The 119,266-nt window shown below is 40.2% G+C and overlaps 3 protein-coding genes across 7 annotated transcripts; 2 read left to right on the top strand and 1 right to left on the bottom strand.

Moving 5' to 3' along the window:
* Nucleotides 1–4,637: 4,637 nt before the first annotated feature.
* Nucleotides 4,638–25,003, bottom strand: NSUN2 (NOP2/Sun RNA methyltransferase 2). The gene is made up of 19 exons (XM_066992580.1): nucleotides 24,871–25,003; nucleotides 24,625–24,782; nucleotides 24,432–24,536; nucleotides 24,191–24,296; nucleotides 23,468–23,539; nucleotides 21,750–21,834; nucleotides 20,577–20,769; nucleotides 20,139–20,213; nucleotides 17,936–18,066; nucleotides 14,385–14,458; nucleotides 11,841–11,971; nucleotides 11,168–11,264; nucleotides 9,992–10,167; nucleotides 9,394–9,486; nucleotides 8,815–8,950; nucleotides 7,393–7,473; nucleotides 7,026–7,164; nucleotides 6,018–6,057; nucleotides 4,638–5,362 (listed from the first exon to the last, which is right to left on the bottom strand). Exons 1-19 carry the CDS (start codon nucleotides 24,934–24,936, stop codon nucleotides 4,957–4,959), a joined length of 2,364 nt encoding a protein of 787 aa, XP_066848681.1. The 5' UTR covers nucleotides 24,937–25,003; the 3' UTR covers nucleotides 4,638–4,956.
* A 5-nt stretch (nucleotides 25,004–25,008) lies between these two features.
* Nucleotides 25,009–41,707, top strand: SRD5A1 (steroid 5 alpha-reductase 1). The gene is made up of 5 exons (XM_048076374.2): nucleotides 25,009–25,532; nucleotides 26,577–26,743; nucleotides 30,561–30,662; nucleotides 32,192–32,342; nucleotides 35,331–41,707. The coding sequence occupies exons 1-5, from the start codon at nucleotides 25,009–25,011 to the stop codon at nucleotides 35,395–35,397; spliced, it is 1,011 nt and encodes a 336-aa protein (XP_047932331.2). The 3' UTR covers nucleotides 35,398–41,707.
* A 12,788-nt stretch (nucleotides 41,708–54,495) lies between these two features.
* Nucleotides 54,496–114,901, top strand: TENT4A (terminal nucleotidyltransferase 4A). Of its 5 annotated transcripts, XM_066992583.1 has the most exons (13): nucleotides 54,496–55,571; nucleotides 69,002–69,125; nucleotides 70,546–70,592; nucleotides 71,481–71,601; nucleotides 73,342–73,449; nucleotides 74,257–74,385; nucleotides 75,450–75,663; nucleotides 81,953–82,079; nucleotides 90,771–90,871; nucleotides 91,130–91,302; nucleotides 102,792–102,950; nucleotides 105,419–105,577; nucleotides 112,669–114,901. In XM_066992583.1, exons 1-13 carry the CDS (start codon nucleotides 54,691–54,693, stop codon nucleotides 112,846–112,848), a joined length of 2,523 nt encoding a protein of 840 aa, XP_066848684.1. In that variant the 5' UTR covers nucleotides 54,496–54,690; the 3' UTR covers nucleotides 112,849–114,901. The 5 variants fall into 5 exon arrangements, with proteins under 5 accessions (XP_066848684.1, XP_047932329.2, XP_066848682.1 ...); XM_048076372.2 differs by lacking the exon at nucleotides 105,419–105,577 and having other exon boundaries at nucleotides 54,498–55,571; nucleotides 112,672–114,901; XM_066992581.1 differs by lacking the exon at nucleotides 105,419–105,577 and having other exon boundaries at nucleotides 54,498–55,571.
* The last annotated feature ends 4,365 nt before the right edge of the window (nucleotides 114,902–119,266 follow it).

Raw genomic sequence — 119,266 nt, 5'->3', positions numbered from 1 at the left:
GGTAGTGATCATTTCCCTCTGCTGATAGCTTGTGAGCCTGTACCTGCAGTACAGCCCATTACAATACAGCCCAATAGGTCCCCATTAGAAAAATTACCAACGTTACTGGAGAAGCCAACTAGTAAAGACCCACCAAGAGCATTAGGAGGCTAGTCTATGATGAACAAGGAGAGGAGAGAGCTGGGTTTGTGTAAGCCTAGAGAAAAGGCTTCCCCCCTTAACCAAGGGTTCATAACAATCCATTTTATCAGGAATTTCCTATCATCCTTACCACCATTCCCTGGAGTTTACCAGTCAGCCTGTTCTCACTGTTACTGGGCACTGAAGGTGTTAGTGCTATGAGTGTTGCATCAACAGCAAGCTGAAGGTTTAACAGATACACTCACCAATACAAGGCGAACAACTGAAGGTACCTGATTTTTCGTAGTAAAAAGCATTGTATATGGGCAAAGCATAATCAACTGCACATTTGAGTACTTTGTATTTCTTCAGGGAATGCTAGAGCCTCAATTCTACACCCCAAAAACTAGATGTAAGCATTAGAGACCCCATGTTGGAATTGGGATAATCAGTTTCTCTGTAGTAAACTGAACACTTAAAAGTCATCAAAAAAAAACAAAAACAAAAACAAAAACAAAACACTTACCCAGTTCATCTCTCTGCTTGTTTTTAAGTGCCTGGCTTCATTCTTCCACAAGGTCTTTAACAGTTCCATCTGCTGACTTTTTATTTTAGCATTTTCTTGCAGTTACAGAGGATGCTGTTTGGAAGGGGCCTCTGGAGGTTTCTAGCCCAACCCCGTGTTCAGAACGGGACTGTAATAAACACTCAATCACGTCAGCTGTGACTTTAGCTGACTCTTGAAAACCTCTGAGCATGGAGATTCTATTTAAATGTCATTATCTCAAGAAACAATACATTGTAGAGTTGTCTAAACCTTTTTTTTTTTTTTTTTGTCAGATATGTTGACTTCTGTACATTTATTGTAGCCCTGGAAGCCAAAAAGAAATCTGATGTTTGAGTAATGACTGCAGATGAGGCATTATGAATGCTAGATACATACAGAGTTTTGTGCTGCTGCTCTGTTTGGAAGGAGGCCAAACAGCAGATGATAGAATAAATATAAATGAAAGTGCATCTCTTTCAGTAAGTGACAACAAATTGCTCTGGGTTGCTCGTTTAAAGAAAAAAAAGCAGCATTAAAGGCAAAAGTGTATGTAGCCAACAGCCTGCTTAAATGTAACTGAATAGAAATACCAGGTGCAGAAGTAAGAAAACTTAATTTACATTCAAAACAAGGAGCCATACTGCGAGTAGTAGACAAGACTATAGTTGAAGTACAATCCTCAGGTTTGCTGCCGTGGCTGTCCCATCTGTCTTCCAGAACAGGGGTTTTGTTTGCACTCTCTCGTGGTGCCTGAACGCTTTCCCAGCCGCTCTCACTACCTGTCAGTGTTCAGGTTACAGTGCTTGCTTCAGGGGAAGGGGAGGGAAAAAAATACGTGCAGTGCTGTGATTGCATCAAGCAGACTTTATCAGGATGCTCAGTGGCAGTATCGAAACGGCCACGCTGCCCGCGCTGCTCTGCTGGAGCTTGTTTACAAGACTCGTCCTGCAGAGACACCACGGCACAACCACGTGCTGACCTCGGCTCTGCCAGCAATGCAGAGTTGTGAGCACACGACTGCTTGTTTTCTCCAGGCCGGAGTTTTCCCACTGGGAGAAAGCAGCACGCTGATTGCCCTTTGCTGCGGCCCGGGATAGGGGTTGTCACGGGAGCTGAATCAGTTTCTTTTACTGGTAACACTTTACTTTGCAAAGTCCCACTGACTTCTAATAGGCTTCAGATGTTTAAGGAAAAAAAATAATCATCCTGGTGCCAAGAGATTACGGTATATTAATTCGGAGGCAAACCGAACTGTCAGAATTCTAACTTCCAGAGAAGCAACTAACATTTGGTAAACGCTGAAGACAAGGCTACAAAACAGTATCCACTTGGTGTTTCCCCTCCTTTTCTTTCTAATTTTCTCATGCAACGGATGATTTTCTAACAGCGCCATCAACTTCTGAGGGCATCTCTGAGCAGAACCTAATCAGAATATTCTTTCAGATGCAAGAAACTTTTTATTTCCCCTCTATCACATTTAAAACACCCTGCCACCAGTGCAAGCATCTACAGTCCCCGTGTTTCTAAAAAATGGCAAACTGGAGAAAACAATCAAGACATTTAATAGGGACTGTCTACAAGGATGGACTCAATTCATGAACTGCAAACCTAGTCATTTTGAAGACTTCTACATTCTCAGACTTAACAAGATTACTGCATCACCTCTCTTCCTTTTAGACTGTTCAATTACCCGCAGCAACCAATGCTCAAAACCACCCAAGTAGAGGTTCAGCCATCTGACCATTAGAATCACAGAAGCACATAACCTCACAGAGAAAGACAAATACACAGCTTTTCATTGGATTTCCAGCCTGGGAAGTCAGGACAGTGTTTTCAGCCACTGCCTAGAGTCTTGGGCTTCTTTCTGGCAGTCAAGGCAAGAGTAACTAACTAGGACAGAGCAACCACAATAAGCAAACCAGCACTATTTAAACAAACAACAAAAACGTCTGTGCAGCGTTGTTGTTGTTTTTTGGAGGGGGTGGTGTTGTTTCTGAAATACAGAGTAAAACTGTTGATCAGGGCAAGAAAAGTAGACTCCCCGTTTCTTGGCTCAAATCTCCCATTACATATGACAGGAAAAAAAAATAAAAAAAAAAAAAATTTGTAGATATTGCAGGAAAAGGGGACTACTCAAAGAATTTAAAACGGTCTAGATGTGGGCTCTTCATCTATTAAGTTATACCTGATTTAAATAAATTAATGATCTGAGACTGCACTTTCCTTTAGCTCCCAGACATAAAATTTCTATTCTCATTTTGGTCTGACAGTGGCAAGCTGTCAGAAAAAAAAAAAAAAGCCATCAAGACTGTTCTTTTTTTATACAGATAGCTTTTTGCCAATTGTTGCAATCAGCTGTATCAACAAGTATTCTCATCAACTGAACCTGCCGTAGAATGGAAACCTTTGCAGAGACAGATTGAAACAAAACTTAATTTACTGCTCAAAGGCACCAACAGATGCAGTTCTGATTTTTTTACATAATTTTTGACCTTCTGATAATCTGTGGACATCATTAGACCATAGAAATAATGGATGTGTTATAATTAGTCCTTAGGGCTGAGTACTGCAGACTGTATGACGGTGATCTTCCAACTCTTCCTCCATTTCAAATACCCAATATGTAAAAATAAATGCAAACATATGAAAACCAACGCTAATTTCACGCTTTAAGTTGGATGCTGCTGTATCAGCAGGATTTATTTTCTTATATATCGTTAGAACTAAAAATTATACTTTATACATACTTTCTTTCAGAAGAAAATTCTGCTATGCAGGTCCTGTCAAAAAAGCCACCCATCCAACTGCAGCTCTCAGTTCAAGGAATGAATTCAAACCTTGGTTGTGGATACGTACAATAGAGCATTTAGCTCTAACAAGCAAAATACGAGGGTAAGAACGTTTTTATTAACCTATTTTGTGAACTCTCAAGAGGAAAATGAGTCCTGTCAATGCTTTTCCACTGCATGAAACTTAGCATCTTACCAGAGGACATGTCACCATTTCAGTTTTACACCTCTCCCTCAAGAATACACCCTGTGATGAAGTAGTTCAAGGGCAGGCATCAGAAAGTCTGTTGTAGCAAGGTACAGCAAATGGATCCAAGCCACATTAGGACTTCATCGGGAAAAGCAAACACTGTAAATTTAGTTTGACAAGCAGCACAAATATTTGCATCACGTGGTTCTACTGGAGGACAATAACTTGTACCACCAGTCACTTTCCTTTCAGGTCAACTTGATAAAAGTAGAAAGAAACTAAGCCACAAAGGGTGGAATGTAAATGACAAACTTTGAGGACAGCCAAGTAATTTTTTTAGTCAGCTTATGTAAATCACCCTTTTGGCCACAAATAACCTCTTTTAAACATTTACTCTATGACAATAAACATACCACTTTTTTTTTTAAAAAAAGTATTATTTTAGCTATAAACAAGTATCTTGCAGAAATTAGAGACAACTCCCACTTGATGAAATGCCTGAGAAACAGAGGACTACTGTAGTCGTGAGGCACAGTCACAGACTCTTTCAGGCACAATTTCAAGACATGAGTCTGAAGCACGTTCAGCGCACCTGAAGATCTGGTTAAGGACACTATCTCCCTCACAAAGAACTTGCCACTCTGAAGAAAAATACTAGACACCACTCCCTCACAAAATGCATTCTGCATTTTTTTTGCCAGGATGCTGCGCATTATTTTATTTTGAATAAATAAAGTGGGTTTTCAGTTAGGTATCCTATATGTTTGTGTAGTTGTATGCATACCCGCGATGATTCCCTGATCCAGTTAAAAAAAAAAAAAGGCATGTAAATAGTACTCAGGGTGGGTGGTTGGTGGGGTAAACACTCTTAAAGAAAAAAATGTTATTTCTAGAATTTTTATGCTTTGAATGAAACACCGTGGGTTTTTTTTGTTTTGTTTTTTTTTGGTTGTTGTTTGCTTGTTTTATTCTGAAGGAAGTCTTCATAAAATGCAGAACAGTTCCACAGACAGTTTATTTCTACATACCATTATTCCATTTCAAAGACAGGCTTTAGATTTTATTGGTGCATGGTCCATTGCCAGCAACAGACACTCAACCCACCAGTGAAACTGAGCTTAAAAATGGTACAAATAAAACATGCTTGAGGAGAAATCTCATTATAGTTTTGATTTAAAAAATAAAATAGGTTAAACTTTAAAAAAGGAAACATCACATCCCAACTGAAACTTTAAAATATTCTTCTATATTAAAAGCAAAAGACTGAATGTGAGTTCTCATGGAAGCAGCCAAGTAACAGAGAAATAAATTTAATCTTTCACATCATTTGTATCACTGTCTTTACTTTCCTGGCTTACATGATTGTTGTTATTTTTACTAAATTGACCCAAATCCTCAATTTTATTTTCTACTTCCATAGCACTGCTTTCCACAGGACTGTGAGAAGATTCTTCACCTATTTCTGCTTCCATTTTTGTGACTAAATCATGTTCTTTATCTTCCACATCCATTCCTTCCTCCGTTTGCGCTGCTCTGTATTGACCTTCTTCCTCTGTTTTACCTTCTGATTCCTCCTCTTTCCTCTTCGCTTTAAACACTTCAACTCCCATCATCCTCAGGTAATGAAGTCTCTCATTCTTGGGCACAAAGGCACGGAGCGATGTCTTTCCTTGCCAACCGCACAGCACTATAGGACACTGAAGCTCATCAGGTTTTCTACAAACAAGCAGTTATATTTGATCAACTAGGAAAAGGTGAATCTTGAAAACTTAATTTTATAGGCATATCCTGATAAATAAACACACAATCTTTAACAGTAAATGCAATTTATAACTATTTGTAGGAGATGCAAGTACTTTGTTCGTAACTTCAGTATCTAAACATGTAGCTGCTTGTCTACCAGCAAGGAAGGAAAAAAAAAAAAAAGAGAGAAGCTCGAGGCTATTAATGTCTGCAACATGTAAAATGATTTTCTGGCTCTGATGGCTTCTAAAACTAATTTAAGCAACAGTGAGATACAAGCTTACATTTAAAAAGATACCTCAAAAGCTTCTGAAACTGCTTAGGCAACAAAAATGAACAACGGAAATGTTTATTTTTTTCCTATTCCTTAACAGGGAAACAAAAACATCACATGCAATGATACTGTGCATCTCTGGCAGAACTAGTGGCTCTCCTTTATAGAGCTAGAGTCCACAATTGTTTTTGAAAGCACAACGCCAAGATAGCTTCTTTACCTTCTAGTTCACGGCATTCTGTCTAGCTTTATTGTTGATATCAATGCATCTCCACTTTTGTTTATTTCAGAGTGAAAACAAATTCTTGTCCAAATTTTAAAAGCAAGTAAATGGAAACCAACATATCTACTTACTCGGGGTCTGGGTCATACTTCAAAACTATACTTCCCATCGCTAGGGCACGGGGAGGGGGGAGAAAAACAACAGATGTGTCACTTGGTGCAATGTTAATGTTGAATGATTGTAATTAGAAAAATACTGAAAAAACACAACATTTTTAGACAGCCTCACAGCATGACTTTGACAGCTGATTAGCAGTTACCTACATCAATAGCATAAATTATAGACAAAGCAGTGCTTATTTATTTATTTATTTTGGCAGACCAAAAATATTTACGGTTACATCAGCAATTGCCTAAAAAGGCCCCTAAAGCAAACAAATTAAGCTAGAAAACCACATAGTGGATTAATTCACTCAGAAAATCCAGCAAGGAACTTTTACTTAAGTAAAAGGGACATGGTTTATTGGCTGATATTGGTGGTAGGGGGACGGTTGGACCAGCTATCTTGGAAGACTTTTCTAAGTTTAGTGATTCTATGATAAGAGTATGCCATCCCAAACTTTATTTCTGAAGTTTTTCCCATTTTGTCTCATCACATATCAAAGTAGAAGAACCAGCGATGACTTGGAAATAAAATGATATAAATAAACAGAAAAAAAGTCTTAATTTCTTCAAGCATCCAGCACGGAGGAAAAAAAAATAAAAAATCAGCCTGAGTACATCTTGCTCCCCATATTTAAGACAATAAAATCTGAGTACCTAAATTTGATACACAGAATCATGAGAAACAATTCCAGATGACAAGGACTTTCAACTGGCACACTAGGAGGAGCAAAGATCAATAGTGGACCTAAAAATCTTTCTTCAGGTACTTTAAACCTTTCTGTGACCAGAAAGGACTACAAACCCTAGTAGTACACAGGGCTTCAGTAATGCTTAACTACCTAATTAACAGGTTTAAGATAACTTTAGTCATTTTTTTAAGCAAATACAGTTTACGTGACAGGATTTTTTTTCCAGTTTTCCATTTTAAACATCATATAATGATCGTTTTGTCATATCACAAACTAGAAGACTTACCCATGTCTTTGACTTTCTTCTGTGTTTCACTGCTAAATTTACTTAAGAATGGATTTTCCTGGGTTAGCAGAATTTTAACATCTTCTATGCAGACATTTATAATCCTTGCATGAATGAATGGGTATAGAGTATATATTCCCTGTATAATAGATAAATATAATTATTTTGAAATGCAGCCTCTGCTTTCTGAAGGAGAAATGTTAAAAACAGTACGTGCTTTAGCCGACACCAGAAGACAATTTTCAAATGTTAAAACATCCTAAAAATGCAAATTGCCCTTAATCTGACAAATTTAGTGCCAACTGTGCTCTAAGCTCAAGAGGACACCAAGGTTATCTTCTCTGAAAACACAATACTATACAATTACCTCTTGTGCTAATCTGAAGGCACATCCAAACTGCTCACCATCACTGTTGCGAGACCAGACTTTTATCCCTGTGTTAATAACCTGCAAATGGCAAAGCAAATAAGCATCATTAAAGAGTACAAATTCAAAATTACCACTTTGCTTTTCTTCAACTGCTCGACAAAAACTAGGAAAAAAGGCTAACTCTGACACATCTGCTCATTTGCACTAGGCACTTATTTAAATTCATGTGAAGATTCATTCAAGGAAGAAAGGAATTTCCAATATCAAAATATAGTTCTCTCTCAGGTCAGACAACTTTTACTCCTTTCCATGTTGAAAACTGAACAACGCGAAAAACAGGTAGTCTTAAAATGAGGGCACCCAACTATCAAGGTCTAATTTTAATCTTTGTGAGAAATTTCTGTATGATTCTGGGAAAGTAATCAAGGACAGGATTTTAAAAACAGAGATGCTTAATATTAGGACACATATCCTTTGTGGTACCCAAAGTCTTACTGTCTAGTGAAACGCTCTAGTTTCTTGAAATTGTCAGTTTTGCAGCCATTCCCTGCATGTGGGATAAAATAAGTATTTATCTATCTTGAAGACCTGTAATGTGTACTGGACATGCTCAGAAATTTTCAGTTTTCAACTGAACAAGACCCTAAACCACATCTGATCTAGCTTTGAAGTCAGACCTGTTTATCCAATGACTTTTACGGCAAATCTTTAGCATTTGGACTATTTATTTATTTAGTATGACTTCCATTTAGCATGGGAGTCATAAACACTAAGATGCATTTGAAAATTTCCAATGCAAACTATCCTCCATGGCCTGACGAATCCATTTAGCATGGGAGTCTTATTAAATAAAATAAATAAATATTTTTCCTCCTCGGCCTGTAATTCACAAAAAATATTTTGTATGTCAAAATTATTTGGCTTAACCATTTTACAAAACATTCAGTTGTTGAAATTACTTTAAACAATGCCCCCATATAATGCACACAGCTAGTAGTTCAACTGAAGTTATCTGTTGTTTTTGGTAGGCTTTCAAGGTCTTAATACCTCCTGTAAGGGGCTCATATCTACAACAGCATCAACGTAAACTTGTGATTACTTGTGAAAGTACTTGAAGATCATAGAAGAATTCATGTACACACACAGCGTAGCAGTTACATAGTCCCTTCCTCTATTTTTAAGTTCCCTTCCACCTGCCAAGCATAATAGTGATTTTAATCTTGGAGACTGATATTTACCTCTCTGAGGTAGTACTTCACCTCTTTAACAGAGGATGGAAACAGAGGAAAACGTTCACTCAGACTAAGAAGAGGCCTATTAGAGGGCTACTTGTGCATATGAATGGTAAACTCTGAAAAAAAAAAGTTAAAGGAGGCATCCACTGATGCTTATAATCTCTGTTGTGAAGATGAACCATACCTTCATCTTCTCACTGTTGTTCAACAGCACGTTCCTTAGCTCCTTAGAAACCATGTACAGCTGTCTCTTCTTTCCTTCCTGAGTTCGAGTTAGTAAATTCATCTTGGGAAATGAAGGGTCCAATGCATAAAACTTCCTGTGGCCATATAATAGTTGTTTTGGTTACATGAACAATGAAATCACATACTCAAAATGTACAGATTAGCATATTTGCTCAAGCTACCTCTACAAACACCTTCAGTCACTTGACACTGGCTTCAGTACACAAAAACTAACATTTCTGAGATTTCTAAGTACAAAAAACCTAACATTTCTAAACATGAGAAAAGATTCTCGGTCATAAATACTAAGATGCATTTGAAAATTTCCAGTGCAAACTATCCTCCATGGCCTGCCAAATCCAGATATTTTAGACTTTCATTTTAAGAGCTCAAACGTGGAGGAGAAGGGCATCTTGTAAAAAGTTAGGGAAAAAGCTTATGTATGATCAAGTAGACCCATCTTGTGTGATTAACTAAATTATTAATATTCCTAGACTATTCGTAATCCTACTGCAAAAACAGAAACATTTTTTCTTACTGGATAGGTTCGAACAACGGATCATCTTCAGGGAGAAACACAAAAGGATCTTCTTTAAAACCAAACATCTTCATTTTTTTAGATGGCGGTGGTCTAAACAGCAAATACCATTGTCAATTTTAGCAAAAAGTAATCAGTTTAGAATCAGTATATCCAGTTCATTTAGTAAACACTTGCCTTATGATAACGGTAGCATGCCAAACTCGATACTGACATTTTCCTGTACTTCAGTAAGACAATACTACCTATAATTTAACCTCTTAAAATGAGGAAGTGAAAGTAGTGCTTGAGAGCAGAAACCACATAAAGAAGCACGCAGAGATTTGTGAGGGAAAAATTCTGGAGGCAGTTAAAGATCTTCCAAAGGTTAACTTCTTTTCCTTGACAGAGAATAAAGAGCTAACAGACTTTGCAAATGCCAATAGGAAAGGTGGTCATTTTCTAATTTGCTTAAATACAAGACAGACTCAGTAATGTAGACAACTGAGCAAATTCAGTAATTCTTATTGACCCATTTCTAAAAGTGTCCAATAACAGAAAAACTAAACAATACTCAGCAATAATGAGGCTGCCACAAGACAAATACTTAGTCTCTTACCCACATACTCCTCCTTTTTTGCTTTGCTCAGTGTCTGAATTCTGAGATTCCTGCATTTTCTTAGACTCTTCATTTTCAGCAAGTGTTGGTTCCTCAGCAGTATCTTCAGAACCATCATCTGCATTCGTTGTTGTTACTTCAGCATCTCCTGTTCTCTGCGGTAATTTCTGATGAACCTATTTCAAACAAAGTATTTTCAACAAAGCCAAAGCAGTACTTAATTGGTAACAAAAGGTACCCATATGTCCTCTCTTTGCACATGCTTAGTTCTTATCAATTTGTATGGAAGTGCTTCAACAGATCCATTTAGTTAGTTAATCTAAGTACTGAGGCCCACAGGTTGCATTTACCGCTAAGCATGGCTCTAGACAATGTCTTATCAAGTTTACAAGAAAGGTATTCTTGTACCATTTATAAAATCACGTTCAAGCATTCACAGAGATGATCACTTAAAGCCAGGACCTGCTGCTTTCCTCCCAGCACTCAAAATGACACACAAAGCCTGCTGCACAAGACGTGCAGCATTAAACTGCACTTGAGTGCTACAGCATTAAACTTAGAACAGTATAAACTATTTGGATGACGCTTACTTCTGAACAAAAGCTTTCTCCTTAGTGCCACTGAAGTTTTACTCATAAGGGCTTCTAATGAAGCATATCAAATAAATTGAAACAGCTAAAAGGGAATCACACAAGAAGTTTCTCTCAAAGATACGAGCAGTCTCAGAGATCAGACGAGTCATATCAACTTCATATGCTAATAATTAAAAACCACACAACTGACAACAATGGATCAAAGTCAGATGGCTGAAGCTGCTGCTGCTCCTTACAGTTTTACATCCATTCCCCCTGTTGATGATCTGCTGGACTCGATCTGCTAGCAAATCACTTCTGAGCAACCCATCACATAGTAAGATAAAGTGAAATCAGAATTAGCTTACAACACAGTAGAAAAAAACTTCAGCAAACAGATCACACAGCTGAAGGCAGTGACAGCTCTAGCTACCCTGTCCAATCTGCTTTTGTAGTTCTTTCACAGTCTTAATTTTCTGTTCAACTTTTATCTTGCCATTTCACAATGATTTCAGAATCCCCTTTTCCTCCTATATTAAAAGGAGACTGTAAATTCCAGAAATGTTATTGAAAGGTAGCATTTTGCTCTTTTAAAAGAAGTTACCTTAGGCTGGCGTTTGTTCCATGGCATTGGAGATTTTTTTATTAAAACAGCCACAAAAAAGCCTCCCGTGTTCTGGTGATGCGGCAAGATCCTAAGACTAGAGAAAAAAAATTGCAACAGATTCATCATCAGCATTCAGACTCTTGCAAAGTACTAGAAGCGTCACATTTACTTTCAGAGTAAAGTATCCCTATCAGGATTGCGCAGATTTAATTCAAGGTAGGAATAGGATCTAAAATAGAGCGTTCTGACAAAATTACTTGCATCAGTGCAACGCATTCATTTCACCATTCATATCTGAGCTTTAATGACTCATTTCTAAACACTATTTTTAGAATAGCTATGAAAAGTCCTTCATAGAAAATAAGTCACGGTGTTGAACTGATAATGCTTAGTATACTTTTCCAATAATTTTGCCCGTGTATCTTTATTGGTTGCAAAGAAACTGACCTGTTGTATTAATACCTATTCCTTGTAAGCAACGTTCACTGAAATCTAAATATTATGTATTGACATTACCTATGAAGCAACCGAACTATATTCAGACCTGTACAAGCATAGCGTAGACATACTGCAACACATTCCTAATCTGAACTCCTACTTATAATTTGCCCATCACTATAGAAGGTAGCCAACAAAACCTTGTAAAATCTACTCAGGAAAAAACTCTTACCAACGCTCTAGATTCATTGCCTTTAGCTTCTCTTCATCCTTTACTGGAAACATAGTGGGACGTATTTGTGTTTGTCTATTTAAAGGCACATCTTTCCACTCTTCAAACCATTGTCCATCTTTCAGCATGACCTTCAAAGAGGAAATATAAATAACATGAAGAATATTGGTCGCCATTTTTAATTAAAATACTTTCAAACCAAGATTCAGATGCCTAAAAGTTATTTTCTGTTATAATAAATTAAGTTCTTTAAAGCACATTATTTCTTTAAAGTGCACTGTACTCGTGCACTTAAGAGCAGGAGATTCTTGCCAGCCATGCCTCCTTGCTCTACTCTGCATGCTTCAAAAAAGCACGCAGTCAAGTAAACCCTGCTGCAGAATCAACTGCATTATCTCTGTTAAACTTCCAGAACATACAGAACACCAAAATTCAAACAAGGAAGGACAAAAGTGGAATATATAAGATTAGTAAGCCATCATATAGAGTATGTTACTTCTTTTTCTCCATGAGACTGGCTGTGAGACATCCTGCTACAGGCATCTTCCAAGCAGTATACAAAGAAGAATGCTAATCATTCTTCTTTGCATTCCAGGAAAGACAAGAAATGAGGAATCCCCATTTTATTTTTTAGGAAAGATGTAATAACAGAACCCCATGACAAATACAACGGTCATAGATAGTGATTTTTTTAAGGAAAGCTACTTAACCACCATGTGTATAACATCATCTCATTCCATCGAAGGCTCAAAGCTTTTAAAGACTCTTAGGATATAAGCAAAAGTTCAGACACTGAACTAATTACACCTAAAATACTACTCTTTTGCAGGTATTTCAAGTCCAAATATGCTGCATGCCATATTGCTAGATGGAGACAAGATAGACTGTGATTCTGAACTGTTTTCCTTTGCAAGTCATGAGTTCAGCTGCGGAGAAAAACCACGAGACAGATAAACAACTGGATGTGTAAACAAGTCTGGAATTATAGTGGATACTAGAATAATTGCCCAACAGCCCTGCTCTGTTCAGTTTCGGTTTGCCAGTCAAACCTCCCAGTGTAACTGCTGGAATGACAAACCGTCAAAAAGAACGTACTGAACTCCTCTCTATCACACGTTTTGCTAGCTTCTTGTTAAGGCAGAACAAAGACTAAAAGCGATGCAGAAGCAGATTACCATTACCCAAAGTTAAAAAGGTTCTTTCCTTCAAGATTATGAAATAAGTCATTAGAGTTCGCTCATCATCTGGCTTAAGGACAGAGTACTGAATGCTATTTCCAAGCATCTAAACATCACGTGAACAAAACCTTCTCCTTTTGCTGTTTCCAGAGATCTACAGTGAACTCATGCTCAGGAATATTTAATGTAATCACTAAGTCACAGAACTCCCATTGAACAGATGTTTCACCAGGAAACAAAAGACTATACGGAGCAAAAACAGTACCAAAGCAAGCTAATACATTCAGTGACAAGCTAGCCAGCAAGGCTTGAAAAGGATGTAGCAGCAGCAAATAAAGGCTGAAGAATGTCTTGCAAACTTCCAAATTTTATTAGCCTAGTTTTTTTTAAGATACCCATTAGGGAGATTTGTATTTCAATTGCAATCACAGAAATAAATGCTCCTGGGAACCCAATATAATCTTTGCATCTTTATGTATATATTTTGTAGCCTTACACAGCACAAACAAAATAAAACAATGATTATAGAGCCAGTTATGAATTTCACATTTACCTTTCAGCTACAAGAATAGAATTGAAACTTATGGAACTATAACAACCAAGAAGTCAGCCAGCTTTTCGGCTGGATTTCTAATAGCAGAATATAAGCAAACCTTTATTCTATGTATCTTGTTCATTAGCCTACACTCTGGCACAAACCTGCAAGGCACGTACCTATAAGTAAAATTTAATCAGAGCTCCCTTCCCTACTACCAGGATGGCCGCTTACTTCTCCTGATTATATGCTTAACTTACTAAGTTGAAGAAGCTTTGTGGTTTTTTTTTTTCCCCCTCTCTTCCCTCCCTACTAGTCTGTTTCCAGAACTGAAATCAGATAAGGCCTGGAACAAAACACTGAACTTCTACTAGTACGCTAGGATTACACACATCACTGCACTTTTTATAGTTTATTTCCATAGTGGATTTAACAGCGCTTACTTCCAAATGATTCAAATGGACCAGCTAAACAACTCTAATATCTAACAGCTACAGACTGTAAAGAGGGAGGAAGAGGGCTAAATTAAGATGTGCCTGAAATTATGTTGCCATCTACAGGCCATCAGCTGCACACCGTAGGAAAGGAAATCATTAAGAAAGCAGAGGCGATAGAGCCAAGAAAACCAAAAGAAAAAGAGAAGAGCAGATGAGGAGACAAGAACTTACCATTAGAAAGATCCTACCTCTCTTCTCTACAATACTACGTAGTCTAAAACTCTAAACAGCAAGTTGCTAACATTATTTCAGCTCAATCTAATGTTTTGAAATTTCCACAATTTAACACACGACTACAGACCAAGAACATCACAGAAATACCATGTTAAAGTACCTTCCATTTTGTAATTCCTGGCATCCTCTTCAGACCTGGCAACTCAGAAGAGACATCAGCAAGTTCTAAGGCACCTGAAATGTCACAGATACAAAAAATTCTTGAAAACACAATTTGAGAGCTGTTCTCCTAATTAACTTTTATAAAAATAGCTTTCCTTAAAGTTTTAAGACCACTTTAACGCCATTGCTTTTTAAGACTTTCAAGGAACAAAGTACAATACAATTACTACAGTGCAAATTAACAAGAAAGATGCTAATTGCTGCTCATACTAACTACAGATGTTTGCAACCTATAAATCAACCAAAAAACAATGGTTGGTTAGACACTTTTCCCAACTGCTACATAGAGTAGTTCACCACGACCTATATAATTAAACATCAGTGTTCCAGGCAGTGCAGTCATAGAACAGCTTCTATTTTCATTTACTTAGCATTTGGATTCGCAAAACTGCTTAAGTATTTTTCAAAGAAGTACTCTTCTGGGATGAAGAGTAACCTCATAATTTCTTTTTTGTGATTCTGAATAGTTATTTAGAAATAAGGCAGACTTTTCTCATGTTTTGCACAATTTATCAACCTCTTCTACATGACTAAACATTTACTCTTACAGTGGCTAGCTGTATGTGACAGTTGAAGTAAGTCTTTTAAATAAATGAAAAAAGTGATACAGGTATACATATTCTAAAATGTCAAGTTGAATAAGATTCAAAATGTCATTTGTGTCTCTCCTTTGAATATTCTTGACTACTTCCAGCATGACTTCAGCTGATGCCCTCAAGACTACATCAGACCAATCAGACATTAGACCAGGCATCAGAAATACTATAACTCCCAGCGGAGAAACGTGGTACAAAATTGCTGTTTCCTTACTCCTCCTGCCCTGAGGGGAAAGGAAACACTGATGTGCTCCACAAGAAGCAGTATTACAAAGTGCTAGGTACAAAGGACTGACCCAAGCAATTCCTCAAGGTGCACTGCCCCTCACAGACCACTGCACTACTACTTTGTCCTTCTTTATCCACATCTATACTCAAAGCCCTGTGAGGATAGCATTTGCTCACTGGGATACCCAAGCGAGCCGTCCATAAGCCATGGCTCAATACTGCAGTCAAGATGCTTACTTCCAAGTACTAAATTTGCACCAAATAGTGCAATTGCTGGCCTCTGTCAATCTCCATTCTGGTTTGTGATCCTAGCCCAAACAGTCCTTAATACTTTCCAATCTTGTCATCATTCAACTTTTATCTCTGGCCTAACACAGCCCTCAAAAAAACACGTATGTAACAACTTACTGGAAACAGACCTATGTTGTTCTTTCACTCAGTCTGCCAAACAAACCACCTTTAAATAAAAATGTCTTTTGAGTGAAAATTAAATAGTCAATTCCAAATTATCTGCAGGCATTTTAGCTAAACTGCTGTTTCAGAGACAATGAGATTCCATACTTAATTTGGGGCCAGAATAGTGATTAGCACAAAGAAAACATTACACAGAACAGTCAATTCAATTCTATTTCCAGAGCTAGCACAGCTCCAAGGAATAATATAGCTGCTTCTGTACTGTACTTGGCTCAAATTAATAAACTCTGTGGAAAAAATCCTGCAAAATCCAGTTAGATGTCTCCAAACTTCAAGTTACTGACTCAGAAGAAAATGTCCCTCAGCTAAAGTTCAGAAATTTTGGCTACTGAACCCTAACAACACAAATTAATGCAGTGCACCTTCCCAGATCAATTTTTTCACCTCTTGTTACTTCAGGTGATTGAGAGCTAACAGCAGCATATGCAAGCCTTCACACGCAAGCCAAAAACGTACAAAAACACAAGCCCAAACAAAGTTACAAGCATGTTAAAACGTGAGTCAAAGGACGCTGATGGTATCAGTGACTCACACCTACTGGCGCACAGAAACATTCCTCAAACCGCTTAAGGACAGTCAGATTTTTACTCCTATGGCATACATCAGTAAGATCCCACGCTGTGTTTTCCACAGGGAATGTGAACATCAGTCATGGAGCCCAACCAGTGGAATCAGTCAGAAGATGGGTAACACAGACTGACTTTTATTGACTCTACTGTACTCTTTTGTGTATCATTAACAGAACTAGGGACCATTCTTAACGGACGGATAAACTTCCAGCCAACCCCTAACTTGCGTGGGATGTGCTGCTCCAGCTGGATGCAGCTAACTCCATGGGGCCTGATGGGATTCATCCCAGGGTACTCTGGCTGATGTCAATGCCAGACCTCTCTCAATTATTTTTCAGTGGTTCTGGGAATCTGGAGAGGTCCCGGTCAAATGAAAGCTGGCAAATGCTGTCCCAGTTGTCAAGAAGGGCAAGAAGACGACCCTGGTAATTACAGGCCTGTCAGTCTCACTTCAGTGCCTGGTAAAATTATAGAGAAAATTGTTCTGTGTGGTATTGAAAAACACCTGAAGGACAACACGGTCATTGGTTGGAGCCACTGTGTGTTCAAGATGGGAAGGTCCTGCTTAATGAACTTAATTTCTTTTATGACAAAGTCACCCATCTAGTTGACCAAGGGAAACCAGCTGATGCAATCTTTTTTAGTTTCAGTAAAGCTTTTGATACTGTTTCTCGAAGTATCCTTATGGACAAAATGTCCAGCACACAGCTAGATAAATACATAATATGATAGGTGAACAATTGACTTACGGGTTGGACTCAAAGTGTTACAGGCTGGCAGCCAGTGGGGTTCCCTGGGGCTCCATTTTAGTTTTCCTTCATGTTTTCATAAATTACTTGGATGCAGGACTTGAAGGAATATTGAGTTTGTGGAGCTGCTGACTCCCTCAAGGGCAGAAATCTCTTTGCCTTGCAGAGAGATCTTGACAAATTAGAGAGCTGGGCAATCACCAACTACATGAAGTTTAACAAGAGAAAGCGCCAGATTCTGCACCAGGGAAGGGGCAACCCTGGCTATACGTAGACTGGGGGATGGGAGGCTGGAGAGCAGCCCCACATAAAGGGATCTGGGGGTTTTAGTCAATAGCAAGTTGAATATGAGTCAACAGTGCGCCCTGGCAGCCAAAAGCACTAACTGTACCCTGGGGACCATCAGGAACGGCATCGTTAGCCAGTTGAGGGAAGTGATTGTCCCGCTCAGCTCTGCACTGCTGCCGCCTCACCTCAAGCACCGTGTGCAGTTTGGGGTGCCACGACATGAGAAGGACATAAAACTATTAGAAAGTGTTTAAAGGAGGGCTACAAAGATGGTGAAGGGTCTGAAAGGCAAGACACATGAGGAGAGGCTGAGGTCCCTTGGTTTCTTCAGCCCCAGAGCAGAGCAAGCCGATGGGAGGCCTCATGGCGGCCTGAAGCTCCCTCACGAGGGCAGCGGAGGGGCAGGCGCTGAGCTCTGCTCTCTTGGGACAGCGACAGGACCCGAGGGAACGGCATGGAGCTGGGACGGGGGAGGGTCAGGCTGGGGGTTAGGGAAAGGTTCTGCACCCAGAGGGTGGTCGGGACAGGGGGAGGGGAGGACCGAAAAAATAACATTTCCCCTACTGTCCAAGATTGCATTCTCACCTTGACTCCTTTCCAGCAGAGCTGCGATTACAGCTTCATTTTCGATAGGATTCAGTGAACATGTAGAGTATACCATTCTCCCACCTTCTGCCAGCTGTTCAACACCACGGGTCGCAATTCTTAACTGCAATCTAAAAGAACATTCTTGGTCTAATCAGGCATCATTCAGGAAACAGAAACATTTCCCACCATTATTTTTTCCAGGGGAAGCTATGCTACCTATACCTCAGACAAATAGCTCTCCATGGGCTAACTCAGCACATTCTGAGTTCAACGGTTGTCACCAACTGTAGTGGGTTTACCTGGCAAGGTTTTGGTAGCAGGGGGCCATAGGGGTGGCTTCTGTGAGAAGAACCTAGAAGCTGCCCCATGTTTGGTAAGGGCCCCACTGCTGACCAGAGCTGAGCCAATAAGTGATGTTGTTTGCGCCTCTGTGAGAGCATATTTAAGACGGGAAAAAAAAAAACGCTGCGCCACACAGCAGCTGGGAGAGTGAGAGGAGTGAGGAACAGCCTTGCAGGCGCCAAGGTCAGTGAAGAAGGAGGGGGAGAGGTGCTCCAGGCGCCGGAGCAGAAGTCCCCTGCGGCCTGTGGAAGACCCCTGCTGGAGCAGATTCCAGGCCGGACCTGTAGCCCCTGGAGAGGAGACCACGCAGGAGCAGGTGACCTGGCAGGAGCTGCTGCCCATGGGGGATCCAGGTTGGAGCAGTTTGCTCCTGAGGGATGGACCCCGTGGTAAGGACCCATATCTGGAGCAGTTCTTGAAGAGCTGCTGCCTGTGGGCAGCCCACGCCGGATCAGTTCAGCAAGGACTGCATCCCGTGGGAGGGACCCCACAGCACAGGGGACGAGAGTGACCGAGGAGGAGCAGCAGCGAAGAAGCGCTATAGACTGACCACAGCCCCCATTCCCGTTCCCCTGCGCCGCTCGGAGGGCAGAGGTGGAAGAGGGTGGACGGGTGGGAAGGTGCTTTTGGTTTCCTTCCTTTATTTCTCGCTTCTCCAGCTTGTTAGTAATAGGCAATAAATCTTACTGTCTCCCTATGCTGAGTCTGTTTTGCCCATCACGATAATTACTGTGCGATCTCCTCGTCCTTATCTCAATCCTTGAGCCCTTTTCATCGTATTTTCTCCCTGTTCCTCTTTGAGGAGGGGGAGTGAGAGAGCGGTGGTGGTGGCGTTCGGCCACCCACCCGAGTAAAACCACCACACCAACACACAAATTAAAGTCAGTTGTAAACTGTCAGCTCTCTCTACGCTGCACACACACTCACAATTACACCTGTTAAAACAGCAATTAGGTCAAACATCAATGGGACTGCATGGCAAGTTTTAACACAATATTCTCTATTTTGTTCTATCTAGCGCCCCATCAAGTTTATAATGAAGTATGCAAAACTAGGAAAATAACCCCCCAAGCCCTACTTTTCTCAGAAATCTAGAATTAAAATGAAGTGTAATATGACTGTTATCACAGACAAAAAAGCTTAGCTAACACTGGACTTCAGTGAAGAGTATCACTGAGCTGGATAACCAGCTTATACTATAGCTGCATATTTACAACTGAAATAAACCCTACAATTACAAATGAGTTACCAAGCAGTAATATGTCATCACAGGTCAGGTGAGTCACGCTAACTGACTGCATTGCCAGCTTGCAACAAATGCAAATAAAGTGTTCTAAGTTTTTCATCTATGTTTAAATTATGGCTTTTTTACCTAGTACCTTGTACTACGCTAAATACTCATTCACCATAAATTAACGTAAGTCAGTCTCAGGTAACTGAAACCATTTATGTATGGGCTCCAATATTCTAGAACACATTAGAACACCACTATTAAGTTTTACAAATTTCTGTGATTACATCAGTTATTTTCCATCAGTATTTCACCTGCGTAATCACTAAGAATCTTATCCAAATTATCTGTTCCCTATTTTACTACCTACCCTGTAAAAATTAATTCACTGAATAGTAGTGTCATATATTCATAGCAATACAAGCAATTTTGATTTATACATCTCACTGGAAGTTGACCTCACACCTAAAATATTAACACTTTCTCAGAATATCATATGAGCTCTTGATCTGAGAGAAAAGTAACACTGTTTTGTCATGTATTAATATACAAATGCATGCAAGTGCTAAAATGGTAGGAAAAGGAGGAGGAGAAACGAAAAGACAGTTGTATAACAAGCATTTTTACCCATGGAGCTGCAAACTGTTTTGTGTTGTCCACTTCTTCCATACATCAATGTTTTTCCTCATGGTTCCATCTCCACTGTAACAGAGGTCAAACAACTTTGTATTATTTGTGGGTAAAATTCATTCCATATCCAAGTCATTTACAATTGCAAAAAAATTAACAGTCCCTGTCCCATGTTACGCTGTATCGTTTATTTCTATGCTGTATTTGTATTTTAATATTCTGAGCATGAAATGAAAATTTGTAACCCTTCAGCTAATCAAACTTAAGTACCACTTGGAATAATAAAAGGCCACCTTGATTTGGTATCCCCTTACCTTATGACATTTAAGAGATTCATCTCTTTTGGATGTAACCAAAAGTGGTAACACAGTAAGCAACACAGAAAACATAACTTGGTAACACAAAAATTGAAGTACTTGTATGCATGCAAGATACCTGCAGGGGACGTCACATAAAATCCTGTCATAGAAGAGGACCTCTTTTTTTCCATCAACATCTATTTGTAGATTAGGAATACTGGAGGCATCGTGATTTACCACCATGATGCATGGACTGTTTAATCTTTTAGCTTGATGAACCAGCAAATAGCACCGCTTGTTGTCAACATCGTTAGCAATTACAAAACCCTCTGTGAACATAAAACAGTGGGAAGAAGTGTTACTATTTAACAGCTAAATAATTTACAGAGTGGCTTGCTTTATCTTCAAATTTGTGCAGATCTTTTACTATAGATTCTTATTTAGAGGACCATTTATAAACAGAGGACCCCTAACTGAAAATAAATTAAGAATGGTAAGGTTTAACTAATGTGACAAATTAATCTCAAGATTTCTAGTTTTCATGCAGCTGAGTTTCCAAGGCACAACCAAGGGCCCGTCTCGTTGTCAAAGCAAAACCCTCGGAGATAAAACCTCCACCACCACCAAAGACAATCTCTGTGTTACCCTGAAAATCTGCTGATGTACAGGAAGAACCCAACCCCCAAATTCACGATTTACAGAGACAGTATTTTCTGTGAGCATCTAAGTAAAGGTAAAGATTTGAGGGTGGTGAGGCAGTGGAACAGGTTACCCAGAGAAGCTGTGGATGCCCCATCCCTGGAGGTGCTCAAGGCCAGGCTGGATGGGGCTTTGGGCAACCTGGTCTGGTGGGAGGTGTCCCTGCCCATGGCAGAGGGGTTGGAACTGGGTGATCTTTAAGGTCCCTGCCAACACAAACCATTCTAGGATTCTGAAGTTTAAAGAAAGATAATTATGATAATCTTAATTTAAGGCTGAAGCACCTTAAGCCAAGTGCTTGCAGGATACCAGTAGAACATAAAGATGCGCAGACCACCACCTAGTAAATGAACTTGATTTACATACAAAAATTAATCTGTGATCGCATCTGTTGCACTCTCAACTGTGAAGATAAATAATCCATCTCTCTTCTTCAAACCAAGGAAGCCCACAATGTTTCAAGAAAAAGGCAGGAGTACTTTCCATCTCATATAATTCAACCAACTATGGAATTCAGTACATAGCTAAATGCAGCTGTGATATTAATCTACTACATAAAAAGGGGGAAATTTAAAGTCACAAATTTTTTTGCTAATTTTTCCAAACTTACTGGGAAAAGGATCGTTCATGTCTGCATGCAACATTTCAATGAGCTGTGCAGTCTTAGATCCAGGTGCAGCACACATATCTAGAATCTAAAAAGACAAAGAGATTTAAAAAAAGAACAAACAAGCCCTACCTTTTACGTACTTGAAAAATATGCTATGTATTCTTGGTTAAATACATATTTTTTGCATATAAATGCAAAATGATTATGATTACTCAGAACACTGATCTGCAAGAAACTACAAAGTACTGTTCTGTTCTTTAAATGCATCAAGAAAAACAGTTTTATCTCTAAGGGTCTACAATATGAGAAGAACTTTGGCTTGTATGGAACATCTAAACCAGTGGGAAAAAAAACATAATCGAAAGAATCTATCTCCCAGACTCTTGGTGCAACAGGATAAAAATGGGACAAATTCGCATAGATCCTCATGTTAAGCTCCCGGTAAAAATAAGACTAAATTGGAAAGCAGACCCCAATGAAACTTAAAGAATTGCTTTGTAAGACACGATGCACAGAACATGCTGGTTAAGCATGATAAATAACCTGGAACACTGGTCATTACAAGCAGCTCTGAATATACGGCAATAAGAACCACAGAAGTTCCTAAATGAGAATAGCTAAGGCATTGTTACAGCAGCTCTTTGTTGCCTAATCACAACAGAGGATAAAGAACTTACTCCGATTTATGAGGAAATTTGTGAAATTTTACTTGCATTTCTGCTAAGCACTCAGTGGAATACAGTCACCTAAGTTAAATACGCAATGCAAAAAATGTACACTGCTACCCCAGTATCAGCAATACAAATAAAGCATGTGCAAAAATATTCAGACAATTTGTGTTTTACATCAAGTCAAACACATTTACCCCACACGAAACTCAAAATCCACCTGTGACTCATTAGGACAACCTCTATTGCTCAATCCTTTCAGTGAAGAGAAAGGGAGATTTAAAATTTTTATAACGAAGTGCACAACACGGCTGCTTAAGATCACAGGGCACTTTTAACTAGCTCCCTGACACAGGTTAAAAGAGTAAGGCCACCTGACTGATATTCATTCTGACCTGAACTACAGTGCATCCAAACGTGGCCAAGTTTAGAACAGGAAGTCTGCTATCAGATACCTCCATCCCTATGATCTGCCACTAGAAAGTGTCTCATGCATTCCTTAGCCACCTCAAATTTAAGTTAGCAACCTATAATTTTCAGCCACCATCAACAGCAGGTTTCAGCTCACTGAAATTACTTTGCCTAACAGATACACAGATCAGAAGTTTGCAACCTCTTCAAAAGGTATGAAGGACTGAAAATCAGCTGGTAGAGAACATGACTATTGGGATCTGGAAAAGCATGTCTGTTCACAGCGTGACAGATAACAGGAAGTTTAAACATTTAGTTACTTTACTTTAAAAGGGGGGTGTAACACAAAAAACAGGATACCTAACTTGGATACAACTCTTTACATTTACACACTGAAATTAAGATCACACAACTACATTAAAACTAAGTCTTTTTTCCTTAGTATTGCTTATAGCTGAAAAAGCATGTGTCCCTCTGACGATCAGTTTATGAACTGAACACTAGTTGAGTGCTGTGACCTACGTACAGAAAGTATAAGACACGCCAACACAGAACATTAGCATTGATGCTGTCACTGTAGGTCCAGTTTAATCGTCACCCTCTAGGAAAAATGGCTAGCATGCGTTGTATTTTAGTTACCTTATGATGAGGATTAACATTAAGCAGCAGAGGTGGGATCATACTAACAGCCTCCTGACGACTGATATTTCCCTTAGAGAAAAAAAAAATTAAAAAAAAAAACATTTGACAAGACAAAGCATTTATTTTACAATAGACTTAACAAGGTAGTCAAAAACACAGCTTCAAACTTAGAATTAAATTATGTTACCATATAACAATCAGTACTTCCTCAAACCGAAATTTCAAAGAATTTCAGATTTACTCCGTTTCTATTAATTCTACAGGTGTGATTTCTGTTCAAAAGAAAAGAAAAACTGGCTTCAAACAAGTAAAAGTGTAAAACATCCGCTACTAGAGGTAAGTCTTGGTATGCATACATGTGGTTTTTACCCTGCTCAAGCATCTGTTTTTTAACAGCAACTAATTAATGCAGAGGCACTCATTTTCGCATTACTCCAGATGCATTCATTTTCACGTTCCCAAACAAAAAATTGCAATGAGTTTAGCAGAAATATTTGTAAGTGTAGTTATGTGCTGCAGTTATGGGATGATCAATGTAATATGGAGCAATATAATGATGTACTGAAGTTACGGGATGAATCAATGGAATATAAAATCCAGATTTTTTCTGAGTCAGGAGATTTCTGGGAGGAAAGGCACTGCCTCGACTTGTCACGCCACGCTGAAACACAACTCCACGTGGGGCTGGAGAGCAGCGCCAGGACCTGACCGGGGACTTACACACTCGGTCTCGCTGACCAGGAACTGATGGAACTTCTCCAGCTGTGGCGACTTGCGTAGGATTTTTCTGCTCAGGTTGGTGTGCCAGGCTAACTCCTCTGGGTACCTGGGAGAGGGGAAAAGGAGATGGAAGAGGGTAAAAGGTGGGATTAAAGAGGGGAAAAAGGGGAATAAGTGGGGGAAGGAGGTGAGACGGAGGAGGAATAGGTGGGGAGGGGTGTGTGGGAGGGGGCTGCCTCACCAGCTCAGCGGCTGCGGCATCTCCACCTCCTGCCCGTCGACGCGGAGGCCGCGCAGCTCGGCGAAGAACCTGTCCTTGAGGCAGTGCCGGATCTCCCTGGCGTGGCTGCGGGGCGAGAGGCGAGGCTGAGGGCCGGGCCCCGTACCCACCGCCCGGCCCGGCCCGGCCCGTCCCGTCCCGGCCGCCCGCTCACCTCTTGTAGCCGGTGATGCGCAGCGTGGCGGGCAGCGGCTCGCGCAGCGCCGCCATGAAGGCGTCCCACTCGGCGGCGGGCACGACGGCCTGCTCCCGGTAGTACCGCTCGAACAGCTCGTTCTCCTTCACGATCTCGGGGTAGCCGCCGGACCAGCCCTGAAACACACCCACACCGTCACGCCGAGCCGCCACACCGCCCGGTTCGGCACGGCACGGCACGGCACGGCACGGTTCGGTCTCTCACCGCCTGGTCCCCGCCGCCCCGCTCCTGCCGCTGCGGCCGCCGCCGGTCACGGGCCCTGCGGCCCATGGCGGCCAGGAGCCTGCCCAGCACCGTGATGGCGGGGGAGGATTCGGCACCGCCGCCACGCGGCCTGCGCGCATGCGCAGCTCCACGCCTCCCACCGCCACCACTGCCGCCGCCGCCCCGGTGGCTCCGCCGCCGCCCCGGCGCTGGCCCCGCCCCTCTGCGCTCATTGGTGCGCGGCGCCGCGTGGGGATGAATGGGGGCGCTCGGCTCTCTCCCCCCCGCAGCTTCGTGTCCCTTCGGCTCCGCTCGGCTCCTCCCGCCCCCCCCCCCACCATGGCAGCGGGCGGCGGCGAGGGCCCGTGCGCGTTCTGGCGGCGGGTGTCCGGCGCCGAGGAGCGGCGGCTGCTGGAGCTGCAGGCCTACGGGCTGGTGGCGCTGGGCGCCGGCGCCGCGCTGCTGCTGCGCTTCGTGCCCATGCCCTACGGCCGGTACTCGTCGCCCCGCTTCGGCTGCCCGCTGCCCGCGCGGCCCGCCTGGGCGCTGCAGGAGCTGCCCGCGCTGCTCGTCCCGCTCGGCGTGGCCGCTTGCGGGGCTGCCGCCAGCCGCTGGCCCAACCGCGTCCTGCTCGGCTGCTTCGTGCTGCACTACGTGCACAGGTGGGCTCGGGACGGCTGTCCGGGCGTGGGGGGGGGGCACCGGCCCTGGGGGTGGCCAAGGGAAGGGTGGACGTGGTGCTTGGGGACGTGGGTTAGCGGGTGGCAGTGGTGGACCAGGTGATCCTGGAGGTCTTCTCCAACCTCAGTGATTCTCTGACTCTGTTCCAATATTTTAAAATTATTTCCATTAGAGCTCCATTGCATTCACATCGAGGGGATTCCTTCTCCTTTCCTTGCCAAAGCCATGAAAATTTGCCACGTGGAAAATCAGACTTTATAATTGGCCTCACAGTCAACGCACAAAGCGAATTCGTCAAAATATCTGCTGGATTTTCACATTTTGCAATGAATTAGTAGCACAACCTATAAGGTTTGGCAGCTCGTTCACAAAATACATCATACGGCACAGCCCCTGAGCACAAATGCCCACCATGCATGCACAAGTGCCCCCAGCATAAGGCGTATGGCCTTGGTCCGCGGGCTGGTCTACCTGCTGCTGGTGTTTGACTTGCCCCAGTGTGACAGCTCAGGTGCTTTTAACGTGGCTGTCCATCCTCCTGGTATGTCACTCTACTGAGTGGCGCCGTACAGGTAAAGGCGATGGAACTGTTGGCTGCAAGGTGTCTTGGTCAGGTTACAGTCCCCTGCAGTGTGTTTCGCGTGGGCTTTTCCACCTGGTAGATTTTGGATAGGGTTTATGAGCCCATGTTCACTTCTAAGTGCTTGATTATGCCATTCAGCAACAAAGGTGAGCAAAACTAAGTTGTGCTTAACATTGTTTGTCTTTACTGCGCTGGTCGAAGTAATTGCCTTGGATGCGAAGTTCAAAATTTCCATCATAAGGGGAGAGGGGATTCGGCTTGCAGTTCCTGTTAGGCAGCAGAAGGAATGTTTGGGTGTTTAAGCATAACTATCCATTTGAGCTGGGATCAAAGACTCCACTGAGAATTTGGGAAGCAGGATATGGAATATGGATGGCAGGTGTGGAAACCAAAAGTGTTATATCTATTTATGCAACAATTCTTCTTTCCTGGTTCATTATAGGGCACTCATATTTCCTTTCCTGATCCGGCAAGGAAAGCCAACACCATTTTTCACCTTCCTGCTAGCACTTCTGTTCTGCATTTACAACGGATACTTGCAAGGCCGAAGCTTAAGCAACTATGCAGAATACCCTTCAGGCTGGTTAAAAGATCCTTGTTTCATTACAGGTGAGTTAAGACACTGTATGAGAGCACTAGGAGTAGAAATTTCCCTTTGTCTTCGCAGCTTTGTTTTTTATAATGTTACAGTATTCTTCAATCACATTTTACAGTTTTTTTCAGTATTCTAAATAAGCTTAATTATCTTGTTTGTGGTAGCATAGGTGGAAGCCTTTTAATGGTTTTTATTTTACATTTGTAAACAGATATTTTTTCCTGCGATATCAGTGCCAGATGAATGTATTACAGTCTTTATTCCTTAACACCAAAGTGAATAAGAGCCAAGCGTTGCTTCAGTATAGGAACTGCAGGCCTTAAATGGAACTAGCAGCATATGAGTTTAGAACAAATCAGACAGATTTTTCCACATAACATGTAGATTAAGCTAAAATTCCTTTGCTTCTTGATGCTATAGATATTAAAGGTTTATATATGGTCAAGCAGAACTGAACAAATTTACTTGATGAAGTAAAGTCAGTTGCTAAATACCAGGATACCACTTCTAACATCAAAAGTCCTTGATGTTAGGCTATTTTTTATAAACATACCTATCTCCTCCCACTGCAATGAGTGGGCTTTGGCAAAGAACAAAATTGTCGCACAAGGGTGGGGTTGGAAGGTTGATCATTCAGTCCTATCAGGAGGTGAGATTACACTTATGCTTGAAGCCGGGCATATAATTAAAAGGACAAGGTGTTTGCTGACTGTATTCTTTGCCGTACTTTTTGTTTGCTACGCACCTACTTTTGCCTACTGTCAAATGTAATACCATTTTTCTGAGAAAGTATTTACTGAAGGTTCTCTGTGATCTGAAGATAAGGCAGAATATTTTGCCTTGTCAGTGAAAGATGGAATACTGGGTTGTGCGGATTCTTAATCTGACCCAGTACAATTCTTACTGTTTTTCTGGAGTCAAAGCAAGATGGTGTTTCTCACAGATTTCTCAGGCCTTGTACAGCAAGAAAAAGAAAGCTTTATTTTTATTGCAGCATTATGGCAGATGACAGTAGAAGGACACTGTGCTATAATGACTGAGATTGAAGAAATTTAGGTCTAAACAGATTATCTTGCAAAGTTTAAGAGGAAGTATTGTTTGTGCTCCAAAAACGGAGAAAATGAGATACAAGGGAATATCTTGACAGGGGAGGTAGGTAGTCGTATGGACATAAGTGAAACTCTCCTGGTACTTCTGAAGTTCTAGTCTCTTGGTTAAACTTGGTTCCAAAAAAAGCGTTCAAAAGAACAGTTGATCAAAACTGTTAAAGGCTGATGCAACGCAATAAATCTTCAGTTTCCGGTGTCCTAGTTTAGTACCTTAATCAAAACATTATCTCAAAACTGTGCTGTAAACAAAACATGAGTCATGAGGCATAAATTAATGCCTCCTTACTGAAAGGTTAGGAAAAAAAGGTAATAGGTCATGTTCAGGTTTCCTTGATTTTTTTTTTTTTTTGAATGCTGTATTTTAAGGATTTCTGAAATATGTAAATGCACAAATAATAATGTTTAGGTTCATCTGCCTTTAGTTATGATTACTTCTGTGTATGAATTTTAACTTTGTTTTGCAATTAATACCAATGTGGAATTAATTTTTATATTTCCTGTACTCCTAGTTGTAAGAGGTGTTGGTTTCATGACTACAAGGGCACTTTATTTAAGTCTAAACTTACCCTGAAAAGTAAGGAAGTGGAGATTCTTGGTATGCATAGCATCTACTGTAGTACTGTCACTCACTGGCTTTTTTTGAGACTTTTTGTAATAAATCTTGAGATAGGTTGGTATGGGTCTGAGAGAGCCAAACCTAAGACTTCTTCTTTCCTTTATTCCTGCTGAAAGGGTATACATACACTTCTAACTTGGAATGTAGTGGCTATTTACAATAGTTATCTGGGACGAACACAAAATAGCACCATTCGAATATCTGCAGTTCATGCTTGTAGTTTTTCGTCACTCAAATGCGGAAGTGCTTTATTGTATGCCAGATGCTCCCTGAACAATTGGGCTATGTTCTGATTTTTCAGAAACATGTCAGTGTCTTTAAGGCTGTGGCTGAAATGACCAAAAATGAGAAGACTGGAGAGTAGCAGGAAAGCACATTTGCCAAGGGTTAATAAGTTGTTTTAGTCTATATGAAGCTATACAAGGAACAAAAATGGGAGTGAGTCAACAAGTAGCAGACAAACAAGGTTCAGATGAAAGCTGAAGAGAAATTTGCAGCAAAGATAGAGAACACATTGTTTCTTTGAGACCTCCCACCACTGTGGTTAATTAGGTTCACTTCTCCAGATTTCTATCTGTGGATCCTTAGGATACTGATGGAATGCCTGTTTTCAGCTGCTTAGGAGTTAATTTGGAGAAATCAATGCCTTACATCTACACCAGCAATTGATTTGGAGCACTAATATAGCTTTAATGCAGTTCCCTCATGGTTTCTACAGGCTGCATTGGTTTAGTTCAGAGCAGTGAACTAGTCTGTTTTGAAAGGAAAGCAAAAAGTGCTGCTTCAAAGGCAGCACAACATGTGATAAAACTAAGGTTGCAAAGCAAGCAGACTAATGAAGAATATCCCACAGGCTGCCTATGAGAGCTCTAGTCATGCTTTCTCCAATTCTCCCTTTCGTTGTTCTAACTTGCAGCTCTTTTAAGGTTTGAGACCTCATGAGAGCCTACTCACCACTAAGCCTTCACAGCTAAGTTCTATTCAGATAGATGAACTCCCAAATGACTTAGGGCTGTTTAAGATTACCTTGTATAGGCTAATATTATTTGCTGCCTACCGCTGTCTTCTCCCTTTCACTAATATCACCAAACATATATTCAAAGGAAGTCAAAGATGAACAGAAAACTAGTGTTCTATTGAAGTGTTGATTGCCAACCTTAAGCATGTTTTGTCCACAGTAGAAGCTGGATTACAACTGAAGCAACAACTGACTGTGAAATTAGTTACCTTTGCTCTGTGGATCGCTGAATATGAATTGTATTCAGGTTTATCTCCTACTTGCCAGGTTGATAGATCTGTAGAACTATCAAATCTGTAGAGAGTTTTAAGTCCTTTTATTTGTTTCTCTTAGCTTTTTATTTTGACTTCACTGGAGTTCATTCTCTGTTACAGGTATCTTAAAAATGCATTTCTTGTTTAGGTTACAGAAAGAAGTCTTTTATGACTTTGGACTGAGCTTGAGACAGTACGGCAGAAATCTTTCCCTAAAGAAAGTCCAAGCTCTTTCTCTCTTTGCATCATACTTGTTGCAAGCTCCATATTTATAGTGCTCAGCAAGACTAGGTTTAGCAAGACTCTAAACCTAACTTCCGGGAACATGATTATGATGTTTTTGTTGATCTAGTGTTTTTTTATTCCTTTTATTACAGAGTGTGCTGTGGAAACTCTGGCATATTGTCACTAAAAAAAAAAAAAAGACAAAGGTGCGAGGAATGAGAATGGCTGATTCCTTCAGTGTTGTTTAAAATGTTGGTGTGTTTGATTTTCTTTATGGAAGTTAGGGGTTATACACATTAGGTGTGTATATTTGTGCACACATACATTTAAATATATGTGCATACCTGAGTTTGGCAACATGAGAATAAAACTTTATACTTAAAAATATTATTCATGTCAAGAGACCTGTTGATTACTGTGAGCTTTACTGGCCGAAAAGCTCATTGTGGGACTGGGATTGTGCATGATGTCACTAGAATTGTTTATCGTGCTTACATTACTACTGCTTTGAGACAGTATGACTAATGTTTGAAATATGACTTTTTTTTTCTGATTGAGTGCTTTGACTCCAGTGTATTAAAGAGAAGTATTTTAAATATTTCTCTTCAGGTTTTATAGGGTGGCTGGTCGGCATGGCAATCAATATTCATTCTGATCATATTCTTAGAAATCTGAGAAAACCAGGGGAAACCGGTTACAAGATACCAAGAGGTAAGTAAAATGTTACAAAAATCTCTTTAGCAAAAGAAGCACGTTTTGTGAGGAGAAGCTGAGAGAGCTGGGATTCTTTAGCCTAGAGAAGAGAAGGCTCATGGGGATCCCATCAATGTAAATAAGTACTTGATGGGAGGCGACGAAGATGAGGGAGCCAGGTTCTTAGTGGTCCACAGTGACAGGCCAGAAAGCGATGAACACAAATTAAATTAAATTCCATGTGAACACAACTTTTTTACCATGAGGTTGGCCAAAGACTAGAATAGGTTGCCCAGAGAAGCTGTGGAGTCTCCACCTTTGGAGATGCTGAAAATGTGACTGGACACAACTCTGGACATCCTGCTTTAGCTGACCCTGCTTTGAACAGAGTGAGGTTGGACTAGATGATCTCAAGACCCTTCCAACCTAAACTATTCTGCAAGTGTGTGTTACAGAGACCTTCCAAAGCTTGATATATTTTACTGGAGATAGACAAATTGCTATTACCAGTTTCCTGTCATATCATAAATGACTATCTTAGGAAGTGATTTCATAGCGTTCATATTATTCACCAAGAACATAACTTTGTATCTTTACATGGGCAGTTGAATTAACATCTGTTAAGATGAATACAGACATAGTGTGAGATGTTCAGTGTACAAATATTTAAAAGGAAATAAGATTTGTTTTGCTGCATAATCAGGAGGAGTTGGTCTTTTTGATATTACTTATCCAATTCAAGTGCTAGAATTCTGCCGTTTTGTCACAAAAGCAGAGTAATTAAAAGCAAGGTCAAAACGTGTCCTTTATTACGCTTGGCAAATATTTGCTTGTTTGGTCCCACTAGAACATGCACTTACTGAGATGTTATCAATTTGTACTCTAACTTTGGAATTAGGGTGAAAGTTCTTATTTTTTAAAATAACTCCCAGCAGGTGAGTACTGACTGTTTATGCATAATTAGCTGTAAAATGTGTTTAATACAAACTGCCAGTTATTTCTATTGATGAGGGTCAGGATTGAAGTAGCGAAGGTGATCTTTCTCCAGACCTGGCAGGGCACAGGAACAAAAGGGCAATGCATCTTAAGCTAGAGCATAAACTTGCAACTTAAATTTAGAAAAATATTCTTTATCATTAATATAATTTGAGATACTTAACTGGAGAAATGAGACATTGTATGCTAACTAACCCTAGGTGTATTTTATGGGACTATTTAAATGGCATTGTATTTTCTATTTTTTGCATATTTAAAAAAAAAAAGTTTAGTACATGGTCAGATACAGCTTGAAGTAATTATTTACAGAGGTATGGAATCACTTCTGGTACCAAATCTTTTTTCATGATTTGAAGAAGAAGAGTGGAACTGGAGAAGGTCTGTTTTAGAAGGATGTCTGAAGTAGTCCTTCATAGTACAGCTTGAACTGGAAAACAGTTTCCCCTGCCTTTAAAAATATATGGAGACATTGGTGATATAGGATGTCTTAGACTTATATTGTATATGTCCTTCATTAAGGTGCTTTTCAAATAAACCTGTCCTGCTTTTAGGAGGAATGTTTGAGTATGTCAGTGGAGCCAACTTTTTTGGAGAGATCCTGGAATGGTTTGGGTTTGCCCTTGCCTGCTGCACCATCGAAAGCCTTGCATTTGCATTGTGTACGCTTTTTATCTTGGGCTCTAGGGCAAAGCAACACCACCAGTAAGTGTTTGTCTTATTTCTATTGTCTCTGTGCCACACTTCATTTCCAATGTATAAGTTATACCTCATCCCATAGGGATGTTGCAGAGCAAGTCTAATGAAAAGCTGTTAACTGCAGTGAAGAATGAGATAACGCTTCAAGCAGCACTAAACATAAGATTGCAGCAAAGTAGTGTTAAGCATAAGGAATATAAGTGCACACAATGTACAATGAGGTAGTCAAAATAATGGCTATTCATTACATGAACACAATTCATCCTGGACCTGTAAAGATCTGATACATTTGGGAAAATTACCTTTGCTTGATCATACATTATAGTCTACTTTCCATTGCAGCTCAAACTTTTTACTATAGTATTAAATTACTGAAAATAACCAAAGGTTTCTGCTACAGGCAGGACCATCAAAATCAAGTCTATTAAATATCCATTTAATAGAGTTGATTTCTTATTTTTGTATATGAAGGCTCTGCTCTGTAAATAAACTATCAGACTGATAATGTACTGTATTCACATTTTGGCTTTCCTGTTAATAGAAGAATCAGTTTGAGAAAACTTCTTGAAAGAATTCTTTCTCAGGAATAGCACACTTAAAAGAACCTGAACAACCCAATCTTAGTTATTTTTGGCTTCCTGCTTTGGCTGTTTTTGTGGAACTTGGTGGCATAAGAGGAAATGAACTTAAATAGAAGGAGGAGGTAGACTGGAAGAATGCCATTGCTAAGTGTCAGATAAGCCATGGTTTTGCCTAGCAGAGTCTTCAAAACTTCCAGAAATAAATATTTTTCTGTACCTTGTTGGGTGTTCCAGTTCTGTATTACCATCCGAGTAAACAAGATTCTCTTACTATACAACCTGAAACTTCCAGGTCACCTACGACTATTTCTCCTTGTTCTACCACCTGCCACTGCTGGGTGAGCCATAATGTACTTTGGGTTGGGAGGGGCATCTGAAGGTTGTCTAGTCCAGTTACCTAGTTTGACCTGCTCCTGCCAAGGCTAACACCAAAGCTACACCCTTTTGCCAAGTCCTTCATCCAGCTGAGTTCAGAGTGCCTCCAAGGATGGAGATCCTAGCACCACTGAGGGGAAAAAAAAAATCCCGTTCCAGTGCTTTGCCATGCTTATGGGGGAATATTGTTTTCCTTATGTCTAGCTGGAATTGTCCATGATGCAGCGCTTATTCCCTGCCACTCGTCCTTTTGCTGTGCACCTCTAAAAAGGCTATTTATATTCTCAAATATCTTTGGGTACTGGATGACTGCAATTAAATGCCCCTTCAAGATGACTAAGACTAATTCCTTCAGCCTCTCCCCAAGTATTTTATGTTCCAACTACACAGCTGTATTACTGACCATATGCTGGACTCACCTCTATTTTGTGGGCATTTCTGTTGCACTGGAAGCCCGAAACTGGATGCAGATTCTTGACTGCTGAATAGTGGAGAACAAGCACTTCCCTTGACTTGGTGGCTCTACACACGTTAAAGCAGCCCAGTACACAGCTCTGTCATCACTGCAGGGATCCATCACTGACCCATGTTCAACTTGTCCACCAGAATGTCCATGCATTTTTGTGCAGAGTTGCTACCTAACCAATTAGTCTCTAATCTGTTGTCTAGCATGGGGCTATTACATCCTAGCCATGGGAGTTTGCATTTTGTTCATAGTTTTGCTCTGTTGTCTTAAGTAACTCCCCTTCCGACTTCCAGTAGTCATATGTGAAAATAACAGGGTCCCTTGGCTTCTTCCTCATCAGACTGAGTGCTGTATTCCTCAGTCTCTACTCATACATTGTTCTTCAGGCTCAAATTCCATGGTTGGTTTCCATTTATCTTAAGCCTTGATAAAACGTTGAGCTCTTTACTTAGAGCTTTATGAAAAGCTAAGGGTTGTTAAAGGAAATAATTTGCATTAAGGGAATAAATGCATTAAACAGGAAGAGGAGTGAAGGGGAAAAAAAAAGACAAATAGCGAAGCCATGTAATTGAAGAATATTTTAGTTTTGGCTGTTTGGAAAACTTAAAATAAATGGCTGAAAAGGATAAATAATGTAATGCTGGTATCCCACAGCTTCAGGTAATCATGCAATGTATGCTTTCTATAGAAGAAATCACAGGACTTCCTCTCACGTGTCACTGCAAATAGGCCACAAGCATTTATTCTAGATGAAAACTATGAGCCTGCACAACACCAACATGTTTTAGTTTGTCAATTTTTTTCTCTGCTTATTTGAACTTTGATCTTTCAGTTGATTATTGTTGTATGAACACTTGCAACTTTGAGGATCCCAAATGAAGTTATCGAAAGGAAAAAAAGGAGTTATTAGAGAACTGGAAGAGCTATTTGAAAGTGGGAGTGAATGTTTGTTGTAAGGTGATCAGAGAAATAACATTTATTAGTGCTATACAGTCATTCTTTTGAAATTGTCCAGATTTGAAAATAGTTAATTTGAAGTTAATTTGAAATAATAATTTGAAGAGGGTTAGTAGTAAGGCTACTGTGATGTTTGAAGTGTCCAGTTTGATTATCCATGTCCTGATTGGGGTTGAAGATGTTTCTGTCCAGAAAAGAATTGTTGTTCCAATGTGTAAAACATCTCTTGCTTCTACATGTAGTCATTATAAAATTTGTCTTTTTATCCTTTTGGATATTTTTTTTCCTCTACTTCTAAAATATAAATAGGATGCATTACAATGCACATCTTACAAGAGAAGTCCATTCCTTCCCTGGCTGCTCTCATCGCACCTACTAGTTTGATTTCCCATTGCTAGCAACGATAGCTTTGTTTTGTTGTAGTTGGCAATTAGATTTCCTTAGAATGAGTGTGGTAAATAGCGATTTTCTATCCAGAGTAGGTTCTAAAGACACTGTTCTGGTTTGTATCCAACAAATATATGGATTAAATTGAAAGCTTTATATAGTTAATTAACTTCCTTGACAATATTTTAAAGATGCAATACTCATCACATTTGTACCTTTGTTTTTCAGGTGGTACCTTGAGAAATTTGAAGACTACCCAAAGGATAGAAAAATTCTGATTCCATTTGTGTATTAACGGATGCTTTGAATACCATCAGGTTCTGGTGGTAACGCTGTTTTTGAAATGGTTACTTTTTGGAACAACTAACACCTTACAAGTGTTAGCCAGTTGGCATACTGTGTTCACTAGTGACAAAGCGTTGTGCTGCTATTAGTTACTGCTTTTCTTAATGAAACCCCCAAATCTGATGGACATGGTGAACAGGAACGAAAGTGCTTTTGCAACAACACAGCACTGTTGTGAATACGTAAGTCAAGATGATTGAATTCACATCGTGGAAACTACTGTACAGGATTTCTGATGTTTCATTTTCAGCCTATAGAGTGTTTGGGTATTACCCATCTGATCTAGCCATGTCCTGAGGATTGTGCTATGAGCCCAGTCACCCTTAGTGTATAATTTGGCTGGTGCATTTTGCCTCTTACTTGCCTGCATATGCAAATGGGGTTGATTTGTCTTGCCTTCCTAACTTTCTTCCCCTTCCCCCCATTTCCAGGAGAACTGATGCAGACCAAAGACATTGAATGAATATAGTTGCTGTTAGGCGAGAAATGTTCTTCCTCATCTCTGCACTCTTGCACAGATATGAATGATATATAGGTAAAATGTAATACTGTTTACACCAATAGCTGTAGTGATAATTCTCCCAAATAACGGATTTAGTCATCTACCTCTAAAACTTCATAACTATCTCAAATAATACTCAACATGTGTTTTTGCATTCAGCACTATTTTTAGAGGATATTTTTTATTAAGGGTGCTCACTACAGTCTAGCACTGTTAAAAATTCTTTGTAATATTCTCTAAAGGTTTTTACAGAATTTTCTTACTTTGCAGTTTTAAAAAAGTCTTTCTTTTCCTGTTGATAATGGTCTAGTTGATTTTTATATTCAAAGTTTGGAATCTTTTAGTGCTTCCTTCTTGTTTCATTAATGTTAGTTCTCACACTGCTATATTTTTCTCCTGAAGGAATCCAGAGGGATTTCAAAAACATGATAGGATCTCAAGTGTACAGGCTTCTGAGTTCTGGACACATCTATGTCCTTTGAATATTTGTGATATTAAAGAGTGTTTTTTAGAATTGCAGAGAAGTCGGGTTTTCTACAGAAAGCCTCAAGGAAAAAAATGAACTGCTGCAAACGTATTTTAGAAATCTATGGAAATCAAAAACAAATTGATAATACAACTTAACTAGATGTTGAGTGTTCCGGTATGGTATTGTGTTAAGCTTTGTCCAGTGTTCAAAATTCTTTCTTTGCTATGACCTACACAGCTATAGTAATCCATGTAATATGAGGGTGGAATTTTACTTTTCTAATTTTAAGTATTTTCTTTTAAAAAGTACATTCAAGAAATGGGCAGTGAAAAAGGACTCTGCCACCCAAGATTTTTCTTAACAGTGGTGTCTTCCTGCTTTCCTTCTTGTAACAGTTACACAGTACTTAGTGCACTGAAGTCTTGGCTATCATTAAGGATTTATTCAGTGATACAGAGCAATGTAACACATTTTATCATTATTGACTGAAATAGTTAAAGGATGGAGGGGAGAGAAGCTGTCACTCATACCATGATGATAACTTGTCCTACAGCCAAGCCATTGGACTGCCAGTTGCTCTGCACAGTGATGACCAGTTACTGCCTCAGCCGTCATCCGGGAAGTGCAGCTTATGGAGAGTCTAGGAATACCCACTCCTTTGAAGTTAGTGTCAGTTGGCACATTGCTTGGTTCTCAAATTGTTTAATCTTTTATTTGATGTTTATGTCTTTTACGTCTTTTCTTAGTGTTTTACAGAAAACTTGAGGCTTTCCTTTTTATTTATTTTTTGTTATCATGCTGTAATGCAACACTTGATCCTAGCTGTTTTGATGAAAGTTGGTCATGAAGTCTCTCAGGGGAAGGATGACTTACCCTCAGTGGAGCTAGTGGATAACAGAAGTTCAATAGGATCACTTAAAGCATAGTCTGAAGAGAATTTTAGGAACTGTTTTAATTTCCAGGTATTTCTAAGCCCTTTTGCAGCATGGTATCTAAGCCATCCAGTTATCAATACCTGTTTTAGAAGAGCAAAATGTATCAACATCTCATCTAGGGGTTTAAAGACTTGCATGGTTTACAGTGAATTAATGTTTATATTTTGGGGTTAGTTTAAAAAAAAAAACAAACAACTAATGGTACAACCATTTATTATATATTATAGTCTTTATTGTTTACAGAAAACTTTTATTGATGCCTCAGTTTTGCTCTGGTTCTATGCTGCTAAGTGTTTATCTCGACAAAAATTTAACTGGTTTTGCTCGCAATGTTAATTTATGGTTTACATATAGGGGAATGAAGGTCTGAAACATGGCACTCTGAGGGTTTATTGGTGGTTTTTTCATTTACTTCTTACAGAAAAGGAAACACTAAGTTGTATGGGATGTGAATGTCAATGCATTTGGAAATTCTAGTTAACTGCAATATTAAAAAAAATGCAGAAGGTTTTGTTTTTTGTTTATATTTTATATTCTAATCATACTGCTGAAACCTGTCACAACTGAACTACAGAACTTTATTTAAGGCAGTTCATTCTTATATATCATACAGTATACCAAGGTGAACAGCATTGGTGAAAACCATATAGGTTGGAGAGCTGAGCGATCACCAACCGCATGAAGTTCAATAAGAGCAAGTGCCGGGTCCTGCACCTGGGACGGGGAAACCCTGGCTGCACGTACAGACTGGGCGATGTGACGCTGGAGAGCAGCCTAGAAGAGAGGGATCTGGGGGTTGTGGTAGACAGCAAGTTGAATATGAGCCAGCAGTGTGCCCTGGCGGCCAGGAGGGCCAACCGTGTCCTGGGGTGCATCAAGCACGGCATCGCTAGTAGGTCAAGGGAGGTGATTGTCCCGCTCTACTCTGCGCTGGTGCGGCCTCACCTCGAGTACTGTGTGCAGTTCTGGGCACCACAGTATAAAAAGGACATGAAACTGTTGGAGAGTGTACAGAGGAGGGCTACGAAGATGGTGAAAGGCCTGGAGGGGAAGACGTACGAGGAACGGCTGAGGTCACTGGGCCTGTTCAGCCTGGAGAAGAGGAGGCTGAGGGGAGACCTCATCACAGTCTACAACTTCCTCGTAAGGGGGTGTCGAGAGGCAGGAGACCTTTTCTCCATTAACACCAGTGACAGGACCCGCGGGAACGGGGTTAAGCTGAGGCAGGGGAAATTTAGGCTCGACATCAGGAGGGGGTTCTTCACAGAGAGGGTGGTTGCACACTGGAACAGGCTCCCCAGGGAAGTGGTCACTGCACCGAGCCTGTCTGAATTTAAGAAGAGATTGGACTGTGCACTTAGTCACATGGTCTGAACTTTTGGGTAGACCTGTGCGGTGTCAAGAGTTGGACTTGATGATCCTTAAGGGTCCCTTCCAACTCAGGATATTCTATGATTCTATGATATAATCAATTTGCTCAAATTCTAGAAATGTCTCTTATTTAAACAGTATTCCCTTTCATTTTTAATACTTCACTTGTACTCTCCTCCCCTTTTAGGAGCATTGACAGAATTTATCTGTGAGAAAATATCTAATACCGAGAAATCTTTCTTCAAAGTACGTAGTGTTAAAATGAATTATGTTCTACCCTTTCCAGAAGGAGAAAATGTGTACACTCTCTAGCAATTTCTAACAGACACGTCTATTCAGATCACCTGCATCTTTCACAAGGATCCCCTACTAATAAAACGTAGTTTGTGGTGTTTTGCTTGAATACTTTTTCCTGTTAGCAGTCATTGCTATAACTTGTGGAGATTGGCTAAGGGTTTTTGTACCAGTGCTTTCATTATCCCAAGTGAGGTCTTGAGGACTGTAATAGTAAGGTTGTATTAAAATATCCCAGGTACATATATGACCTTGACTAGATGCACTCAAAAAATAAAATAGAAGTTACAAGATAAGTTGTCTAGTGATACATTTGTATGTAAAGCAAACTAAGTAACTGAGATGCTCTGTGCTTGCATGTAGATAGATTAAAGAATAACAGAAGCAGAGGCTACATTTTCAGATTCTTCCTCTGCTAGTTCAGAGTGAACTTTTCATTTGGACCAACAATAGCACTTCTGTGCGCATGCATGAGCAAGCAATTATGGAAATTTCTGTTGGAAGACAATGGAAGGGATGAGCCTATAACAAGGTTTGCACCTAACGGTGGCTCAGCTTCCACTTGATCTTGTTGAGCTTCTGAAAAAGTCTCGTAGATCTCGTTTAATTTAATGTTGGCATTGCAAGCAAAACTAATACCTTGTTTTGTTGTGTATTTTTGTTGAGTGGAAGCAATAAGTTTGTTTGCAGAATTGAATGGAAATATTATAATGAAAGAATATAAATCTGTATAACGACTGATTCAGCATGTGGTGATCTAGTTCATCAATTGAGGTAACGTGTTTGATTACATAGAGGCCTACTTGTAGGTCATCTTCTACAGATACTCAAAAGTCTCTTTGAAATGCAGTCTCTGGATGTAGATAAACTAAGTAAGGTTTTTCTGCCGTAATAGTTAAATTTTGTCTAAGTGTTCCTAAAAAGTATTCCTGTAACATTATGGACATCATTTTTAGATCACTGGCTTAAAATGGCAAGGAAGAAGGTGTCATGGAGCATATGGCAGCAGCCCTTCTTAACAGAGGCTGCCTTGTTAAACTGAGCACAACTTTCTTGTTCTGTTATGTTCTCAATAATGCTTCCAAGAAGATGCACTTAAATCTCTCTTGAGGTGTTTCTGGGAAGGGATACCATTGACCTGCCAGGGTAGACAACCTCCAACACAGCTCTGAAGAGTTGCATTTGTTCAGTTGCAGTGATCAGCAGGGGTTGCAGTTCCCCACTAGTTCACCCAAATCTCAGAGGGAAATAACCTGCTTGTAAGACTGAGCTTTCTCTCTTTAGCCAGGCAATTCCACTGAGATAGTTTTATGTGTGGATTATTTTAACTCTTGTTTTGTAGGTTCACTTTCTTGATATTTTTAACGATCTGTCCATATTCTAATAAAATCTGAATTGAATAGAACCTTACTTTTCCTTTAAACTGATCTGTTCTTACAGCTCCCACTTATTTCTTTTACTCACTGAGATCAGGTCTCCTCATTAGATACCACATAGCTATTGTTAGTGGAAATTTCCTCCTCCAATTTCTTTCCTTTGTATGTTTATCCCTGTAGCTCTTTACTTTGATTTATTGTAGTCTTTAAAATCCCTTTCAAAAGTAACTTTTTTTCTTTATGCCCTTCAGTCTCTTCTGTTATGCCATAACTTACTCCAATATATAAGCTTTTTATAGAACGTTATTCCTATTGCTATCACTTTTTCTCATAGTTACTTACTCCTGCTGAGACAAGTTTATGCAAATTTTATTTTTTAAAATTGTGAAATAAAGCAATTGCATTGCACTTGTAGGCAGAGGTCTTTTGTCAATTGCTTTAAGTGGTTTTCTTAAACTGAAACTGTTACACAATATTTTGCAAGGTAGACATTTCAAATCTCAACTGATTTATAATTGCTACTTTTAAAAGGGTTACTAGCAAAAGTCGACAAAAGTCAAGTAATTATACTTTGTTTTCTAATTCCTTATGCTAGATGGATCGCCGTCACAGTAGCTTTCAATTTCAGTTCAGTGTAGACAGCATAATGCAAGTCCTCTGCAAATGTATTCCCATCTGCTACTGGAGCTAAATCACAGATATCACCAAGCATGCACAGTATTTATATTTCTGAAAGCTGATGATACTGCATAGGTAAATGTCAGTTCTCATATCGCAACATCACTCCTGCTAACGTTCTTGAATGTTCCAGTTCCTTTTACAGATAAAATAAAAATTTACAAGTAACACTGCAGATAACCAACCCTGCTTTATTTTTTATCAAGTAATGTCATCTTCTATTTTGTGGTGTGCTAAGCTAACTAGAAACATGAGCTGCATTATTTAACTTTGATGAAATCCAAACACTTGAATTCTTACTGTGGCACTGCACAGATGTGGGTTTAGTGGATACCTATAGCACTACAGCTGCCCTTTCCCACTAAGCGCTGCCTAGAGCAGAAAGAGCAAGTCACAGTAGCAACTTCAAGGACAGTCCCCTCCTCTAACTCAAAGTTATATTTCTCCCAGCTGTGGACCACGAACAGACAAGAATGCACCTCAGAACAAGCCTCTAAAAGTCATCAGCAAAGGTCTTTGCCAGTTGTTTGATTCTTTATTTCACAATATGTATAGCAATAAAGGATATTAAACTTTGTTCTTAATTTTGCAATGAATATGGTGTCAAGGAAGTTTAATAAAGTGTGTTACACTTCTGGGCTGTGAAGTCCCTTTGGTTAGGTGGCTTGGAGGAGCTGGAAGGGAGGGCTGTTAGATGGAACTGTGTTTTCAGTCCTGATGATGATGATGAAAGCCAGAGACAATGCCAGACTTGTCTCTGCCACGTACAGCATTTCAGCACCATCCTAGAGTAGTCGTTCTCAGAAGGAGCAGTCAGGCATTGGGACGGGTTGCCCAGGGAGGTGGTGGCGTCACTGTCCCTGGGGGCGTTCAAGGAAAGGTTGGATCTGGTGCTTAGGGACATGGTTTAGTGGGTGACATTGGTGGTACGGGGTATGGTTGGACCAGATGATCTTGGAGGTCTCTTCCAACCTTAATGATTCTATGATTCTAAGTCTTGTATCCTCCCTCACGTGTTCCCATTTTCCCCTCAAGGCACTGCAAATACCACTGTTTGAGCCTCTAGATCGTTCTGTGGCACAGCCCCACAAGGAAGTGCAAATCAGCTAATGTGTGCCTGAAACTGCAAACAGTGAGCTTAGAAGAAAAAAAAAAAAAACCAAAAAAATTAGTACGTTGGTCTGCATAGTGCTGGAGTTGACCATGGAGCAAAAAAAGGCTTTAAAACTGCTTAGAGAAGCCTCTTGGGCTATCAGCATCAAGTGATGCCACACTAACTCTTAGGAGGTTGCCATCTTCCCCACCATTCCTGTTTCGAAGCTGAGTATTTGCTCGAGCAGTGAATTCTGTCAGGTGTGTGGAAGTGGCTGGTTGGCCAGGCCCAGTGGATTGGGATGAGTGATCAGCTCGATATCCAGCTGCTGTGTGGTAAGGAGTGGGGCACCTCAGGCTTAAGACTGATTCCCACATTGTTCGGTGTCTTCAATAACAACCTGAATGGTGAAACGCAGCGCGCCTCCCAGCAAATTGGCAGATGACCCAAACTTTGAGGGAGTGGCTGGAAAGACAAATAGCAGTGCCCCAATTCAGAGGGATCTTGAGAAACCTGAGGACTGGGAAGCAGGAACCTCATGCAGGCCAGTAAGGAGAAAGACACAGTTCTGCGTGGGTTGGGACAAGACAACCACAAGCATCAGCATAGGGCAGGTGAGCAGAAGGCCTGCTGGAATGGAGCTAGGGTTTACAGCTGGTGCCAGCAGCGTGCTCTTGCTATGAGCAGGCCAAGCCACGCTTCAGGCTGTGGGCCTTGTATATATGAAAGTATGAGGGAAGTTATCATTTGCCTTTGTTCAGCACGTGTGAGGCCAAGTCTGAAATAGCGTGTCTGTTTATGTCCTCTCCCCCTGCAAACCCCGCAGTCCAAGGGGACACTCAGATGCTGGAGAAGGTCCTGCAGAAGGCAACCGTGGTGGTCAGAGGCCAGGAGCACATGTACTGTCAGAAGAATTTGAGGGAGCTGGTCTTATTTAGCCTGGTGGAGAGGAGGCCATGTAGTAGTTGCCTGAAATGACTTGAAGACAGTTGCAAAGGTGACGAGCTAAATTATTCTCAGTAGTGGTCGGGATTCAGTTTCTGCCTAAATGTCCACAGATGTAAGACCAGGAATGAGCATAAGAGTTTGAGGTGTTGGGGGTTGCCAAATGCATTACCCAACAGAGGCGAGGCTGCCACAGCTCCATGTCCTCAGGTCCAGAAGGTATCAGGGCTGAGCCTGTGTTCTGATAGGCACACATACAAACACCCATCTACAACACGTACATGCATACATGTGTGGCTGGCCGCACAAATCAGCATAAACAGACACACTCAGCTCGCCTGCAAACACAAACAGCACCAACAGCCTCACCCTGTTCCCCCACTCTGGGTGAGCAGGATGAAGGTATGTTAGTGGGAAATACATAAACCTGTATGTGCAAGGTGGGTCTCCCCAGCGCCTGGGCTCAGGCACTCAGCCTGTCCAGCAGCCGTCCCTGGATCCCAGTCTGCCCAGTTGCTGGCACCTGGATATACCAGCCCCTGAGTTTGCAGCCCTGCTCCAGTTGCTGGCGCAGCCCTTGCTAACAGCCACACACACGGAGCTACACACACACATGGTAACTGTGCTTAGACATGGATGGTACCACGTAACTGGCTCTGGATCCTTGCTCTCCTCAGCAGCGGGTACACGGGCATGCAAAACCGAGAAGCCTGGTATATTTAGTCTGTTCTCTGCTCAGATTTTTTCTAAATAGTTTCATTAAAACAACAACAACAACAACAACAAAACTATTTAGCATTTTGCTCATATAACATCATTCTGCAGTTTAAGAAATACATAGCCAATTTATGGACTACCTAATGAACTGATCACAGGAAGGATTATTGGATACCAGATACTTGAAAATCATTAATTGTGCTTAGTCATCTTCAATATTCCTTCTGTTTCTTGACTAAAGAAACCTAACTTTTGTAATATATTTTTGCCCCAAATTTATTCTGTTTAGTAAAACATATTTCCCTTCATGATCTGAAACAGTGACATGAACACAAAAACTATTTACGACCTTTTGCACAAACAGAATTATTGTCTGATGTTCACAAAAGGAATTTAGCTTCTCTATCTACTTCCCAGAATTGAAGTAATCATATGTAAAAATAACTATGATGCAGACTGGCCCGTGCACGTGCAGGCTGAGCGAAATGGCCTTTCAAGCACCCAGAAAGGAAAGTGAGAGTGTGGCCAGCTGGGGAAAGCAAATCTCTGTATATCACCCAAATGCTTTCTCATTATTAGTCCCTATCTAGAACATAACCAAAGCAAAGTTTTACCTTAAAAAAAAAATAAAAAAATAAAGAATTGCTGGTACTTATCAGAAGTAGATTTTGGGCCTACATTTATTAGCAATTTGGAACTTCAACATATTCTAAAGTATATGAATGTACCATAAAATGAAGGGGAAACACACTAAATATATAGCACAGCTCTCATTGTACATAGAGACTGATTTCCATAGCACCGTATTTTTCAGCCTAGGGAAGCATGTCTCCATAGTCATTTTGAATGGCAGCCTTTGAATGGGCTTTGATTTTAAATAAACCAGTTTTCTTAAAGGCTCTCCAACAAGCATTTGGAATGGATATCAGTGAGGTTTCCAGGTAGTACTGGTTTGTGGGAACAAGCCTCTAACCTCTGTTAACGTTCATACAGATTCCTCCAGGGAAATGTACATTTTCTACTTTCTGCTCCAACAGCAAGGCCAGCTGTTTGGCAACAAGGCTGGGCACTCAGCCAGAGCTCTACTTTATCTAGAAGAGGTTTCATCTGTCCTAATGTATACTGTAAATATTTTGTTCTAACAGATCTGATTTGAAACTTTCCTGGGTGACTGATGAGATCTGCCCTGAGACATCACAGATAATTTCTCCTTCCTTGTAGGTAACTGAAGAAGTAATTTCTGTGAGATTAAAACATTTTGCCCGTAATTCTTGCTGGGTTCCATGTGGCCCAAATGAGAGGTTCAAAATGAATGAGAAAGTTTGAATCAGGTACAGCAAACTACAACGTCATACTGTACAAATGTCGTCAATAAATTGTTCTTAGCAGCTATGTGGAAAGCTGAGGCAGAGCTGCCTATCCTATAGACAGCACAAACATAGCCAAAGTACCTGGAAAACCACTTCCACCCTGTCCTCTAGCCCTGTGCCAGAGCCACTGCTGGTAACAACAGATCATCTCCAGGCCAGCACCAAACAACAGAACTCTTATGACCAGGCTGGGTGTGCATTATGCACCATTACCATGTTCTGAACAAGAAACACATTACACTCAGGACAGGGGAAGGATTTCCCTTGTCACAGAGATGTCGAAAGGAAGAAATACAGGGCAAAAGATGAAAGAGGCAGCTTCCACTTCCTCAGGACAGCAGCTGTACACAGATTCTTTCATCATTCTTGCTCTCTCCACTCCTAGAAGATACAATCCAAGGGATGACTCTGAAGTGGTCTGCACTTCACGGCCAAGACTCAGCCATGGAGTTCTGCAATAGCACTCTTGAAGCATCCCCACAGGTAGTATGGGGTATAGGTTGGTACTATGTATTGTTCTCATAGGTGAGTTAAGGAACAGGATGATCAATGTCAGGTGACAATCCCATTGGAGGTGGAGAGGGACTGATCTAACTTTACAGGCAAGGAGCTAGAGGAAGATGACTATATCATGTAGGAATTGGCTGAGTCCTTGACACAACATCCCATAAGAACACTAATATCAGAAAGGATGGCCTCTGGACAGCATGACCTAGACCATCACAAAGGGAAGGAATGAACATAGGTGTTTAAAAAAGTGGCAAAAAAAGTTGTCAGAGAAGCACTTTTCAAGCGGTAAGTGATATTTACACATGTGCAGCTGGAAAGGGCAGTAGAATGGCTTTATGCTCAGAATCATTCTGTGGTGTTGCCTGCATGGCCAGTCTGATTAAATTCCTCCTAATTCATGGTAGATGAACTGAGCAAACAAGAGTCAAAGACCACACAAGAGTTATTCATTCAATGCATTTTGTTCCAGTGTTTTCTCCCACCATGCAAGACTCAGATCTCAGCTCAGCACTGGCAGCCACATGGCTTAACTGAGTTCTGAGAATTTTGCCCAACCCGCAGAAGCTCAGGGTTTACGCTGTGTTAATGTCTGTCACCTGACTCCATGGCCAAGAGAGCACGTCCACCCAGCTGCTGTCTAACAAAAATATTTATCAGGAACCTTGTCTACCACCATCTCAGGAAGAACTACCTGGAATCAACTTCATGGGTATCACCAGGCAGCTCTGAATGAGAAAACAGCTACAGCCTGGTGATGAAGAGAGGCTCTCCAGGTTCCACCAGCCAGCCCTACAGCCATGACTGAGTACACGTGTCTTGTCTCCAGATGAATTTGCTGTTTCCAGATGTGAGAAGAAACTCCATGCACCTTGCCACCACACCAAAAGGAAAAGACTGCTGAGCAAATTCTGAGAGTAGAATGAGTGCCTGATTTACCTGCTCCATGGTTTCAGTCAGTACCACACCATTTTCTGCCAGAAAAGAGTTTCCCGTTGGCAGCTTCATGCAGCAGCAGCCATGATAAACAAATAGACAACTTCTACTTAAGAGTTGTACTAGTGGAGACCAGACTGTTTGAAGGCAGGCTCATGGCTGCAGGGCAGTCAGACCTTTCGCTCAGCTGGGGAGAACATCAGGGATGCTCAGGCCTTTCACTCGTCTGGGAAACATCAGTGAACTGGCTGGACACTAGGTTTTAGAGAGTATCACTGATCTCTGAGGCCTCCTCGTGACCTCACAGGAGGAACCTGGGGCTGTTTCCATCCTTCTGGATGCTTTAAGCCTATGGTGTTTTTGAAGTATGGAGAATAAATGAAGCTGCCCCTTCATGAAGTTACAGGGTGCTTCGCCTTGGCTTGTGGCAGCAGGAATGGCAGTCTCTCCTTGCGTAGGTCCCTGACCTACCTGAAGTGACAAGAGGTATTCTCCCGGCTCAACCTAAGCACAGTCATCACAGGCAACCACAAATCCTCAGCTGACATTTCAGTCCCCCTTCCTCATGCCTTTTCTGCTCTCGGCACAGTAAATGACTACCTGTCCATACAGTGCTCATCAGTCCAGGAGCTCGGAGTCATAGACTTGATGTGGAACTGGTGCTTGCTGAGATTGGACACTGACTGGTGAACACACTCCTTAATTTAATTCATGTGGCTGTGGAGGGGAGATTGCCATTGCAGATAACTATCCTGTTCATTGCTGATACCTACAGACAGGAGACAGAGGCGCTGCTGACATAAGGAGGCCTTGGGGTGTTCTGGTGTCTTGCTCATCTGCAGCCTTCAGGATCCCTAAGGCACGTCTGTTCCTCTGCATGGGTGTAAGATCCTGAGATGAAATCGTACGGACAAACTGGAGAAGCCCTGGAAAAGTCCTAGCTGCTCGCTGGCCACAGTCTGTCCATGCACTGAAAAGTACGATGGTGAGGCTGTTTACTGTGTCTCAGGGGAGGCAGAGGAAGCTGTAAAGGGACTACCTGGTTCTGTTATTGAGCTAGGAGGTTTTGGTGCCAGAAAGCTGGAGTGCTACTAGAAAGTTTGGGAGAGAGACATCTGAGTGCTGTCCTGCCAATCCCTGGCCTTGACTTTAGCTCCTTCAAAGAGGAAATGGCAAAGGTGTGTACTGACAGATGAGTCAGAGCTGTGGGTTTTCGTGCGCCCCTGGTCAACACCTCCATCTGACCACTTCACCTCCTTTGTTCTCCTCCTTCCTAGTCCACACCTTCCTCCACATCAGACTAAATGTTCTCTTAGTGACTAACACTTTTCCCCATCCTTGTTCCTATCCTCATTCTAAACGACCTGCTAAACCAACCATGTTATTCCTTCCCATCAGTCCCCACCTAATCTATCCTACACCTATTCCATATTAATGTTATCTAAGAACCCTGGCAAAAAATTTGCTCTCCTTTGATCTTCTGTACTTCTCTGCTCACTTATCCATGGGCCAATGTTCATATGGCTCAGGTCAGCACTTTCATACAGGTATCAAGCTGTTTCTCTTCTACAGCTCTCCTTCCTGAGATGTCCAAGTGATTTAGTTGTGGCCCAAGAACAGTGAAAGGTAATAGCTTTGAAGGTGGAGATGCAGGACATAGACATACTCAGGTGGTGGGAAGTGCATTGCAACAGAGTGCAGAACAAAAATATGTAGGTATGTGCATGTGCTGCCTATAGATGAGGTCTAGTGGGCAGGATAAACCAAAGAAAAATAATTAGGCAGCTGTCCGCACAAGATCAATTAGCTTGTAGAAATCTGTACAAGATCAAATATGGCTTTGATCTAGCTTGGGAGCTAATAAGACCGAGCTTCTTCTTTCACCATGATAGTCTTTGCTGACACCTAATGTAACTTTTTTTAACTCTATCCATATTCATTCTCTTACATATAAATGATTCCTCCAGGTTTAGTGTTGAAGCAGCTGGTGCCCTATTGGGTGCCATGTGAACATGGCAGATGAGGGCTCAAGGACACATCCTCACTAAGCACATTTTACATCAGCTCTCTCATAAATTTTCCAGTACCTCTTTGCAATTTCTTATCCTGCCTTTTTCTTTTTTTTTTTGTTAATAATATCTTTCCTCAGCAGAAACATATCGAAACGAACAGATGTGAAAGTAAGCATTTTTTTTTTTTAATTGTAATATTGTTCCTCGGAGGAATGCATTACTTACAGATTCTTTTCCTAGCAGAAAGTCTCGCCAGATCTGCTTTTTCCTTCCATTTCAGAGCACATGCAGCCACATTCTGAATTGGGATCCCTTGCACTCGCCAGGATTCACACAGCCCTCAGCTGTCTTCCAAACAACAACCTAGAGAATGACAACTTAATGATGATCCTGGGACCTCCTTGACTGCAAACAAGAGTAAGAGAGGAATCGTGACCAGTTCCAGGAATTCGTTGTCATGAACTGCCAATAGTCCCCTTAAAGTGTTCTGTCAACCTGTCCTTTAATGGCAAGTTATCCTTCTTACAAAAGCAACTCTCTGCAGGGTTCTCCATTATCAGGACATGAAGGCAGAACACCTGATTTCTTACAACTATTCAGATTCCACTTAGAAAAATACTTCCAAGAGCTTTATAGATATTTAACATAAACATTCCTTGTTTATGATCTCTCTCACAGATTTTTTTTTACACCTAAAAATATTCTTAAAATGGTCTCTGTGCTTGTTACCACAATTTAATTTCCATGTCTAAATAAGGCTTTGAATAAAGGAAGTTGTCCTCTACACAAGGAAGAGAGACGAAATAGAGCATAAGAACAATTTACAAAGTTGCATTGACCATCCTTAAAGCAGAACAGTTAAATGTTTTTGTCATAGAAAACTATTACAAAAATAATAGTGTTAAGAAAATAATTGCTGTGTAATAAACCAAGACAAATTTTCATAATAAAGCAATGTTTTGAAAGTAATCCCCATTAAAGCCCCAAACATATTAAGGGAAATATAATGTGGGTATATCAGTTACACATTTATCTCACTTCTGCTGTAGTACTGCAAATCTATACGATGTACGTATGATGAAAGCTCTCCAAGGCAGAGAGCTCCAGCAAGAAGCATTGACACACATCCAGCATTAAACACCGGTGGTGGGGCAAGAATCACACCTGGCTGTCCATGCAACCTCTCTCTGTCAAATTGCCACCCTGACTGCACGTGTAATTGAGTGACTTGTGAACTGCCTCCCACGCTTTCTCCATTTACCACCCAGCTATTTTATATAGGCAGCTAGAAGAGGCTTTCAATGCGTACGAACATGCCTGGCTAGAAGCTGCAGCTGTTCAGCAGTTGATTTATCATCTGTTCAGCTTCTCTGACACAGGGATGGCATCCTTTGTAAGACTGGGGGAAGATGGAGTGGGAAGAAGAGACGGCTCGTGGTTGACAGCTGTTTCAGCCTCTGCAGTTTAATTCGCTGCTGAATATGTCTCAACACCCTAAACTTGGCCGAAGCTCAGCGTTCATCAGAAATGGACATTGAGCCAAGAGAAGAAGGACTGAGCAAAGTGGAAGATTTAAGGAGGAAAAGATGACATGATTTTAGCCTGTTCAGCGTTCCAGACCTTCTCTAATGGGAAACAGAAGAGGCCATTTTGAAAAACGTAAAAGCCTGGGTTTCCAGAGGACAGATTGCGAGAATGCCCCAAGTCATGCCTTGTAAGAACCAGAAACTCCAGTTCTGCCTTTACATTCACCTCCCCAATTTGATCCCCTCAGCTTGAGAGATGAAAACTGTATCGCCCCCCTCATGTGCAGGAATGTATTTACTGGAAAAAAAAAAAAGTGACAGGAGTGCAGCTAATGAAACTACCTCCCCTTTACCTCCTCCCCTGTCTCATGGTGAATAGCGCACTCTGAGGGTCGAATGTTAGAGGTGCGCCTCCTTGGCTGGACAACCTTTCTCTCGTGCTTCCATCCAGCTACAAAAAATAGTTTGCTCTTTTCTTTACTATCCCTGTCTTCAGTAGATACAGGTCTGATCAGAAATACTGCTGAGCCTGTCCCTGTGCCTTCTCCATACATTCTGTGGACTGCAAACGCTATGGAAGAGGAGCAGAGCCGGTGGAGGCGATGCGTCAAGAGGCTTGCAGAGACTATGGATGGCCAGAATGAAGGTCATATGGCACAACATCCTGGAGCGGTGCTGGAGTGCTGGAGAGCATGAACTGCCGGAGAACCTCTTGGTCACCTCTCAACCGCTGCATTGCCCTGAGAGAATCACACCTGTGGCAATTGCCAACTTCAGAGAAGGGAATTAAAGTTGCATCACAAGGGTATGTTGCATTTTCATCTCATCATTTCCAGGGGTGTCAACTGAGCCATGTTAAAGGTATGAGACATTACCGACTTATCTCTGTATTAATGAGTTCAGAGTGTTTGTTTAAAAAACAGATTAATAGCAAGCGTTGGGCAACACTGCCTTGTATATTCCACTTAGGTAGTCAACTCAGCTGCTATTATTTACTAAATCACATGAACTATTCACAGAATTGGAATTGTGGTCATCAGGACATCAAAGTCATCAACCACAAGGTTACCAAAGACTGCAGCACTGTCGCTGTTGCCAAATCAAAGATGTATTTGGCTGAAGTTGAAACCGAAATATAAGCTTCATCCAGAAGGGAGCTGTGTGGTTGTGTTTCCCGTGAAAAGCAGCCAGATTAAAACACTTTATAACAGATTAATTAAATGGCCTCAGAAGTAGTGAAACCACAGTTTTAGTCATTATTTGTATCACTTTGACTACTACCTTCAAATACTACCTTAAAGAAACAGAAGTCACTAAAAAGAGCAGATACAGGAGCATTGTGGTACTGGCATGAAGACAGGCAATCCTGGTATGAGGCATTTTAATATGCCATTAATAGTCTGAATCAAGCATGTCAGTTTCCCCACAGCAGGCAAGGCATTCCGCCTCCTCAGATTAGGATCTTCTCATTATCCAGGTCCTCACAAGTTCACCAGTGGGAAGGAAGCTCTTTCAAAAAAAAAAAAAAAAAAGGCGAACAAATTTTTCTGATAATCAAAACTATATTTGACTTTCATACTTTCTGAGAGTCTTACCTTCAGTGAATATTTTCATTCAGGAAAAGACAACTGAATTAAAATCAACCAGGCTTTTTATAAAATCAGTCCTTGCAAAGGAAATTCTCACTGCCTTTACAGGGAATGTCTCATTTTAAGGAGACAAGATGTGAAACATGCTTTCCTTGATTACCTGTTTTACATATAGTCTCTGAAATCTTTTTGATCCAACCACTTAACTAGTATGTATTTTTTCCCCCCCACTTCCTTCCCTTCTTTTCTTTCCTACTCATTTGCCACGGACTTCCAGGTATTTTGTAAGTTGACAGATTTCTTAAATTCTTTTAGAGTGACACCGTTTCTTCCACAGGTCTAAAAGGACCTTGAACTGTAATATCTAGCACTGGATTCACGACAAAGTTATCTTCCAAGCTCTGATTTTGATGGAATCTCTCTAAACAGAATTTTAACATGAACAATTACTTTGGCTGAAAAGTGTCAAATTATTAAAGAAAAATTGTATGCTAATATGCAGTAGTAAATTTATTATAGGCCATAATATCACAAGAAGATTGTTTTCCAGACTGCAACTGCCTTGTATATTTAGATATTAACAACTTAGTTATATTCATGAAATACCTTGCTCAATTGCATTCACTTACATTTGTTTCCAAAATCATGTCCCAGTGTCCCCAAATGGGAAAAGAATGCGATATCTCTCCCTTTTTTGACCAGAAGGAACACAAAAAGCAAGACATTAATTTATTCCTACAGCCTTAATAACAGGTTACTGTATTTATCTGAGAGCTTTGTCTGTTATATGCGAGATTTTGTTATGGATGCAAGATAACTTTAAACGACTGAATCAAAAATTCAGATTTCTTAATGGAGAGTCTAGAAACAGAGAAAAGTAAGAGCTGATGAGTAGGTAGAAGATGATAATTTTCCTTGTCCTTGTGACACAAGAAGCAATTGGCTGCTGTTGTTTCATATTACAGACTTACAAAAGAAAGCATGTAAATGTCTCCTCCTTCTCTGCAGAGATATTTCACTGACCTGTTGCAAGCTTCAAAGAATCATCATGAGATACATCAGTGGACTGGCGTGTTAATAAACCACTGCTTACAGATTTACCAGAGGAGACTTCTTTCTTCTTCATATTCTTAAGATGTGGAGCAGGTTATAAACTTTGGGTAGATTGTGCCCCAAACTTCTACCCCATGCCCACTATTACACATGGCATTTGCTGGCATAGAAAGAACTGACAAAACACCATTATACAACCAGAAATTCTGAACAGAGGAACACAGTTAAAACCAGTGAGAAGCAAACCCTTCTGAGAAGATGGTAGGTACTTCAGGGAACAGCCTGGTCCTTCCAAAACAGTACGGGGACTGGTGAGAGTCCCTGGAATAATGTGTTTCTCCTCAGTCAAAAGCTGCTTTTGAGTTATTGCTTCTTCAAGCCAGTGGTCTCTACCAGCTTTGCCTCAAAATGAAGCTGGAGATAATTTTAGCAAGGTGGGAAATCAGGTGCTGTGTTTTAAGGATATCGGCAGGGCAGGGAAGAAAATAAAGATAAAAATATAAAATAAAATAAAATAAAATAAAATAAAATAAAATAAAATAAAATAAAATAAAATAAAATAAAATAAAATAAAATAAAATAAAAATAAATCATGAAACGGCAGAGCTTGGAATTGCCTCCATGATCCGTGCTTCTTTTGTTGTTGTTGTTTTGTTGTTGTTTGTTTTTAATACTCAACAATATTTCTTCATTAAGATTTTTAACACAGCAGCTTGAAGTTGTGATCTTTACCTACTGTGTGACAAGTCAGTACATGGCTAAAAGGGTTCAGGTCTGGGCTTTGGGGCCTCCTGGTTCTTCATGGTATTTCGGAGTGATCTACAAAGCAACCACAGGCTGAGGTGTGTGGAGATGTCGCTGATCCCCAGGTCCTCTTACTAAATCTGGGCCATCTGGGGGACAAGGATGCGAGGTATTCGGGGATATGGGGATAAAAGAGGAGAGAATGTAATTTTGTGGTTTACTTCTCATGGCACACATGCTAGCACAGAGGTGACAGCCCTGTCTGTGCGTCTCCAAGTTAAATTAAACACAAAGTTATCCCAAATCCTTTGGGGAGATGAACTGCAAAACCAAGGGCTCGAGCAGCTGAAGAACTGTGTCCCGGGTTGGATAACCAAGTTGGAAGGGCACTCTGGTTTCACTGGGCGGAAACTGTGGTGAAGGTGCTTTGTGCGAGACAAGACCAACGTTTCTCTCATGTGGTTGGGCTTTGGTTAGTTTACTGTGTACTTTTATGTGCGGTGTGTCTGTTATTCCTGAAGGTAGGTCTGCTTCTACAGAAAAAGAAACGAACGGCCTGCTGTTTGACTTCAAACAATAAAAAAAAAAATAAAAAGGAGGCTCCGTGTAGTTCCTCTTTCCCTGAAGTTTAAGGGAACGGAGCTGCCTGAAGCACTGTACGCTACATACGCCCCCCGCAGCACTGCGCCCCCCGCCCGGAGCAGCGCCGCTCTGCGCAGGCGCGGCAGGCTCGGAATCGCCCCCCCTCCCCTCCCGATCTTTTCCGAACCCTTCCGAAGCCCCTTCCCGGCCGCGCATGCGCGCCGCGCCCGTCGGGAGGGGGCTAGGCCATCGCAACGTCCTTTCCGCGCCCCCCTCCCCGTCGGGGCCGGCAGCGCGCACGCGCGGTTGCCGGGGCGGCGGGGCCAAGGGGAAGGGAAGGGGGGTGCCGGTTTAAACGGGGCGGCGCATGCGCGGCGCGGCGCCTGGCTCTGCCTCGGGGGCCGCCACATTGGCTCGGCGAGGGGAGCGCTGCGGGCAGCGCCGGGCCGGCCGTCCCCGTCCCCTTCCCCTGCCCGTCCCCGTGCCCATGCCCCGGCTGCCGGCAGCGGGCGCGGCCCGGCGCTGAGCTGCGGGCGGAGCGTGGATGGATCCCCGCGTGGCCTGGATCCAGCCCGAGCAGAAAGGCCCCGCGAATGCGCTCTGGATGCAGATCTGGGAGACCTCGCAGGGCGTGGGGGGCCGCGGCGGCGGCGGCGCCGGCTTCCCGCACTACCTCTGCCTCAACTCCCCGGCGCTGGACCCGGCCGCCGCCGCTAACGCCGCCACCGCCGCCTCGTCCCCTCCGCCCCGCGGCCACGGCTGCGCCCGGCTCGGGGCGCCCGGCCCCGGCTGCTGCTCCTCGTCCTCGCCGCCTTCGCCCTCGCCGTCGCCGCCGGCCCTGCTGGCCGGGCTGCTGCCCGCCGCCGCCCCCCCCGCGCCCCCCCCCGCCGCCGGCCCCGCCAACGGTGGCGGCGGGGAGGGAGGGCGGCGGCTGCAGAAGTCGCCGTCGGTGTCGTCGTCGTCGTCGTCGTGCTCGTCGGTGGAGTCCGGCACCGAGAGCCCCGGCTTCTCCTCCTCGGGCTCCTGCGGCGGAGGCGGCGGCTCCTCCTCTTCCTCCTGCGGCCCCCGGGCGGCCGTGGCTCCTCCCGGGCTGCTGGGCAGCGGGGCCGGGCCCGGGGAGTTTTTTAACTTCCACGAGAACGACAAAGCGAACAGTGTGAACGGGCACCACCCGCCTCCCCCCCCGCACCTCGCCCGCGGGCCCCACCACCCGCCGCCGGCCTCCCCCCAGCAGCACCAGTACCACCCGGGCCGGAGGAAACGGGAGAATAAAGCCAGCACCTATGGCATGAATTACCTGCTCTCCGGCAGCCGGGGCGTCGCCGCCAACACCTCCCCGCACCAGCAGCGGCAGCCGCCTCAGCCGGCGCTGCAGAGCCCCGGCACGCCCTGGAAGACGAGGAAATACAGCCCGGGCGTGCAGGGGTGAGCAGCCCTTCGGGGAGGGGGGGGCGGCGGCGGCACGGCCTCCTCTGGGGCCGGTTTTGTGGCACCGGGGGGGGACACGAAACGGGCTCCTTGCTTAAATCGCCTCTGGGTGGCTCCTGGCTGGAGCGGTGATGCTGGGAGCGCAGGCACGGCGGGTTAGGCCTTGCCTTGGGGCAAGTTCAGAAGTGAAAGTGTCAGGCGGCTGTTGAGTGCCTCCCGCAAAAATTCAAGCGTGGATGGGCAGGGGAAGCTTTTCAGAGCTCTTAGGGGTTGATTCAGCTTAAAAGGGAGAAGGGGAAGGCAGCAGTCAGTTCACAGGACCTCGAAGGAAGCCTCTGCAGCAATTTTTAAAAGCCTCTGCTCAGGCTGGAACAGATTGGCAGCTTGGGAAAAGTGTTAAGGGCATCCATTGTAAGGGAAGTGCCCAGCTCTGGATGAAATAAATGCAAAATTCAGCGTGGTCTTGTAACGTTTTTGAAGGAAGCGTGTGCTGCCTCTAAAGTAGACCCAGCCAGCCAGCGTCTAAACTGAAATCTTCCCTTCCTGAAGAGTGAGAACACTTTATAAAAAGGTTATCCTCTTCCATGACCATCACTTTCCCATATAAATGGATAGTTGGGGGGTTTATTCAGTCTGCTGTGGAAGTATTTAGGAGGGACTGGAGGTTGAAGAAGGCACCTCTGGGGCGCTCCGCGAGACTTGTCTTTCAGCTGTCAGATTTCACTCAGTCAAGGGATAACATTGCTTTCTAATTTTAAGGTTATCTTATTCACAGAAAAAGTGCTAGCTGCACTGATGGACTGTAGAAGATTTCTGATGTCATTTCAAAAATATTTTCTTGGAACTACTAAAATCCAAAGCTCTTGGATGCAAGTGGGAGTAAAGGCTCTGCATATCTGTGGAAGGAAATAGATAACAGGGTGCACTTCCAGAGCTGGAGAAGTTGAGCGATTTGACCGAAGAACAGAGTTTTTCTTCTCTCTTTTGGGCGGTACGGTCAGGCATTGGGTGCGCTGAAGTTATTCAGAAGTATTAAAACATGTTTTTAGAGTTCTGTTTTTGCAAACTGTAGCCTCTCCTCGTGGAGGTCAAGATTTGACTACTCTTTTTATTCCCAAAGTGACGCTGTAAATGAAAATTGCTGGCAGGAAGCTCAGATGCGTGTTTAAAATTCTAATAGCATCTCAAAAACAGTCTGAGTTTCTTTGCTTTATTCCCACAGATACGCAGTAGAGCGCTTGCTTGACATCTTAATCAGTGTAAGACAAGTCAGTGCCACTGAGGCAGGGCTACAGGCAGACAGATGGCAGAGTTGCCTGAGGTCGTCAAGCAGGGCAGTGGTGAAGCTGGGAGTCAAATCTGGACGCTGCAAGTTCTGTTCTCTGGCTACTAGGCGGCATCACCTTTGCTACCCGCATACCCTTCTTGTCTTTTGTCTTCTGCCTTTTTTTTTTCCGCTGGCTTTCCCTTAATAAAAGTTATGCCAGTTTTCTAGTATAAGTTTGTAGAGAATCCACGTACAATAAAGTTGTTTAGCCAAGCTTCATTTGCACTATTTAGTTGCATAATACAGGTTGCTGTTCTGCTGAGGAATTGATGCCAAGTTGTTGGCTAAGAAGCTTTTGAAAGTAGAAGCTGTTTCCTGATCTTCCGTCCAGAATCTGTGCTATTGCACTGGGACCTGATGCTAGGACAGGGTCACTAGGGCAGATAACTACAGTGTGTGATCCTGTGGTTCTAGATTGTCTCACTATAAATTTGTCAAATCATTAAGCTTCACAAAGCTGTTTGGATGTCATAGGTGTTCACAGAGTAACAAGGAACTAGTCCTGGAGGACAGCAAGGAAACTGAGATGACAGGCTTATCTAAGAAACAGTTCCTGCCTTAAACTTTCAGTTCCGTTACTGAGGCTGAATCTTGGACTCTTGGAATCTTGAGGGTGTGTTCTGGAGCAGTTTTCTGGTGTTGAAATTTTTTTCATGAAGTACTCATGATAGAAATAATACAAACATATTTTCACTGATGGAGTGGCTTTAGGTGTCTATTTTCTGCAGTAATTCCTGGCTGCTGGTGGGTTTAATTTCACTTTCTGAAAGCCAGGCAGGTGGAGTGTATGTTCAAATATAGTTTGGCTGTTCAAATAATAATGCTCTGAGAAGACTGGTGTGGGAACAGATCTTTACAGCAGTTGCTTCTGGATCATTTTTCCTTATTTGTTGCCCAGCATTACTTGCAGATGCTTCAGAGCTGGGCTGACAACACTTCTGTGACTGTGGTGGTCTGTTGGCAGAGTACGTTCAGCGTGTCCAACTGGTGTGTGCAACTGTCTAGGCAAAAAGGCATCCCTGCAATCTTCAGTTGCAGGCTGCTTTGGGCATAGGTAGGAGGAAGAAGGACTTGATCGTAGGTGCTGTTATACTGCTTATAGGCATGAATGTTACCTGGTAATATTGTAGAGCATAGCTTGCTGTGTATATTGTTCTTCGCAGAATGTCATTTAAGTGTTGTAGAAAACAATAAGCAGTAGCTCGTGGTGTTCTGTAGCCTCTCTTGGTAAGAGGCAGGGAATGGGTGGGTCCTGCTTGCACTCTTCCAGGATATGCAGTAGGGCTTCTGGTGAGATACCCGTGTGCTTTGAAGCAGTGTTGTGCTTTCTCCAGTTTCTCCTTCAGAGCTGGAGGTGGTTTGTCGCAGTTCATGGCATCGCCTTTTTTTTCAAAGGGATCATATTCCGAGGCTCAGTGATGGTAAGCGTGGTGACTTCCGGCAATGCTGCATGCTGTAAAGGCTCTGCTTTGCTGTATTTTATGTACAGTATTCCTTTTTCTCTAGAGGACTCGTATCTATTGCTTTCACCACCTTGTGACAGTAGCATGCCAATGGTTGTGCTGTAAAGGAAACAGTCTCTCTCATGAAACAAAAGTGTGAGATTAGCAGTGCTTGATTAGATTTCATCCTAAAGCTGTGCTTTAGCGTGCCCTAGGTTGACCTGTATATCTCTTCCCAGATGTTTGGAAGATGGTGAGAAGAATGAACTTTATTTGTTGCACTGCTTCAGTGGAGTGATTAATTTAGCACCAGTGTAAATTCCTGAGTGCCTGGGTTTAGATTAGGAGCGCAGCAGAGAAGGGAGGATGAAATGATTGATTTCAGATGTAAGCAGATAAGTGTCCTGTTACGTGACTAGGTTAGCTCAAACTTTTGTGACTGTTCAGAACAGCGAGCGAGTCCTTGCTAGTTTGAAGTACCTCGTAAGTGGCTTTAAATTAGACCTACAGTCTTAGTTGGCTTTCTTTGTACATCCGATTAATAGCTTCTGTTTCTATAAAGTATGTATTTAAAACATATTTGAATAATCTTAGCATTCAGAGAGCTTCAAAGTGCTGAAAGTTTATTTCAGAATGTGCAACTAAGCTATCGTGAACTTCTTAAGGACTCTGCTGCTAAGTTTGCATTGCTGGTGTAAACAGGAATATGGCAATTTCTCTTAAGATGTAGCTAATGGCTTATGAGTAGTATAAAATCATAACTGATTTAATTCTTTGCTTTTTAATATGAAACGAAGCAGGTGAATAAAGAATTGACATATTTAACTGTATAAGCCTGTTCTGCTTAAAACTCAGTTCAAAATATTCAGATTAATTGTAGACGTTGAATGAGATTAGTGGTGAAATACCTGGCATGTCTTCTTGGTACGCTGCAGTGCTGTGCAGAAACAACAGGCCTGGCTTGTTGAGGGCCAGCGTGGGTACCAGAAGCCCGATGATGCGTTGAAATGGTGCTCTGCCTGCGTTAATAGCCGTGCATAGCAGCTGGCAGCTCGCAAAACTGCATCCACTTCACCCCCATACCAGTTGTCTTTGTCTCGTTAGAGAGAGGCACAACTGTTCTGTCGGAGCACACGAGCGCAGGCACCTCCACGTGTGATCTGCCTGAAGGAGGATGCAGGCTGGCAGAGGCTGGTGGCAGGAGCAGTTCTTATGAGCAGAGTAAGGCCGTGATGATGCTTCCCCAGACCACTTGTTTCCCTGTTCAGCAGCTGAAGGATACCGTCTGCCAAAAGTGATGTCCTGAAATTCATGTCTGTAGCTACTGGGATGTGGTGTTCTTATTGTATATCCAGCCTATATTAGGTTTTGTTGTTCTTCACCTGTGCGGAAGCATTTCTGATTTTCTTGCTTATTTTGCTTTTATGATCTGTTGCCGAACTTGACCAAGAGAAATCCAGCTGGATTTTGTGCTGTGCAGATCGACTATTGAAAATGCTTTTTTCAGGACGTAGCAGGGCTCCAATTCTGTGTTTGTCAATTCTTGCCTTTTACTTTGCTGCTGTTAGAGCTGGACGCTGCAAGTTAATGTGTAGGGATGCCATATGGACAGCCTCTTTTGCAAATGTATGTTCTCTTGTATTTTGGCTGAGCTAACGAAATGTAAACTTTGGAAACTGAAGCTTTTGCTGTCTGCACTGGCGCATCCAGCATTTGTAAGGGCCTTATGGGTTTCCCAGACGTGGTATTCTCGCTTTTCCTTATACTTAAGAGTGCTGTCTTGTATATTGTGCCTTCTAATGAGGAATCAGCGCGGTGGCCTGTTAAATGCTCCCGTTAAAGCTCTGGTGTCGGTTACCCACGGCTGTAGGTGGGCACCTGCAGTGAAGGTCTCCATAGAAGAGGCAGGCAGTGCTGGCGATGTACAATAGATTCTGGTTCCACCTGGCTTCAGGAGCAGGGCAGAACGAGGCAGTATGTACTGTAATATGCATGGGAAGGGCAGAGTAGCTGCCTGTTAGTCCTAAATGTGTGGAGAGGGACTTGGGAAAGCACCAGGAAGTGGAATTACTGTTTCCAGGCCTGGAGGATGGTACGCAGCAGAGTTCAAGGGTAGCTGCTGGATGGATTGTCAAAGCGCGCAGGTCTCTTTTTGTAGACAACTAAGCTAAGTCAGTGAAACTCAAAAAGCTTTCCTTGCAGAGTGGATGCCTAGCGTCGTTAGACTGCTGCTTTCGGTAATGGAATGAGAAGAAAATTATGGCAGCAGTAGACTTGAGGCAGAACGTAGTGGAGATAAAGATCAGAAGGGATGCTCTACAGTGGTGTAACGGGAGGTGAGTTTGCTTAAGAGATGCTTGTGTTTGTGTAAAGGAAAATAAGACATGCTTGGAGCAGTTTAATCTTGGTGTCAGCCTCATGGTGATTTTCACAGTTACTAGGTTTTTGGCAGTCAAGGTAACCAGCATTAAGGGTATAAACAGCTGTACTAGGTGAGAGCATTGGAGGTCAATGCCAAATGCTGGGAGAAGAACCTATCAACATGGGCCTGTGGGGATATTTTCTGGAGAAAGCCCTTATTTCAGTGATCTGTGGCTCTTGGACCGATAGGGCTACAGACAGTGCATCATGCTTATTGTGGATTTAATGTATGAATTTGTACCTGCTCAAAATGAATCGAGCTTCTGGGATGAACAGTGTCCCATGGCATGGTGTTCCTCAGGTAAGTTATGCGTTGTGTAAAGAACCGTTATTTTTTGTCCCGAGTCTATCACTAGAGTTGTAATTGCTGCCAGCCATGACTGTATTATCCAGGCAATGTGTGCCTTTTGTATCTGGCTTGATAAAACTTTTCTTTCACTCTATTTAATCGCTTCTGCTGAAGTTGTTCCCTGCCTCTAAATGTTTATCGTCTCTGCATGCTTGACGGTTCTGCTCTATCTCTGGAACTTGGACAAACCAGGCCTGCGTGCAATAGTGTCACCGTATTCCTGCATCCTGGGGCTTCCTACCTTGTTCTCTGTTTTCCAGCACTGGACTTGCCTGTTCTTTTTGGTTACTGGGTATTAAACAGACTTCTGCAGAGTTCTTACTTCTGGATCTTGATTCTCAGTATTGACAGTCAGTGCAGAGCCCCTCGTTGTATCCTTGTAGAGACAGGCTAAGTATAAAGCACAACAAAGATGATTATGAGAAGACTCTTATCTCAAATTCTGCCTGGTAATTATTCATTGTGCAGTCTTTTAATGTCCACCTGCAGTTCTTCAGCTGGCTTGTTCCTGATAACCTTGCTGCCTCAGATTTTTCTGCTTTACTATTTGTCCATTTTCCAGATCGCTCAGAGGATGTTGAATAGTACAGGACTCTTTGGGACTTCGCTTGTGACCTTCCTTCAATAGAAAAACTAAGTTTCAGCAGCTTGTTTTCCATTTAAAAACAGTTCTTTCTCTACTAGAAGGTCTTCACTTCCATTTTGTGTCAGCTTACTTCCTTCGTAAGTTTTTGTAAGGATGTGGATTTATCAGGTGCTGGAAAGTAGATAATAGGATTTCCTTTGTGGTTCACTGATTTTGGCGAGTAATTCCCCATGGTTTTCTTTAAGAGACACTGCTTCCATATAAGAAAGCAGTGCTTACATCTGGACATAGCCGTAACTGTTCATAGGTTGCACTGATTTTATCTTTGACTAGTTGGACTATAGTGAATGTCAAAACTAATTGTTTTAATTAAAAATAAGATTGTTTCTTAATGTTCCTGTGATACAAATGCAGAACTGAAAGTTGCTTTTGGTGAATGCCAAATTGCCAGGAATAGATTTTGCTGTGAAGTATTTCCAGCTAAGACGTCAATTTGGGGCAAGCTCGCTGTAAAGTAGGGATTAGGGAAACCTCTCTGAGGGAGAGAAAAAAAGTTAGCTTGTCTTGCATTGTGATCATTTAACCTTCTCTGTTCTGATCAATTAATTCACTTGAAGCATTTTTTTTTGGCTCGTGAGCTAATTTATCCTTTCCTAAGCTTAGGTTTGTATCTTATGTTTTTCCTCATGATCCTTTTTAATATCCTTAATCTTCCAAATACTCTTTTCCTGCTTTGCACATGACTTTGGGTTTTTGAAGACATCTTCTGATGTAATCCTATGACAAGGTAGCGGAAGATCTTTTTTCCCTAAAATCTGATTAGTGATGCATACTTTTGCTGAGCAACTGGTATGATATCTTCGATATTCTCTTAAACACACCGTCTTTTGGTTAAAATTCTTAAATTAAGAAGCTTCCTCTTTTATGTAGTGAACTGCAGCAATACTTAAACCCCCAAATCCTTTTGTTGCCCTGCAGAGAGACTCGATGTGTAGGGTTTGCTGCTGTTGCTGTTCAGATTGATGCTTTTTGGGTTCAGCTGTGTGCTTGGTACTCAAGACTAAGTTATCGTGTCTCTGAAAAGTTGCAGTGGCTACTGTGATGCGATGCATAGCTGCTGCATGGGCATAGTTTCTATCACTAATGTTTCTGTCGTTGCAACCTTTCTGACTTGTCTGGGATGTTAATCGCTTGCTATCTTTGGGCATTTGGAAAAGAATAGTATTAAGACAGGAATTTCAGTGTTTAGCGGTTCTATTTATTGGCATAGTGAGCTTGCTGATCCAGTTCCAAGGTTTAACATATGGTATGCTCCTTCATTGATGCAACAAAATAATAATGTGATGTTTTCTTGGTGTTGTGGCAAAGACGAGCAGCCTGTCAGGAGCCACGTACAGCTGTTCAGAAGCTTGCATAGCAGATCTGTTTTGTCATGTATCAGCTTGGAGATAATACTAATATATCAGTTTCTTTTCTGGATTTTAGTATAATGCAGATTTTTCAAGGTCATTAAGAAGCTAATTGGTTGGGTTTTATTAGATTGATAGACTTTGAAAAGCAGATTAGTTTTGATTGGTTTTCTCTTCCAAAATACAAACAAATTCTCTTAAGTCTGGAAACTTGCAGCATAAACTGGTCCATTTGCGGTGGAAAGGGAATTTAGTTTCATGTGTGCTCCTAAGGTGTAAAATTCAGTTGACCACAAACTTGGTCTGAAATTAGGACTGGATCTGACTTGGGGCAAAGAAAGTTTACAGGGGAAATGAGATCACTTGTGGAAAAGGTACAATAGATCTTAAAAGACTACCCTCTGTGTTTTGTGGATGAGAACAGAAGTTCTTTTCTTCCGTTCTCCCTGAATTTCTGTTAGGCTGAGATTTTACCTCTGCTGTCCAGAGTTTGCTGCCTTCCATGCAATTACAGTGATAAAAGTAATCGCTGTCTGAATTACCGTGTAATGTGAGACTGGTTTGCAGCAATATCATATATGAACGCAGCGCTGCGTTTTCATAGCTTTTTCTGATCTGCAAGCCTTAGAGTGCTGCATAGGGCACAGTGTGCTGTTACCTGAGCACTAATGGCACAGAGAAGTGCAGGTGCCTGGTGGGTATCGAGTCGGGTAGGAGAAGAGCTGGGAGCTAATGGCCTCTTCTGGGTTATAGTTCCTGTTTTGTTACTTCTGTAGATGTCTTCATTTTAAATTATATTGGTAAAAGTCTGCATCTCGGAATATGCTATTGCTTCGATTGTGCATGTTCGTTTGTTTTATTAAACTGTTCCTCAGTTCGACTGTAATACTGGTGTTAGCTATTGAATGCATTTAGTTGTTGTAGCTTAGAGATTTCACTTATATTTCCTTAATAATACAATTGTGCTTTGCAGTAGTTGTAGGTGAAGGTAAAATATTTCAACGGACTTGAGAAATACACACAGTGGCTGCTGGGACTTTACCATTTAAGCTTGAGACAGCCAAGTCTTCAGACACGTTTCAGAGTTCATACTTCACTGAAAACTTAGCTTATTGTTTGTAACCTTTATTTCAACAAAGCTTTCGAAATACTGCCTTTCCTGCTCTGTGCTGGTATTAAACATATGTTGTAACTGAGGTGTCCATTCGTTTACAGGGATACTTGGCTGATGTGTTCTTAATTAGAAAAATATTCATGTAGTAGTGAATATATTTTAAAAAATAATACCAGTTCCATGTAAATGATGCAGTCATGTTTCTGCCCAAGAATAAATTTGTGCGCTTAATAGCGCAGACACGATGTTGAAGACAAACAGTATGCTTACTGGAGGGAACAAATGCTCTGTTGCTTTTCATTCACTTTCCAGTTTGCTGATGCAGTTTCAGAATTTCACGTCAATACACTGAAGGCAGCCCTTGAGGTAACAAATGAGCTAAGTATAAAATAGTACTTGTAGACACAGTAAGTAATGAGTAAAGTAAATGATTTCCTCTCTTAGAAACCTGCCTTTAAAGAAAAACATGATGAAAGACTAAGCACATACCTCCTTGGTCTTATTTTAACCTGAAGCCCAGAAGTGTATCTCTGCTTTTCCTAAAACAGTAAAAGGGATATTTTTTGGTAAACAAAGGTGTTTGTGTTGCATAGTTCAGCCTGTAAGCAGCAGATGTTTACTGTGTTTAGCAGTAATGGCATCAGTGAACGGTTGGTTCCTCCAGGGTGTTAAAATTAGCAAGATTAATAGTGTTTTAAGTGCAAACAGCCCTTCTTCTGCATCCCTGCATTCTAATCTCTTCCACCCTCCATTAGCAGTATAGTTACATTTCGCCAACGAATCTAATTTCCAATATTTTAATAGAGTGAAACTGCCTTTTTAAAAAGTCAATTAAAATGCCCAGCTTTAAGAAAGCAGTATAGCAGGAGTCTTAAACCAAGAAAGTAGATATGTAGTGGGATGCTCTTATAGCATAAGTTGTTTAAGAAGCTTGTGCTATATGTTAAAGGAAGCTCTATTTTTTTTTAAAGTCTTATTTTCGCTTGCTAGTACCTCCTGTGCTGCAGATTGAGGTTGTTCTTAATGATGAAGATCCTGTTGCAGTCCTGACCAAGAAGGTGACAAGTACTTCTGAAGATCAGAGAGAGGGTACATGGGCAAAATACTTAACTGGCAACTATCCATATATTAGCTGGGTGAATGTCATGTTGTAGCCTGTTTTTAGACACCAAATCATTCCTGCAGCTAATATAGAAGTTACTCTGGGATTAGTCCTGAGCAGCATACAGCATCTGGCTGCGTATATCAGAGTTACTTTTTATGTGACTAGCATTCCAGTAATCTCATCTGAGCAAAGAGGCTTAGAAAATATCAACAGTAATAATACTCAGTTTTAAAAACAAAACAAAACAAAAACTTATTTTGAGAAGCTTCTTTAGAAAGAAGCCAGGAGGTTAAAATACTTGAAAATGCTGCATTAAGATCAAGTGCTGTCTTGGGCTGACTCTGACGATAGCATTGATTCTTACCAAAGAGTTTTGATGATGTTTTCTGAGAAATAGAAACTGTTGAAATAAGGAGAGTAGAAGGGGGAGTAAACAAAATGAGTCTGTTAAATCAGTTCTCAAATCTTCTGTCTTGTGAAGTGCATTACAAACTGGAAGCCTTATGCATCAAAAGCAAGGAACTTGCCGGAGTGGCCAGGGCTCATACCAGGATCAGAGATGTGAAAGGGCACCAAGGGGAAGTGAGATCGTGCACTAAAACCTGAATGATCTAATTGCATTGCTATTTTTTATTTTTATTTTTTGCCAGAGGAGGACTTGAAGTTCTCATCTGCACTTTCTTTGACTTTGACTGTTGAGGAATTGTCATGTTGAATTTCAATAAGGAATGTTTAAATCTGTAGGACAGTGACTTGTATACAGCCACGTCTGATGGCATGTGCTGAGGAATTCAAGAGGAACTTCACCATGAAACCGCAGCACGTAGTTTCAACTTGCAAACAGCTTTGATTATCTAACTCCTGTGGTGTTGTCCTGTGCAAACTGAAGCGTTACGTGCTTTCTTGGCAGGGCAAGAGTGGAAATGTGGAGCTGACTTGTTAAAAAGTAGATCAGGGAAGGAAATGTTGAGTTGTTCATAATATGCTTAAAGATTGCTACGCTTCCTGGTCTGAGCAGAGGCTCGCTGGGGCACTGCAGTGGGGGAGTGCATGTGTGCTTGCTCTGCCTTCTCTTCTTTCCTAACACTGAATGGCAACTGCAAACACAGCTTTTTGCAGGAATGCCTGGATGTCCAGGAGTGGTTGAACCTGGCTGATATCCTAACGGATTCATTGCTAACCCTTATTAACGTGGTCATTGGAATAACATAGATCTGTAGGATATTTTTTTCTTTTGGAGGAATGTTTGAGGTTCTTTTCTGAAGGCTTTTTTAAAAGTCATGGGCTTGCTGTGCTTATGGGTTTACCAACTGCTTAGAAGTAACAAAGAGAATAAATTATTTATATTGTAATAAAGGAAAGGTACCAGTGGAATTATTCAAGACATGGTTGCACAATATATTCATAAATACCTGGAGGGAAGAAGTGAATGGGAAAAGGACAGAACACCAAGAGAAACAGAAAGCCAGAGCTGATTGCAGGCAGTTGTAATGGGAGTTCATTATTCAGTAGGTTACAAAGCTGTAGATAAAATTAAATGCTAGTAAACATGGAGACAAAAATCTGAAGAAAAATAACTCAGGCTGCACATGCCAAGTGGGTGGGCAATCGGTGGCAATTGTTCAGAAAGCATCTCAATGCTCCTTCAAAATGCTTTCTTTTAAAGAGTACTGTATGCTCGGCTCCTCAAATAGCAATTAGTAGCAGTAGGAATGAACAATAAAAAATAAATAACAGGTGTGTCATGCACTAAGTGGTGTAATTACATATTGACTTTGTGCCTTTCTGGTCACCTGCCAAAAGCGTGGTGCAACTGAAAACAAGCTGAAGAAAGTCAGCACTGATGAAACTTTGGACCTGCTCCTGTGTCAGGGGAGAGGAGCAGATGAGGGTGGTTAGCTTGAGGGGGAAATAAACTGGTGAAAAAGAGACGAGTGAATGTAAATGCAGAGTCTGCAAAACAATGTTTGGAGATGAGCTGCCAGAAATTATTTTTTTTCCTAGAAAAAGAGCATCAAGTAGACTCATTCACAGGCAGGAGTTTAAAATAAAATGCTTCTTTACTCTGATGCATATTTAAGTTGTCATAGAATGTAATGAATGACAAAAGCATAAATGGAGTAAAAAGATGTGGAAAAATTAGTGGAAGAAAAGTCTTTTGAGCTAATACACGTTTGGTATCCGCCCCAAAAGTATGTCAGAATTACTGTAGACTTGGAAGAATTGCTGCAAGGGAGTTGGATAACTGCTTTGTCTTCTCTTGCTTTCACCCTGTATCTGCCTACTGCTGATTTTTATGAACAGGACAATGGGAAGTCTTTAGTTGGGTTTCGTTGCTGTTTCATGTATTCAACAATTTCCTTTTTTTTAACCTTGGAGAGGGGGAAAAAATTTGTGCTTTCTAGAAACTTTCTAGAAACAAACAAAATAAGATAGGGGCATGTTGGTTTGTCCTCCTATCTTGCTCTGAAGTTGTGAAGTCAAGTACCTCCATCAACAAATTGAAAAGTTTGGTCTGCCTGCAGTGTAGTTAAGTGTTCAACTGTGGATCAACAGCTTAAGATAAAAGGAAAGGCACATGGTAATTCTAAATATATACTCTCTAAAAGTAGTGTCTTTATGTTTTGCTGCTGAAATCTTTGTGTATAGAAAGGAATCTTGACACTTAAGAAGTGGGCAGTGCCTTCTGAATATGATCTGTTGAAGGATATCTGATAGGGAAGGAATTCTCTAGTAAAATCTGTTGCAAAACAGTCTCAGGAAAATATAAAAGTAGTTTAGAGTTCTATTAGACTTAAACAATTTTTGTTTTGGAAGGCTAAGTTTATTGAGTATATATCAACACCAAAAAGATCTTTGCTAAAATATCACAGCAGCAGCTATTGTCCTGTTTCAAGAAATCATATTTTTTGCCTGGCATGGCTTGGTGCTTTTCCATTGTAAACAAGCATTTATGTTCACCTGAAAACTTAAATTCATCTTCATTCACGTTTGTCAGTGAGTACCCTGTAGTATCAGGAAAATGGGAAACGGAGGCACTTAACAGGTACAGAAAGATGCTGTGTGAGAACTCCTCACCTAGTGCTGGTATTAATGTATTTTACACTGGAGAAAATGTTACACTCCTTACTTTGAGTAGTTCAGTTGAAAGGTCATTTCCTGTATGAATAGATGGCTTGTAAAGGACTTGAATTGTTAAGGAAATCCCTATTTGTGCAAGTGTATGTTTTTGCATCAAGGAGTAGTCATATGGCCCGCTTATAGCCCTCTGCAAAAACTCAATGTCAGTGGCCTGTAACTTCCCTTTTGAGCATGTAGGAAGGTTAGCAAATGTCTACCAGTGTTTGTGTCCTGTTATTTGACATCTTTAGGCAGTTAGGTAATGTGGTGAGAGCTGATGTGTAGGCATTGCTGAGATTACTGTGAGGTGCTGCCGTGGAAATTAAGTATGAATACATCTTGAGGCCCTTGCCTCTTTGCCGATCCTAGACCTCAAGCTGTCTGGCTTTACCTCCCAAAATCTAACTTCTGTGGTGCTCGCCTCTCTCTTGAAAGTACTGTTGGATTTGGTTAAATGATATTAAACAAAACCTATGGCCTTATTTAGGGTGTGTGTGACATTATTGTAATAGTTAAATCATCAAAAAAATAATTGAAGGTTCTTTCTCTTTTAGACTACACGAAGAAATAATTGATTTCTATGACTTCATGTCCCCTCGTCCAGAAGAAGCAGCTATGAGAAGAGAAGTGGTGAAAAGAATAGAAACGGTCATCAAAGATCTTTGGCCTACAGCTGATGTGAGTGTAACTCAAGTACTGATTTGCTTCTCCAGTAGATTGTAGAGCTCAATTCATGAAGTTATCTTTTGTTTTTAAGAAGTGAACAGGTAAGTTTTAAGGTGATTGACGTGAATAAATATCACAGCTTTTCAGAATTTTATTTTAAAAAGTGGAGGAAACGTAAAACCTAGATATCAGGCTAGTGAAGGCTACTGGTATATATATTTTTTAATTTCTTAAAGTAAAAGCTTATTGAATATCAAAATAAGCCTGACGATGTATCCACTTCTACAGTGGATCCTGACTATGTGGATATTTGTAAATACAAATATTTCATAAAAGAACAGTTTCAAAACTAAACTTCCTTTTTTGTATACTTCACAAATCTGACATTTTTTGAATTACTTCAGTTCAGCTTTAGTGGGAAGATTGGACTTTTACTTTCTGAGGTATCTTTTAGCCAAAATTGTTTTGTTTTCAAACCGTTTATTATATAAAGAACAAACTTCCTCCAAACAAAAAAACATCCAAAAGGAACTTACTGCGAACCATATCTCTATTACCCTGCTCATATCTCATTACCCTTCTGATTGCAGATAGCAGAGTAGTTATTAACAAGCATAACAAAATTTCAGACCGTTGTGATTTCATAGCCTTTAATGACCAAAATTGAAGGTTATGGGCACGGTGTTGAGCTAAATACGCTGTAAAGCCTATCTTCATCTTCACCTACAATTTTTCTTAGCAATAAGATTTTTCTAGACTGTGGGAATGGTAATAGTCACTGAAATGGCCCAGCCTTTTTATGGGTCGCTTCAAAGTAAACTTGCAAATTGTGCTGTAAATGAGAGAGAAGAAAATCTCAATTTTCTAGGGTAGAAGTATAGTGAAAGTATCTGATCTGGACTATGAATGTCTCTTCAGGATAATCTCTCTGCGCGTGCCTCTCTCCCCCAAACATCTACTACAATTTCAGTCATCCTTACAGTAAAATCTGGAGTACTTAACGTCTCTTATGAATTGAAAATTTAGTTGCACTTGTTAAACATAAGAATTGGGGGAAAAAAAAAATACTTTCCTTTAAACAAACAAAATTAGTAAAGTTGCCCTATGAGGAAAGAGGGCAGAGGAAGGAAATTTATAACAGCTTGTACTTCCATAGAACGAAATAAATAGGTAAAAGGACTTTTCAAAAGTTTATGCTGTCTGGCTTTCAGGCTTGGTAGTCATTTCACGTTGTAAAAATACAATTTCCCGTGAAGTTGAATCTATAAGAGAAAGTATATTTGTACAAGCTTAACAGTATACAGCAAAGTCTGTATACTGACATGTAAGCCCAATAACTTTTTTCACCAGGCTGTATCCTTAACAGGTCCAGAAAATCTTAACAAATCTTAAAAGTGAGCATTCGTAACAAGTGATTTCATTTTTTTTTCAGGTCCAGATATTTGGCAGCTTTAGTACAGGGCTTTATCTTCCAACTAGGTAAGTAATAATTTACTTTTAGATAAAGCTTGCCTTTTAGTTTAATGGTAAAACTCAAAGGGGAATTTAGACTGTAACTTGTAAACCTATCAAACTTCCAGCAAAGTTCTTGCTTAGTGTCCCGTGTGACCAAGGGAAGAGCTTTCGACTTAGATTTGATAAATATTTGGTATATCAGTGCCAGCACTACATACTTGTCAATGCTTTGGTGAAGCACTGTTTCTTCCTTTGGGCTATGCTTTCAAGATAAAGTAAACTGGCAAGTTTACTACTTACTATGAAAATGCTGTGTTTTGTTAAATAAATCTGAGTGTCACAGTTACTGTGCAAAATTGGTGGGGTCATCACAGCAGGGTTTTCTCAACTCTTTGGAGTGTAAAGTGTCTTAATTAAGTGTTTTATGTCACTTAAAATTCAACAGAGATTCTGATGGTTACAAAGTCAGTGGGAAATCTGTTTAGCTGTGTCTTAAAGACTATCATCTTTACCTTTTCAATAAGCACTGGGAAATCAATTCCTGTGGAAAAAAATTACTGATTTAAAAAGAGCAAAACTTATTTGGACTATTAACAAACGTACCAACATGGATAGGTGGGGGACAGGATTGGGCTGTGGAAGTCAGAATGGGGGAGCAAGGAAAAAAAAAAAGGAAGGAGTCATCCAAAGAACTCATCAGAGGACTGAAAGTAACGAACTAGAGTACTGAATTTGGGTCCTAGAGCACACTAGCCTGTCTCTAACATTGCTAAAGCAAGCTTCTTAGAAACCTAGATCATTAAAAGTTGCAAAATGTTTATCCTGGACTTGTTACATGTAGGATGGCAGTTTTGTTTGCGGACTACCACGTCTTAGACATAATGGATTTCATGCTGTGTTCTTTTTGTCTAGTGATATTGATTTAGTTGTTTTTGGGAAATGGGAACGCCCCCCTTTACAGCTGCTGGAGCAAGCACTAAGAAAACACAACGTGGCTGAGCCATATTCCATTAAAGTACTTGATAAAGCTACGGTAAGTAACAATCATTGGAACACTGAACAGAAAAGTTTTTAGACTACTTAATATAATACTACATGATAAATAGTGTTCTTTAATTTAAGTAATTCATGAAGAAATTGATGTCTTAAGCACAATGATGTTATCTTGTTTTGCTCTATCTGGGCAAGATTTTAGTAAAGATTTTAGTAGAATGTGTATGTTTTTAGCAGTAGCATAGAGAAGCTTTGACACAGAACATTAACAGAATCACAGAATCGTCTAGGTTGGAAGAGACCTCCAAGATGATCGAGTCCAACCTCTGACCTAACACTAACAAGTCCTCCACTAAACCATATCACTAAGCTCTACATCTAAACGTCTCTTAAAGACCTCCAGGGATGGTGACTCAACCACTTCCCTGGGCAGCCCGTTCCAATGCCTAACAACCCTTTCAGTAAAGAAGTTCTTCCTAATATCCAACCTAAACCTCCCCTGGCGCAACTTTAGCCCGTTCCCCCTCGTCCTGTCACCAGGCACGTGTAACTGTACACTGTATTTGCTGGAAGGCCATTTTTATGCTCATTGCCAATAAAGAATGAATTCCTATTGTCAAGAAAAGTTTGTATTTGCAAAATACAAGACAGTTTAACTATATTGTGTTTTTCCACTGAATTTTAAGAGGACTTGTGTTTAGCCAGGGACTGGTAGCTAGAGTTGTGTTGTTTATTATTTCTTGCATCTGTCTTGTGAACACAATTGATCAAACATTGAATGTGCTGAAAACTTAATGTAAGAATTTTGCTTTACCAAACCAGTGTTTTCTCCAGGAGACTAAGCAGAATATTGCAGACTTCTATTAGTAGGCAGTTACCTTCTGTGTTTTCTGAAAATAGTGACTTTTAGGACCGGAAGATTCCTACAGCATCTGCTGAAATAGCAATACATAGCAGGAGCTCTGGTAATCTTTGGATTGCCTGAGAGTGGGATTTCCAGTATTAGTACCAGGTAGCAAAGGAGAAAGGCAATATGCTTACTAATTTTACCAGCCTCTTATTTTATTCCCTTTGCTGTTAGTATAAAATGATGCTGTAATTCTGCCTTTTTTTTTGCTTTCCATTTCAGATGAAAAATACATGCAAGAAGCTCAATTCAGAATAAATGTGTAAGCTGAAGTTTAGGTTATGATTGTGAGATAACATGCTTATAATATCATTTTGTTGGATACTGTCTTCAAGGTGGTGGTGTGAGACTGAACTGCATATTTTGTAGTTCTGTAATGATTTATTGCTGCCAGGAGAGGAAGTACTGCTATTCCTGCTTTGCTTTTATCCATTCTGGTTTTCATTTGACTCTGCAGTGAACCAGTTCAGCTTGATAAATCCAACAGGCAGCTCTTTATTTTTTCTGCTAGGCTAAGTCTTCTGTCAGTTTAGCTAGCTGAATGGTGCACTGCTGGGTCAGATGAATGCAGTTCTTACAACACTGATATTGCAGCTATGGAGGCAGATGTCTAACAGCTGTGGGAATGTACATGAGTGATCGTAAGTTAATGTGATCGTACACACCAATATTTCAATCACCTCACTAAAAATCTAAAAATTGTTCACTTGTCAGCCAAGTTAGGATTGTTATCCTTTCTCAAAAACACGTTTTCTTGTCTCCCTTGTCATTCATTTGGACTGATAGTACACATCTGTGTTAAGTAAGTAGCTGGAGAGCAGCACTGGTGTTGTGTTTTTGGGGACTCATAAAACCCTGTTTTAACCTTTTCAGGTACCAATAATAAAACTTACTGACCAGGAGACAGAAGTGAAAGTTGACATCAGTTTTAATGTAGAAACTGGTGTGAAGGCAGCTCGATTTATCAAGGAATACATGAAGGTATCAACAATACAATGAATGTTATACTACTTACCAAGGATACGCTAGATGCTTAGCTAACCTTTTTTGGTATGGCTTAAGACTTTTGAAAACTTACTGTTGAAGACTATTTTCATTAATACTAATTAAACATGAATGTCTTAATTTATTTTCTGCTGGTATCTGTTCAGTGTTGCCTTACTTGGTAGAAAGATATTAAGATTTTTTTTAAAAGCTTGAGCTTTGTGAACTAGAAACTGTAAACACTGAAGCTGAATGTGGTTACATAGTTTTCTAACAGTTGAGTGGTAGGTGTTTTGTTCATAAACCTATATATTGAAAGGTTTTGTGCAATTGTATTTAGATCTGGAGATAGGTACTAAACTGTTTCTAGAGCAAGGTTGTCCAAGTTTTACTTACCTTGAATTTTAATAGTGCTTGCTTGTGAATGCTGCCTTGTTAAGCAATGTCTAAAAACAATTCTGCGCCTAAGTACTTAAACCTAAGTTTACTTTTATGCTCTGCAGTAAAAGCACTGTTTAGATGAAAAGCACTGACTGAATGACACTTGCATTCAATGAAGATATAAAAGTCTTCATGTTGGGGAGGAGATGAGGGAATTAAATTTGTATAGGCTACTCGATCAAGTATGAGTTTCTCTATTTGTCTCAGTTTCTAGAATAAAAAATTGCATGTTTTGTTTCTTCCTTAGGAAACATAGCATGCTTCTGAACAACATTTTTGTATTAGATTAATCTTATGTTGAGATTTAGTATTTTGGTTTGGAATTTTGACGTTATCTTTGATAAGAATTATTTTGCTTTGCAGAAATACTCTTTGCTGCCTTATTTGATTTTAGTATTAAAACAGTTCCTACTTCAGAGGGACTTGAATGAAGTTTTTACTGGCGGAATTAGCTCTTACAGCCTAATTTTAATGGCAATTAGTTTCCTGCAGGTAAGTCTGTTTCTTATTTGCTTAAGTTCTTTAAAATATTTTTGTTCCTGTCACTAGGCCCTGTTATGGAAGATGCTGTTTCTTTACAATCCCATACCAATGCACAGCTTCATTTTGCTGTGATTCTAGGTGTTTGATCATTGTCAGCTCCTATAGACTACCTCTCAAACCTAAGATCTATTCACTGTGTGAACTGAGACAGGAGCAGGAGACTTGTCAACAGCATAGAGGTGGTGCATTGCTTTCTATAACAGGTCCTGTCATGAGGGTTACGGTGCTTTCCTATGTCTATTCCAGTTCTGACCCTGAATGATTTTACTGGTGCTAAATCTGGTAGGACACAGTTTGTCTGTTACTTCCTAGACTACTGGTACTGAGTGTGGATAGTAGCTGATTTCGGTGCTTGTTAAAATTAAGAAATTAAATGGTCATTTTCTAATTATGTTCATAGGTTAAGTTTTAAATGCTTAAAATGGGCAAGTATTTTAGGTAATTACTCACGAGATCATTAATGAGCTGTTACTACTTCCAATAAACTTTTGTCACAGTAAGCTTTGTGGGAGTATGAAGTACAATGTTAATGTCTCAACACCTCTGATAATGGAAAAACCTGTGTATCACCGCTGCTAGTAATTAAATGAAATAAGACTATAGTTTATATATAAATATATAACATGAAGAGATTGAGAAAAGAACTGCAGTTCAGTTGGGGTAGATAGTTCTTGTGCTTCTGAAAACATTAAGCCTGGTGGATTTTTCTTTAAAAAAAAAAAATATCAGCTATTACTAAGCCTTAATGTGGCATGTAGTGCTCTATTGCTTCTGGCTTAGAAACAAGAATTTACTAATCCATAAAAAGTTGGGAGGTAAGAAAGAATTTTTTGGCTCCTATATGCTGCTGAAGTGCTGCCCCCTTTTGGTTACATGAAAGTAGTGTAAGTACATGACTTAACTCAGATTTGGGTAAAGAGATTATACTCGGCTGTTTAAATGAGAGCTTGTTGTTGTACTGTTATGGTCAAACAAGCATTTATTTTTAATAATTAGCAACTGTTCTGTCACAGCTGCATCCAAGAATCGATGCCAGAAGAGCTGATGAAAACCTTGGAATGCTTCTGATAGAATTCTTTGAACTCTACGGAAGGAATTTTAACTACTTGAAAACTGGTATTAGAATAAAAAATGGAGGTGCCTATATTGCCAAAGAAGAAATCATGAAAGTCATGACTAATGGATACAGACCATCCATGCTATGTATTGAAGATCCTCTCCTGCCTGGTAAGACTGCACTTCTTGCTGTGTTCTGGAGCTCTGGCTCAACTCATACTCTCTAACTTATTTTAGAGTTCCTAAAGTCTGTTAAACGTGTTGAATCTGCATGGAGAAAAAACTTCCTGCAGGTGAGGTACAGCTGTGGAGGTGAGCCAAGGGATATGGAACTGAATTTTGTAAAGATCTTTAGCCTGAGTAAGCTGGATTGCACACAAACAGTGCAGATAAATAATGCATTGGAGATTCAGAAATGTGTTGAGCTTATAATAAGGTTCTCTAACAGTGCTGAGGGGTAGTGAAGGAGAGAGGTCCAGGAAATCCTGGAAGGGGGAGTTGTTGGAAGGGACAATTCTTCATTCTTTGTTATGAAAGAATGAGAAAGGAAGGTGTAGCTTTTCCTGCTGCAATCTGTGGTGCTATGCTACAGATGTATTGTACCACATGGAAATGAAATGCACTAGATGAAGTACCTACCCTGCAGGGCAGTACACTACAGACCGCATAGAAACACGGGCACATGGCCATAAATGTGTAGCAAGGGAATGGCTGGAATATTATGTTGGTGTGGAGAGTCTGGCTTGCATAACTGGCTTCTGCATTGCACAGGGACTTCCAGAGAACGTCACATTTGGTTGCATGTACATTTGAAAGTAATTTAAAATACTTTTTTCCCCGAAGTCTTGTTTTTGGTTCAGGAATGTTCAGAGTAATGAAGATTAATTTTGGTTAAGTTCCTGAAAATTGCCAGCTAGTAGTGCTCAGTTTGGATTCTATTGAGACTGTCCTAAGTGGCTGGAATTCTAGAACAGCTTTTTAATAAAATCAAGTTCTGGTTAATTTGGACTTCAGCTTTAATATTTTTGGAATGTAATTGGCACTCAAACTCCATACTGTCACATTTTGTGGGTAGACTGCTTATGTATAGCACTTCTAAAGCAAATACCATGGATCAGGAGCTGAAGTTTGGCTCCTTCCTAAATACTCGTGTACTGAATGTTCATGCTTCCCTAGAACAGGCTGTGTGCTAAGATACTCGTTTGTCTAGCTACATCTGATACGTATGTAGCTTTGAGTTTGTGTCCATCATGACTCTTGCACTTGGCCAGGCATAAGTGTGATTTTTGGAGAACATCTATCATGTTGAGTTTTCATGCAATAGCTGTGCGCTTGCCTGAAAATCAGTTTTGATGGCAGCATGACTGCGTTTTTTTTAGAACCAAAAATCTTACCTGGACTTCCAGTTCTGTTCTGACTTTCCAGCTGAAGACTAAAGGAAGAGAACTGATTTGTAAGGAAGATCTATAGTTACATGCTCTTAAAGAGCTGGTAAGAACTAAGTTTTAAGTGAGATTCTGTAGGCTGAGATAATGTAGCTTTTCTAGGAGAAAGTGTTTTGGCAAGGCAAATCAAAGCGGACGACTTGAAATTAATGATTCCTTTGGGACACAGTAGTCAGATATTTTTTGGTAGCTACCATAGAGTTGCAGAACTTGCCTGATGGAACTAGGAGGAAAACTTTACAGAACGTGTAGGGTGGCACTTTGAATTGGATCTCTTGAATACAGCCCCCTTAGATCTAGGTGCAATTACATGTTCTTAGAGTGCCTCAAAGTACCTATTGAGTGTAAGATAATGTAGATAAGATCTAGATTTTAGTTTAGTCTTGCTACTGCTTGTTTCAGTACAAAATACTTTCCCAGTGGTTCAGGTCCTTGCCCAGTTGACAGGTCATCACCTCTGCTTGGTTAGTTTGTGCTCAGATCTGCTCAGTGTCTAGCTCTATGATGTTCACTGTTGGCACTGAAAAGGAGATGGGAACAAATATCTTGGGAAAGGGAGAACAGCTGTTCCTTGATCTAGGTTAACATAAGGTGCTGTAGAGTTTTCCCCAAAATCTGTTTATATACTTCATGCACTAGTTCTTAATCTTTTTGGGGGGGTCCTTTTGCAGCTTGATCATAGCTTTCTGTAAAGTTCTGGTTAAGCTTTGCAAGAAGACCTTGCAAGGTGACTTCTTAATCCAGAAGTCAGACACAAAAATACAGGGATGCAAAAAACCCTTTAAATTCCTTTAGATTATCCAAGCAGTTTAAAAGGCCATCTTATGGGTGTAGGCACAAGTTGTGCAGTAGGATGCTGAAAGGTAGTATAGCATTAGGGGGCAACAGGATTAAGTTCAGTGAGATTAATTCATTTAAGTCTGTGGAATAGTTTTTCCTGCTTAGGACATTCCGTTCTAGATCTGGAAGGAACAGACATCAGTTTTGGTTGTAGTGGGTTTAACTCAGATAAGATTCTCCTGGGTGCTACAGGGTTTCCTTTGAGAGCCTCAAGACTTCATTGGGCACTAGAGGGTTATAATTTCTTTGATTTGAGATCAAAGAAACACCAAGAAAGACATTGAGAGTCTATACTTGAAGTGGGAAGTCTGTGGAAACTTGGATTTGAGATGTCAGTATTATCAATCCTGTGATGCAATTTAGTGATAGTTTCTATCTGATCTTCTTAAATACCTTAAGGCTCTTCATCTTGAGTTACTAGTGTCCTAGGGCAGGGTAATGAAATGAAAATCTCTCCCTCTTCTCCAAGGAAATGAGTTTGTGTAAACATCTTTTAACTGCCACTGCTGCAGTTACTGGAAACAGTCATCCTTTGTGTAAGAAGTAAAAGCATCCTTTTAGGAGATGCCTGTGCATCAGAGGACTGATGCCTGTGCAATCATCCTTTTAGGAGATGCAGCCTGCAAAGTCAGGCACTCAGGAAGTCTGCTCATGGGAACATGTTGGAGCAGAGTAGTTGCTACCATCCTAGGAGAGGTTTGTATGTGTGGAATTGATCCACCCATATCCTGTCCTGGAATACAGGACTCTGGTTGTAGCTCAAATCTTTCATCTGTGGTTTTAAAACAATTTTCCAATTTATTCAGTAAGTTATTAGAGAAGCTTATTAGTTTCTTTTATCTGAGGGGAATGTCAAGGTTCTTCAGTCACATTTTTGATGCTCGTGACAGAAGTGATTTTGATCTTGGTTCAGAATGGCAGCAGCAAGCATAGCTGTCATAGTCCGACTATGAGCTTCATCTCTGCTGCTCTCTTCATGAGAAGGGTGGTGAATTTACCAGTGCCTAAGGTAAAGTTCTAAATGTTAATTTTTATATGGTTTTCTTGAAGGGACTGTTTACAGGACTAATTATGCTTCATGTTGCTTTCTTCTGCATTTTGGTAGGCCATAAATGCAGGAAGCTTTGAGATGGCAACAACTATTGGGATTCTTTTCTAGCCTTAGTGATTGCCCAAAGACATTCATCACAGCTTTTCAGTATCTGTTATTTGTCATTAGAACCTGTGAATATATATGTGTGTATAAAATGCATACATTTATAAAAAATACGCAAATACATTGAGGCTAGCAGCTGAAACAATCTCTTCATGAATGTTGCAAGAAGGTGTTTAGTAGGTAAGAGCTTAACACAAACAAATTTGCTTCAGTCCTAGCTCATGGTCTTACTTTTGACTTTCCAGGCTGTGTCCTTAAAACTGTTTCAGGTAATGGAAGGCTACTTGATAGTGTTTAATACTGATAGCTACTGATGGAAGTCTCAGACATGCTCCTTCAGAGATGAAGCTGTACTTCACACGAAAGAATAAGGATTGAGTTATATGTGGAATTATACACCATTGTTATCCACTGATGTTTGTATCAGAGTTGAAGGCTGGCTTTTTAAGAGTAAAAGCATTTGAGTATGTGCTTTAATTGTTCGGTCTAGATTGTGTTGAAAGGCTGCCTAGGTATGTAAAGGCGATGTGTTAGGCAGAACAATCTCACAGAAGAAAGCCTATTCCCTAAAGAATCCTTTTTTTAAAATTTATTTTATTTTTTAGAATTCAGAACTGCTAAATGCGTGATCTTCTGGCTTCTCTAATATGTTGCTCTCTGGATTGAGTAGGGTCACCTTCTATGCAGGCTTGACTGGTACTGTTCATAGTAGCTTGCCTAGCTTTGGCTTCCATATCTGCTGTTCAGCTGCAGTGCAAGTCAGAAGACCTGCAGACTATAACTGAATAAAACTGCTTATTCAGACTTTTTAATGAACTAATTACAGGTGGAGAATGAGGCAATCCAAGAACCTGTGCATGCTTTGGCATGAGCTATCCTGCCTTTTCTCACATCTGCTTCAATCAAGACTCATACACAACTTGGTGGTTTAAACTAAACTGCCTGAGTTTGCTGTAAGTGGATGTGGAATGGTTTCTGATTTCTTTTGCTGGCAGAAGAGCAGAAGTGATAATTGTCAAAAGGAGTAACCAATAACAAGTAGCAGTAGTGTCTTCATTTTAGTGTAGCTCCTTTAATGATGCACATTAAATGTAGTTGCCTTAGCACTATGTTAGACTACACTAATGCAATTTGACAGTATATTCTCAATTCCTGTTATGTAAACTTAGTGGTAGGTGCAATTGCGTGAGTTTAGCCATTTGTAAATATTGTTTCTATTTATTCCTTTTCAACTTAATTCTATTTTGTATGTACCTTTTGTGTGTTATTAAGTGGAAGGTGGTATTGTTGCAGGACAGTTCTTCCCCTGGAAAATTTTTGCTGAATTCATCTGTTTTTCTAGTGGAATTAACATGTTCATGTTTTGGTTTCTTGACCACTGAACTTCCCTTGTCTCTATTCAGCTGTCTTTGGACAAAGTCCTTTGGGAAAGTCTCCGACACCTACTTTGCAGTGAAACACTGAACTACAGTGTAGTTCTTCAGAGATCCGCTTTCCAAGGCCTACATTGGCTTCTGCTTCTACTTCAGGATAGAGTCCAGTTGTAAATATGCCATTTAAAGAGGCTTCTGTAATTCTGAGTCTAGCAGCTGTTGGATACTGTGACAGTACATTCAGAGTGAGATACTCAGTTACTTCATTAAACGTGAAGTCTTTTCTTGATCAACTTTTACTTAACAATATATGTTATTGAAGAAATCCTGACTTCCCAAAATGCTTTATACTCCACATCTATTTTCATTGATTACCCTTTCCTGTTTAAGTGGTGTCATTGTTGGAGAATCTTGAAGGGCTAATATGTGTTGTCAAGTAGTAAAGCCAAGGCTGCTTTTCACCCTGGGTGGCAGATGTTGGCATATTTATATATAATGGCTTGCTGGACAAAATATTTCAGTGAGTGAAGGGTTCCTCCAATGTCAAATTCAGTCTTATTGGATTCAGTCTCCAAAGGATAGACTCAATCCTTCACCTATCAATTTTAAAAGAGGATTTTTCATTATAACTTGTTTGTGGGCCCTGATTTGATTTGCAAGCTTAAAATAACTACTTTTAGCGGTTCATCCATTTCCAGTGTTCTCACAGCATTTCAAGTATCATTCTGAAGGAGGGAACCTTTTACTGTAAGCAGCTTTCTACCCACTCAAGATCTAATCTGTGTTTTGCACATGCAATTTGGAGGAAGTTGTTTTTAAGTGTTCCTTAAATTGAGTGGTGACAGTGAACCTTTGGTGTCTGGTGCCAAATATATCTTAAAAAAAAAAAAAAAATCCCAAATGCTCTCTTCTTGGTACTGGCAAGATCATTCTAGGCATCAAACAGAAGACTGATGCCTGTGCAATGTCACTGATACAGCAGCTTTAGCATCTTCTTAACTTCTGCAGTTCTTCTCGAGTGGTGGTGGAGGTTTGGAAGGAATTCTGCTATAAAAGTCACCCCTGTTTAAAGAGGGGCAGTCAAAAAGTACCAGTAACTTGATCAAAAACAATACTGTACAAAATTCTGGAAATCCTGGGTGATAAAGATTTTGAGAAACTAGTTTATCCTGTAGAGATAAGCAGTCTGTATTTTATTCAGCTGTAGCTTTGAAAAGGTTAAGTAGGGTTGGTATAAATATACCTGGCCATATGAAGATAAGGTAGTTGCACAAGTGGAATTCTAAGCTGAATTTGGTCTGCAAAAACTCTACTGGTAAGTGAGATGTGCTTTGACCTTGGTATGTTCCCTATTAGAGATCAGCTTAAAACTTTTTTTTATAGTTACCTTTTCTGTTTCTTTCAGGCTCTGGTACATCAGTATTTTGCAAATGCTTATTGAATGCATGATGTTGAGCATCATTCCTAAGGCTAGTTTCCCTTATTGAGATTGGCACAACTTAGTTGTTCCTGATATGAACAGAGTGGGCTGACCAGTTTAAACAGAGTTAAGCTGTATTGTTAAGGCTTCTGATCTCTAAGTGTGAATAATTTTCTGGTTACTGATTTCAAAAAACGATGATCTGATCACTGTCACATTATTTCAGGAAACGACGTTGGCAGAAGCTCTTACGGTGCCATGCAAGTGAAACAAGTTTTTGATTATGCCTACATTGTTCTTAGCCATGCAGTATCACCACTTGCAAGATCATATCCAAATAGAGATTCTGAGAGGTAATTAGTTCACTTTTTGAATATTCTTTGTTTGTGTAATTATTTAGGAATTGTTTGGGTCTAATCAATAAAAGGTATATTGCTATTTAATATTTACCTGCAGCTGTATTGACATCTGCCCAGAAATTTAGGCTGGCCCAGTGATATGAGTGTAATACCTTCATGTGCATCCCTGAAATAAAGACAGCATGACAAAACAGGATGATTCCAGTGTGCGGATCTCCTAGTGTGGAAGGGACCCAGAGGATAAGCGGTCTTTCTACAAACATTCTGCTTAAAATATTTCAAAGGAAGGACTGCTGGTTTTAACATTCGGTATGATTTCTGTGTCTGTACTATGGTGGAAAAATGGGTGTGAACCAAGTTTTATATATTAAACTAGATGACAAGACTAGAAATTTACCTTGTTCTTTAATATGTGCTCCCATAAGCTGTTCTAAAAGGCTTGACATGTAGCTAAGCTGTTAGAGTCAATTCAGTTTGGCCATAACGTTAGAACTACCGTTAAAAGAATACTTCTAGATACGTCATTTTTAGCACAGTTCTTCATGTCTGTCTTAGAAACACTGTACAGCTTATTGTGTTGTCAATTCTCAAGCTCTCACCTTTGCTAACTTTTTTTTTTGATGAAGGAGAGGGAGAAAGAAAACAAATACAATGTGTTTGACGTGCCTTTTCATTCATGTATCTATTCTAGCATGTGTTATGTAATTTTAACCTTCAGTATAAATTGGGGCTAGATCAGAGGACGTACCTTCCCTGGGACTTCCCTAGAATCACAATAGCATTCTGAGCTCCCTAGCTAATTTCAGGAGGGAATGGCTGCAGAAAGTCACGTTAACCATCTAGGTATAATTCCAGACTTTATTCAAGTTGCTAATTTTCAATATTATTGCAAGTGGTAGGTGAAATAGTTCTCCTATAGTAAGCTTCTTACTTGTGGTAAAAAGACTATATATAGTAAATTTACCATACAGTAGGGATTTAATACTGACAGGTTTTAATATTGCTTGTGCGTCCCTGGGTTTTCTGTGGTACTAAATTCTCAACGACTGAGGCCATACACATTCCTGTGATGGGGATATGTAGGAAGAGTGGTAAGAGTTACACATTCTCGTTTGAGGCTGCTGTCTTAAGTTGAAGGTGCATCTATTGAATATGTACTGTCTGACATTTCTTGTTGCTGAAGGAAACTTTATTGTTATGTAAGTATAAGTAGAACAACCTAGGGATACCTGAAGTTTTGCTTGTCTTGGGCCCTGGTCTTCATTAACTTCTCTATGGTTCTCCAAAGGATGTGGTCGTTCTCTTATGCGGTGCCTGAATTTATATTAGATATCAAAAAGTATGTAAGTGCATTTAATACAAGTCTCAGATGTCATCAACATGTATACTTATTGTATTTAGAAAAATGTTTGAATTCTGTCACAGCTTCAGACTTGAGAAGTCCCAGCAGCTGTGTTTCAGCCGGTGCTGTACATCTGACCTGTTTTTCTGCTAGTTTGGGCTGTCTGTGCTAGTGATACCTGTCTCAGAGCTTGTCACACCTGTTACTTGCCATTTTATCAGAAGGAATGGTGTCATAAGAGGAGCAGCTCTCAATGAAGTCCTGGTTTCAAGTAGTTTCCTCAGCACCAGGACCTGTAGGTGGATGATGTGCTGTTTGGTACCAAGCTTGTTGCAGAAACTCAACAGCACTCCCTGTTCAGTTTCAATTTTTAGTTAAACTGAATGTGTCTGGGCAATCCAGGTGCTTTTCAGATCCTTCTTCTACCTGTTAGGCAGAGTTGTCCAGGCTTGGTATAAAGACTTTTTCCAGTGGTCTGACCTAAAGCCCTAGCCCTGCAGGAGCCCTTTGCTATGATCCATTTTCTTCTTTTTCTAGGCTTGTTAGTGGCAGGTTAAACTGTAAGGAGGGGAATTTATTTAAGAGCCGTGATAGCTATGTGACATTTTACTAAAAGAATCAATAAATACTAAATGAACACTTGAAAGGGTAGGAACTTGCAAGATACTAAATGCACAGGCTGACTTGTTCAGTGCTGTCATAATTGGGGCTATCTTTCCCTTAGTCATGAAGAACTGTTCTTGGGCTGCCTGGTGGGTTTCAATTCATATCAACTCTTTCCAGGGAAAACTTCTATGTACATCTTGTGTATGCAGTCCTGTCTTGTAGATGACCATCTCAGTAGCTTTCAAATGTTTCATAGTGATCATTACTGCCCTTTTTCAGGGTCAGTCCAACTCAAAGGAGCACAAGCCTAAGGTAATTTAAGGCTTTCTAATCAACTGCTGCTTCTATTATTCCCTATTTCAAAAAAAAAAAAAAGTCAGACTTTGTATCCTTCAGCATAGGTCTTATTCTTGTCTGTTCTGTACTAACATAACCCTCAGAACACTATGGGCAAATTCAAATTACTCTCTCCAGTGTCCTGCTCATGCTTCCAAATACAACATTTGAAGTGTCCGGGGAGATAAAAGCTATAATTTGTCTGACCTTCTCATTGCGTTTTGGCTCTACACTGAATGGAAACTAATCAGTTGAGTCCTGAAGGTAGTGGTTCAAAGCCCTAGGAATTACCTTAACTCTTTTTTGTCCCTAGTCATCCTCACACATTATTTTTCTAGAATGCCTCAAGGAGAGGTTCAGAAGATTTTTAGACAGAAGATTTCTAGACCAAGCTGATTCCTATCATCTTGGAAGGAGAGGTTTTCCTAGTAGGAAATAGGCTATACAAGGTATAACGTATCTATATATGGACTATATCCTGTTATGAACTCAATTTCTTCCTTCTCAATCTACATATTCCTGACTTTTGCCTTGGATCAGATCCAGTGATCCTGCAGTCAGAAGGTAAGTCAGATGAACTCTGGTCTGAATGAAAACAAATACATCAGCACTTCTATCATCTCAAGAAGCTGATCCAGTTTGCATTGTGGCTACTCGATGGGCAGATCAGAAGCAAGAGAAGCAGAAGGAATTTCTTTGGGATAAGATGGAAGAGAGTGATATTCTGTTTGATAGCCAGATATTTATTTCCAGCATAATTTATGGATGTGACATGAATTCATCCTTGTGGTAATAACATGTCTGTAGATCAGATATTGGATTACATACTAGCTTGTCATGTGGTTGAGGTATAAATGTGTGCTCAGGCTGCATCTCTAAACAGCAGCATAGCCATATCCCTCCGTATTTGGGAGCAGATGTCACATGAAATGAGGAATCACTGAATGGTTCGGGTTGGAAGGGGCCTTAAAGAACACCCAGTTCCAACCCTCTGTCATGAGCAGGGACACCTCCCACCAGACCAGGTTGCTCAAAACCCCATCTAGCCTGGCCTCGAACACCTCCAGGGATGGGGCATCCACAGCTTCTCTGGGCAACCTGTGCCAGTGCCTCACCACCCTCATGGGGAAAAAATTTCTTCCTAATATCTAGTTTAAACCTAATATCTAATTTAAATCTACCGTTTTCTAGTTGAAAACCAATATTCTTTGTCCTATCACTTTGGTGCCTGACAAGAGTCCTTCCCCAGTTTTCTTGTAGGCCCCTTTAGGTACTGGCAGGCTGCTGTAAGTTCTCCCCAGAGACTTCTCTTCTCCAGGCCAAACGACCCCAACTCCCTCAGCCTGTCTTTCATAGGAGGGGTGCTCCATCCCTCTGATCATCCTCGTGGCCCTGCTTTTAACTTCTTCTGGTAGGTCCATGTCCTTCTTGTGCTGGGAGCCATGGATCTGAATGCAATACTCAAAGTTGAGTTTCATGAGAGCACAGCAAAATCACTTCCTTCAGCTTGCTGGCCATGTTTCTTTTGATGCAGCCCAGGATGCAATTGGCTTTCTGGGCTATAGAAGCCGCATTACTAGCTCTTGTTGAGCTTCTTGTCAACCAGTACCCCCAGGTCCTTCTCCTCAGGGCTGCTCTCAATCCATTCTCTGTTCATCCTTCATTCTTGCTTGGGGTTGACCTGGCTTAGGAACAGAACCTTGTACTTGACCTTGTTGAACCTTGTGAGGCTTGTGCAGGTCCACCTCAAACTTGTCAAGGTCCCTCTGGATGGCATCCCTTCCCTCCAGCGTGTCAACCACACCACACAACTTAGTGTCACTGTGTCACCGTCAAACGTGATGAGAATCCCACTGTTTGTGTTGCTAGATGTTAAACAGTGCTGGTCTCAGTACTGACCCGTGGGGAACACCACGCATTACTGATCTCTACCTGGACATTGAGCTGTTGACTGTGAGTGTGACCATCCAGCCAGTTCCTTGCCCACTGAGTGATCCATCCACCAAACCCATGTCTCTTCAATTTAGAGACGAAGATACCATGCAGGACAGTGTCAAATGCAAGTCCAGGTAGATGATGTCAGTTGCTCTTCCCCTATCCACCGATGCTGTAACCCCATCGTAGAAGTCCACCAAATTTGACAGGCATGATCTGCCCTTAGAGAAGCTGTGTTGGCTGTCACCAATCACCTCCTTATTTTCTGTGCGCCTTAGCATGGTTTCCAGGAGGATCTGCTACACGATCTTGCTGGGCACAGATGTGAGACTGACTGGTCTGTATTTCCCAGGGTCTTCCTTGTTTCCTTTTTTAAAAAATGAGGGCTGTGTATTCCCTTTTCAAGTCGGTGGGAACTTCACCAGACTGCCACAACTTTTCAGCTGTGATGGATAGTGGCTTAGCAACTTCATCTGCCAGTTCCCTCTGGACCTATGGATGTATCTCATGAGGTCCCGTGGATCTGTGCACCTTTAGGTTCCTTAGATTGTTTTAAACCTGATCTCTTCCCACACGGGGTAGTCCTTCATTCTCCCAGTCCCTAACTGTCTTCTGGGGACTGGGTTATGTGGCTAGAGCTTTTGCTGGTGAAGACTGAGGCAAAGAAGTCAATGAGTACCTCAGCCTTCTACATATCCCAGGTAATGAGGTCTCCTCTTTCCTTCTGGAGAGGGCTCACAATTTCCCTTGTCTTTCTTGTGTCACTGATGTACCTATAGAAGACTTTATCGTTGGCCCTTGATGTCCCTGGCCAAATTTAATTTTAATAGGGCTTTAATTCTAATAGAACTTTGAATGGAAGTCAGATTCTGCTGTGATGTGTCCTTTCAGTATAATAACTAAGACTTTTGAAACCTTTCTTCAGTTCCTAGGATTCTAGATTTCTAACCAGTTCTTCCTTACTGGAGCCTTATGAGTGGTGGATGAGGGAAAGGGACTATTATGCCAGCGGGCCAGAGTTGCAGGAAGCCTTGGCAAGGTTTTGCTGCTCTGTGTCTGGAACTGTCATTTGTAGGTGACAATCTTAACAACAGTCTTGTGCCATGAGTAAAGTGTTTTTTCCACCTCTGTGCTTGAAAGCTGTTTGGTCTGTTCTTAGTCCACTAACTGCTGGCAGGCCTGTGTGTTAGGTTTGCTCCTGGTTGGCCAAGATAGCTCCCAGTACTGTCAAAGGGAATGTTAAGTGTATCTACTAGATCTGCTGATAGAGTTCTATCTGAACATTTTCTGTCTGAAAAAGTTCTTCTTCTGCTTCATATCGTGAATGCTGGGTGGTGGCCATCACTAGAACGCATGCTGTCTCCTGAGGTATCAGCAATATCAGCTTTTCCTACGCAGAGTATTTGTCTGGCTAAATGTTTTAGACTTTTGTTATCCTTGTGCTCAAGCAGATCTTTCTCAGATGCTTATTAGTCTGCTTTAGATTTTTATTCTTCCAGTATCAGGGAGATATTTCATAAATTAAGGCCTACCAAACAGTTATCTTGACTGTTCTTTCACAGACAATGTGTTTTTTTTCCTGCTGTGGCACTTTTTCATGTAGAGCTTTGCTGGAGCATTAGATACTGGATCTCATTGAAACTTGCATCAGCAATCTGAGCCTTTAAAGAGTGATCTTAAGATCGATTTGCATCATGGTTAGTGACAGCTAGAAAGTGTCCTCGTGAACTCAAGGCTTACAGTTGAATTAGCATTGGTGTGACGAAGCTGTGTGGTGTGGAAAAGTGGAGATTCTAGGCTCTTCTAAAATAAACTGGGTATGCAAATAGCTTGTTATTGTTTTTACTATTTGATGATAATCAAGGAAAAAGTCTAAGGGGGCATCTTTCACGGGAGAGCTGTCTAACCAGTTAACTTGGTGTTTTTCCCTCTTTTCTAAACAAACATCTTTGTATAGCTGTGGCAATGTCTCACTCTGGTGTCGGGCAAAAAAAAGTGTGGAATTTACTCATACTAGAGGCTGGGTAGGTCAATAGCTACTCTTTGTTCCTAAGCATTTGCAGTGTTGAAATCAGATAAAAGCACAATTTTTAAACACTTATTTAAAAAAAAAAAAAGTCCCTTGACCCTATGGATGTGCTTGAGTCCCATATGTAATGAAACGGAAAAGTATCTGTTCTGATCATACCTGCTTTTTTTTGCTGCTGTATTAAGTATATGGCAGTGTAGACTTAATCAGCTTTTAGTTTCTGATGTGTCGTAACACTTTTAATTTTAGTGTGTGAATAATGTAGTATGGATCTGCCTTCAAATTCTTGATAAGTAAGTCAATTTACAATTTTTCTGCCTAGCTTCCAAAAGATGAGAGTTTGGGGCTTCAAGCTCTGTCCTCTGCAAAAGGAGCTAGTGAGAGAAGAAATTCCCAGGCTCTGTATGCTCAACTCTGCCACAGTTCTTGGCGTAGCCCTAGTTTTTCACCCTTTACACTTGTGATACCAGGCATTTTTGGTATAGCAGTCTTCCACAGATTAAAAAAAAAAAAGCCATCTTACATATCAGGAAGAAAATGAATAACATGAAGGCATGACTACTAAACTACTACGGGGAATGTACTCCAAGAAGCTTCAAGCTTGACAAACTCCTTTTCCATAAGTGTGTTATTAGGTCCATTATCATTTTTCTGTTTTGAAGACCACTGATGGTAATAGCTGTGAAACTTATGGGCCATCCTGGAATAAAAGCTCAAAAAAAGCTCAAGTCTGCTTGAAGGCATGCTCAGATGAAACAGCCGCGAGATTTCCTCCTTTGTCCCAGTGCTGAAGAGCCACCCAGCATTTGTATGTTCGAGTTCTATCCTAGCATTGCTGTCTGGGGAACTGCAGCTTCAGGGCCACAGCTGATTCTCTGTAGTATTGGTTGTCCTTGTCTGCAGTTCTTCAAAATTACTCCTCTGGTTTAACATACTTTTTGAGACTGAGAAACCAGAATTGCTTTAAGTATTTAAAATGCTATTATGTTGCGGGATTGTACATTGACAAAATACTACTGTTTTGTTCTGTTCCTTTTTTAATGTGCTCTACTTAGCTATTGAGCTGTAGTTTCCAAATAATTCCCAATGGTGACAATCGTGTCAAAGCATTTAATTCTGCATGTAAAATTCAAGATGGTTTTCCAGCATGCATCATTTCATTTATCTGCATTACACAGGAGAACGGTAGATGGTACTCATTCTGTCCATGAGGATTGCCTTCACCTATTGGACTTGTAACTTAGATAATGTCATTTGGTCCAATGTTTGCTTAAAGTGCAGGGCTGCCTGTTTTGGTACTGATGTCTGTAAAGTTGGAAGTCTAAATGTGGAACAGATAGTATTTGGTCTTGCAATGAATTTGTAATCCCTAATCCAGGAGAACTATTGTTCCTTTTTAAAGAGTTACTCTAAAATGACCTAGTAAGGGTAGTGTAAATTCATTTAGACTATGTATGCCCCCCCATTACACACCTCAAACGAAAATTCCAATAAAGGTACAGTGTACCTTTATGATGTGAAATGAAGAATAAGCTTTATTACAACTGTTGAAGATTTTTAGAATTAAAATAACTTCAAGTTGCCAACTTTTCACAGCTTACTTTTGTACACTAGTCAGTCCTTCATGGATCTTGATCATGGAGTTTATAAATTATTTCAGCTGCCAGCCACCATTGAAATGAAAGCTTGGAAGTTAAATCCTTAAACCAGGACACAACTCCTCCTCAAAATGGCATGCAGTTCACGTATCTGAAAGTTGAGAAAATATATTGTAAAATACTGCTCTGTACTTGTTGACAACTGGTCACAACTTAAGAGGATAATAGGACCAGGTCAGCTTTTTCTCAGAACCAGGTACCTTTAAGAGTTTCCTTAAATTCTAACTTATTTGGGTTTTGGAGCCAGTGTCTTGTTTCCACTACCTCACGATCCATGGTACTTCCTTTATAATTGTGGGGATCTTTGAAGATGTTATGTAAATCTGTAAGGAAGGACTATTGAGAGTCTTTCTATTCAGTGTGATGATCATTTGAGGGGGCTGGGACATCAGTGTCTTCAGTGCATCAAAAAACTTCCAATTGAGATTCAGTGAAAAAATACTTCTTGTTCGGAGAAATGCAAGAACATGTAAATTGCTTTTATCAAATACACTATCATCTTCATGTATATTCTTGATAATTAAGATGCATTCCATTTAGAAAGAGTAAAAATCTTACCTGTTTCAGTGCTTGCATGTTAGTAGGGTGGAAGATGAGTAATATTCTAGTTTAAAAGTGTGATTCTTTAGAGGCCCAAATGGTGATCTAAGAAAACGAAACTTCAAAAAATCTTTGGTTAGGAATATCTTAAACTGATTTAATGTAATTTTATTGCTTTTTGAAATGCTTGCAAGTATGTAACCAACAGTCTTTAATACTTAATTTAAAAATTTTTTTAGCACATTAGGTAGAATCATCAAAGTGACCCAAGAAGTGATTGACTACAGGGCCTGGATTAAAAAGAAGTGGGGGAGCAAAATTAATTTATCACCTGAACTTGGTAGGTATAGCAGAAATCTTTGAAACCAACTAAATCATTTTTTTCTTGCATTTGGTGCAATTCAAAATACCCATGCCTAGAAATTAATTGCTATTTCAGGTATGAAAGAAAAAGTAAAAGGGATTTGTAACTTTCTAATCCAAGATGTTTTCTGAGGCTGTTCTTCAGTTTGTTGGCTTGTTAAATGGAAGTTTAGACTTCAGGGTTCATACGTTGTATTCTGTGCTCTTGATTGATGCTTATGTTTTCTGTTAACAGATAATAGGTTGAAAATAAGAGACCAGATAGCTCCGTGCAATGGAGAACAGCAACAGAACAGAGACTCTGAACCATCTTACAACCAACGCTTGGCTTTGTCACTAGCTAATACACAACAGTTATCCTCTGGCTCATCTGCGTCTTCTGTATCATCGCTCTCCGGCAGTGACATTGTAAGCTTTTTTTTTAATTTGTTAAACTGTTAAGCAGAGTGTATCATGCCATTCAAAACCTTAACTAAAAAAACAACAGTTAATACGATACTGTCCCTAAGATGCTATAGCAAATTAATAATTTCCTCTGCTCAGAAAAATTACTGAAATGAAGTATTTTTCATTAAATGAAATGTGTCTTAATTCCATCCTAAACCTTCGGTACCCTTTGTGGTAGTACTTTAGATGTAATAAGATATAAAGCACCAGGCTAACAGTAGCTAATTAAGCAGAATAATAGAAATCTCTTCATAGATCTTCCTATCAAGAAAAATCTCATTGACAATTTCCAGTCCTTTCTTCCCACGCTCCAGATGGAACATATGACCACCGTGTCTTGCTGCGAAGGTGAATAATATTCCATAGTGTTTTCAGCCAAGCGTTCAGTTCATCCTTTAGTGGTAGGAGGCCCTAATACGTAAAGTTTTGATACCAGCTTCCTTGTTGGAAAGTGCAGTTTAAGTGACTGCTAGGCTTAGTATAATTTTCTGAAAGAGGAGACAGACAGTAGTCTAGGTTTGTTCCTAGAGTCTTAAGACTGTCAGGTGTTTTCTTTTGGTATAGATTTAAGTCAACAAAGTTGGGCTGTAGAGATTATAAAGCACAAACTTGCATTGCATGAGGCGCTCATAAATCAGTTGGATGACTTTGTGTTAGGTACAGGTGTTGGTTGGAAGAAGATGTGATAGACAGTTAAGTACAACAGTGAGTAACTGTGGATGATGCCAAGAGAGGTCCAAGTACTTTCTTCTTGACTGACTTCAAAAACTGGTCAAACATTGAATTACAAGTTGGGAATTGTATTCAGTGAAAAAACTTTTGAGGGACAAATGCATTCACTGTATGTTCTGGTTACTTTCTGTAATTCCTTAATGCTCCTGAACTTTCTGTGTTGAATTGTCTTTTCCACCTCCAGTAAATATGGTAAATGCATAAGTTACAAAATCTGACAAATGAGGGGAAAAAAGCAGAATGATGCTTGGCAGTGATAATGTTAGCTGTGCTCCTGGTTTGAGTATGTCAGTGAAGATGATGTTGCTGTAAGATAAGTTTTATGAGAAAATGCAAATATTTGCTTAATATTTTGCACTCTAAACCTAACTAGGGGGGAGTGAACAGTTAGGACTTTCCCCTTAGGTATCCCAAAAGTAAATGTAAGTGCAACTCTTTAGAAAAATAGCCTTATGCTTGTGTGCTTGTGACAGTTCCTATTTTAAGCCTTGGTCATTTACTAGTATTAAGACTTTAGACTACCAGCATATTATCTTAGTTTGTAGTGGAATGGCAGGTTTCTGACAAGTCACCGAGTCCATCCTACTTGGTTATGTAAGGATGAACAAGCTCTGGTTGAGCAGTTCTGAACTGTACCTAATTCAGTAAGAGAAACCTGTTCTGCTGGAGTTGAGGAGGCGCTGTTGAGTGATCTAGTATAGTTCTATGCACAACTTCTAGCAAAGAAACATCTAGCATGTGTGGAAATAATATTTGTGCTAAGACTTCTGGTGCATGCTGCGAATAGGTATGATGCAGTGAATTTTGGTACTAGTTTCAGAATGAGGGAATATTGTGCATCACTGATAAAGGTACGTGTGGTGTTAGATCTGATCTTGTGGAGAATTGTTCTTCAGGGATGTTTCCGTATTCATTTAAAGTTAAATACTTTTTTAAAAGTTTGATACTGAAGACTTGAGAAGATACAGATTATAAACCAAGTGCAGGGGATGAGGAGATACTAGGCTGACAATTTGACCTCTTCCCCAAAAGTAAGATTTTATTTCAATAGCAAGATAACCATCCCTATGTTGCTGTTATTCCCTTAAGTACAGTCTGCCTCAAGACATGGTTTCTGGAGATGTATTTTGCATGACTGCAGGCTAACTTTTAACGTGTATCAACTATAAGAGACTAGACGTCAAATTAGAGTGTATTTGCTTTGTTCTGTACTGTGAAAGTTGACTGGTCATAGCGATCAGCTGCACCTTGATCTTGCTGGGACCTGTCTGGCAATATAATAGAAGTCAACTCCTTTTATATGTCAAGGAAGAGGAAGTAGACTTGGCTACTTGTGGCGTTACTGAGTAAGATTGCCTCTCTGAACTTCATCTTCTAATGAAAGTCAAATACTACAGCCATCCACTCTAGCACAGAGGCAGCTGCGTTCGGCAGCTATCACATTCCTCTATATGCTGACCGTAAGTCTAGAGGCCTTGCATATACCCATCAATATGTCCTGGAAGAGGTATTGGTAGTATATGTCAAGTATTAAAGCATTACCAAATCAATGCGGTATTGCTAGTAGAGACCCTATAATTTTTTATTAAAAATTGTAGCTCATGTTATCTACAGCTATTGGTTGTATTACCGTGTGCTGTATGGTTTTTAAGGATTTGCTTCACTGAAGTTTTGGCAGCATTACAGACTTTCCCTTACTCCATAAATACGGTTCAGCAGCTGAATAGTCAGAGCTTCTGGTGCCTTGTGGGCACTTGAGATAACATGGGTTATAGATTTGTTCCAGCAGCAGAACAATATTAGGCTAATAAAAATGAGCATTTTTTTTTCTAGAGGCTGGATTGGTGTAGATCAGAGATAACATTTAGAAATTAGCCTCAAATTTTGTACATACTCATCAAGTGTAGGGATATAAAAGCTTAAAGCTACTACCCAGGCTTCTTTCTGTTCCTTCTGCTGCTTTCCTTCCTTCAGGAACCATACTGATAATAACCTCTCTCAGATGAGAGCTTGCGTACTGCTGAGGAGTGTGAGAACTGCCGCCTTCAAGGACAGCTTTCTCTCTGTGTATATTGTAGATGTATATGCATTTCCTCTCTCAAATTCACTGTCTCAAGTTCAGAAGGATGATTCCTTTTATCTCTGCAGGTCCAGGACTAGCTTGCCAGTCTACAGGGCCCAAAACTAAGAACAGGACCTAATGAGACTAAACCATATTTTTTTCAAAAATAATCTTTTAAGGATTTTCTAAGGAAGCAAAAGCTACTTACAAAATGCCTTAGGCTAGCAATGTCTGGCTGATGAAATTCTAGTTGCTTTGTCTTTCATAAAAGTCCTAGCAAAAAGTGAAATCCGTCATTTAAAGAAAAAGCTTTCATAAGGTGCAGTGAATTTCAGATTGAAGCCTGCTTAGTAGTGAAATATGACTTCTGATATCCCTCTTGCTATCAGAGAGAGCTGTTCAGTTTATGGATTTGTCATACTACTCATGTCAATACAAGCCTCTAACTCTCACTGACACTCCTAATATACTTCACTGTAAAATAGTACTGAAGTTCCCATTCTATTATCTCAGCTCTGTGTACAGTGTAAATGTTATCAACGAACTAAGCAGGAGCAAAATGAGGAACACTGGAAATGAACCTATGAACATAAAGAATCTGGTTATCAGAACATATTTGGCTGCACGTTTTTTTTCTGGCTTCTCTCAATTATCAAACTGATCTGTGCAGTATGTCTTTTTCTGAATGAAGGATTCTGCTGTGCAGGTATTTAAAATAGCATATGCTGCCCTGGTAAAAAGGCAGCATGTATTCCGCTCTTACTCTTGCCCACAGGTAAGTTTCAAAATACTACACATTCCCAACAAATGTTGAAGTGAATAATTCTGCTGGTTGTACATAGATCTTCCTTTGAAGATGCTTTATAAATATCTTTGCCATTAAAGACAGCGCAAAGTCTGAGCTTCTTCTCTATGGGAGCACAAGTCAATCTGCTCCACAATATAAAATAAGCATCTGGCATCAGGAAGTCTCATTTTAACTTTCTTACTGAGTTAGTGACTGCTATGGGAACCTGAAACTTGATGAAGTGAGCTATGTTTGTGTTTGCCTCTCTGCCAGCTCTGGCTAGTTGCAGATATTGGTCTGGGAACTTGAGCAGTAACCAAATTCTTCTTGAAAATGAAGTTTACTTTTTCCTGGGTGTTCTTTTGTTCTGGACATGCACTCTGCAACTGCTGACCTGGATTTCCAGTTGCATTGTGGAGAGTCTCCTTTTATTAGCTCAGGGAAATCCTAGAGTTGTGCTGGAGAATGTCAGCCTGATCAACACTTTCTGCCAAGTGAAAATAGTGAGAGGTATGTTTCTCCAGCCTCATTTCAGGCTGATATGACCTGGTGTTAAATATGCTCTGCAGTTTTGATGCTGTTGTGCCAAATAAAGCTTAGCATTTAGTGCAACAGTGGTAACTGCACATCAGTAACTGATGTAACTGATCATAGGAAAGTTTTAAAGCTGTTCTTGATATCTAATGGATACATAACCTTAGATCCAGTCCAGCACAATCTCAGAGTTTGGTTAGAAGTTTGGATCTCAGAAATCTCACACACCTTATCACAAAGTGTTTCTGGTGGTATCTTTTGGGCTTCTATGACAAGATTCTTTCATGAAGAATTTGGAATTCTCAAGACCATACAGTCATGCCAAGATAGTGGAAGTTCCAGTGAACAAGGTACCTGTGTAGTCTATTTAACTTTCTGAGCTTTTACATATGTTTTTTCATACTGTTCCTGACATGTTAGCTGTAACAGTTGCTGTTCAGGCTTTATAATAACATTTTGTCAGACTGTCACTGCTTGATCTGCCCACCGTTCTGCCCCTGTCAGTGGATATGCCAACCAGTTCCTTAACTGTTCTGTGGAGCGTGTCTTTTCACTGTCTTCAAGTATTAAGTATTCAGTACTGTGATCAGATACGGTTCTGAGAATAGTCTGTAAATAGACTGATAAGACTGATACTCCTTATTGCTATCATTCTGCTCAATGCATACAAGATGCACGCTGACTTTGGAACAGTCACTTGCTGTGCAGTGTTTGTGGCTTTTGGTACTTGGGCTCAATGTGTTTAATGAAGTGTCACCATTTCCCCTCTCTTCTGTTAGTTAAGGGCTGTGAATTTCAGCTTATTGACAGGAGCTGTTGTATTTCACTCTTCAGACAGAGGTGGGAAAAAAAATGACATTGTCCTGATAAATGTTGCTTTTTTAAAGGGATTAATTTTGCAGGTGTAAGGTATGTGCTTATCTGCAGGAGAGGGATAGACACTGATGACACTTCAAAACAGCTACTGTAACAGCTCTTCTTGGAGTCTTGGAAAATCCTTTTAATGACTAGGATTAAATTTGTAGAGTTCCAATTAAAAATGTGTGGGCAGGAAGGGGTGGCCTAAAAAAAACTCCCAGTCTAAGAGCAGGAGCTGCACAAATGTATTTATTCTACCTTTCTTCTTCTGTGAATATTCTCATGCCCTAACTGAAACAACCATTCAAATGTGTATGGGTAGTTGACCATCTTGTGGCAGAATGCATATCTTACCTTACTGTCCTTTCTCCTTCCTGAACAAATAAAGGGACGCAAGATCTCTTAAGAAGTAAGCAACTCAATCTTTAGTCTTTCAAGAAAGATTTAAGTTTCCAAATAAAGCAGTCAGCAACCTTGAACAGTGTCTGCCCCCTTTCCTTCCTAAATCCCTTAAAACTGTTTTCCCTGTTCTTGCTGTGCAGGCTTCTGGTAGCTTCTAGATCAGAGAGGAACAAATTTTTCCAGTGCTGCTCTTGCCTGTTTATTTTCCCTTTTCACCATATTGTCCCATACCTTGTTTTGGTTTTCTTAATCCATATTCTTATTTTCTTAATCCATATTCTTATGTGCTGTTTTATACTGTCTGGTGCTCTCCTTCAGTTCTTCTGTCTCAGTTGCTTGAACAGTCTTTACTTCAAGTGGATATACATAGTAAGACTAAACTTGTGCAACGCTGCAGGAGACAGTTTTGAACACAACTATAAAGTGATTTAATTTACTGTAAGCAACACAGGGCGTAGAGGGAATGTGTGAATCAGCAAGTAACATTGGATTTTACTGCTGTGATGTCAGCGAGGTAAGGAAAGGGAAGCACACAACTTCACTAATAAAAACAAACAAAAACCCTCAGACTACTTTTTGATGCCATGGGCTAATTGTATTCTTGCCATATTTTAATATTAGCTCACCTGAAAAAGGTGCCAAAGCCATTTAGGATGGAAGAAAACCTAAATTGAATATTTATATTTTAATACACTATGTTCAACTTGCATTAATAAGTCTTATAACTTTATGCCTAGCTTGAAAAACATTTACATACAAAATGTGAAATATTACTGTACTCCTAACAGTACAGACCAACTGAAAGCCTGTGAAATGGAAGTATTAGGGGTAATAAAGGAAGCTTTAAATAACATGTTTTTGGGATGTTGTGTTTAAGATGGTTGGTTTGAAATACAGCAAATATTAATAAAAACAAGCAGTAAGTTGACAGACCTGGCAGAAGATAATTTGGTGAGGTTAAAGGGGCACTGTGCTTGTATTTAATCTTCAAGATGCTAATTAGCTTAACTTCTTAGTTGTTTGTCTGTAAAACAAACACTAATGGTTTTGGAGGATGCATATTTTTCAGTTTGCTTGTGTTGTGTATTTATTCTTTCACTTTTTTTCCCCTCCTGTTAGCATGACCAAAGTATTTTGCTTTTGTAATGCAGTATAACTGAATGAAGGCAGAAAAATCAACCAATTGCATCTTACTGGAGGCTGTTTTGTACTGTTCATAGGCTGGCAAATGGAAATGGTGCAACTTCATTGATGCAAATTCACTATCCTGTGACCTGCTGTAGACATAGAAATTTTGTTCATCTCCATTCTACTTTATTATACCAGTTTACTAAAGTTATGGCTCCACCTACCAAAAAGGGAAATGGCACAAGCTGGCATGAAAGAAATGGGATGGGGGTGTAAAATCCATGAAATCACCTTGGTGGAAGTATGTTGGTTTGTCAAGCAGAGTTAAGTATGCTGGGCTAAAACCATTCAAACAAAGAGTGTGCATTGAGGTTTTGCTTCTGTTGCCTGAACTTACGTGAAATGTCTGAAGTTTTCTGGTGTTAGTTTCTGCTCTAAGGAGTGTAGTGTTTCATTGCTGAGCCAATCCGCTAGTTAGATCTTCTTGCTAGGGCTGATTCAATTCAGTAGCTGCTCCTGTTTTCTTTCACTGGTGTTCGCCTAACCTTCTGGTGAGATTATTCAGAAGGTAAAGCTAGAAAAAAAAGGAGATTGCGCTTTCTGTGGCTCACCTGTGAATTGGCTCATAATGTCAGATACTAATGCAGATACAATGGAGAAAGCAACAACAAAAGAAGAGGTGAAAGAAGTAAGAATGACAGCAGTTATGTATTAAATCACTTCAACTGTACTGTTAAAACTGCACATTGAGAGGAGCATGTGGAAAAATCTGTTCAGTGTAAAGTGTAAACTGTAGGCACCAATTCTCTCACTTTCAGTTCCTTTATTTTCAAAGATAGAACAATTTTTACTGGAGTAGCAATTGTTCTCACAGCTTCCAGTTCCTGAATGTTGTGGGAAAGAAAAGAAATTTAACTAGTGGGAGAAGGTTGGAGAATGGGAGCCATAAGAACATCTTTGCCAAGATCTCTGTAGTTCATGCTCAGATGTGTAGAGGGGACAGCCCAAATTTTTCACACTAGCAAGAAACTTGCATTCTTTTGTTATGCTTTTGATTTCTGAATATTGACTTCTAGGATAGCTACAGACTTCTATCTCTGGGCAATTTAAAAACAAACAAGCAAAAAAAAAAAACAAAACACACACAAATCTTGTTTGACCACTGTAACTTTAAAAGACATCTTGGAAATCTGAAATTTCTAAAATAGTAGCTCTTGGGAAGTTAGAATTGACTGACTGTATCATGAAACAAAGCAGAAGGCTTTTCCATGATTCTAAACATATGAAAACGATACTTGTGAGTATAATTGAATGCATGTGAAATTAGAGGAAAGCAAACTATTATGCTGATGGATGGGTGTACCTATAAACTTTACCTTGTATCTTAAGCCTTGAGCTATAAATGAAATTTAAATAAGCTCTTATGGCAAGACCTAGTTAGTAAGGGACTCTTAAAAGTAAATATTCTCTTGCTAATGAAATCCTGGGACATTAAAAGGGGAGGTGCATTCTGTACAACAACAAAATTGTTCTCTCCTACTGTCAGGAAGTTTGCTTTTTTGCTTTATAAGATTGCTTCAGTTCTTCATCTTTGATATGATTCTTGTTTCAGTTTCTGTCTAGACAGAAAGCTGGGGATCATGTTACTCAAGCAAGTTGTGGTTAAATGTGAATTCATCAGTAACATTTGCAATTCCAGGACTCTTCTATACTGTACCTTCTTACCAAAAGTGAGGTAAATTGAAGAGTCCTCATTAATCAAGATTATGAATAGTAGAAATCTTCCTTCTGGATACTGCGTTCTTAAGAAGTTGAAATTGATTTGAAGAGTTGTTTTTTAAATGAAAACTTTCCAGTAAATTTCTAGAGACTTCCCTGGCAGTCTGTGTTTCCAAAAGCATCTTTTTAGGTATTTTCCTTACAGGGTGAGGGGATCTGATTGGCCTTCATAGTAGTATTCAGGAGATCAGCAACGTATCTGGGCTCTTAGTACACCCTTAGTACAGCCATTGTAGCTTCATCCCTATCTAACTTGCTAAAAGCAATAAAGAGGGATCTTATCCCTTTATTTTACATGCATATTTTTAGTGTCATCTCTGTAGCCGTTATGCTGGTTAGGCTCAGAGGTTTGTCTTCCCAAAGTGAATATGAAGCGTTGAGTGTTTACTTCTAGGTTTCTGTGCTTGCGTAATGCTTCAGGATTGTGCATTACACTGAAGAGTTCTGTCCAGAAGACCAAGTAAGACTTGATCCCTTAGTGTAGGTGATGAATGTGAAAATGAGTTTTGATCATGAAGGTTAGTCCTTGAGGAAGAAAGGTAACGCTCTGCTTTAGAAAAGGATTTTGATGCTGGTAAGTTGGCCTGTCAGATTCCTATAGTAATTCTATTAGCTATCTAAGATGACCTAAAAATGGGAATATAGTCTAGGTGAATGGGATATGTCTCAGTAAATAGCACTGAGGCAGAAGAATGTACCTGTTACAAAATTATAAGAAAGCAACACAAGCTGCCTTGTACCAAAGGTTATGTAGTCCCAGTTAAACCATGTGACTCTTCTTTCATCTGTTGCTGCTTCCGTGCTGGAGAATTTCAGAAAACTGCCCATATGGGACACTTCCCATTTAAGATTTCTTTGTGATTCTTCCAAGGGCCTAATGGCACCTAAGCAAAAGATAGAGGAGGCTCTTTGGAGAGAGTGAAACTGCTGCTGGGTCAGTTTTGCAAAGGTTGCGTCACAGAAGCTAATGCATTGACTTGGGTAGACAGTAAGATCCCTTCCCCCCCTTATTTGTTCACTAATGGCTACTATGTGTATTCTCACAAGTTGATCAAATATGACTATGCCTCTTTTCCCTCATTTTGTAAAATTTTTAATAGCTTCCTGACAAGTAGGGTATAAAAAAAAAATCAGCTTAGAAATCATAAGTTTTTGCCCCTGTACCTAATTCTGAAAACACTATTAACTAATTACGTGATAAACTTCTTTGTAGAGACCTTAGTCTGGTTAATCTTTTTGTAGGATGAGGGCAAAAAATTGCTAGCTCTTCCAGGCACTTTGCTTTGCATGTGCAACTAAGCTAAATTTTTTGAATACTGCTACAGCATGTAGTTGTCCACTCTGAACATATTAAATGGTAAACATCTCTTCTCATAAATAAGAATTAAATTTCTGCCCAGATTCTTATTACCTGTATGGTCTGTCTTTTCAGTGCATTCATGATGCAAATATCAAAGCACTTCACAAAGTCATGCAGTGACTTTTACCACCAGTTGAGCTTGGGAGAGCAGATCCTTTCTCTGCCTTCCTTTCTATAACTTAGTTTTTAGAGAGCACAACTTTATATGGACCAATGAAGAAGTGATTGTTCTAATAGCTGATACTACTACCAAGGGCTGTTTCTACTGTGGGAATTCAGTTAGGATGTAAGTTTTGCTCTCTAGTAATTTGTTGTTTCAGCTGCTTAGTATTCACAACTATCAGCGTGTCTTAAATGATCTTGTGTTTTCCCCAAGAGAGCATTAAAATATTTTCTTGTTCGTGTTCTTTAAAATAGTTTCCTAGACAGCCTGTTCTTTTAACTGAAGAATCTCATTTGCAAAGCCATAGGAGGGCAAGTATTAGTAATTGACATCTATTTAATGTTTGCTTGGTTTTAAGCGAAGAGTTCTTGCTTCCAAGCAATCAATTGTTGGAGGAACAGAGGTAGAATATTTCAGTAATCACTTAACATCAGATTGATGATCAGTTCATCATCCTTGATGATCTGAGTCAATAATGTCTTTTAATTTGCTAACTCCTAAACTGCTAATGAGTCAAGTGTCTCTTGCTAAGAGATGAGTCTTTCCATTATTTTCAAGCTCAGAATACTTTGGAGTTAAGGAGGGAAGAAAGTAAAAAACAGCAGAAAACAGCAGTAAAAGGTAGGGAAATGTACCTTTTTATTACAATTGTGTTAAGGTTTAAAAACACTTAAAAGGTCTGTGTTCAGAGTTGTATTAAAAGGCTGTAGTCTTCAAGTTTCTCAATTTAAGACATAATTGGTCACTTAAGAATTGAGGTAGTCAGTTTGGTGTTTACAGGAACTACTGAAATATGAAAACTCCGAGACTTGTGCTTAGCTCCTTGGTCATGGGTGTTGAGTACTCCAGACACGTAGTGTTAACATCAGTATGACTCTGCTTATGAAGCATGTGTAATTGCTGTTGGTCAGGCTGGAAGGAAGAATAAGAAACCTAGTAATAAGTTTCCGTTACAATATTTCTTTCCATAATCCTACATCAGTATTGTGTATTGTCGTCCCCCCCCCCCCCCCCCCCCCCCCAAATTATGCAGACTTCCAAAGAAAAGTGATGAGAACAGAAGTCCTAACTAGCGGTTGAGTGGGTAACTGGTGCTTACATATTAGTCTTGACTAGCAGACCATAATCTCCTTGTTTCTTGGTAGGTGGAGCCTTAACTTTGCTGTTGCTGGGTAGAATGGGAGAGTATAACAATTACAGTGAGTAACTTTGCTGTATGGATAAGTACAATCCAGAACACTCTTTAGAGTACTCATTCTGTCATGACAGCTGAAATTGTAGTCATTGTACCACTAACAGTGTCACCATTCTTGTTACATTTTTCTCCAGCCTTAGTTCCCGCCTTTTAATTCTAATTTGGTTGAAGAGATTTTATTTGGCTTCAGTTTGAGCTGGCTGGAACTGATCTACGATTGCCATAGGCCTGTTGACATTGTCTCCTTGATGCAGGCTTAATTAAACTTTTGCTAGATGTGTAAAATAAACATAGTGCTGGCTTGTATTTTATTTTTTACCACTGAAAAAAATCTTAAACTTTACAGTATTCACATGAGTTGATATTTGGCTGCATTTTCACATGCATAGTCTGTATATGCTGTACTTTCTGTAAAGTTGCTTTTCTTTTCCCCTTTTTCTCTGCCAAAAGGATTCTGATACACCACCTTGCACAGCTCCTAATGTTTACCAGTTCAGTCTGCAAGCACCGACTCAACTTATGGCCAGTTTACCACCCGTATTGCCTATGCCAAGTGGTAAACCCCAATCCGCGCCTTCGAGAACCTTGATAATGGCCGCCAGTAATCAGGTATGAGCCAACAAAATGGAGCAACTTTTTCTTGAGGAAGTGATCCAGTCAGAAGTGTAGATCATTTGTGCTGTGCTGACAGTCTAAAAACCTCTGAAGATATTCTTCATATAGCATGTGCAAAATCTCTTGTAACCATAAAACTTACCTGCCATGTCAGAAGTGCGGGGAGAAGGCTGGGTGGGAAATGTTTGTATTTGAGATTTTTGGAGCCCTTCCACAGCTCACTGACACCTAGGAATGTTGTTTGGAGTGTGTTAGACATCTCTCTTTAAGCTGTATTTGAGACTCATGGTGCCTAAACTAGTGGGATATTTGCAGATTTCTAGGCTGTTTAACCTCCTGTTCTTAAAACAGAAGCTTCTCATAGGTGGTACATCTGTAAGCTAGTGTTTGAGTCTGAAGAAATATTTCTGACTTGTTTAGGTGTGGTTAGTGGCCTTGATTTTGAATGGCTAGAACAGATCTGACTATACCTGTAACTTTTTGTAGTATGTTTTAAGGGGAGAACAAAAAAAATGTAGGCATGTGTCCAAGAATTCTACCCAAATATTAAATGTGCTTAAATGTGCAGGGATACTGTGTGCTATCTAACTGGTATTTTAGCTAATGCATCCATTATAGTGAAAGGATAAGAAAAGTCCTCAATTTTTCCTGACGGCCGTGGTGCTTCTGTCTATGGGAAAATACTCTCTCATTTTTGATTATTAAAACTACTAGTCAAAAGAGGTGCCTCATGAACTTTTAGTGCAAGCTGTGGGTAGTACGTTGCCTATGATAAGGAAACGAGTTACTTTTTGACATTAATTTTGATCATGCAAAAACCTGATCTCTCAATCCTCCTGCTGCAGTTTGTGAGATTGTAGGACCAGGATATTTTTAATTTAATAACCTTGTTTTTTTGATCTGATTCACAACTGCCTTGACATTTTGGTCATAGTCATAGAATGGTTTGAATTGGAAGGGACCTTAAAGATCATCTAGTTCTAATCCATCTGCCGTGGACAGGGACACCTTCCACTAGATAAGGTTGCACAAAGCCCCATTCAGCCTGGCCTTGAATGCTTTCAGGGAGGGGACATGACACAAGATGTATCTGTTTCAGTTTTGAGATTTCTCAGATATTTGAGAAATAACAGAATAGTTGAGGCTGAAAGGGGCATTGAAGTCATCTAGACCAATCCACCTGATCAAAAGAGCAGGTTGCTTACGGTGTTGTCCAGTCAGGTTTTGAATATCTCCAAGGATGAGGACTCCTCAGGGAACTCCTCAGTTTCCCTCCAGGCAACCTGTTCCAGTGTTTGATCATGCTTGCATTTAACAAGTTTAACCTTAAATTTATGTGGTACGTCCTGTATTTCTGCTTAAGCCCACTGCTCCTTGTTCTTTTACTGGGCACTCTTACTGAGAACAGTGTTGCTTCATCTACTTTACAGCCCCTCATTAGCTGTTTAGACTCACCTGTAAGATCCCTCCTGCCCTGAGCTCTTCCTGAGGCTAAATAATCCAGCTCTGTTGTCCTTTCCATGTATGACAAATGTTTCAGTGTCTTATCTTCATGGACTTCGATTGAACTCACTTCACTATGTCCACATCTATCTTGTACTGGGGAGCCCAGACCTGTTCAGAGCACTCCAGGTGTGGCCTCACCAGTGCTGAGTAGAAGGGAAGGATCATCTCCCTCCACCTGGCAGTCATACTCCTAACATACATTCATCATATTCATCATACTCCATTCAGTCATACTCCTACATACATTCCTAATGCAGCCTGGGGTGCTGTTGACCTTTATTGATGCAAGGATATGTTGCTGGCTCATGTTCAACTTGTCTACTGGGAATCCCTGGTCTTTTCATGTCAAGCTGCTTTCCAGCTGGTGTACTGGTGCATGAAATTATTCCTTCACAGGGACAGAGTTTAATATTTCACTTACAGTTCATAAGACTCCTGTCAACCCATTTCTCTAGCCTGACAAGTTCCCTTCTTATGACAGCACTCTTATGTATCAGCCACTCCTTCCAATTGCTGGTGGTTACTGTCACATTATCCAGGTCACTAATGAAGTTGTTAATTAGTATTGGCCCTGGTATCAACAGCTGGGATGTACCACTAGTTGCTGACCTCTAACTGGACTCTGTGGTGCTGGTCAAAATACTTCGAGTCTGGGATGTAAGGGTATACTTTTCATTCAGCTTGTGAGTTTGATTTTTATTTCTAGAGATGGCAACTGCTACTTAATATAGATTTAAAACAACAACAACAAAAGTGCTTAAAAAGTTGGAACTTTAGATGAATAACTAAGAAATTTTATCTGAACAGCTTTTTCAATGTTCAGTAATAGCAGCATCAAGTTATGGCATATTATATAGTTCAGTACCCAAATTCTTTGTAGTTGCTACACAAGCATTTATTTTAGGCACTTCACAGAAATCTTTTTCACCCCTTTTCTTTCATTTAGGTCAGGTTAGTGTCATACTGCAGTGCATACTGCTTGTGTTCCACTAGTTCCTTGCAGGCAGGTTAATATAGAAGGGGCACAGTCTTTGAAAGCTGTTCATCACATGCTCTCCCCAGCTATTCCCTCAGCAATCCTCAGTCATCTACCAAGCTGCTATTTGTATCTTCAGGCATGCCTTTTGTTTTAATCTTCTGAATGATAAATCTGACTTTTCTCCCTTTACCTGTCCTTTCCTATGGCTGAGTCTTACCTAGGCAGGAACAGCTTACTTGAACAGGACTTTTTTTCTATCGTTGAGAAGTCAATAGAACCTTGTTTTGCTATTTTAGTGTCTGCAATGGAGTATTCATGAGTGTACGATCTGAAACTTCTGAAGTTCATTTAAAGTCTTCTCCTGTTTTATGCTAAACTTCACATAAAATACAAGCTTAGTCTAGTTTGTTCTTTTCCTTAACAACTTTCTCTGAAGAGGTATCTTGGAGCTTAAATTCATCAAAATTACATCAAAACACAATCCAGTTTTTAGGCATGCAGTTGTTGGTACAAAACAAGTTGCCATTGAGTTGACTTGGTTGTGAAGAGGCAATGTGTTGAATGAATTTTGGACCATAGTTGCAACCGGGAGTCTTGGAAAACAACTGTTTTACAGCATTTTCTTTGGTTTTCTGTTACTTGGCTGTCCTTTACTAGCATGTACAATGCGTACATGTTTAAAACTGGGAAATTTTCTGTGACTTTCGCTTGACAAGGATGTGCCCTTTGGATTCATGCTAAATCAGAATTTTCTTGCTATCTACAGCGATGGGATGATTTTTTCGGCATTGAATTTAGTGAAAGTTTGTATTATGTAGTAGAAATGTTCTTTATCTATAAAGTTTGTGACCAGCCCAGTCAAAAGTGGGAACTGAAATCATTCTACACAGAATATTATAAATGTATGCTTTTCATCTGCAACTTTCTGAAGCATGATGGAACTGGATTAGGTTGATAGCTTTCCTCTTGCAGTTGATGTTACTGGAGAGGTAGTAACATCCTATATACTAGTATATCACTTTTAATAGGCTCATCTTAACTAGCTGAAGATAAGGTATTCAGCAGAAGATAAGGTATTGGTGTGCATGTCCAGGTCAATGGAGGGGAGAAAAATTGGTGACTTCACATTAGGAGAAATGTCATTTTGGGATGACAAGCTCTGTTCAGTTTGTTCTTCTTGGATTGCTGGTCAATTGAAAAGTCATTAATGAAGACAGAAGAAACGTAGTTGTTCAGAACTTTTTAACTTTTCAAGTTTAATTTTTTCCCTGAAGAGTGGTCTTTTGATTCAAAAGTATCTTAGAAAAAATAAATCTAAAAATAGTGAACACCAGTCCTTCTGCTGCAATGGCTTCCAGCGTGTCTGTTCTGTCCAAGAGCACTATTTATTCTAGCATTGAGCTAGCATTCGCTAGTTCACTTGTGGAGGACAGAAAACAACTAGGAAATGAAATCTTAATGCCGGTGCTAAAATACCACAATCTAAATTACTTCTACAAGAATGTATGTTTTTCAATTTTTTATGTCTGGCCATATAAAGCAATGTAAAAGAGCACTAATAGCCTTATAGGCACTTCACTGGCTAAAATACTTTGCTTCAGAGCTTGCTCTTACCTAGAACAATTGTTGATGGGGTTATTTTGTTTGGCAATTATGATAGTTTCAGAGGCAGTCCAACTGCAATTAGTATTCAAAATATTTTATCTTAGATTGTCATGTATTTATATGGGTAGTCCTTATGTGGTCATATCCTTCCATGTATGGAAACTGATTCAGGTAACTGGACCCTGGATGACCTACTATAAGACTGCTTATAGCGGAAGTTGGATTATATGGTCTCCAGAGGTTCTTTCCAACCTCCATGCTTACATGACCGAAAGTCTCACCACTATAGTGGTGGCTGCTTCCTGAGTGCTTGACACAGGCTAAACAGCAGTTTCTAGGAACAGGAGTTCACCATAAATTTAAACAACCAGAACAACCACCAAAAGAATCTGTAAGAAGATGTAGGATTATTACCTGTTTCTTGTTTGTCTAGCACACCTTTCTCTTCCGATGTCACTGTAATCAGATGGCTGGTCCCCAAGTCAGATTGGTTTAAATATCTGCGAATACGTTTCCTCTGCCTTTCCTATTTGCCATATTGACATGAACTCATCATTTGGAGAGTGCTTTGGGCCTTTTCGCTGAAATAGATTTTCTAGCTTAATACTGGCAGTACTTTAGACCTTTAAAGACAAATCCCTTACTGACACTTCTCAGCTTTTAGTTGGGACAAAAATACTATCATCTCTTGTTCTGCTTAATGATAAGTATTCAAATGAAAACACACAGGCCATCTTACGATAGTATCAAACTCAGAGTACGAATTCTGTCTTCTGGTAGTTTTATTTTGACTAATCTCCAGTTTTTGAAACTTGACATGAAAAGATCAAAGAGTATTTGTATTTCGTGTGTCAGATTAAACTTCACTCTGTACTCTCTTACTCAGTCACTCAGGGAAATAGGCCTTCTGATCTCTCAGTTTATCATTGAACTACCCAGATTACTAGTTGCCTAACCAGTTAAAAGGGAAAGAGAACCAAAAGCTTCCCTTTGTTTTTACAGGCTACTGGCAGAGCAAATGCACAAAGTAGGATAAGGTGCTAAGGACTGATATAAACTATTCCGTTGTGGCTTTGTGTCTTTTGGTTTCCTGGTGTTAGGAGATAAGAGATGATGAAATTGGCCAGTAGGCCCAAAGGGGGTCAAAAAGGAGGGGAAGCATCTCTGATATTTGAGTGCTTTGGGCGTTATTTCCACAGATTACAATTCTTACACGAGTTGCTTAGAATTTTTTTTGCTATATTTCAGCTTAAAAAAATATAAACCATATAAACCTTAACGGATGAAGAGTGTGCTCAAGTAGCTGGTACAAGTACATTGTGTGATCTTGTTAGCTTGAAAGTAATGAGGCTAATGAACCATTGCCTAGTACTTAGTTTATCAGTAGTGTTTTAATGATTAAAATATTAGCTTGTTTCTCTGCAGAACAGTGTTTTTTATAAAGAATAAGAAGTTAAATTTTATCTGCATACAGAATGCTTTTTAGTGTGTTTCCAGATGCTATGCTCAGTGGGAAAGTGGATGTAAATCCTCAAAATAAGGGTTGTGGGTTTTGCTATATGCCTGAAATAAAGTTTGGAAACACTGTGAGAAACTGAAAAGAACTTTGAAACATTTTGAGGATGTATAGTAAAGTATTTAAGGGGATACTTAAAATGTTAAGGGTGCATTAAAAAGTGTGGTATGCCACAGAAAATATGTGAAACGATTTTGAAATATGCAAGCTGAATGATCACAATTCCTATTGACTGCAGACTGGATTCAGTCATGGCCATTAATCTTGTAGCATTAACAATGTAATAGTAATAGGTTTTCTAAACTTATTTTCTAAGCTTATTTTCTAAGCTTTCTCTTATTTATAAATTGAGTGCTGTATGCATAATGTCATTTCTTCTGAAGTTAAGACTATTGATACATCATTTCCATTGCTTTCTCTCCTTTTTTCTCCTTATTTTATCAGATGACATGACAGAAAAAAAGGTTTAGAAACTGTTCAGACTGCAGTTTTGTTAATTATGTAGTTTGTGTTGTTTTTGAAATATCAGTGACTTACTTTTGGCTAGAAATTCTGACTGAATACTGAGTCTTTGACTGTCATCACTTTCATGTAGTAAATTTGCCAGTATTTAAGATGAAAAGTTTAGTTTCTTTAGCAAATAATTACCTGGCTTTTCAGTATCCACTGGTTTTCTGTCATTTGGAGTAAAGGCTAGGAACACTCTTTTCTTAAATTTCTGTTAAAACATCTGGAAAACTTTTTTAACCTGTTACAGGTTTTTCCCCAGCTTGTTTTAGACTCAAGTTTCTTAAGTTTTCCTCTACATCTAGCAGCTTTTATTTGCAGAAGATTGAGTTCTAGAGCATACTTGTCAAAAACAAACAAAAAAAATCTATGTTGTTGAATCAGTGGTCATATGTTCTTCTATCAAGGGAAATAGATCTAAAGAAGTCAAAACATCTAAACTAAAGACATGTAAAGATTTGTCTGTCAGATGGTAGATACAGGGCTTTTTCTTTGGTTATTGGGTCTCTTTTTCTAGCCATCATGTGATTAGACATGCCATGTCTCAGTGATTATGGGAGTCCTGATCATGTGGATATCAAGAAATGTGTGGATAAGAGTAGGCACGGTCTCTTGGAATTTCCACAAGGCATTAAACTTCCTTTACCGGAGATTCTGGAATAGTGAAAGAAGCATGTCGTCTTGTAAACATCTAACTAGTTAGATATATTTTATAACCTTAATGAGATGAACTTAAGACGTAAAAGATAAGATTAAGTCTTCGTAGTAAATAGAGTTCATCGTTTGTGTTGGGTCTCATGTTGTCTACCATCTAAAAGGCAATGGATAATGTGTGGCAAAGCTTGCAGGTGGAGTTAAGCTCAAGCTCCTGCAGGGCCAACCAAGAAGAGTTGCGGAAGACCTTTCAAAGGGGTCCATCAGGAGAGAGAGAGAAATGCTTTAACTCTTTGCAAAGGGTGGTATGCCCTGGGCTGACAGTTTGTTGCAAAGATGAGATCTTGACATTTTTGCAGAAAACTGCTTTGATAATTCTCAGTATGAAATCATGAAAGCATTAATTGTCAAACCAGATTTTAGGCATTATTAGGAATAAAGAATGGGAATGAAAACATCACAGGAAAATTCATGTGCATCCCCACATCATGAATGATGAGTACAATTTTGCCTCCCACATTAGAAGAAAGTTATAATACAAATGGAAGAAAAATAGGGAAGGGATGGCAAGGGTGATCAAATATGGAATAGATTCTCTACAAAATGAATGATTCAGCCTGGTGAAGAGAATGAGGAAGTACATGGTCAAGATCTTGCTAATCAGCAGCAGCATGGAAAAAAAAATAGAATGACAAGAAATGAATTACTCCAAGAGCTGAAAAATCACCAGCTAATAGGTTCAAATTAAAGACGATGCACATTATGCTTTTGCAAATCAGAAAAAACTAATGAATGATAGCTAGTAGAGACCCACTAGGTATAAAGTTATCACCTTAGTACTTAGTTGACTCAGGAACCTCTTATGTCTCTTCCTTAAGCACCTGTCTGTCAACTGATGGAGCCATTAAACATTGAGATTCTGCTCTTAAAAAGATGTTCAGAGTGTTCTATGAAAAGCTAGAGATGGCTTTCTGGCTAGCTTAGTAGCAATTATTTGGACATTTGGTTACCTCTTGAACAAACCAAGGATATAACTTCTTTTCAGGATGCAGGCAGATAGGGATTAATCATATTTGCAGTGGTGGTTGGCTGACGTGATTTGAGTGAAGCATTGTCTGCCAACACACCCCCAGTAATTTTTTTTGCTGAACACTCAAATTGAGGACTGAGTTGCTAGATAGTTCATTTCCAGTTGAAGATGATAGGCTTGCTTAGGTTCTGTATCTGCTTTACTCAGTTTTATACTGGTTTTACAATAGCAAAGTTGAACTTATGTCTCTCTTTCATCATATAGTCAAGAATAACTGATGAGTACTGGCTGTTCTTAGTGTTTTGACTGTAGTAGGATCATTTGTAGTATTTGACCTCATTTAATCGTAGTGACTTACTTGATACTTGTAGGTGCTTGATTGTCTGCTTATATAATTGATAGATGTACACGCTGAACTAGAAAATTTTGCTGCACAAGAATGTGACAAATGGTGTTAGTTTGAAGGACCACTTGCCAAAAATTAAATATATTTTTTTAGTTTCTTTTTGCTGACTTTGATAAATAGCTTCTAGTAGGTATTTTGGCAACATACTTCAATAAATAAGTTTGGCGTAATTTTGTCTCCTGAGAATGAAGGATTCTCCTCTTTAATCTCTTTTCCTTTTCATCCTTGATTATTTTACCGTTGCTAGCCTGAGGAAAGCACTTAGCATGTCTGTCTTGGGAGTTTTAGAAGTTGCATATTGGAGGCTGATAAGGTAGGTCACCACGGGGCACTTCCTACAAATGAAAAGAGTTTGAGTTCTTTTACTGCCCTGCAGTTAACTGCAGTTATTTCTCAACACTAGTCTTCACTGGCTTTTTTTCTGGATGCTCAGTGTCTCTTCTAGCTATGCTTTGACAGTAAAAAGCTGTGTATGGCATTATCCCTTAAATAGTTTTAATGATGATTTGTTCTCATAATTTCTCTTTCTACTCCAGACTTGTTTGGAAATGTGAGTTAATAAAGTATCTGCAGATATTTCATATTCTGAGCAGTTCCCTCAGGTTAGCATTGTGGTGTCCCTGCTAAACCACTTAAAGTAGACAAAATGGTGTATTAGCTTTTGTTAAAAGCAGTCAATTGTCTTTATTTCCTTCAGGCATCAGAAAAAGTTGCTTGCATTGAAGTTGCAAGTGTTTGGAAAGTCTGTTTCAATTTCATCTTTCGAAACTCTTGTACCTATCTTAAGTACATAAATACTAACCCAACTTACTGTGGTGCTAAGTGATAGGGACAACTGTAGTACCTTTATGGTTTGGTAGATGTATGCTATTAAACATTTTCAGCAGTTGCTGTTCCAAGTTATTGGAGATTCTCCCAAAGAAATAGTGTCATGCTATACTCCTGATCATTGTTTTGCCTTGGTCTGGGTATAGGGTATGGATCAGACTGGGACGATTTATCAGAATAGTCCCAGCTGCTTACAAGCCATAGCTAGTTACCTGTAGCTCAGTGAGATTATTGGCAGAATGAGCTTGTCCTTTGTCTGCATCAGCTCATGTGATCATGCTCCTGTGTTCCTTAATGATAATGTTCCTGAAAGTCTTATTGGATATTTCACTTAGTCATGCTCTTGCTAAGAATCTTTAAAATAGACACAACTGTCACAATTAGTGTTTAATGTGGAAGGCCTGTGTTTTTAGAAGGGTGAAGCATATTTCATACTGAGATGAAAGGTTTTTAAGGATGCTTTTAAATCTACATTTTCATTTGCAGGGCATTTACTTCAGAAAACACTTAAGCTGTTAGTGCCATTGGACTTGAGTAGCTAAAACTAGACAAGCATGGAAAGATCAGTTGTGTCAAGCGATGTTCAGTGGGAATGATGTGTGTTGAGGAAATACTACTGATATGTGCTTTGTTTCGTTTGTTTGTATGCCTAAACTGAGTGAATCTTTTTTTTTTTTTTAGCAGCACAGTGGAATGAAGTTTTCTATGAAAGGAACTCATAATCAAGGCAACAGCTACAGCCCTGTCAGCAGTGGAGGCATGAGGCAACCAGTTGGTAACAGAGGACACCACCAGTACAATCGTAATATATGGAGAAGAAAAAAACACAGAGACAGTTTGCCTATTAGTCTGAGCAGATAATGGCAGATGCCAAAATGACCTTCCCTGTTCAGACAAACTGAGCGAGTGCCACTCGACTTGGGGGATGGAGACCAGCGTCCAGCACATCGTTTTATTGGTGTTGCCAAATATCTGCAGCTGACTTCTTTGCATGTTTCTTTGTGTGGTGGTTCAGTCCATCTTCAAGAAGTAGTTGTGCTTATCTGTGAAGCCTTATTAAATGTGGAAGTTTGTTTTTCTGCCTTCCCACAATGGTTCATACAGTGCCGAAGCAGCTCTGACAATGGAACTGCAAGGACATTTACAAATGCTGTAGCTTTTTTTGCTGTGGCTACATCTGTTCCTTTGTGGGTTCTGTTTTCTTTTATTTTGGAAGTGAAGGAAACTTCAGCCCCTTGGATTTTCTTTTTCTTTGCAGCAAATCAAGTTGGGAATTCATAAAAATAAATTTGCTGCTCTCCTGTTTGTTTCAAAGTTCGGAATTTTTTGCTCTGTAAATATTGGAGGTATAATTTGTGCAATAACTTGGAATTTTTAATTTAATTTCATATTGTCACATAAGTTATATTTAAGGGGAAGAAGTTTTTTAATTTACAGATCCTTTCCCAGGTTGCATTATCTAAGTTGGGTTCATAGTTTTGGCAGGTTGTCTGAGCAGTGTTACAAACATGACATTTGGTAATATTTGAGGCTTCTCGATTCACAATGAAAGTGCGATTTGGCTTATGGTTTTAAGAAGGTATTACGCTCCAAAGCATTTCGACCCTATGTTTTTTAGCTCATTGTCTGGCCTCTATCAGTTGTCTTGCTCTGACCAATGAGTTTTAATTTTACTCCTTTTACTAGACAACAAATCCAGCATTCTTAGTACCAGAAAGAAAACTTTTGGGGAGGGGGGGAAGGTTGGTTCAAGTCCTGATGTGAAATTAAAAAGCTGTGAACTACACGCTTTGATGCATTTTAGTAATGTAACCTGTTAATGTTTGGGTTCAAACAACGTTATTAAACAGAGGTACCCGGCTTAAGGAATGTGGAGAAAGGAAATATGTTGATTCCATTAAGGAATCTGTATAGCAGTATGCATTAGTTCTGTTAAGAGCAAATATATAAAAAGTACTTCAGCTGCTCTAAGCATTATGAGAAGTATCTTTTAATGTATTGCAGGAGAGCACAGCCCAGTGTTGTACACAGTATGAGTGGCTGGCACTTAATTTACAGATGCATACAGGTATACTATGCAAGTGTGTATTGCCATGACAAACACTGTCTTTAACTTTTTGAAAAATGTACATCCTGCCTAACCCTGAGTTTTTAAAGCACCACAGTTGTCCTGGGAGTAGGTCACATCTCACGCCCTCTGACTTCCCATTTTTTTAATGAAAGTTCTTAAACTATACAGAAAACTACAGATCAGTTCTATAAATCCATTAGCAGAGAAGGCTGAAGAATCCTGTTAACAGGACATCTATACTGTGTACAGATACAGGTGGTTTTAAAACTGATATCTGACTATTAAAATGAGGTGTCAAGCATGAAGCTTTTTAATACGCTGTATGCCTTTGAAGCAGAAGTAGTTCATGTTATTACTGAATCTGTTGAACAAAACAGGTCTTTGAGGGGAGAGAGGGCAACATTCCAAAGTAGAGTAGTGCATATCTGTTTGCAAAAAGTTTGTCTTAATGCTCAGATTCATCACAATTTTAAATAAAAATAAAAATTGTGAGCTGATTCATAAATAATATCTAAGGGCTGTTACATGAGCCTGTACTGCTTAGTCTTCACACACTAGCAATATTGAGCATAACTACATTAAAGAGCCTTCAAAGGCTTTAGTTGGTGTCTTATACTAGCGTCCATTTTAAAGCAAAATTCATTTGAAAAGTGGTATCATGTAACACTTCAGTCATGGTGAACCAAATAAATTGGCCTGGCTATCACTGTGGTTATGTGCTACAGGTTTAAAAAAATCATGTTTAAATTTTTTGTGTGGACAACTATGTGGAAGCTAAAATTGACATATTTTTATGTAAAGTTTTCTATTCTTTGATTTTTAATAAACTTTGGAGACCAGTCACTCTTCTGTATATCTTTATGAAAAATGTAATGGATGAAGTAATATTTGACCTTATCCCATTGTTTGACAGGTGCTTTGAACATCAGCTTCAGTGTAAATGCCAGGCATCTTCAGAACGAGCTTGGAAGGTGGATGGGCACTCTCTGCTCACTGTTCTTTGTGTTTATAAAGGGAGCAATGAGTATGGCTGTTGGTTTCATAGTTGTGCATTTGGTCCCCTGATAATATGAGAGTGCAGAGGAGCTGGAGGTAGTCCCCAACGACATTCTTAAAAGAGGAGATTGACTAACTGATCCCTTGAAGTACCTTAACTTCCCATATAATTTTTAATTTCTCCCTGTAACTTCTAAACTCCTTTCAAAATTTTTGTCAAGTTCTTAGCCACCTCAAAGACTGGATGCATCTTGTCTTTTGTTTTTTATTAACCCTCTGAATTTCAATAACTGATTCAAATTCAGAATTTCAGAAATCGGGTCTTCGGAAGGGACTTGTCTAACTCTGAACTCCAAGAAAAGGTAACTGAGCTATATTTAAATGATAGTAATGAAGGAAGGGCTAAGGATTCAGAAACAGAGAAGTCTGTGATACTTGGTCATAGTATCCATAAGGTGGGGGAGTAGGAGGACAGAAGGCTAACCAATAAGCATGTGGTAGTAGTTGGGATAACAATGTTCTGTTCAGTTCAGTTAGCCAGTGGGGCATGGCTGATAGAGGGATATATAATCTCTGCAGACACAAAGATTTAGTGCAGGTGAGAAAATAGCAGCAGCATTGGTTATGGAACTCCTCCTGGCCTTTGCTTCTTCCTGTCCAGATGACTTTGCTTTATTCTTATAGAATCATGAAGGTTCGAAAAGACCTCCAAGATCATCTGGTCCAACCATCACCCTATCGCCAGCCATCAACCTCTCACCCTTCATCTTCTCACAAATTCTGCCCCATTTTTATCCTTGTTAGGCTACTCCTGTTAATACACTGGGAGTCTCCCCATGCTCCCTTGAACCCCTGTCTGTTCTCTGGTAGTAACTGCAGATACCCACCCCACCTATTTCCTGCCTCTGCTGACTGGTTTTGTACTGTGTTGATGGGCAAAATTAGCCTTGGTCTTTCGACGTGGAAGGAAGAGACTCGCAAAGTGAGTGGACGAATGGGATCCACAGAGTATGTGTTAGAAAAAACTTGGTCATTATCTGTTGCCATTTCCAAGAGATGTCAGCACTGCTGTTGCATTGGACTTCTGTAATTCACTCCTACATCCACCTATGCACTGAGGCAGGGTAAGATACAGGTATGACTTGGTGCTATGTTGCTTGTTCATGATCTTTTTTTTTTTTACAGAACAACTTTGGACAGCTTCTTGAACACAAGAAGAGAAAGTGGCACAGCAACAGTCGGTCAACAAGCAGTGTTGAAACCTTCAACCAATCTGATCTTTCCCTCAGCTGTGGGGAAAAAGCAAGCACTAAAGTTGTGAATACAACTTTAACACAACAGTAAAGTTGTGAATGGTCAGCTGATTGACACCCCCCACACATGTGTTTGACACATCTGTGTCAAACAACTTCTGAGCTCTTAAACACAACAAGCCTATTTTCTGGCTACTGCTGACTTTGTGTCCTTATGAATTTTAGTAACATCTGGACTAAAACTTATGTCCTGAATTCTCCAATTAAAAGACATGAGAAACATCAATTAGGTGGCTGATGTATTGTGCTTCTGCACATAAACTGTTTTGAATGGTGGTGAGTGAAAACTAGAATAAAAACTCATGTTAGTATGTAAATAAACCCTGCTGTTCAGATTGTTTACTTCAATTTTCAACAGAAAATGGTATCAGAATTGAACCTCAAGTTCACAGCCGGAAGACCTTCCCCCAAATCTTCAGATGGCATTCGGCTTTCCTTTCAACTACAATATTAACTTGTTTATTTTTACTTCCAACAGAACACCTGGAGGTTTCAATCCTGGAGGTGCCTTGCCTGCTTTGGATTGCAGAAGTCTTTCATTTACTCCCAGTAGTAGTAGATCACTTAAGGATACCCATGAGCAGCTTGTCTGCAAAAGATCTATTGGACAAAATGTTTTTAACCAAGGCTGCTTACTAGAAAATTGGCAGTGATTTTGTTAAAAGTAGTAAAAGTAATAGTCACAGGCTACAGCTGTATTTCAGTGAAAGGATGTCTTTGTGAAACATCTTTGTACCTGAAATATGCAAAATTGCTTCCTGCTTCCTACGCCTCTGTTCACATTTCTAAGTATTACACTATCATAAAAGTTCTGAGACAGCGTTGCCTGTGGGAGAGCGGCCTTTCACCATCAAATTAAAATAGGGTTTCTCCTCCCACTTGCTTTTTTTATCAAGTAATTGTTGTGCGAACGTAGAAATTATGAATGGAGGGGTTTTATTCTTCAGGAAATAGACCAAATGCTTTCTCATACTGTGGATATAAATGTCTTTATGCTTGAGATCTGGAAAACTTTCTCAAGTGGTATTGTTAATAGCCTTTGTCCTTCCATCTCTTATGCTGGGATTATGGGCCTAAAGAGCATCTCCTACCTACTTTTTCCTGCCCTGTTGCTATGACATGTTTTCCTGCTCTGCATTCTTTGCTGTGCAGCAAGTTGTTTATTGCTTAAGTTACTTACAAGAGTTGATTGAACACAAAGTTGATTTACTGGCGCAGTAAGAAACAGGTTTCAAATAAATGCTTCACTGACTTATTTTTAAACCTAAATCAAACAACATCACAGCTTTCAGCCTCACACAGAAAATCCTGTATTTAAACTGGAAGCCCATAACCTCTGTGTCAGAATAACCGCTTCCTATTGGTAAAAACTATGGCACTGATCCATTTGAGGCGTGTCTTTTTTTTTTTTTTGTGTTGATCTTTGCAAGAAGATTCCTCTCTTCATGTTCCTCCTTTCCACACAGGAGAAACTGAATCTTCTGATGGGCTACATTCACCCTCTTCAGCAGTCCAGTTGGACATATCTGGCTAATTTTGAGTGCCAAGATGAGTAGGTGAAATCTCACCCATGTCAAGAGTTACCTGTTCAGGTGATAACAGATAGCTCGAGTACCCACTCAGTGTATAATCTTGGGAGAGAACATCCAGTGATCTTTGTTCTCTCAGGGGAAATTTCTTAGGAGATTGACAAAAAAAGAATAAGGTTAATCTGCTAGCTGTTCATGTATGTCTGCAGAGTTCTGTGTGGGTGAGCAGAGTTCAAGTTCTCCCCTATGAGTGCATGATTAGTTCTAACATCCATATAGAGACCTTGAGGGGAGGTGGGGGGAGCACAGGAGGCCCAGCAGTCTGTGCCCCTTGGGGTAACAAAAATAAAATAAATGCTGTTGCTTCTGTTCAAGAGCAAGTCTGTGCAACAATTTGTTGACTAGTTCCTGTTATAACAGTTGAACAAAATGATTTACCATTTCGTCCCACTCCTCTATTAAAAAAGAGTTGTCAAGGAAAGTAAGATTTTGTTGATGTGAATGTTAGAAAGCGTGAGTAGTTAAGCACTGAATACAAATGCTCCAAGGAAGTTATGAAATTTCCATCTTCTGAGATTTTCAAAATCTACCTGGACAAGGCTTTATGCAACCTAATCTAACTTCAAAGTTAGCACTGCTGGACCTGCAGGTTGGGCCACATGACCTCAGTAGGGTTCCTCCTAATCTGAATTTTTCTATGATATTACAAAAAAAATAACTTTTTTACTTATTTAACTTTTTTAGCTTTATGAAGTGTTTTAATGGAGTCAAGAATAGATTTTTTTTCTTTTTTTTTTCTCTTTGTCATGCACTTGTTAAAATACCTCTGCAAATGTTAGGAGCAGTAGGTTGAAACAGGTAAATATATGCTGTCTTCTGAAATTCGTAATCCCTGGAAATGCACAGCTCCCACATAGATTATTGATCAAGGTGTAAATCAATAAATCTTCCTGACTAAACTGTTTTTATTGTCTTTGTTGTGTTATTATTGATAAACATATTTTGTCTCTTTGATTTTAATCATTTTTTATTTGAAATGTTCACACAATCCACAAGTGTGGAAGGTACGGTTTGTGTAGTACATCATCAAAACACACTGAAATATTAAGTTCTTCACTTGTTTGTGGTGAGAGTTGCGTAGATTCGTCATGGAAGCTTTTGATAATGAAAATCTGCTTATTTGCCTTAATTCTGCAGTTTGGGTGTTACGTGGATTACTTACACTAACAGTGCTACATGCCTTAAGAGTAGTAAAACAGCACTCATAGAACTGACAGCATCGTGAAAAGGCTTTCTGTAGGTAAGACTTGGAAGCTGCAGTTACTCCAAGTTTTACCTGAGTGACTCCAGATCATATCTGTCTAGGTCAG

The sequence above is a fragment of the Anser cygnoides genome, chromosome 2 (assembly GCF_040182565.1).
Source record: "Anser cygnoides isolate HZ-2024a breed goose chromosome 2, Taihu_goose_T2T_genome, whole genome shotgun sequence".
Classification (NCBI taxonomy): domain Eukaryota; kingdom Metazoa; phylum Chordata; class Aves; order Anseriformes; family Anatidae; genus Anser; species Anser cygnoides.
Note: the sequence above shows the minus strand (reverse complement) of the source record. Positions and strands in the feature narration are given on the sequence as shown.

Bases quoted from the DNA above. Each gene is read 5' to 3' on its own strand.
- TENT4A (XM_066992583.1), top strand. From the start codon at position 54,691: ATGGATCCCCGCGTGGCCTGGATCCAGCCCGAGCAGAAAGGCCCCGCG. The intron at 71,602-73,341 runs GTAAGTAACAAT...TAACCTTTTCAG, and splicing joins AAGTACTTGATAAAGCTACG to GTACCAATAATAAAACTTAC. The intron at 73,450-74,256 runs GTATCAACAATA...TTTGCTTTGCAG, and splicing joins TTATCAAGGAATACATGAAG to AAATACTCTTTGCTGCCTTA.
- SRD5A1 (XM_048076374.2), top strand. From the start codon at position 25,009: ATGCGCAGCTCCACGCCTCCCACCGCCACCACTGCCGCCGCCGCCCCG. The intron at 25,533-26,576 runs GTGGGCTCGGGA...GGTTCATTATAG, and splicing joins GTGCTGCACTACGTGCACAG to GGCACTCATATTTCCTTTCC. The intron at 30,663-32,191 runs GTAAGTAAAATG...TCCTGCTTTTAG, and splicing joins CGGTTACAAGATACCAAGAG to GAGGAATGTTTGAGTATGTC.
- NSUN2 (XM_066992580.1), bottom strand. From the start codon at position 24,936: ATGGGCCGCAGGGCCCGTGACCGGCGGCGGCCGCAGCGGCAGGAGCGG. The intron at 11,972-14,384 runs GTACTTTAACAT...TCCTCTTTGAAG, and splicing joins CAGGAATTACAAAATGGAAG to GTCATGCTGAAAGATGGACA. The intron at 11,265-11,840 runs GTAAGAGTTTTT...TTTTTTCTCTAG, and splicing joins GCAATGAATCTAGAGCGTTG to TCTTAGGATCTTGCCGCATC.